The sequence below is a fragment of the Carex rostrata genome, chromosome 23 (assembly GCF_964058835.1).
Source record: "Carex rostrata chromosome 23, lpCarRost1.2, whole genome shotgun sequence".
Lineage (NCBI taxonomy): Eukaryota > Viridiplantae > Streptophyta > Magnoliopsida > Poales > Cyperaceae > Carex > Carex rostrata.
The window spans coordinates 8,108,565-8,251,581 of record NC_135940.1 but is presented as its reverse complement, the minus strand read 5'-3'; the positions used below and the strand labels follow the sequence as shown (position 1 = coordinate 8,251,581).

General features: G+C 34.2%; 11 protein-coding genes and 2 long non-coding RNA genes across 17 annotated transcripts; 7 read left to right on the top strand and 6 right to left on the bottom strand.

Moving 5' to 3' along the window:
* Positions 1-10,400: 10,400 nt before the first annotated feature.
* LOC144574677 (putative nucleolar protein 5-1) lies at positions 10,401-15,685 on the top strand. Its single transcript, XM_078324692.1, has 10 exons — positions 10,401-10,507; positions 10,607-10,746; positions 10,844-10,885; positions 11,367-11,546; positions 12,050-12,214; positions 12,305-12,505; positions 12,632-12,928; positions 13,430-13,630; positions 14,146-14,280; positions 15,056-15,685. Exons 2-10 carry the CDS (start codon positions 10,669-10,671, stop codon positions 15,419-15,421), a joined length of 1,665 nt encoding a protein of 554 aa, XP_078180818.1. The 5' UTR covers positions 10,401-10,507; positions 10,607-10,668; the 3' UTR covers positions 15,422-15,685.
* A 5,758-nt stretch (positions 15,686-21,443) lies between these two features.
* LOC144574682 (thioredoxin H-type 1-like) lies at positions 21,444-27,546 on the bottom strand. Of its 2 annotated transcripts, XM_078324698.1 has the most exons (4): positions 27,538-27,546; positions 23,216-23,331; positions 22,677-22,799; positions 21,444-21,771 (listed from the first exon to the last, which is right to left on the bottom strand). In XM_078324698.1, exons 2-4 carry the CDS (start codon positions 23,300-23,302, stop codon positions 21,637-21,639), a joined length of 345 nt encoding a protein of 114 aa, XP_078180824.1. In that variant the 5' UTR covers positions 23,303-23,331; positions 27,538-27,546; the 3' UTR covers positions 21,444-21,636. The 2 variants fall into 2 exon arrangements, with proteins under 2 accessions (XP_078180824.1, XP_078180823.1); XM_078324697.1 differs by lacking the exon at positions 27,538-27,546 and having other exon boundaries at positions 23,216-23,379.
* Positions 25,603-35,363, bottom strand: LOC144574676 (putative phospholipid-transporting ATPase 4). Of its 3 annotated transcripts, none has more exons than XM_078324691.1 (12): positions 35,196-35,363; positions 33,029-34,517; positions 31,698-32,052; positions 31,043-31,153; positions 30,683-30,959; positions 30,289-30,377; positions 29,912-29,999; positions 28,430-28,639; positions 27,664-27,789; positions 27,160-27,258; positions 26,863-27,054; positions 25,603-26,534 (listed from the first exon to the last, which is right to left on the bottom strand). In XM_078324691.1, exons 2-12 carry the CDS (start codon positions 34,446-34,448, stop codon positions 25,869-25,871), a joined length of 3,633 nt encoding a protein of 1,210 aa, XP_078180817.1. In that variant the 5' UTR covers positions 34,449-34,517; positions 35,196-35,363; the 3' UTR covers positions 25,603-25,868. The 3 variants fall into 3 exon arrangements, with proteins under 3 accessions (XP_078180817.1, XP_078180815.1, XP_078180816.1); XM_078324689.1 differs by having other exon boundaries at positions 28,430-28,660; positions 35,196-35,346; XM_078324690.1 differs by lacking the exon at positions 35,196-35,363 and adding an exon at positions 35,008-35,104 and having other exon boundaries at positions 28,430-28,660.
* Positions 35,364-58,127: 22,764 nt separating this feature from the next.
* Positions 58,128-60,815, top strand: RTH (RTE1-homolog). Of its 2 annotated transcripts, none has more exons than XM_078325239.1 (3): positions 58,128-58,279; positions 58,873-59,142; positions 60,279-60,815. In XM_078325239.1, the coding sequence occupies exons 2-3, from the start codon at positions 58,909-58,911 to the stop codon at positions 60,663-60,665; spliced, it is 621 nt and encodes a 206-aa protein (XP_078181365.1). In that variant the 5' UTR covers positions 58,128-58,279; positions 58,873-58,908; the 3' UTR covers positions 60,666-60,815. The 2 variants fall into 2 exon arrangements, with proteins under 2 accessions (XP_078181365.1, XP_078181366.1); XM_078325240.1 differs by lacking the exon at positions 58,128-58,279 and adding an exon at positions 58,654-58,763.
* Positions 60,816-64,153: 3,338 nt separating this feature from the next.
* LOC144574679 (T-complex protein 1 subunit zeta 1) lies at positions 64,154-73,281 on the top strand. Its single transcript, XM_078324694.1, has 15 exons — positions 64,154-64,467; positions 65,108-65,171; positions 65,745-65,880; positions 66,482-66,633; positions 67,073-67,120; positions 67,770-67,862; positions 68,448-68,554; positions 68,991-69,105; positions 69,460-69,546; positions 69,972-70,176; positions 70,624-70,718; positions 71,164-71,232; positions 71,592-71,699; positions 72,367-72,485; positions 72,877-73,281. Exons 1-15 carry the CDS (start codon positions 64,334-64,336, stop codon positions 72,950-72,952), a joined length of 1,608 nt encoding a protein of 535 aa, XP_078180820.1. The 5' UTR covers positions 64,154-64,333; the 3' UTR covers positions 72,953-73,281.
* A 3,302-nt stretch (positions 73,282-76,583) lies between these two features.
* LOC144575088 (uncharacterized) lies at positions 76,584-78,293 on the top strand. The gene is made up of 3 exons (XR_013518352.1): positions 76,584-76,772; positions 77,577-77,651; positions 77,754-78,293. It is a non-coding gene; the product is annotated as an uncharacterized LOC144575088 (long non-coding RNA).
* Positions 78,294-80,155: 1,862 nt separating this feature from the next.
* LOC144574681 (chromatin remodeling protein EBS-like) lies at positions 80,156-84,819 on the top strand. The gene is made up of 5 exons (XM_078324696.1): positions 80,156-80,315; positions 81,292-81,640; positions 83,086-83,154; positions 83,991-84,126; positions 84,457-84,819. Exons 1-5 carry the CDS (start codon positions 80,243-80,245, stop codon positions 84,481-84,483), a joined length of 654 nt encoding a protein of 217 aa, XP_078180822.1. The 5' UTR covers positions 80,156-80,242; the 3' UTR covers positions 84,484-84,819.
* Positions 84,820-85,670: 851 nt separating this feature from the next.
* Positions 85,671-93,221, bottom strand: D2HGDH (FAD-linked oxidases family protein). The gene is made up of 16 exons (XM_078324693.1): positions 93,065-93,221; positions 92,261-92,544; positions 92,028-92,129; positions 91,625-91,672; positions 91,215-91,285; positions 90,961-91,079; positions 89,813-89,908; positions 89,146-89,255; positions 88,566-88,646; positions 88,386-88,486; positions 87,985-88,093; positions 87,138-87,243; positions 86,925-87,010; positions 86,707-86,832; positions 86,134-86,228; positions 85,671-85,909 (listed from the first exon to the last, which is right to left on the bottom strand). Exons 1-15 carry the CDS (start codon positions 93,156-93,158, stop codon positions 86,139-86,141), a joined length of 1,623 nt encoding a protein of 540 aa, XP_078180819.1. The 5' UTR covers positions 93,159-93,221; the 3' UTR covers positions 85,671-85,909; positions 86,134-86,138.
* A 5,521-nt stretch (positions 93,222-98,742) lies between these two features.
* LOC144574680 (putative GTP-binding protein OBGC2) lies at positions 98,743-105,346 on the top strand. The gene is made up of 10 exons (XM_078324695.1): positions 98,743-98,922; positions 99,143-99,603; positions 100,321-100,412; positions 101,436-101,519; positions 102,189-102,266; positions 102,757-102,957; positions 103,939-104,046; positions 104,163-104,237; positions 104,496-104,671; positions 105,020-105,346. The coding sequence occupies exons 1-10, from the start codon at positions 98,819-98,821 to the stop codon at positions 105,129-105,131; spliced, it is 1,491 nt and encodes a 496-aa protein (XP_078180821.1). The 5' UTR covers positions 98,743-98,818; the 3' UTR covers positions 105,132-105,346.
* A 2,764-nt stretch (positions 105,347-108,110) lies between these two features.
* LOC144574675 (glycine-rich RNA-binding protein RZ1C-like) lies at positions 108,111-113,536 on the bottom strand. Its single transcript, XM_078324687.1, has 3 exons — positions 113,347-113,536; positions 109,312-109,799; positions 108,111-108,994 (listed from the first exon to the last, which is right to left on the bottom strand). The coding sequence occupies exons 1-3, from the start codon at positions 113,455-113,457 to the stop codon at positions 108,577-108,579; spliced, it is 1,017 nt and encodes a 338-aa protein (XP_078180813.1). The 5' UTR covers positions 113,458-113,536; the 3' UTR covers positions 108,111-108,576.
* A 15,179-nt stretch (positions 113,537-128,715) lies between these two features.
* LOC144575020 (uncharacterized) lies at positions 128,716-132,058 on the bottom strand. The gene is made up of 2 exons (XM_078325136.1): positions 131,814-132,058; positions 128,716-130,576 (listed from the first exon to the last, which is right to left on the bottom strand). The coding sequence occupies exons 1-2, from the start codon at positions 131,922-131,924 to the stop codon at positions 128,864-128,866; spliced, it is 1,824 nt and encodes a 607-aa protein (XP_078181262.1). The 5' UTR covers positions 131,925-132,058; the 3' UTR covers positions 128,716-128,863.
* A 4,867-nt stretch (positions 132,059-136,925) lies between these two features.
* SPD1 (P-loop containing nucleoside triphosphate hydrolases superfamily protein) lies at positions 136,926-142,748 on the bottom strand. Its single transcript, XM_078325278.1, has 9 exons — positions 141,956-142,748; positions 141,365-141,579; positions 140,851-141,001; positions 139,536-139,727; positions 139,173-139,335; positions 138,602-138,855; positions 138,182-138,358; positions 137,807-137,989; positions 136,926-137,402 (listed from the first exon to the last, which is right to left on the bottom strand). The coding sequence occupies exons 1-9, from the start codon at positions 142,391-142,393 to the stop codon at positions 137,100-137,102; spliced, it is 2,076 nt and encodes a 691-aa protein (XP_078181404.1). The 5' UTR covers positions 142,394-142,748; the 3' UTR covers positions 136,926-137,099.
* Positions 137,556-137,990, top strand: LOC144575161 (uncharacterized). The gene is made up of 2 exons (XR_013518372.1): positions 137,556-137,645; positions 137,760-137,990. It is a non-coding gene; the product is annotated as an uncharacterized LOC144575161 (long non-coding RNA).
* Positions 142,749-143,017: the final 269 nt, after the last annotated feature.

The window sequence follows — 143,017 nt, the reverse complement described above, 5'->3', positions numbered from 1 at the left end:
TAAAATGAAATTTAAAACTCAAATATCAAAATAAATCAGTTTTGAACATTAATAAACTGAAATTTAAAACTCAAATATCAAAATAAATCTGTTAGATTTGATCTATATTATTTTGACTATGCACATATAAAATATTATGACATTTTAACTTTGTTTTGAGTGGTATCGAGAGCTTGAAAAAATACATTGACATAGATAAATTATGAATGTTGATTTTTCAACTTATTGATTTATATAGAAACAAAACCAAAAATTGATAAATTTATTATGTGCATGTAGAGAAAAATAATATGGATCACATCTAACGGTTTTATTTTGACATATCAAATTATGCTATTAAAAAATTAAAAAATAAAGACATTTGGACCCTCTTCTTTTAAAATCTTGTACGAGCACACTAGAATTTTTCTCTTTAAATTTAAAATATAAGCTCTACAAATAGACACTAAACATAAAGGGATGATAGCAACACGCACCTATTGCAGATCAGAAGAGGTCTTGCATCTGTTTCCTAAACTTTTTAGTTAAACTAACTTGTAGTACTTATATAACTCCAATAAACGATGATTTTTTGTTTCCTCCAACATCTTATCTGCTAAATTTTATAGTTAAAATATTGTATTGTATTTTGTTTCAGTTTTTTATGTGATTATTGTACAGATAAAATCTTATATATACATTATTTTTTAGCTAGTTAGATGATTTCTATTTATCATCGTATGTTTGCTTCTTACCTAAATCATCCCACATCAAATAGATGAACTCAAACCACTAAAAGATGACAATTTCTTTTTTTCCAGTGGTGCTTTTCGTGGGACCCACCATCAAATCTTTGAATCACTATAAGTTCATAATTTTGAGGAAAACAAATAAAAAAAAAAATTGATTAAAACGCTGATTCTGGTACGGCCCCATATTTATTTCAACAAAAAAAAGAAGAAGAAGAAGGCTTTCTGGACTTGTATATCGTTAACCTTTCAAATTTATTTATTGGGCTGCGTAAGAAAATGACATCAGGTTTTACTGGACTTCCATTTTAGGTTTTAAACTACCAGAGGGCAGACTGGCAGAGGCACACAACTTCCCAAGTCGGAGGAGAACTTCATGATAGCTGAGAATAGTGGATCTAGGATTTTTGTGGATTTTTGTGGGGTGGAGCCGCAGATGATTCTAATAACTTATTCGGTTCAAACTTAATAATTAATTGAGTTTAAATACTTTATCGGTTTCTAATTTATTAGATAATTAAGTACTAAATAAAAAATAACAAAAATAATCAATAATCTCTTACATGATAAAAAACAACAAAATAGTATTCTTTTATGTATTAAAAATAGAATAATTATTTTAGTACCCGCGCTACAGTACTCGTGCTGCAGTATCTGTACTTAGAGAAATAATGTATTATAATCCCCACTAATTTTATAGTATCAACTAATTATTATTCTAAAATTCCAGCAACTTCATTTCTCTATGGTCCCCACTAATTATATAGTTTTCCTTTTACAATCTCTGCACTTGTTCTTGCGTCAACCTTTCTCTAACAAAAATAGTTGACTTCATAGGAATAAATATTTCAATGCATAGATATAAATACTTCAATGCATAGATATAAATACTTTCAGTGTCATATGTAAAAAATACTCAGATATGTATATATTCGTAGTTATAAATACTTAGAAGATAAGATATTAACACTTAAAAAAATATTAATACTTTGATGCGTGACTTGTTATGATTATCCCCTTTTGAGTTCCCCAATCATCCCTGCGTCAGCCTTCCTCTAACAAAAATAGTTGACGTCATACGTATAAATACTTCAATGTATAAGCATAAATACTTTCAATACTTACATATTAATACTTTCAGTGTCATATGTAAAAAATACTTGCAAGTATAGGTATAAATATTTGTACGACGAGGTATAAATACTTGTGTGATGACGAGTCTGAAAGTACGTCATCATAGATCTCATTTGAAAGAAAAAAATTACATAGGTATTAACAATATGGAAACAAAATTAAAATTGTGGAGATTTTGCAGTATGTGTAGGAAGTTATATTTCTGCATTTAATTTTCGGTGGTCCTCCCGCAGATACAGTGCTGCGGGTACTATTATCTTCGTGCGACAGTACCCGCATAATAAATAATTGTTCACCTCATAGCTATAAATACTTCAGTATATAGGTATAAATACTTATATGCATAGATATTAATACTTTAGGAAAAAAAAAATTGAATTGTGAAATTTTTGTGATTTCCACGAAATTTTTTTTTTCCACAACTAATTTTGGATAGTCTCCCCTGCAAATACAGTACGGGTACTATAGCGCGGGTATTGTTATCAGCTTCCTTAAAAATAACAAAAAAGACAGTGTGACAAAATTAATTTCTAGGATAACAAATTAATTTGAACTTGATTTCAATTCACAGTCTCTGTACCAAAATTGATGAGCGTAGAGAATATCAATTCATCTTGCCTTTGGTTTCATTAAAAATCAAAGCATGCGATTGTGAAAAGCCATTTGTCTTTTGAGATTGTGTGGGTGTGATTTCTGGATTTTACAAAAAAAAAAATTGTGTGGGTGTGAAGAAGATTACAAGTGCAGTGAAGAAAATATTAGACAGACAATGAAGTGTCTTTTTTCCCCTCCTATTTAACCTTGTCAGAAATTTTTCGAGTTATATTCGTTTAAAATGAAAAAACATATTTGTCAATTAAAATTTTAACATACCTAAATAAAATATTAAATGAATAAAAGATAATAAAAGAAAAATGTGAAGATTTTATGGAGACATTGAATATTATGAAGTTTTCATATATATATAAATCGGTTATTTCAAAACTTTATATGGGTACATTAAAAATTCTACCTTTTGTTTTGAAATTTATAAAATAAGTTTATATAGGTGTTGTTTGACATATTGAATCTATATAATAGCTGGAGCATTATTTGAGGAATGTATTATGTATATGTGGTTGATATTTTCGGAATATTAAAATTCTTAGATGGTGTATTAGTAGCTAAATTTGGAGCAGTGCAATCACAATTTTTCAAATGTAGGCGGTAGAGTCCACATCTACAGATCTACTGCATTTATTATTATTATCATGAGGGCAACAAAGTGTTATTTATTGGACTTGAATTATTTATTTATCTAGTAAAATTCTATACGATTTAAACAACTTGATTTTGATTGGAGGCAAACATATTGGGTCCGTTCGGCAAATTATTAGAATAGAGAAATGATAAGAAAAAGTTGAATTTGAAATAAGGTTCAATTCCTTACTATTTGGTCGCGTTCAGTTCACAATGGAAGAGTGGAATAATTGAATTCATACTTTTACGATTAAGGATCATGTAAGTAAGATCACATAGCTATAGAGTCTTATCCTATATTAGCGGTTTAACAAAAAAACTAGTTCAGAATTAAAAAAAGGGAGGATATTTTTAGCTTTGTAACTAATGGCGTTGTGATGTGAGGAAGCGAAGCCAAAAAAACCCTTGCGCCGATAGAAAGCGAAATATTCTAACAATAGCGAAAAGGCAGAGCACAAAAAACTCTAGCGATGCCACCTCATTCACCCCTGTCCTACCTCTCTCCAGCCTGTCCCCCTCCCTCTCCACCTCTGCTCCACCACCTTCACCAAGAACCCATTTTCTGTCCTCCCCCCTCTGAGTGGAGGACGAAGATTGGCAACAAGCCACCCTCTACTTCCCGCTGCACAGTTTTTGCACAACTTCTGCGCCTCCTCGCTGTTCTTCACACCCTTCGAGAGAAGAGAGAGTCGGTGACAATGGCCCTAGCCGCTAGCTCTCTCGTCCCTTGTTGCTTTTCCGTCCTCGTCCACCCTCGTCGGGAGTTTCAAAAAGAGTTAGGGACAATAGCCCTAACTGTCAACCCTCCCATCTCCTAGCGTCCCAACCCTCCGCTATACAAATTATATTTGACAACTATATATAAATAAAAATGGTGTAGTTAACCCTTGATAGGGAAAGGGAGGCCGAGGCTGAACCGACCTCCCCCACTCTCAAACCTAGCGGAAAAAATAAAAATTATACTTGACAGCTACTGTTAAAGTTTAAAAAAAAAACTAATGACATTGTAGAATTAAAGGTTGACGTTGATAGACATTAATAAGGCGGAATTTCAATTTATTTTTGTTATATAGGACAAGCATTATAACATGAGTAGAACCAGGGTGTTCTTAAGCTCACCAAAGTGTTTGATGAGCTTAACTCCAAAATTCATCAAATCGGTTTCAAATGACAAATTCAAACCATTAGAACCCACCTACCTTGCGAGTGATGCGTCTACATGTGAAAATTTTAAACATTCGAATTAATTTAGTATAAAGTCAATCGGTCAAAATTAGAAGGTTAATAAATTAATTTTAGTGCATTAATTTTTTGAATGCTTTTTGACCGCTTGACTTTATACTAAATTAATTCGAATGTTTAAAATTTTCACATGTAGACGCATCACTAGTAAGATAGGCGGATTTCAATGATTCGAATTTGTCATTTGAAACCGATTTGATGAATTTTAGAGTTAAGCTCAGCAAACACTTTGGTGAGCTTAAGAACACCCTAGTTCTACTCTTATAACATTTCAAATTTGTTTGTAATTTTTTTTATGATTAATGTATGGTGAAGACCCGGGAATTAATAATCTTTTGCATGCACCATCCAAATTTGGGTTGACTAAGCAAGATTTACTTGCAAATCGTTTGAACAGTTTAGCGTGGATGCAAGTTAAATATAAACTTTTGGAGCATACGATTGCATTCGGGTATTGTACGGTAAAATTTTATAACTCGCGGACTCGGAGGCGGTAGAAAACAATGCAACTTTAAGGATGTTCAAGTGTTCAACGTGATTTTTTATTCAAAACATAACTAGTTAGGGGGCTGTTTTCAAATGAATAGTTTGGGAAATAAATAAGCAATTTCAAACAGTTGTTGAAGAGTAAAGAAAATATAATTTCAAACTTAATTTCACAATTAATTAATTATTAATTGTTTTTTAATTTCAGAATAGCAAATTTGTTTGGTTACGAGAGAGTGAAAATGAAGATGAAATCTTTTAAAATTTACAATTACACTGTATCCGTGAAAGTAAAAATAAAAGTGCAAACATATATATTGAAAGTGACAATTAGGATTTTACAATTCAATTTGCAAGTTTACGAATAACTTAGTACGGTTCTACAAAAGAAGAAAAGGATTAAATTTTTTTTTTCTTATCTATCATGCCTCTATGTTTTATTTATAACAAAAATTCTAAAATTTATATTAAAATAAACTATTAGAAGAGATCAATATTATTTTCTCCATATATGCATAAAATATTATCAATTTTTAATTTAAATTTTATATGAATCAATATGCGGCCATTTTTATTATTATCCTAAAAAAAGGAAATTTTAAAAATAACCTTTTTTTTATTATTATTTAAGCCCTGACCGCCTGGGCTAGGGGCGGCCCAGAATTCCCAGTGAGGCGCCAGCCCCTTAGGCGGCCCACATGGCAAGTGAGGCGCCAGCCCCACGGGCGCCCCATATGCCAGCTTATTTAAGCCTTCTGTTTTCTCTTTCCTGCCATTCGCGATTTGAGAATTCTCTCCAGGCGAGAAGCTGAGTATTCAGGTTTTTTTTTTAATTATGATAATTAGTCATTACTGTTGCGAATTTACTGTAACTGTTGCACGTACTGTAGCGCACTGTACATTTACTGTAGCCATAATTATGTCATATAATAATTAGTCATTACTGTTGCAAATTTACTGTAACTGTTGTACGTACTGTACAATTACTGTAGCAGTTTACTGTAATGGTTGCAATTACTGTACATTTAATATAGCAAAATTGTAATTTTTTTTAATTTTTTTTTCTTTTTAATGGTTGCAATTACTGTACACTTACTGTACCCGTAATTATGTCATGTAATACTCATAAAATTATTTTTTAAATGTAGTTTGTTAAAGAAAATATATTAGTTGCACTGTACACGGGTGGCAAGCTACAAAAGGGTGCAGACGGCGTGCAGTACATGAAAGAAGCCGCATTTGGCTTCGAGGTTAATGAAAATACCACATTTCAAGAACTTAAGCAGCTAATATACGAAAAAACTGCTGCAAACCCCAACACGTATGAAATAGAATTGGCTACACGGATTGACAACTCAGGTGGGGGGGGGTAGACCTTACTCTGTTAGGTTTCCAATAATAGATGCAAATTTGTGGAGAGTTGTGTACACTCAATTTGTGGCTAGTGGGGTCCCGGTAATGGGCATATATTCGAAGAGGGTTCCCCGGAATAGGGCTGGACCTTCAAGTTCGGCTGAGGCTGGACCTTCGGGTTATGACAACCAGGGGTACCACCAGCACTTTCCTTATGACAACCAGGGGTACCATCAGCAATCCCCTTATGACAACCAGGGGTACCACCAGCACTCCCCTTATGACAACCAGGGATACCACAACTCCCCATAAAATACTGAAGAGCTACCACCACCACTGAGACAGACACCCATAATCCCTAGATTTCCAACTATGCCAGAGTCAGGACCGGTACCCGTTAATCGAACTGATATTGATATTGATGTAGATGCTATTGATGATGTACCAGAAAGGGAAATGGAAATGGGGGATGAATACCAAGGGGTTTGGGAAGCTGATGACTTATCAGATGGTGATGAAAATGTAACAGGGTTGTCCAGGGTAGAAAAATTCCCGATTAGAGGTCGGAGGAATAAGCATCCGGTTGCCACATTCAACGACACCATAGCTTTTGAAGAGGCAGACATTAGTTTCTTTGGTCCTCGTGTTGAATATAATAAAGAACTTGCCGCAGGGAAAATTTATACCAACATAGACGAACTTATAAAGAAAATAAATGAGACTCATGTTCACGGCAACTTAGAATGTCTAATACACAAAAGGGACCGAACAAGGTTAGTTGTGCTATGTAAAAGTCACCCGCGCTGCGAGTTCCACCTTTTTGCAACCCCTGCGGGTTCAGGGGAAGCATGGATGATTAAGAAGTGTGAACCACCTCATACATGCAAGTTTGCGTCCACAATGACAGACCATGCGCAGCTGACGGCATCAATAATTGCCGATGCAATTGAGGAGGACTTTAAGTTGGATCCATCGATGAGCATCAAGGCGGTGGCTATGACAGTCAGACACAAATACAAATATGTAATCCCAAAATACAACAGGCTGTGGAGAGGTTGTGAACTTGTGATTTGCAGAATATTCGATAGTTGGAAGGATTCATATGGCTATCTGGCACTATTGCTCCAGGCCATGGCAGTACAAATGTCGGCACTGTATATGAGCGATGGCATGGCCCCTTTTTTGATAAAGACGGAGTACTAATAGAGGGAGCTCAACAATTCAATGGCATAGCATGAGCTTTTGGTGCTTGTATCCAAGCTGTGCCATACATCAGACCCGTTATCAGCATTGATGCATGCTTCATGTCTGGCCGTTACGAGGGGAGGCTACTGATAGCATGTGCATATGATGCTGAGAACCAGCTGTTGCCTTTGGCATTTGCAATTGTTCATAAAGAGGATGTTGGTGTTGGGGAATTATGACCACCAATGGGTTCGAGTCGCTGAATGCAGTATTCAAGCAGAGCCGGATGTTGCCGGTGGTTGCAGTTGTAGAGGACACATTCTACAAGTTAAATGCATGGTTTTAGGAACGGCGTGCTAAGGCCGCAGAATTAATAAGGATGAACCAGTCATTTTCAACAAGGGTGGAGGCGAAACTAAGACGACACAGGGACAAAGGTGCAACTATGACCGTGATCCCGATGGGCAATGATGGAACAAAATTTGAAATGCAGAATCCGAATGAGTACGTTCCTACCAGCCGTAAACCAGATGGCACTATGGCGTTTGTCAAGAGGGCTTGCAAGTACGTGGTTAAATTCGGAGATGCCAGGGCGGTAACCTGTACATGCCAATGACCCCAGCTAAGTCACATACCCTGCAGTCACGTGATGGCGGTATGCCGAGTGAGAAACTACTGCGATGATCACTATGTTGCTGACATGTACTGTACTGATTACCTTGCTTTCACGTGGGGTGGATCTTTCCATTCTTATCCTGATCAGAATGAGTGGCCTGCATATGTCGGTGATAGAATACTCCCTTCAGAAGGATGGATAAGAAAGAGAAGGAGGAGACACAAGCGTATTGTAATGACCATGGACGAGATGGGGGGTAGGCAACCGTCGAGAAATCAAGCTCGCCGTTCTGTTTCAGACAGGCGCAGGGCAGGTATGTAGCATTGTACGAAATTTATTTATGCTTTTATTATATTTCTAACTGAATTGCATTGTTATATTCAGATGCCATAAACGAACACAACGAGAGAGAAAATGCTAGAGTTGTTGCTGAAGCAACTGGTAGAACACAACCCCCTCCTCCTGTAAGCCAATCATCTAGTAGCCAAGCCTCTACAAGTAATGTCGCACCTGCCACTGGTACTAGAAGAACTAGTCGTTTGTTAGGTTTATTCAGACGTGGTGGCAGATAAACTTGCTATTTTGCTCATGCGAATTGATTTATTTGGTTTGAACTATGTTATGAACTTTCATTGTGCTTTTGATTGTATTGTTGAACTATGTTAGACTATTTTAGAACTATACTTATTTCTAAAATATTAAAAAATAATGCAGCCCATGTTCAACATAAATACTACAACAAAAAATTCATAAAATCCAAATACATTACTAAATAATACAATACCGTCGAGTCCATAAAATAAAGTAACATAAAATTCATACAACAACAACCAGTTCAAACATAGCAATTATACAAACTGTTACAGTTCAAACATAAAATACTACAACAGCATACAATTGGGGTCTAAGCCTTACGAGTTGAGGAGCTTGCTCCCTTCTTTTTCTCAGCCCGACGGACGCACGCAGGACACTCCCACGTAGTGAGACGAGCGTCATTCAGCGGATCTACATACAGGTCCATGCAATTGGGGTGAACAGCTTTGCCACATTTATAACAGAAGAACATATCCACCATATCTCCATTCAGCTCACATAAGCAGCACTGTCCCCATCCAAGTGGATGGACCCGATCTACCCAGCCTTCCATCAGCATTTTTCTAATTGATGGATCAAGAGTGCTCAGGAATTCTTCATTATTTTTGGGTGAAAACAATCTTTCCAAATTTATCATCGCATAGGCTTCCGTCGTCCAAAATTTATTAATAAGTGTTTTTTTTTCTTCGCGTTCGGTTTCAGTTCTTCCTCTATTTTTTCCAACTTTGGGTGCCATTGTAACTAGGGTTTCAAATGATAGTAATTGATTAGGAAAGCTAATTATCTTAATTAAAGACTAATTGTACAGGAATCAACAGCTAATTAGAAATTAATTAGAAAATTTAAAAAATATTTAATTTTTTAAAAAAATAATTAAAAATATATTTAAATATTACCTGTAGGTGTAGTCGCCCAGAAAATCGCCCGAGATCGCCTTCAGTTCTTTCTCCCTTCCCTCTGCCTTTGAGATGGGAGGTAGACTGATGTTGGAGTGAGAAGAGAGAGAAAAAACGAATAAATAGGCATTCGCAGTGGACCGCCCATGGCCCAGGTAGTCAGGACTTGAAACTAACATTTTTTTTTAACAAACCGTAATTTTATGAGTATTACATAATAAAAAACTAACATATTTTCTTTTTAATACATTTAAAAAATAATTTTATTAGTACATAATAACATGGCTAATTGAAAATAATGAAAATTTTTTTTTTAAAAAAAATTGGGTAGTGGGCCGCCCGTCCCTGGAGCGCCTCACTGGGAATTATGGGCCGCCCCAAGCCCAGGCGGTCAGGTCATAAATAATAATAAAAAAACATAGGTTATTTTTAAAATTTTCTTTTTTTTAAGGATATTAATAAAAAATGGCCGATGAATATGTCCCAAAATTGTTTACATATTAGTGTGCTTTTTTTAAACTGCAGATAACAAATTAACAACATATACGAAAGATTAAATGCTATTTTTTACATACGTACATAAAAAAAATTATACTGATTATATCTAGTTTTATTTTGATATTTAAATTTTTAAATTTTAACTTATCAAAGTTTTAAAATAAAAGCATAATTAAGGTTAAAAAAAGAAGTATTCGAACCCTCAAGGAACAAACAGCCGGATAACGAGGGACACATTTAAATTTACTAAGGATGGAGTCATAAATTTTAAATTAAAGAAGGGTGCACATAAAATTCCTCTTGATGACGTGGGAAAAGAGGCCGATAATCTCAGCCGTTCGTCGTTCGAACGGTTGGGATGAAACAATACCATTCTGTTTAGAAACGAACCTCTCCAATTATAAATGCAACTTTTTTCTTTGCGCCACTTAAACCCAAACCCCTACTTCTCTCTTCGACCTAAACCCTACTTCAGGCGGCGGCTGCTGCTCTGTACTCACTGCGGCGCCTCGGCCGATCGTCGGAGCAAGTACGTCGTAGGAAGCGAATCCCTCTCTCTAATCCCCAACTCTTATTTTGTTGTCTTCCCAAAAGGTTTTTCAAAACCCTAATCTTCAGTAGTTGCTTTGAAGCAGTCAGCATCGCAATATCTTTTTATTTCGAATTGAAGGCGCTTCGATAAGGATTGTAATCGGAGATGTTGGTACTGTTCGAGACCCCTGCGGGGTTCGCACTGTTCAAGGTGCTAAACGAGGGAAAGCTTGAAAAAGTTGAGGTAATTTTCTGGCTATTATTGTTCCTTTAGATGAGGTAACTTCTTGTTCCCATTTAAATATTTCATGACTGTTTTATTTTTCATTGGGCTGTTTCAGGATTTATGGAAGGACTTCTCCACATCAGATGGTGCAAGAAAGGTGATTTGTTTTTTCTGATTCTTATTTGTTATTTGCTACTATTTTCACTTAAAGACGTAGATGACAACTGTTATTTAGTGTACAGCATTTGTATTGACATATTCAGTGCGAAATTAGTTGAATCAATTTATTACTCTACTTAAATTAAGTTTTTTTTACAGTATTATATAGACTGTTACTGTTTACCTAGTAATGAATTTTTGCCACCTTGTGACACTGTGCTACGAGCTGAGAAAGATTATTTTTTAGTTGATAAAAACCTGTATATTGTGTGCTTTTATTTACAAAATTGGTCTTGCATGTGCTCTGAAATGCATCTATCACTCTTGTCAACAGAATTAATTTTGTATTACATTGAGATTTGCCCCACACCTCCCCCCCTCCAAATTGGGTTTAAAATCTAGCATATTGCATTTTCATGTATCAGCATGTAGAAGCTCTTATTTTATTCTAACTGTGCGTAATTTCATTTTTGTATCAGGTGGTGGAGCTGAAAGCATTTAGCAAATTTGAAAACACATCAGAGGCTTTATCAGCTGCGACCTTGCTGATAGATGGGAAGGCGAGCAAAGGCCTCAGAAAATTTCTTCAGAAAAATTGTGATGGTGAGACATTAGGTGTTGCTGATTCAAAGCTTGGAAATGCTATCAAAGACAAGTTGGTGAGTTTTTCATACAAGTGGGAATTTTTTTTAAAGAGGAGGGGGTTCAAATGCCTCCTTTTTTAGAACTTTGATAACTTAAATGTCAAAGTAAACTGTCAGATATGATCAATATCATTTTCTCTATGCACATGTAAAAGATTATGACATTTCAACTTCGTTTTGATTTATCAGCCTATTGATTCATATAAAGAAAAACCCGAAAGTGATAATTTTTCATATGCATGTGGAGAAAACAATATAGAGCACATGTAACGATTTTATTTTAGTATACAAGTCAAAAAATTATTATTAGAATTAAAAAGTGGAGGGGAGGCACTTGAACCCTCCATTTTAAAAGCCTTTACAGTAAAAGTTGGAATAAGGCTGTAAAGTTTCAAGTTCAGCTATGGTTCACACTAGACTGCTCTTTTATCAACTGGCAAAGTGGCTAATGAAACAACAATTTATCATTTTATATTTTGGTTGCCTAGAGGACTTAACTAATGCTGCACTTGATCCAGAAAATTGATTGCGTGCACAACAGTGCTGTGATGGAGCTTATGAGGGGTCTTAGGAGCCAACTAACTGAGCTCATATCGGGGTTGGCCCCACAAGATTTGGCACCGATGAGTTTGGGGCTTTCTCACAGCTTATCTAGGTATAAGCTCAAATTCAGTCCTGATAAGGTATAAATCATTTTCTCTATATTTTGTTTTTCTAAATCATTTCTGTAATATTTGGGAAGTCTTATTATCTCTTTGGTTGATTAATTGTAGGTGGATACAATGATTGTTCAAGCAATAGGCTTGTTGGATGACCTAGATAAGGAACTGAATACATATGCAATGAGGGTACGTGAGTGGTACGGTTGGCACTTTCCGGAGCTGACTAAGATCATACAAGACAACATCCAGTATGCAAAGGCTGTTAAATTCATGGGAAATCGTGTCAATGCCGTTGGCCTTGATTTCTCTGAGGTAAATTTATGTTTAACCCTTTTCTGCTTGCACTATCCATGGGGAGATAATTTAGCATTAAATCTAATGTTATAACCAGTATTTGACCTTTGAAGCTATATAATTGAATGTCTTTGTTTTATTTAGATATTGTCAGAAGAAGTGGAAGCAGAGTTAAAGGAAGCAGCAGTGATTTCAATGGGTACTGAAGTGAGTGACCTTGATTTGTTGAATATAAGGGAGCTTGCTGACCAAGTCATGGCACTTGCTGAATATAGAGCTCAGTTGTACGACTACTTGAAAAACCGGATGAATACAATTGCACCTAATCTGACAGCCCTAGTTGGCGAACTAGTGGGGGCCCGCCTTATTGCACATGGTGGTAGCTTGGTTAACTTGGCCAAGCAACCAGGCAGTACAATTCAGATTCTCGGTGCAGAGAAGGTATTTCTTTGTCCTTTTGAAATGTATACTGTTATTGATTGTCGTTTTTTTTTGTTTGTTTCGTTTGTAAATGTTCGGGGATTCTTTAGTTGATTGTTGTAGTTTACGCCAAGGAGTACAGTACGACAACACTAGTAATAATCATGGGCTGAAGTAGGTGGAGAGGAAAGGGTGATTAACATCCCCTATAATTTGGAATTTTCAGTTGTCCTTCAAAATTTAAATTTTTTTATAAAAAATATATACTAGTAGCCCCTTTTATAAAATGATATTACATAACACTTATTTATCCAGACCCTGTATCTCAATTTTCTGGTTCTGTCCCATAAGGGTCTTTTTCGCTTTCTGTTTGTTATATCTTGGGGCAAGATAGGTTCTCTTTTGGTGGCAATAATGAATTTGTTATGAGTATATTTCCAGAAATAAAGTTTCTGGAAGACCTTTCTTGTAAATTTCTTGTAGGCAAGACTAAAAATTTATATTGTTTCTTCTCTTTCTTAGGCATTGTTCAGAGCCCTGAAGGCAAAGCATGCTACACCAAAGTACGGCCTCATCTACCACGCGTCCTTGATTGGTCAGGCGGCACCTCGGAACAAAGGAAGGATAGCTCGATCTCTTGCGGCGAAGACTGCAATTGCTATCCGGTATGATGCCCTTGGTGATACTGAAGATAACTCCATTGGTCTTGAACAGAGAGTCAAGGTAACATACATCATCTCGTCTTCTCATATGAGAGATGCAATCAATATATTATATTTTTATTGAGTAGGTTTAAAATGCCCCATTGTTTTTGTGCCCCAATCTTGCCTCACATCCTTGTATCCATTTTCAAAGTTCAAACAGTTGATCCCCAAAATGCACAACGTGATCCCCTTATTAAAATGTGCTTGGAGACTGAATTTTATATTTTTCTGGATTTTTTTACTATTTTTTGGATAGATACAAAATCACTGTTTTTGGATGGTTCATAATCTTTTGAAAAACAGTGATTTTGTACCTATCTAAAAAGATACCCAAACAATCCAAAAAATATAAAATTTGGTCCCCAAGAACATTTTAATATGGAGATCATGTGGAGTGGTTCGGATCGACTGTTTGAACTTTGAAACCGAAGATAAGGATGCGAGGCATGATTGGGGCACAAAAATAATTGTGCAACTGAGCTTAGCAACTGCAACTGGAAGATGTTAACAATTAATTATGTATTTGATGAACAGCTTGAGACACGCCTGAGAATATTGGAGGGGAAAGAGCTGGGTAAATCGGCTGGTTCATCAAAAGGGAAGCCCATGATTGAAGCATATGACAAGGACAGGAAGAAGGGTTCTGGTGCTCTTATAACTCCTGCTAGGGTATGCATTTTGTTCAGTTTACTTTGTTTTTTTTCTTTATATCACTATTTTCTGACATGTTGCTTAAGTATAATAAGAGGCTTCACTGAATTCTCTAAATATCTTTAAATTTTTATTTTTTGAATAAAATACATCAAATTAACATGAATGCCAGCATGTTGCATTAATGGGCAAACACTTGCGTAGATGCCAGCATTTTATTTAGTTGACAGAGGAACCATATGCAGTTTTTAATCTAACATGTGATTATTGTTCTGTTGTAATTGGGCGCAGTATGTTTCCTTCCAAAAAATATACTTGGTTTATTTTTCTTATTGAAAACAAGTTATAAGGCAGAAATATAGATTTCCTGAATATTTTTTTCTATTAAATAAAGCTCATATGTCATTCATGAAATTTTGTGAAAACCCTTCTGTATTATTTGAAACTTGAAATCGAAGTCCTTTCCAGTGCTTCCATCCTATAATACTTCAACCCTGCACTATTAAGTTCTAGAAACTCTGTTAGTGTTATGAAATGATGAAAAGGATGATCGATATAGATGATTAATTAAACTGATAATATCTTTAATTTTCTGTTGATGTGATTTAAGTTAAACATACAAGCTACAAGTCTAATTTAGGCATGTCATCTCTATAGATTACCTATTAGAACTTAAAAGTTTACAACTGTTGCTACTACAATTAAGACCAGCACAAGCTGGCCCGATTGAACTGTGTTTTTATTATGGGCTTTTTCTCTCTTCTTTTTAACTGTTTTGTTTTCTAATCTGTAGAGTTACAACCCTGCATCTGATCTTGTTCTTGCCGACTCGACCGAACCTTCTAAAAAAGAGAAGAAAGATAAAAAGAGAAAGCATGAAGACACTGAAGAAGGTGGAGAAAGCCTAGAAAAAGAGAAGAGAGAGAAGAAGAAGAAAAAGAAGACCGAGGTGGAAACTCTTGCTACTGAAGAACAAGTAGAGGAACCAGAAAAGAAGAAAAAGAAGAAAAAGAAAGGAGAAGATCAAATAAGTGAGAACGGAGAGGAGACCGAAGGTAAAAAGGAGAAGAAGAAAAAGAAGAAGGCTGAGGAAGAAGAAGTGGCTGAGCCCGAGCCAAAGAAAGAGAAGAAGAAAAAGAAAAATAAAAAGGGAGAGTAATTAGAGAGAGAGGGGTGGTGTAGGTTGTTTACTAGCAATTTTTGTTTGTCTTATGGCCAACTTCTGTATCTGTTCAGAGATTTTGAATGTTGAGGTGATGAGGTCTTATGTTATTTTGATCAATTTGATCCGTTTATTTCATGTTTTATTAGTTGAAGATAAAATGTTTGTTTGTAGGCACTCCTTAAAAGTATTCCTGATTTTAGTCTATTTTGCTACATGTGAACTTATAATCTTGTTTCATATTTCCGATTGCAAGAAAAAGATTTTCATAATTGAATATCTGCCATGAATTGAAAAGGAAATACTTGTGTTTTATGGTTGTGTTATTAGTTGGTTTAAAGGGTTTTCCTAAGATGTTATGATGTTTCGTGCTCTTCTGTCTGTGGTTAAAATAAACCTAAACATGATTATGTTATTGAAATGAACGTGCTCTGTGGAGTCATCTTGCTCCGTCTTAGAATGAACCGTTCATGTGAGAAAATTCTCTATTTCTCCGTTGAAAAATGTGCTGTATTTGAAGATACGAATTAACTGCTCAACGCTATCTTTATATGAAAATTTAGTTGGAGACTGATTTTACTTTTTTTTATTAGATAGATTGAAAATGCAGTTGGAGACCGGATATGAACTGCTCAACATGATCTTTATCATAGCCCCCACTAACTATTAATACATTATTATTCAAACAAAAAACGTGTATGTGTTAGTTCAATTTAGGCTGGAACTTGGTGTCAGTTGTGTCAAGAAGCAACAAAAGAAATAAATAAATAAACAAAAAGTAAATGAAACAAATTGGATGCCAATTCCTAAATCAACGGACAACTGTTGTAATGTGCGATGTGCCAACTGGGTTGTTTGCAATTGTTGGCTGTGAAATTACAATTTCTATTTTTAATTGTTTCAGACGCGGAGCAGGTACCCAACCTAAGTATATTTTCAATAAGAAAAAAGGATGGATACAGCGCTCTTTTGTTGTGTACTTGTGTACATCTAATAATAGGAATGAAATCTGTTCACAAAGATATCCTAGTACAGCGCTCTTTTCTTAATTTTATTAAAGCAGATTGTCAGATGCTATATTATCATTTACTTTTTTACGATTTCTACCCTGATGTCCCCATGTTTTTTGGGAGCAACAAATGTAAAAAGAAAAAGAAAAAAGAGAGAGACCTTATTGATTAAATATTAAATTTAGTGTATACTAAGAAAACCATAATCGCCTTAATCATTTGTGCATTAAGCTGATCTGCATAGACACCAATTACGCTAATCACCAAATTGAGGAAGGCAATTGTTTCATACAATTCCAGGGAGACATTAAAGTGCCATTGTCAAGTAAAGGTATGCAAATTTCAAAAAATTTAGGGTGCTATATAGCAAAATTCATCGAATATTAACGCGCTGAAATTCGCGCCAAGCTAAACATATGAAATTCCTACTCAGCAAGCGTTTTTTTAATCATATTTTAGGATTATTATATGAATTTTATTGTCATAGAAGAGAAGTGAAAAAACGTTTTGGTAAACAGATGTGAACAATCAGGAGCGGAACCAAGGCCTGGACCAGCCTAGGTCCCGGTCCCTCTATCAATCAACAAATTAATATAAAATTAATACAACAGATTTATATAAAACACGTCTTGTAAAATCAAGCATATATTAATCTTATCTTATTTAAATGAAAGACAAATTTGTTTTTAATATATTAATCTTATATTAGCTGTGCCGTGACTAATATATCAACAAGGGCACGCAACTGAGAAAAACTAGTTAAGCCTCTCTTACCAGTCATTCTTGATTCTGTCACTGTGAACAATAACATAATGCATTTAAAAATGGTACAGAAGAATCACACTCTTTACTCTTTAGGATTTCCAACAAGAGGTCAATATTTTTTTTTCATATTTTGCATAAATCTAACAGAGGCACAAAATTCCTTACGACATCTTGAAATAATTAAAAACGAAACACAATCTAGATAATTTTTAAAATAAAAAATAAAGCTGGAATCAATCCTCCAATTTTCCCCTTACGCACTTCCTTTCTCTCTCTTTAATTTTTTTATTTATTTCATAAAATCAAACAACAGAACAAAGAAGAATCTCCGCGGCGTCTCCACCAATTCGAGGCTTCCCACCAAGGCAGTTCCCCTCTTCTCCGGTGGCGCAGTCACTGGAGACGTCCGGCGTGACGGTACTGGAAGGAGGTTTGTAGTACATACGCGCTGTCTGGGGGCAGTGCGAATGGAACCTCGCCGCTATTCTCATCCCCAGATCCAGCAACTCCACGTACTTCCCCATTCGAATCGGTTGCCTCTCTCTCGAAAATGGCGTGCAAACGGTGTAGAGAGAGGAAACACAGGGGGAAGGCTAACGGATACGGTTTTCTTCAAAAAGCGTCCCAGACGGGGGCCATGAAAGGAAGACGGGAGAGAGGCGAAGCGTCGATCCAGCGCGTTGCTTTTATAGGTGGGGTTTTGGGAAGAGGGGAATTTTGGTTTTTGAATTACCTCCATTAGTAGTAAAATGGAAAGCTCCAGTTACGAAACCTACACCGCTAATTTCTCGCCATAGTCCTTTGACCCTTGTTAATAAAAGAAAGAGAAAACGCGCATGGACAGAAGCCCAAAGGAAATGTTTGGGCCCAATGACCCCAATGTAGTCATATAGACAAGGTTCATGAACTGGGCCTGCACCGCAATGCTTCAAGTTTGAATAAACCTGACAACCTACTACTGCCAAATCTGATATCCATGCACATATTCTGACCTTTTATAAAAACCTTCTTGGAGTGACTGACAATATCAGTGCCCATCTGCAATCTGATTTCTGAAATCCAGAGGATAAATTGACTCTGGAAGAACAATTACGTTTAGAAATACCTTTTACACCTGATGAAGTTAAACAAGCAATTTTTGCAAGTGAACCCACTGGTGCCCCCGGGCCGGATGGATTTACATTCAAATTTTATCAAACATTTTAGAATTTAATTTAATATGATTTTATGCAAGCTGAATAGTCTGAATAGGTCCATTATATGTCTCATCCCCAAAAAAAAGATGCCACCCTCGTTACTAAATTCAGACCTATTAGCTTGATCAATTGTAGTTTTAAAATCATATTTAAAGTTTTGACTTTCCAATTAGAAACAATTATGCATAGACTTATTGATGATAGTCAGGCTGCCTTTATTAAGAATAGGAATATCTTAGATAATGTGATACTAAGTCGAGAGATTTTACATCATTGTCATACTCGTAAAGAACATGGGTAGTTGTCAAAGTAGACTTTGAGAAAGCCTATGACAAAATTAATTGGCAATACCTTTTGGATATATTAACAAGTAGAGGATTTGGTAGCAAATGGATCATGAAATGGCTTAATAGCTCTCAGTCTTGTATCCCTATCCCCTTATGTTTACATCCTCACGCTCGACACTCTTAGTAAACTTTTTAACAAAGGAAGACATGCTTCTCTTTTGCAAGGGTTAGGACCAAAGGCAATTGACCAATTCTCTCATACCAATTGTCATTATGCCGACGATACCATCATTTTTTTGAAAGTTGATCACAATAATGTAGAATATGCTTGGTGGACTTTGTATGCATTTGAAGCCCTATTGAGTATTAAGGTCAATTATAACAAAACATCACTTTATCCCATTAACACTGATGAGGGGCAGAGCTTTGCTCATATTGAGTATTAAGGTCAATTATAACAAAACATCACTTTATCCCATTAACACTGATGAGGGGCAGAGCTTTGCTCATATATTCCAACATCACACAGTCTCCTTTCCTATGCAATATCTAGGTTACCATTGCATACACAAAAATTGAAAAGAGCAGATTGGTTCTTCCTTATTGATAAGATAGAGAAGAAATTACAAAATTGGAAAGGGTCCATGCTTTCAGTTGGGGGAATGATTACACTCCTCAACTCAGTGCTCTCTGCAATCCCACTATATTTTCTTTCCATATACAAAATTCCTATGTTTGTTATTAAACGAATTGATCAAATTACATGTCGGTTTTTATGGCAAGAGACCACGAGTAGGAAAAAATATTCCCTAATCAATTGGCAAACTACATGTTTAGCTAAATAATTTGGTGGTTTATGAATACTAGATCTCAAACAGATGAATATATCCCTCCTTATGAAATGGTTATGGAAATTTAAAGATCATTCTTACTTTAGTGCATGGAAACATATGATTTTGCACAAATATTCAGGTACAACAAGTGAATCTAAGTCAGGCTTTTGGAAGGTCATAACCTCTTTGAAACAGCTAGGACAGACTTGTATTACTTACGACCATGGGAAATATACTTCAGTTCTGTTTTGGCATGATCTTTGGTACCAGAATTGTTATATGGCATCCAAATATCCATACTTATATGAAATATGTACCAATCCTGACATCTCTTTACAACTGGTAGTTAACTCTTAAAGTTATGCGATTACTTTTAATAGATCTTTATTTGGTGTGATATACAATGAATGGTTAGAACTTCTTTATATCATAAGTCAATTATCATTTACCCACTCTGAAGATAAACTTAGTTGGAGATGGGATTCAAAATGAACTTTTACAGTTAGTTTCTTATATAAATTTCTAAATTTTAGGAGTATTAAACCTAGAAATGTCATGCTTTGGTGGAACCTATCCATTCTTATCAAGATCAGAATTTTTATGTGGTTAGCTTATAAAAATAGGATCCTTACAAAAGATAATTTGCTCAAAAGAGGATGGCAAGGATGTAATACTTGTCACTTTTGCACCCAACCTGAATCAATACAGCACTTGTTCTTTACCTGTCCTTTTACAAAACAAATCTGGTTTTATATGGGAGCATGTCAATCAGTTAGTTCTCATTGGTCAAAACTTTCTGATGTCATTCACTTTGCTAGACAATTACCATATTCTCGAAAAATTGCTTTGTTGATTGTTTGCAGTGCAGTTTGCTGGACATTGTGGAAACTTAGGAATGAGGTGTGCTTTACAAATGGTAAGAAAAAAATTCTCATAGACAAATACTCTTTCTAATTATCTCTCTTGTTCAATACTGGTCAGGCAATGTGAAAGTAATTGTGAATGACTCAATTGCACTTTGGATGCCAATAAACATGGATGATGTGCCTCTTGCCAGTTGGCACCCTGACGACATGATGGAAGGAGGCACTGTTGAAGATATTGGGAGCAGATGATGGTTTATGCTCCACCTAGTGATCAGATCATCCATTGATGATAAACACCATTGCAGAACAGTTTGGAGTGGTTGACAAGCCAAATTTTGCTTTTGACTTACTATCCCTCAGCCCCTTTGTGAGGCTTATATCAGTGACTGTGTCTATGTTGACTATGTGGTATCTTTTCTGTTTGGTAAGCCGTGTGTCTGACTTTGCTTTTTGTTGGGACTTAGTACTTAGGTATCTCTAGGTTTAATTGCATAACAAAATAGTATTAATTGTATAATTTAACTTTCTTCAATGAAGATGAACCTTGTCTTTTTATCAAACAAAAAAAAACTGACAACGACAAACTTTCAAAGTTATCAATACTATAAAAGTAAAATTAGTAATAGCATATCTAATTACAACCCTAAATGGGAATACTTAACCTCTGATCGCAGGGGATCCGGTCTGTCTGCTCCGCAATTGTATAGTTTTTGAGTCTTTGACTTTAGATAGTTTCCTTATTACATTAATTAACTAAAATTCAAAGTAAATTTAAAAGTGGTTAGACTCCTACCAAAAGTTGCTACTGGACCAAATTCTCAACTTCAGGCCCAAACTCCTATTGACAATTTGCATCAGTCCATACGCATTTGTCATTTATTCTACACTGATGATAACTATATTATACAGAAAATTGAAACTAATCATTTTCTTAAAAGATTTATTTCTTACGAACTGTTGACAGATCTATTCAGTTTCCCAACCTAGAAATATCTTTATCGTCTCATATTAGAGTCCAATGATGAACTAATTAGAAAATTACCATACTATTAAAGGTAACTAATTAGGAAATGAAAAATATTATAAAACATCAAACATACTTCCAAACAATCTACCACACGATATTTTACTTGAATAACTCTCACTCTCAAATTAAGTCATAATATAATCTGCTAAGAGACCCAACTCTTACATTATTCCACAACTTATTATATATCCCACATGATATGATTTAGCAAGTACAATAGAAATTTATTCAACAAGCAGCGTGCAGCTCAATCCTTTTTTGCACTTCTTCTTTCTTCGCACCGACGAACTTGTCAATCTTGTTGCCATCCTTCACAAAAATAAAGCTTGGCATTGCCTCTATCTCCCACTCTTTTGCGACAGCCTATAAAGAAATGCATAAGCAGTTATTTAATGGCTTAATTACAATTAAAACTGAAAGTAGGGAGGGATTGAGTTTGTGGAAACTGTGTTAATGCTGAGAATGATACAATTAGCATGTTGCTCCTGTACCGGTTTATTATACCAGTTAACTGGTATATTTGAGAATTTTGTTGACTATTCTGTCAAGGAAGCTGTTGTGTGTGTCAGTGTGGGTGCTGAGACCAAAATTCCAGGTTTTTTTTTTTGTAAGCTAGGGGTAAGTAGTATTTGGAGTTCATATAGGATTAATTCAACTGCTATGTAAGTTACAGTTTCATATAGAAATGAAGTGGGATTATGGTTTTTTTTTCCCCAAAAAAAAAATAATATAAAACTGAAATTGTCCACAAAATCTTTGAAGAAAAAGAAGACACAAGGGAAGAACGAACTATTGTTTAACTATAGCGAATCAGTAACAGAAAGCCCTGAGCACTGATTGGTTTGTTATGATGTTGATTAATTTATGCAAGCAAAATTTGCGAAGGGGAATGCCTCATTTTGGGACAAGCATAATCTCTGATTTGTTTTGATATTGTTTCCTTTATTAATCTCTGATTTGAGGACAAGCATGATTTATCACCTCTTCTTTTGGTCTTGATAAATTAAAATGTAATGCCTTATTTTTCCAACTTTTAATGATGTGATGTAATTTCCTAAGTATTCGTAGGGAATTAATATAACTGTTTTCTTTTCTAAAATATGGTTATTTCTGGAAGATAAATGCATTTTGAGAATTAACAGACAGTTTTTCCTGCCCATGCTTCTTACACACACAAGGACCCCAACAAATTAACACAAAATTAATTTTGGCAAACATTAGAGATTTATCTGTAGACTAAATTAGGGTAATTAGTATAAAAAAGTTACCTCAAGCTCATCGACGTCAACTTTGAGGAAAACAACATGAGGGTATTTCTTGGCAAACTCGGCAAAAACCGGAGCGATGATGCGGCATGGCCCGCACCATGAGGCAGTGAAGTCGATCACAACCTGAAATCAGTTCGACAAATTGATTTTAATAAGCAACTACTGAGAAAGATGCAATATGCATATTTATTTTATCTCCCAATAGTTACTCGAAAGTTATATCAGACTCAAATCTTGGAAATAATTAATCCAATTTCAAACAATATATCTGAATGATTTTTTCACAACTTAATCGGCATATGAATGCCTAAATTTAAGAGCAGCTAGCATTAATTAATTATTGCACATATAAATACAAACCCTAATCTATGTAAACCTACTAGATGCATGTAACAATGTATTGTGGTTGTGGAGTGTTAAAAAAAATATATTCTGGTAATTTAACTGCTGTAGCGTATTGTACTGGAAATATTCCAGTAGAACATATATAAGAAAAAAAAAATCAGAAGAAAGGATTCATTAATTTAGCAAATAATTACCAATTTCTTTGCCCCCTTGGCTTGTTGCATGTGTTGCTTGTATGCATCGATGGTGTGGCAACCGATAACAATACCTTCTTCCGCCATTATTTTCTCGTTCTCTCTCTCGCGCTTCGCTATTTGCAAAAAATCAGATTCAAAGGAAAAGGCGCAAATGATTAATATGGTATCCCACCCAGTAAATTGAATTTATAGACGAAATCTAACATGCAATTACAAAACTACCCTTTTAAAGTTCTCATTCTATTTTTGTTTTTTCTGAGGCGTATCCTTGTGCTTCCATATGTGTTTTAGAAACCATAAATAATTTTTTTTTACCAAACTAACTTAATTGCTTTATTTTCCGAATTTTTTATTAATACCCAAAAAATATCAAATTACTCAATCTATTCATTTTTGCAGACTTGTAGCTGAAATTGGCATGAACTTTAGTGTTTATTACACAAACTGCCATGAACTTTAGTGTTACATTTTAATAAAATAATTGTTACATTACCATATAGCTAGACTTGATCCGGTTACTAAATAACTGGACAAAGGGTTTCTTTTCGGTTATTTAGTAACCGGACAATTTTTCTCCGGTGATTAAATTACCATAAATGAGGGGTTTGTCAGGTTATTTAGTAACCGGAAGGGGCAATAATTGAATTCCTACCAAAAAAATGGATAGATTGAATAATTTGATAAAAAATAAAAATAATAATCATGTTGGTTTCATAAAAATATTTTTATTAATTATGGCTTATAAAGAAAATTCTTCACAGTTGAGCCAATAATCAACATCATTTTATGATTTTTATCCCTCTATAAATTGTTGAAGCCCACACTAATGAGTAATGAGTAATGACCCTTTTTTGTAACACATTACCACACAGGGGTAATGGAAACTGCGCCACAGAATAACCCGATGTAGCTTTTGAGATATAGGCTCTCTGAGGTTTGTGCAGACGCATTAACGCATACACAGTCAAAGGGTCCCATTAAAGGAGTTATCGCCTCCTTTATAACTTACGGATCGAATTTGAATTCGGACGATGAAGTGCCTCACACTCACAGCCTCAGGGTGTGACATAAATTTCAGGCACTAGCACTTTCAAACGGTTAAATCAATTGAAAAAACATAACATCCTTATCTTTATGTTAATTCCATCGAGAAACAAAAAAACTAACTATAGTAATTTACTATTCTTATATTATTTACTGATAAAAAAAGAAGAATATGAATCATTACAACTTTTTTTTCCGGAACTTTATAGTTAAATAATACTACATGATTCAGGGAAATGTAGATTTAAAAAATACCGAGATGTAACAAAACTCTTTAATAAAATTAAAAAAAGTAATACTACATGGTATTGACAAAATAACCAAATCATTAATTTAATTTGTAGCAAATTCACGCTCAACTAGTTCCTCATCTTATAAAATAAAACAAAGAAAAGAAGGTAAGTAATGGAAGGCATAAATCTGTGTTTTAAAATGTGACTGCACATGTTTATGAAGAAGTTTGTGTGAAGAGATGACAGACTAAATTTTGTTAATTTTGTATCGTAGTTAATTAGCATATGAAATTAATGATATATTATTTATCATTTAAAGAATTTTAAAGTTTAATAGTATATATTCCTTTCGACTACATTTCTTTAATTATTTAATTTATAAGATTTGAAAATTTTAAAATATATATTCGCATATTCTTCCGCATATACATCTGTAATGTGTTATACAGTAACAACTAACCGCACATATATTAAAAACAGTATTTTAAATCATAAGCACAAATAACACAGAAAGAAAACGTGAAGAGAAGGAGAATCTGGTAAAGGAAATGTGAAACCAATGACGCGGTAATCGCATATGTATTTACAAATTATATTTTAAATCATTAGCATAAATAACAGAGAAAGAAAACGTGAAGAGATGGAAAATCTGGTAAAAGAAATGCGAAACGAATGATCCGACTACTTTAAACCATTAGTACAAATAATACAGAACGAAATCATGGAGAGAGAATCTGGAAAAAGAAAAGTGAAAGGAATAACGCGGAACAAGAACAAGAACACCAGAGACCAGGAATAGATGAGAAGTGACGAACGTTATTCCACCGAAGGTTGATGTAGTGATGTGAAACTGTGATGCCCAGAAATAGCCACTTTATTCCTTGTAGATTCTTCATTTGTGGCTCAATTGACACTCATTTCATTTCATTGACAGCAATAAGTCACCTCTCACCATTTCACCAACAATCATCCCAAGAACATAATCAAAACCGCTTTATAATATATTTATGCCAACCAAATAAAAAAAATAATAAACTAAAAAATTAAAACAACGCGAGACTTCAAAAATCAATAAAGAAGTAAAAAGCGTATCTAAATAACTTGTTGAGAGGCAAAACTGTAAATATACATGCATTATTAACTATTCAAATAGTAGAACCGCATATGAACAAGCACTATAATATACAATGGCCATGCCCTTCAATTTCTATAACCAAAACCCAAATGAAAGTAATAACAATAATAGTAACCAAAAAGGATATGGCATCAAGAACTGCAAAAAAAAATTACAAATTAAAGAAAAAAAATCTAAAACAAAAAACTATACCAATTGAAGGGTCTCAAAACTACGGTGATCCAAGAGTGCAAAAACCTTAAGAAACTGTTTGAATAGTAATAGATGGAAGTTTTTTATGCAATCTACCCTTCAAATGCCTAATTTTTGCCTCAACCCTGGCCGTAAATCCTACTTTTGTTTTTTGCCGCGCCTTTGTCCTCTCTCTCTTCCACATGTCGCAATCCTCTAAATCCTTTTTATAATACTTGATTTCCTGTATCACATGGTGATCCAATGGGTTGCATGCCCGCTGATACGAGATGTGTACCAAATATGGTAAATTACAAACAACTGCAATCAAAAGGGTAGAAACCCAGTATATGGCTGCTGGACCTAATGCTTCTACCAGTATTTTAAATGCGTTGCCAGATATCAATGGAGAGGCAGTGCCGTATGCAAGGAGGAACAGGTACCAGGATGCAATACTGCCCCAGACAAAGAGATGTTGAATCCAAGTAAAATGGGACATGGTGAGTGCGATTTGGATATTTACAGCCCAGATAATGCATGTGAACATGGCAGTACCTACACCTGCCATGTCAGCAGTTTGACCATCGGCACGGAAGGCAGACTTACTGGAGAAGATTGAAATGGAGAGGAAGTATAAAACCAGAGAGGAGTAGAGGCCATTGCCCATCCACCCAAGGATGCGGTACCAGTCAAAGAACAGATTCTTTGGGCCCTGCTGGTACAGGGCAGGAAACTGTGTACCAAAGAAAAAATTCAGGGTTATTTTAGTGCTTAAAGTTTGAAAGGATTTAGAACACGAAAATTCAATTTTAAGTTCTATTAAATAATATTTGTAGCTCAAATGAGTATACCCTGATTCTAGGGCACTTTTTTACCGCTCTTTATAAAATTATTAAAGCTTGAGGTCAATTTTAGAACAATTGTGCTAATTCATGGACGCAAAACAATCATATGGAAATTCTGCACTGATTTTTTATAGATATAGTTTGATTTGCATTAACTATTTAGGTTTGTTTTTTATCCTTTCCTCATTTACTGGCAAGGATGCATCAAGGCATTACCTGTAAACAAACTTCTGAGGAGACATCTTGCTCAAAAGCACCAAGAGATATAACTGGTAAAGATGTGAGCACCACATTGAAGAGAAGCATGTACCAGTCATCATATACTGATTGGCCAGAGAATCCAGTATAAGCCTCAAAGTAGAATATTGTCAAGCCAAAGGCTATGTTTTTGTAGAAGAAGTAGCATATCTGTTCATCATTAGAAAAAAAAAACATTTTAAAACGAGCATTAGAGGAGTTCAACTCTGGGTGGTACACACCCACAAATAAACGGTATATTTACCAAGTTTATACCATTTGAGCAATCCTTTTGTAGCACCAGTGGCCATGTACAACAAGAAGCTGCTCAAGATACCGAAACTGGGAAATAGCAAAGTCACTAGCCATAACAGCCTGAGCAAATAATAAATAGATATGTAAACAGACAGGTAAATAAATGAACATAAGAATTATTATTATTTTATTACTATCTACCTTGACTCTGTGATTATGATTGGGTTTCATTTCAAGCCTACCCCAACTTGTTTGGGACTAAAGGCTTGGTTGTTGTTGTTGTTGTATAGTTTCACATTACAAGAATAGTTGGCTTTGAACATGCACGTTTTAGGTATGTTGGAATCTCAATTGGAGCAACAATCACATGACTTCAAAATCAAGGAAGAATTTCAATACTAATTTGCAAAAAATTGCATCTTTGAACTCACAATTGAAGTTGAGATACATTTGAACCAAATAGTGATGCTCACATAAGAAGTTGGCAATTGCAACTTTCCTTAAAATTGTAGTTATAATATTTACCTGCATTCCTTCCACGCCACTTATACCCACACCGATATCAGCTTCTTGAATCATGCCAACATCATTTGCACCATCTCCTATTGCTAGTGTTGTTTTCCCCGTGCCTTCCTTCACAAGCCTCGTCACCTGAGAAAATCAAAACACAACAAAAAAATAAATTATTTGAAGTAAAAAATAATATACAGCTACCAAAGAGGAAATAAAAGTAGTGAAGCATTTTTTCTTAATCCCAGTTTGTAATAAATATCAAAACTAATAAACCTCTGCTGTATTATAAACCAACCAGCAAAGAGCACATACTGTTTTGTAATTAATATTAAAACCAATAATGTTATGAGGAGAGTTCAAATGCTTCATGTCTGTCATGCCTCACATCCTTATCTCCATTTTTAAAGTCCAAACAATCGATCCGAACCTCTCAACATGATCTCCATATTAAAATGTGCTTGGAGATCAAATTTTATATTATTTTGGAACTTCTTTTACTATTATTTTTAGATAGGTACAAAACCACTGTTTTTGGATGGTCCAGATACAGTGATTTTGTACCTATCTAAAAATAATAATAATAAAAAAATCCAAAAAGTACAAATTTTGGTCTCCAAACACATTTTAATATGGAGATCATGTTGATTGGTTCGGTCGAAGGTTTGGACTTTGAAAACGGAGATAAAAGATATGAGGCGCAAGTGAGGCATGAAAGACACGAGGCATTTGGATCCTACTCTAAGGTTATATATGAGCAAGGTGTTTTATTGAATGATACCAGAGCCTTCTGTTTGGGGGATACACGGCAGCAGATGACAGAGGCACAGTCGATGGCAAGTTCAAGAAACCGAGACTTCATGTCATCATGGAGGGCATGGGTCAGAGCCTTCCCGTCTATAATTAAAGCAAAGGCAGCATGCGGGTCCCGCTCAAGCTTGACCATCTGGAGGGCATTGGAGATCTGGAGGGAGAGGTTCTCCTCCGCTGCCTGCTCAGACAAAAGAAAAATCTACCGCTTCTAAAGTTTCCTTGTTTGTGTCTTTGCAATTCTACTCTAGCCTACCTACCTACTCTCTCTAGGCCGAAACCCAGTTTTCTCACTTTTTGGGGTAGCAATTGCATGGATAGTTGTGGTTGATTTTTAAGCAATGGAAGGTATGAAAAATAGTATAATTATAACAGGAAACGTCTCTTATTCTATCAATTACAGGTAACAGAGAACCGGGTCTGAACCTTGTCTACCTTTCTGCTCATTTACCCTCGCATTTTCTTGTGTTTTAGCATTTTGGTTTGTTATTGGAAATTTGGTGGTTTGATATCTAATTTGATGCCTGGTCTCTAGTACTATATAATATAAATTTAATAATTTCTCTTTGAGGAGGTTTCAAATGCCTCTGATTTTTTGTGCCTCCATCGTGCCTCGACTTTCAATTTTTAATAAAAAAAATTCTAAAATTTATATGTCAAAATAAAACCGTTAGATGTGACCTATATTATTTCTCTACATGCACGTAATAAATTATCACTTTTCGATGTTGATTTTATATGAATCAATAAGTTGAAAAATCAACGTCCAAAATTTATTCATATTAAGTGTATTTTTGCAAGCTCTTGATAATAATCAAAACAAAATCGAAATGTCATGATTTTTTACATGTCCATAGGGACAATTATATAGATCATATCTACTGGTTTTATTTTGGCATTTTAAATTTTAAATAATTATTAGTATTATTACTGTTATTAATGGTACCGTCATTACTATTAGTACTACTACTGCTGCTACTACTATTATTATTATTTTTTATTTTACTATTCTATTACTATCTACCTTGAATTTGTGACTACTATTGGGTTTCATTTCTAGCCTACCCCAACTTGTTTGGGACTAAAGGCTTGGTTGTTGTTGTATTGTAGTTATGAAAATGGAGGCACAAACAATGGAGGAATTTGAACCCTCCACTTTATCTTTTGTGTTCTTTTCATTCTTTTCTGGACTAGAAAGGCAGCATGGTTTGTTTGATTCATTTAGATAATTTTCAATAGAAACTGTTTTACTGAGCTGGTGAACTATACTGGAACAAACTCTGGTACTGGTGTGATAATCCATGATGCACCCATAAATACTCAAGACGGGTATTTTTCCTTGGCTCACAACGACATTGATGCAATTAGGTATTCCTCCAAAGATGGAACATATGGACCCCACCCTTTTCTTACAACAACTTAAACAAAAGTAGAGATATACACAAATTTGCACCTTTTTAGCATCCTGTTGTGTTGGATCGCTGGGTGCTGTCGATAGGCATATTTGTTTCATGCCTTGCCTAAGTAAGCTGCAAGCATATCTGAAAAAGACAAATGTGAATAATGAGTTCAAAGAAAGACCTTGTAATGGATTAAATACCACAAGACCAAATATTAGTACAAAATGTTTTATGATACTCACATAATTAAGTTCACTTGCAAAATAAGATTCATAAGAGTCATCTCTTTCACTGATGAAAGATACTACAGTCAATTTCACTTGAGCAAATTTGCAAAGCGGTGGTATGATTGAGAGTGTATACTCAAAATTATGACCCCAGACTAATAGGTTGTATGAATTTGCCAACTAATTTTTTATATTGAAAGTACCCAATGTTAATCGCAGTTTCCATCTTATCACCCGTCAGAACCCAGATCTTGAGACCAGCTTGAGCCAACTTATCTACACACTGCGGCACCTGAAAAGACAAAAAAAAGGTTATCTTATAAATAAATATCTGATGCAACCAATTATGTACTCCATACTGAGTAAAGACAATTAGCACTACAGAACTCGATCCCTTTGGTTGTATCCTGGCATCTAACAAATCTAACTTGAGTGTATACAACTTTTGACTTACAATTCAATATCTTTTTCTCAAAATGAATTAAATAAAGAGGAGAAAAATGCTCAATTCAGAAATAAGAAAAAGATAAGGAAATTATCAACCCTTATAGTATGTTTGTACAGTATGTTTGTGAAAACCAGTAAAGCACTACTTACTCCTCTTTGCAATTTATCCTCTACAGCTGTAGCCCCCACAAGAATTAATTCCTTCTCCATCAACTCAGCGACACGCTCGAGCTGAGCATCTCTATCGGCCCCTATTGAAGTTTTTGCTTTAACAAACTCTCCGTTCCATGCTAAATATTCAGATTCCTCCAATACTCTATAGGAAAGCGCCAAAGTACGTAGACCCGCCTCCCCATACTCGCTCAGATGCCTTGTAGTCTCCACCTCATATTTTCTCCCATTTTTAGAGAGCCTCTCAAATATGATACTGTTTCATTTTACACACAGCAAAAGATGTTTTATGCAATGTATCTTGTAAATTTTAGGTATCAGTAATCAAGATACTCGTACCTGTCAGCTCCTTTGCATAGAAGAAGAGTTTGGCCAGATTCGTCTCGGACAATCACTGACATTCTCTTTCTTTTGCTATTGAATTCCAACAGATTGAGAACTTTGAATTCCCTGAGTTATAATACAGAAAAAAAAAAATCATGTGAAGTTATACTGTGTTTACATCCTACACTATATTTCTGATTTCTGACCTTCATTGCTAAAGGATGTGTGTACCATTGTTGGCATCAGTCCATGCCAAAAGGAATTAGACACCAGCCTTAATTAACAGAAATGGCTAAATTTACGAAAGTTCAAAAAAGAAAGAAAAACAAAAGAATTTACAAGTGGAAACTTTTTACTATTTTTTTAGATAGGTAGAAAATCACTGTTTTCTTGATGGCTAGCATTTCTGAAAAACAATGATTAAAAAATTCAAAGAAAATAGTAAAATATTCAAAAAAAATGTAAAATTTGGTCTCCAAAAACATTTTAATATGGAGAACAGGTTATATGGTTCGGATTGACTGTTTGAACTTTGAAATTGCAAAAATGACTTATAAGCAAAAGTTGCATCGATACTTATATAAGCATAGTAGCCGGAATCAACTTTACAGACCCAAATGCATATAAAGAGTTAACACAACTATCTACCTACAGAGGTAGTTGACATTACCTTTCAACAGGGTCATCAGCAGGAGAGTACCTCTCTCTGACAAACACACTAGACTGCGTCCTCTTGCAAAACTCAAACCCAAACTCTCTAGCAGCCACTAAGAATGCACCCTCATCAGGTGACTCCGCTTCATAGGTGAATCCACCCGTCCCCTCATTTAACTCGGGTATAGCCGTGTGGCACAGAGCAAGAATCCTAAAGAACATTAAAATCGTACCGGAATTTGGTTCCTGTGTCCAATTCCCATTCATTAATCTATCATCCTCAAAGTTAAACCCCTTTATTGTAGACTTTCTAACCCTCTCAAAGGTGGGGGTCATAGGAGTTGTCGGTTCAATTTCAATTTCAGACATACCTGCAAGAGTAAATTCTTTTAGAAGATGCATTTATTGGGTGACTTCGTACTTGTGTTTGTGCTAGTGTACATAAAGCAAGATTATCTGTTTTTTTTTATTTTTTTATTCTAGTATATATAACTACCTTTCTGCAATATAAGCAGGGTTCAAATGCCTCATTTCTTTCATGCCTCAATCGTGCCTCACATCTTTATCTCTGTTTTCAAAGTCCAAAAGATCGATCCGAGCCGCTCAACCTGATCGTCATATTAAAATGTGCTTGGAGACCAAATTTTATCTTTTTTGGAAAAAAAATAATATTTTTTCACATAGGTACATATTCACTGTTTTGAAGAAGATTCTGGACCATCCAAAAACAGTGATTTTGTACCTATCTAAAAAAATAGTAAAACAAATTCCAAAAATTATAAAATTTGGTCTCCAAGCACGTTATAATATGAAGATCACGTTGAGGGGTTCAGATCGACTGTTTGGATTTTGATAACGGATAAAAGGACGTGAGGCACATGAGGCATTTGAACCCTACTACTGCAATATATATCCATTGTTATTGCACTTGAAAGCTAAACCCACATCATCGTGCTTGCAACTTAACATGCAATTTTGAGGTTGTGTGAAACTAAGAAATCAATTGATTGAAAGAATGTTAAGCCAAGTTTAAGATAACCATATTGCTACAACAGTAACTGTAGGAGCATTCATCAGAAGAAGGGTAAAATAGTCCAATTTTGGATTAAATGTACTTTCTCTACACGACAGTCATTTCTGTTGAAATTCTATCAGCAAGTACTGAAAAGACATATTTTCATCTTAAATGTAATTATCATTAAGTGTGATTTGCAAAGAACAGAAAAATGTCTAAGGCTTTGTGCACAAGTTGATGAAATTATACATGAATGAGAACCTTATTGGGAATTTTACCTGGCAGGTGCACAAAAGAATAAAAGTATAAAACATGCTTCTCTAAAAGCTTACCCAAGCCACTATCTGACGCCATATGCTTAGCAGCTGCAATTTCAACCTCAGTTGAACCTACCCCATAAGAGACACCTGCAATTGAGCACTTCAAGAAGTCCATCTGGTTACATGTTAGTGTACCGGTTTTGTCTGACAAGATGGTGTGTACCTGCCCAAGCTCCTCATTCAAATTTGAGGTACGGGCTTGTGCTGGGATACCAGTTTCCTCATCATACATGTGCAAATCTTGGTTAATGAACATGGCTTGTAGAACTTTCACCACCTCAATTGAGACATATAATGAGATCGGTATAAGGTATCCATAAAGAATCAAGGCCGTAATTAAATGGAACAGTCCTGAGAGAGCCGGCTTATCCGGGTTGTACAAATTGTTAGTGTTTTTGGGCTCCAAAAACCACCAATGCGGCATATAATATTTTGTGTTTACAGCAAAACCGATTGAGCTAATCAGAGATATCAACACAAGGACACTGAACAAGACATAAATGATCTTATCCATCTTTTTTTCTATACGACTCCTTTTTGATGGTGAATCAGTTGAATTTTGCATAACCTTGGTTTCATGCCCTGTAAAAAAAACCACGCCATATATGTACTGTGTATTTCTCAATTTTGAGTCCCGCAAAAGAATTTGGTTCGGGTCAAGCGCATAGACTTGTCGTTCATATTCAAAATTACCCACAAAAGTGTACAAGTTTGGGTTTGGGTCCTCACATCGAATTATCCCTCTAAAATCCTTAAATGCTTCATCTTCATCTAATGGTAAGGTCACCTCTAGTGACCTCTTCACTTTTAAATTTGTTTCACCGTCTAAATTCATGGTCTCTACATAGCATATACCATCTTCATAACTAGAAGATAAGAGAAGCAAATCAGCTGGAAAGAACTGGTCCTTTTCAACCTTTACCACATCCCCAACCCGTAACCTTTGCCAATGTTTGTACCCAAAACGCCCCTCCGATTTGTGAACAGCAACCTTACGGCTGTTCATCTTCATGTCTTGTATGAACCGCCTCCAGTCCTCTAATGCTTCTTTTGCCATGGAGAGGCCAACCACAAAGGCAAGAGGTGCGATCATACTCACAGCTGAGAAAGGCGTAACAGGTGTAAGCGATAAAATCGCAGCCAACAAAAAGTAAATATTTGCAACCCGTCTAAATTGTTCAAAAATGGCCTTGGGAAGGAAGGTAAGAATGTTGTATTTGGTGGTAGAGACATAATTAGTGGGGTATTTAAGGGGCTTTTGCCGGTGGAGACGGGGTTGGTTGCAATGCACCACACGGGAGAAACCGGGCCCACCTAAGGAGGCATTGACTGTGTCTGACTGGTCAAACTGGGCGCTTGGCCGGAGGCAAGAGAAGGTGTAGAGCTTACTCCACCTCAGCCGGTCCCTCTTCCTTCTGCCGGTTCTCACCATTTCAAGATCCCGGTCTCAGTTTTGGATTATTGTGTGAGCATTGTTGCTGATTCCAGTTTAAGAGAGTGCCTGAAATTGTTGAGACAGCAAGTTAGAATGAGTAGATTTGATCGATTGAAAGTTGGTGGGAAAAAAATTAAAAGAATGGAAGAAATGTAGTTTTGACTTTTGTAATTTAGCTAAAAGAATGAAAGAAGTGTTAATATTAGAGAAGAAATTTTATAAATTTGAGATTATCCCAGTTTGTACTTTCTACCAATGATTCAATAAGCTGGTATAAAGAAAGCAAATTAAGGGAATTATGCAGCTCCAGTGATTCAGAGTTAGCTGTATTTCCCAAATTTTAGCTAAATTACAAAAATACCATGCATCATTACAAGTTTAGGAAATTGAAAACTCGTATGGTTTCCCAATTTGAAGCTCAATAACGAAATCTAGCAACTTCTGTTAGGGTTTGTTTATGGATATGATGAGCAGCTTGGATCCGATTATTACGCGATTTCCCAAAGCTCCGTTTTGGTTTTGGCCGAAAGAACCGCTTGAATCGTGAGAGAATCACCTTGTGTTCGATATACACCGATTCTTCCTTGTATTATGTATGCGACTGATGAGTTTTCACATTTGAATTTTTTTTCACCGTTTCTTCAAAGTTGAATGTGATTGGTGATCAGAAGAGAAATTGGGGATAGCGCGAAGAATGTTTCGTTAATGCAAAACAAAGACAGTGTTGAGAAGTACAAAACGCACCTGGCTCTTAATCATAGAACCGGCGATCGTGCGGTTCGTTAGATCCACCTCAATAGTCGTGCTCGTTTATATAGAGCTAAAAATGGGGGGGTGCAGAGGGGGAAGAGAGGGGTTGGATTTTATGAAAAGAGAGAGAGACGGAGGAGGAAGCGAGAGAGCTTAACCGCTTAATGGTTATATTTTTTGTTGATTACTTGGTTGATAATTTTTTGAATTTGAGAGTTTGATAACTGGGGAAATTTGTGATTTCGGAACAAGTGTGCATAGGAGATAGGACATCAGAACTGGTAATAATTAATTATGTGTATATAAAATTTGTTATTTGAGTTTTATTATTCGGTTAAATAGGTAAATTTTGTTTTGTTCGTTTCAAAGTGAATCGGGAGAAGAGGTGCTATCGACAGCAATGCTGCGTTTGTTTTATGGGGCATCGAAAAGAACGTTTATCAATGAATTTTTGAATTACTAAAAATAAGAAAAAACTCAAATTACAAGTCGCTATTGGGATTTTGAAACACACGGAAAAGTGAAAATTAAATGAATTTGAGTGTCGGCCGAGCTTGTTCGATGCGTACGGAGATTTCGGTGGATAATCTTCCATTTTAAAATTCTTCTAATTAACTTCGCACGAATCTTTATGCGGATGATTTTGGTCGGATATCCAACTAAATTTTGTTCCGTGTCTTCGAACCAGCTCATTTTAATTTTTTTTTTTTTTTTTAACAAGTGAAAAAGAAAACATAAATGTATTGAAATTATTATATTTTATTATGCATGACATTGCACATCGAACTGTATATAGAAAAAAAAAAAAACTATAAAATTGGAGTCAATTAGATCGATTATGAATTTATGACCACTGTTGTGGTATTAAATTAAGCAAGTGTGACATTAATTAAGCGATAGTGTTTTTTTTTTCAAATAATTGGAGCTCCTTCTTTGACTTTTTCTTGATAAATTTAATTTATTATAGTGTTTGACATACTAAATAATGGAAACCATTAATTATATGAAGAGAAATAAAGTAAAATCGTAATGTTAAGAAAAACTATCCTAAGAAAATTTCCAAGTGAAATTTCACCAATTGCCGTGGAGCATTTAATATTATAATAAGAAGAATATTATCTATTAATTTAGTATTAAATAAATAACTCCGTAGAGCTTTAATGAATTTATTTTATTTTGTTTTTCTTGATCAATTATAAGATAATTGATTAAATGTAGAAAGAAGTATGTGGACAATAATGTGGTGCAAATATTAAGAAGAATAAAGTAAAATAATTGAGCGTAGTCTTTAGTCTTATTTTCTATTGTTAGCTAACTACCTAACTTTAGACTTAGTGGTGTGATTATGGTTGAGATTTATAAAATTTTCTTCATGGAGCATAATTTTTGGATAAGGTTTTGGAGAATACCATTAATGCATGACGGTAGCTTAAATCAGGCACGGATTATGTTTCTCTGGGTGAGGCTATGGTAATATGCATATTCCAGATCCACATGTGTTATTAATTCATATTTATTTTTAATGCTTAAATAGTCGATTTGAACTATTCAGTATGATTTTAATATGAAAATGTGTATAGAGATTAAATTTTAAATTTTTTAAAATTTCTCTTTGAATAGATAGAAAATTATTACTTTCGGATGATCCGTAATTCAAAAAATAATAAAAAATTGTAAAATCTAATCTTCAATTATATATTTCATATGCAAATCGAGTTTAACGGTTCAGATTATCTATTTGAATTTTAAAAACTAATACATGAGTTTATAGCACAGACTATTTTGTAATATACACATCACGTAGCCTAGCTCGTGTTGTGAGTAGTTTTGTTTGCATCTTTTGAGTCTGATGGGCTCCTCTGCCATCCGATCTTCTTTAAGATCCGTACAAACTGCTTCAATATTCATGTACACTAATCTTAAAGCATTTCGGATAGCAGGGAAGCCCATTAAACCCAAAAATAAATCTGATATCCATCGGAATGTCCTCTTTTTTTTACCTCAGTTCGTCTATGTCTCTCTCTATCTGCACTTATTGTTTTTTTTTTTTTTTTGAGAGAAAAATTGAGAGTCAAGCTCCCAAGTTTCATTAATGGTACACCAGAGGTGTCCGGTTTTTGCATGAAAATGCATACATGAAAGTTCCTATTGTCACTGTCTTATAGTGACAGTATGGACATAGGTGAAAAGTAAATTTATTACATATTAAAATTAGGAAAAACAAAACAGATATCAACTATCTGCACTTATTGTTATTTTTATTAATGTTTTCTCTGCGTCTCGGATATTTAGGAAGCATCTTTATTTCTACGTGAGCCATTGATGCACACATTAAAAGATTGCCTTTTATTCTGGAATACTCTATTTAATCTGATTGGCTTACATCTTTTTTTTCTTTTTTTTTCTTTTTTTTTTCTATGAGATGCAAGCTTAAAGTTTGTTGGAAGCTGAGCTTTTTACATTTGATCTTAATTTTGTGTTGTGGTGTAGTTCTTAAGGTCATGTTTGGTTGTGGAGTAAATTGTTTACTCTAAGTTAAGGTGGAATAAGTTAATCATGTTTGGTGGAGTAAGCTAAACCGGATTAATTCAAATCTTATTTTCACTTACTCTATCAATTTTACTCCTTGTTTGATGGATTAAGTGTGGAGTAAGAAATTTAATCCAGCCCTTGCTCCGCGACCAAAAATGACCTAAATAAATTGGAGGATGGATCTTTGCTTGTGTTTTTAATTACACAGCCACTGGTGTGTGATTGCTGAGAGGTAAATTAGTTCTTCATTTATATTTACAATTACAATATTTTCATACTATTTAATTACAATAACAAGATCGATCACTGGTGTGTATTTTGCAGATGTGGCTCTGTTTGAGATGAGCGTTGAGGTTCTTTGTTGCTTTATTTTTTGCTTCTACTCAATCTATCAGTTGTTTATTGAATTTTATATTTTGTTTTAGTTTTGTGTATCGTTCCATTTCTTAAATCTGTCTATATTTTATGCACTTTTTTCAATTTTTGAATAGCTTTTAGTAATTTGATATCCACATTTTTTTTTAATATTTTTATATATTTTTCCTACTTTATCCTTCCTTTTTAGTCATGCCTCTGCATCTTTCTTTCTGTAATATCCATTGCCTGATAGATTAAATAGATGACTGGATATAAGAGATTTGAGAGAATAAAAGAGGAAGTCTTAATAATTGTAAAATTAATTTTATTCACTTTTTTCTTTATCTGGATTTCTGCCACGGTGTACAATAAGTGCCATTGCTTCCATTTTGCCTTTAATTTGTTATCCTTACCATTCTGTTCCTTGTTACTTCTGTTTTGCGCTTATTTTGACAAGAATTTTCATGAAAGACCGCTAAATTTACATATTACAATGTTCCCTAATTGTTTTAACTTTTAATAGTCCTCCTTTTATTTCTGTGGTTATATATTTTATAAAAGTATTTCTCTACATTATATTTTCTTTTTTCTGTTATTATTTTATTTTAAAGAAAAAGGCAAAATAATGACAACAAAACAAAACAAGGGAAAAAAAAACAGCATCGGTATCCTTACATGATTTATTTAGTGTTCACAAAGAGATATATAATAGAGAAGGGTTCAAATGCCTTTCTTTTTTGTGTCTCCATCATGCCTCCATTTTTAAAAACTTAAATAACTCAAAATTTAAAACTTAAACGTCAAAATAAAACCGTTAGATGTGATCTATGTTATTTTATGTATGTGTCCATAAAAAATTATAACATTTTGATTTTCCTTTTGAGTAGGGTTAAAATACATCATTGATTTTGTGCTCCAACCATACCCCACATCTCTATCTCCGTTTACAAAGTTCAAACAGTTGATCCGAACCGTTCATCTTGTTCTGCATATTAAAATGTGCTTAGAGACCAAATTTTATATTTTTTTGGAATTTTTTTACTATTTTTTTAGATAGGTACAAAATCACTGTTTTTGGATGGTCCAGATGCAGTGATTTTGTACCTATCTAAAAAAATAGTAAAAAAATTTCAAAAAATATACATTTTAATATGTAGAACAAGATGAACGGTTCGGATCGACTGTTTGAACTTTGTAAACAGAAATAGAGATGTGGGGTATGATTGGGGCACAAAATCAATGGTGGTGCATTTTAATCCTTCTCTTTACTTTTATATGAATCAATAAGTTGAAAAATCAACGTCTATAAATTATCCATATTAGTATACATTTTTACAAGCTCAAGATACAACCAAAACAAAGTTGAAATGCCATAATTTTTTACACGTGCATAGATAAAATGATGTAGTTCATATCCAACGGTTTTATTTTGAAATGTAAGATTTAAATTTTGAGTTATTAAAATTTTTAAAAATAAAGGCACGATGAAGACACAGAAAAGAAAGGCATTTGAACTCTCCTCTATATAATATACCACTATAAGAATTTGTTTTATTTGTGTGATAAAATTGCTTAACAACATCGGTATCTTCAGTACCCACAGATAATCGGTAATAATCATATTTTCAGAACAATTTTCGTAGTGTACCTTTCTTTGCGAATAAAACAGATTACTGCGGTAGTCATTTTTCCATCAATAATTGAAGGTGTTCTTTCTAAGTTCTTTGAGGGTGCTCTCATCTGAATGATAATACCAAAATGTCAAAATAATCGGATGGATGATCCTTTTTAATATAATAGTGCCACTCTTGAGTCTTGCGTTCATGCCTATTTCTAGGGACAGCTGTCCAGCAGTGTCGCCTAACGCGTCTTTCCTTGACTGGTATTTGTATTGGTGTTTCAAGAAACTGAATTCTTTGCCTACGGGCGTTTCAATGATAAAAAAAAAGAGAGACTGAATTCGCATCTCTGAGATATCTCATATTTTGCGTGACTTTTTGGAAAATCTCAACCGTTTAAAGACGTTCTGCACGAATCTCAAAGCTCAAACAATATTGGGCCCCTGCGCTATCCCCGAATAGTACCGGACACGTAGGTCACGCAAAATATGAGATATCTCAGAGGATACACACTCCAAGAGACTCGTGTCGGATGGCAATCCGACGTGTCTATAGCTAACTGGTCTGACCTGACCTGGGGTAAATTCTGTGACATTGACACCTTGTTTGGATGGAGAGTAGAGGAAGGGAGGGAATGGAAAGGAACAAAAAAAAATTCATTGAATCGTGTTTGGTTGATAAAATTATGTTGGAGGTGAAAGATACAGGAGGTGAAAGGTTTAATCTTGTATCATTATAATTAATAGAATCAGTTTTCCTCCCAAATTGGAGTGTAACGGATTGAAAGAAATGTTGTTACAAATATTTTTAGAAAAAATCACACAAATACCCAACTCTATATCTTACGTATATAATTCTCATACAAGATTTTTTCCTCAAATCTACAACAGTCACCGAATTTCTCATTAACCTCCTAAATTTTAATCAACCAAATAAGAAATAAAATGGAAATGAAAGTTAAATTTATTTTCTATCATTAATCATCAAAACACAAAACACGAAGAGGTTAAATATATTAATCTTCTTTTCTATTCCATTCCATTCCCTTCTATTCTTTATCTCTCATTCCTTCCTCTACTCTCCATCCAAACAGGATGTGATTGGAGATTTGGAGCTAAACTGCCAAAGGCTGTCTTTCTCCACCATTTGTGCACACAATGGCAATAATTTCAAATAATATTCACGTTGTATTCCTATTTTATTACTTGTTTTTTTTTATTTAATTTCACTCAATTTTGTTGAGTTCTACGGAATAAATCCAATATTAATAATACAAATTTATTTATATTAATAATTTCGAATAATATTCACGTTGTATTCCTATTTTATTACTTTTTTTATTTAATTTCACTCAATTTTGTTGAGTTCTACGGAATAAATCCAATATTAATAATATGAATTTATTTATATTAATAATTTCGAATAATATTCACGTTGTATTCCTATTTTATTACTTTTTTTTATTTAATTTCACTCAATTTTGTTGAGTTCTACGGAATAAATCCAATATTAATAATACGAATTTATTTATATTAATAATTTCGAATAATATTCACGTTGTATTCCTATTTGATTACTTGTTTTTTTTTATTTAATTTCACTCAATTTTGTTGAGTTCTACGGAATAAATCCAATATTAATAATACGAATTTATTTATTTATTTTATACAAATATCGTTACTTTAATCTACTGTTTATAATATAAAACAGCAATTTATTTATAAATTATATTTATATTATATTTGCATTTGGTACATTGTCAAATTATTTTTGAATTACAAACTTGTCACTGTCCATATCAATGAATGCACTTGAGTCGGTATTATCTGTAGCAAAGCAAAAATAAAACAAATGATTAATTTGTAAAGATGGTATATAAATATATGACCAGCAAACTTCTGGGTTAAACACGTGTATGTGTGGACATGTACGACAAAAAGAGAGAGCATTCGATCACCATCTGTCACAATGCACGATAACGACATTAATTAGTGACAATAAAGTACAACGAGGTTGCTCGGCAAGACTTTCTTAAACCTCGTTTGGTATGTTCGGCAACAAGGTTTTAGCCTCTTTAGAGTGACTTTAGCTTCCTTAGTTGCTTAAGTTAGCCGAACATCGGTTTCTTAAGCTTCCTTAAGACTTAATTCTAACTAGGATTAAGAGGTGTTGCCGAACAGCGATCAGAACTTAATGTTTTCTCTCAGCGGGAAATAAATCTGCTGTTATTTCTTATAAATAACAGATCGATCCCAACCGTTTAAACGTTTCCTTGCACGAATTTCAACAAAGTAACTTTATCATTTATGGAACAAAGATTAACGGTTGAGATCGGAATAGCAGGTTCTTGTTATTCCTTAGATAGCTTAATTTCAAAAGTTATTAATTAATTTAAACCGTTAAAACTGATTGACTTCATAAATGATATTTTTTTTTTACAAAATTTATGATTTTTCAAATTAAAATTAACATAAAGTCAAACGGTGAAAAAATAAAATTTATGAGCTAATTTTTATGTATTAATTTTTATTATTTTTTAAACTTTTGATTTTATAATAAATTAATTTAAAATTTAAATATTTTACATGCAAAACATGTAAATATAAGATCAATTTCAACAGTTTAAGAATTTGTTATTTAAAATCAATTTAATAAGTTTTATAGTTTAACTCAGATTACGTGAGCTTCAGACCACCTAGTTCTACAACTCGGACTCTGCATACCAGTGAGCCGGCACATCATATGTGATCAGTACTCGCCACAGAAATTTAATCTGGAGAGAAAACATCTAGAAGCGCGCGTTTTGACAAATAAAATCAGGTGTCGGCACTCGGCAGTACAGTTCCATTTCCAATACACATCTCGACTGTTCAACGTGCATCAAGATTCGTGCATGACAATTTTCCAAACACCTCCTAATAGTCCTAAGAGATCTAATTCCAACAACGTGCTTATGGTCGACTAGAATTGGCCAGGAACATTTAAAAAGGAAAGAATAATTTAGATTGGAATATTCTTTTAGTATAAGAAGACGTGTTATTAAAAATTTTGTACTCATATAAATTTTCACTAATACAAAATTTTGTTAGTGTGGTCAGAAAATTGTGACCAAATCAAACCACTACAAAAAAAATATATATATTGAACGCGAATGAAGAAAAAATAAAATAAAAAACAATGATCTAAAAATCCAATGGCAGTTGTTGAAATGTAGTATTTTGTAGAAATTCCACTATATCTTAGGCACATCAAACAAATTTCTTTTAAATGAGGATCTAAATTCGCCTACGCACAAACTGGGTAGTTCACCGTTGATTTTATTTTAAATAATATACATTTCAACAATCATTATTTATTTGTTCTAAACGTAATTCTTCCATAATAATTCAGTGGCGAGATTATAAAATAATATATATGTGATTAACATAATTCCCATTTGAACAAAAAAATAGCATAATTTGTGATCCATTTTGCACGGAGGCAGTTGTGGCCTCGTGGAATGATTTTCCAGGAAGCTTCCAAAGCAAATAACCCGAGACTTGATTTTATATGATATAAATTATTAAAAGCAGGCTTAGACTTGACTTTAATTTTGCATTTCTTTTCAGCATTTTATATGCTCATTTGGAACTATAAAATCGTTGCCACCACATCTTCTCCAAGTTGATTGACCTTGCTTTTTCGTTAGGTTGACATGTTGTAATTGTGATAGACGCTAACTTTTTTAAGAAAAATGGAATGCAATTGCTCAAGGAATTTATGAGTGAGAATATGGTAATATTCATATTATGGATCAATCCTTTATTTTTTAAAGTTTAAATTGTCGATTTGAACTGTTAAATATAGTCGTCTTATACAAATGTTACAACTGTACATGACGATTAAATTTTATATTTTTAAAAGAAATTATTGTTTTTTAGATGGATAAAAAATCACTACTTTTGGATGGTCCTAAATATTTAGATTAAGTGATTTTCTATCTGTTTAAGAGAAATAGTACATAAATTCTAAAAAAATGAAACATTTGATCTCCAAGTAGATTTTCATACGAAATATCATGTTGAATAATTTGAATTAAATGTTTAAATTTTAGAAATAGAATTATGAATCTATAATACAAACCAATTTGTAATATGTATATTACCATATTCTCACTCGGAACTCATTATATACTGAAATTTTTATAAATACCCAAAAAAAATATAAAATTACGGAATCTACCCACTATTTGAATGAAATTCGAAAAATACCCAATCCGGTTGTCCAATAACCGGATTTGTGACAAATTTTCGGTTAATGGATTCCCGGACTCAAAACAATATATCCGGTTAACCATTCACCGGAAAGTTGTTGTTTGTTTTTTTTTTCTTTTTTTTAACAACATATCCGAAAGTTGTATTTTTTTAATTATTTTTTTAAAAACAGAAATTTTTTTATTTTTTTTATTTTTTGTATTGAAATATTAAAAATATTGAATATATTTCTTTAAAAATAGATGGAATACAATATAATTTGATTTATTAGAAAGACTACAACAAATAACCCGGATCAATATTTTTCAGGTCGGATTTTTCGCGGCTGTAAGAAAAATTAATATATTTCTTTATGTGTTATTGGAAAAAAATAAAAATGCTTAGATTATGAGTTATTGATCCCGGTTCAAAAGTCACTTCTATGTAATCTATAAAATATTGTGATCCTTCTAGGACATTTAATTTATACAAAGTTGTATCTATTTTGAAAATTCTTTTTGAATAACAATTATTAAATAACTTAAAGTTTTTGTTTTTTTCAAAAATAGATACAACTTTTCATAAATTAAATGTCCTAGAAGGATCACAATATTTTCTAGATTACATAGAAGTGACCTTTGAACCGGGATCAATAACTCGGAATCTAAGTATTTTTATTTTTTTTCCAATAACACATAAAGAAATATATTACTTTTTCTTACAGCCGCGAAAAATTCAGCCTGAAAAATATTGATCCGGGTTATTTGTTGCAGTCTTTCTAATAAATCAAATTATATTGTATTCCATCTATTTTTAAAGAAATATATTCAATATTTCTAATATTTCAATACAAAAAATAAAAAAAATAAAAAAATTTCTGTTTTTAAAAAAATAATAAAAAAATACAACTTTCAGATATGTTGTTAAAAAAAAAAAAACAACAACTTTCTGGTGAATGGTTAACCGGATATATTGTTTTGAGTTCGGGAATCCATTAACCGGAAATTTGTCACAAATCCGGTTATTGGATAACCGGATTGGGTATTTTTCGAATTTCATTCAAACAGTGGGTAGATTCCGTAATTTTATATTTTTTTTTGGTATTTATAAAAACTTCGGCATTTTATATATATAGCTAGATAGAGTTTTATTTTTTCTCAACTAAAATTCAGTTGTACTTTTATAATTATCTTTGTCTACTATAATGCGAGTCAAACTGAAATATAGTTTTGTGAACAACGCAATAGTTTCTCTAAAATCAAATGTCGCAATCTTGAATATATTTCATAGCAATATACAAACTGGCCATTCGCATATAAATAAAATTAATTATATCCAATCCCAACTACCTAAGATTGTAAATGGTTAACTAAAAGAAGGTGACGTAAGCGCTGACTATGCAAATGTTCAAATTTTTTTTTTTTTTTTTTTTTTTTTCTTTTTTCTGGTCATTGAGCAGCACTCAGATTAGTTGTGCACCATCAAGCGAGATAGAGTAGAACTAGGCGTTGTTAAAACTCATCAAATTCATAATGAGCTTCATTTCAAAACTCATTGAATTAGTTTTTAAGGAAGAATTCAAACCATCAAGATCGATATAGTTCACGAGCAATATATTTACACGTTAATTAAGTTTATAAATTTTCCAATGAATTTAATATAGATCGATCAAGCGGTATATAAAAAAAGTTTATAAGTTAATTCTTATATATTCATTTTTCATTATTTTTTGACCACTTGATTTTATACCGATTTATTTTAAAAATTCATCAGATTTTCAGTTAAATTCAAAACATTATTTTATTGAAGGAATTGGAAGAAATACAATCCTCGTAATTTGCAGCGCATATTACACCGGATGCTTTAAAATTCATACCGTTTCTCAATAAAACATCTCTGAATAAAAATAGTTTCTTTTTCAAAATGCAAGTTTGCAAACTTACATTTCAAAAATAAAATTTGAAACGCATGCCGGATCTTCTATAAGGTGGTGTTTGGTTGTAGACTAAAATTAGTGACGTCTAACTTGGTTATTTTAATTTAGGTCGATTTAAATTATTTATATTTGATTGATGTCTAAAGGCATGATTTGATATTACAAATTATTTTGTCTTACAAAAATTTGTAATATTAATAATAAAAATTATTTGTATTTTTTATTCATTTTGATCGAAAGAAATTGTACAAGAAAATGAGTTTTGTACAAATTAATTATATATCTTAGAGATGCACATTGCATTTAGTAAATGTTGTTTAATTAAACTTATATGTATGCCAATTTATTTTGTCAGAAATATATTAGGTTGTTGTAGAAAAAAATTATGTATTTGCAGTACAAATTCAAAATGTATTTTATTTAATAATTTTGTAGATTGCAAATTTTATTATTTTAGAAAGTTATGCTATTAAAAAAAATTGTTGATTCTATATTCATAAATTTATAAATTTCACCGTACATTAGTTAAACCACTGCTATTACGTTGAATCAAGAATAAGGACAAAATAATTAGCTTGGATCAAAGAGGTGTATCTTTTATTCAATCAAAGAGGTATATTAAAACAAAGAACTTGTATTGTTTGCAAAAGAAAATTATTTGTGCAATTTAATGATACATCGCAGTAGCTTGCTTAAGAGGAGAAGCATTTTTTTTCAAAATAATAATACTAATTATTATTATTGCTATTACTATTACTCTTATTATTGCTGTTATTTTTATTATAAATAATAATTTGAGTTCATATTCAATAATAAATTAAAATATTTTCTTGTGATATATACTCGATGTATATTTTATTGTTCAATGAAATAACGTTAATTGGTACTATCCAATGTTAAAACGGAAACAAAATTAATTGTTTATTTTACATTCATTAAAAATTGATTAAAAATAATGAGAAATCACGGCGCCGTATACTCGAATAAAATAAAATCATCTGGAGAAGTGGGTTAGTTTAGGTCAATTTATATTGGCCTAAAAGTTAACTTATTCCATCTTAGTTCAGCTCAATTAAATCATATTTAATAAAATAAGTGAAGTCTAAAATCCTTATTCTACCTTTTAATCCATAATAAAAAATAACCTGATAGAAAACCCGGCATGTGTTTCCCATTTCATTTAAAAATATATGATAAACTTTTGTGTTTTATTAATAAAGGCTCGATGAAAGTTACAACCAACCAAACGAATAGTTTATCCACGTTATATTGCTAGTACATGTTGTATGACAAATTATGTAATATATTTTATACGGACATTAAATATTTTAATTGGTCATAGAGCAAATTTCTGTAAGGAAGACTAATTAAATAGATTAACGTACTGTCACACAGACACATACAATGTATATACCGAGTTAGTTTGATTATAATAGGTTGCTGAAAAAAGAAAATACAATTCAACCCAGACAAAGTTTTTTTTGAAGATTTATAAAGATATTGATCAAGAATAGATATAAAATATTGATAAGAGTATAATTTTTTTTTCTCATAACGAATTAGAGCGGAGTAGTAGATAGAAGATCTAAAACGGTCACGGCACGATATGGTTCCGTCACGGCATATGTACCGGTTACGCACTGTAACTCACGTGTCCTATGTTGTGACCATCTTTCAAAAATTTGACACGACAAAACATATCACACAAAAGATTTGGTCATGGCAAGAATATTGTGTATTTGTTGGAAGAATGACGACCCACAAAAATAAAAGTCATTTTTATAAATGTATTTAATAATTGCATCCTAAATAAACTTTCGAATACGCCTCCCAAGTATTTATTATTTAGTTTTCATTTTCAGCGCTGATATCTAAGCATTTAAAACTCTATTTATAACAGTTTACAATACTACTCACAAGCACTTAAACCTCTATCTACATGCATTTAAATTCTAAATCTTAGTAGTTTAAACTCCTAACTATTTTTGTTTTCAAGTAAAAAAAAAAAAATCATTTCACCCTCTTTTTTCCTCTAATTATTTCCGCCCATTTTTCCGAGAATCCGTGATGAATTTTGTGAATCTAAAAATACAAACGTTTTTTACTCGATTTTTTCTTTCAAATGAGATCCATGAAAAAATATTTATGACTTTTTTTTTCAAGTTGTTGTTTTTATTTTTTTTTAAATAAAGCCCACGGGCACTTTAAATTCTCAAGTTTTTAAATCTCAGTCTACGACTTTTTAAACCTAACATTGAAACTATTTAAAAGTTTGATACAACTACTTTTAACAATTGTGTATAGAGGTTTAAATGCGTGATACCATATGATCGACATCAGATGTTTAAACACTTGAACATAGTAGTTTAAATGATGGCATTACAGGTTTAAATGGTTGTAGATTGATATTTAAAAGTTTGAAAATTTAAAGTGCTCGTGGGTTTTACTTAAAAAATAATAATTTCAAAATAACTCAGAAGTATTTCTCCATGTATCTCATTTGAAAAATAAAATCGAGTAGAAAATGTTGGTATTTTTATATTCGTAAAATTCATTACGGATCGTCGAAAAATGGACGAGAATGATCGGAGAAAAATAAAAAAAAAGTGAGTAAAATGAATCTTTTTTTTTTGCTTGAAGACAAAAATAGTTAAGAGTTGGAACTACACAGATTTATAATTTAAATGTTTGCAGGTAAATGTTTAAATGATTGTGAGTAATATTATAAAATGTTATGAACAAAACTTTAAGAGTTTGAATATGAATGCTTGAAATGATAGTTAGGTAAAATTAGAATATTTTTTTATATTAAACTAGTTGGAGGCGCACTCAAGTATGATGGCTTGGCGTCAAAACATTTCTCTTTATAAAGATCAAATCAAATTAAACTTGTGAAACTTGTAAAGCGGATAAAAAAAAAAAAAAAAAAACTGAATATTACCATAGAGTGCTTTATAATAGGTTTAGGAAAGTTCAACTCCGCTTACCTTTTCATAATGTCCAAACTTTAATTTAGGCGTTAATTGTATTTTTATTGTCAGCCATTGAATTAATTGAATATATTATGTTTGAAGATGCAACAAAATATAAGTTTTAATTTCGCAGGAAGCTCTGATTTACAATAACAAAATTTAAATTAAGGTCACATGTTAATTTTTTGTAATTAATTGTCTTTTGATGGATAGAGAGAGATGAAAGAGGGGGCGCCATATCATATGTCGTTCGCCTTTCTCTTTTATTGTTGAATGAATAGGAACGAAAGAGGAGGCACATGGAATACACAGTTTGACATGACAATTTTTTTATTTATGTAGGGCAATAACTATGTGCAAGACTGTTTATGACTTTATTGCCGTGCACTGAATGATTGATTCTCGATTTTCAGTTAAAAGTTTCAAAATATTGTGATATATATATATATATATATATATATATATAGAGAGAGAGATGGGCTATGGTGCATTGCAATGCATGAATCCTCTTATGCATTGCACTATTAATTATGGATTTAAAGTCCAAACGATCAATCTGAACCGTTCATCTTGTTCTTCATATTAATATGTGCTTGGGGACCAAATTTTACATTTTTTGGAATTTTTTTACTATTTATTAAGCAATTTTGAAAGTCGCTGATCTGATGGTCCAGAAAATTTTACTGTTCACAGCAAAACAGCAATTTTCAAAAATGCTTAATAAATAGTAAAAAAATTCCAAAAAATGTAAAATTTGGTCTCCAAGCACATTTCAATATGGATTAAACATTTAACGGTTCGGATCGGTCATTTGGACTTTAAATCCATAATTATAGTGCAATGCATAAGGGGGTTCATGCATTGCAATGCACCATAGCCCATCTCTCTCTCTCTCTCTCTCTCTATATATATATATATATATATATATATATATATCTTTTAAAAAAATTATTGTATTGTATGAACATGAAAATTAGCACATTAAATAAGGAGCTATGTGTAAACTTGCTTAATTAATTTCTTTCCGTTTGGGTTAGAGGATTAATTTTTCCCGCCTAGGGCATGCACTGCCCTGCCCGCCCGTACCTCTGTGCCTGAGGTACCCGTGCCCGAGCCCTGGTATAGGTCGGGTACGGGCAAAAAACGGGCCGGGCACGATTTTTTGGACAAATATCCGACTATACCCGGACCGACCATACTTGTACCTGACCATACCCGTGCCCGTGTACCCGTGTACCCATGCCCGTGCCCGTACCCGTACCCCTATACCCGTGTACTTTTTTTTAAAAAAAAATTAAAAATTAAAAAAAATTTCCCCCAGCCCCTACATTATATATATTGTATATGTATATCAAATTTTAAAACACTTAATATATTGTACAAAAACCTAAGTTATATATAATTATATGTAAATATATTATATATACATATATTAATTAAATTTATGCAATTTAAAGTAATTGATTTAGGCAATTGATTTAAGCAACATTGTTTTAAAATAATTAGTAATTGATTTAACCTATTAAAAATAAAATGAACGTTTAGAAAATATATTATCAATTTAAAATGTAAACTAAAAATTTCAAGATATAAATAAATTATGAAACTATATAATTAGAAGGAGAATTTGAAAATAAAATAAAATGACTTGTGTAAAGAAATAAATAAATACATTTGTACTTAGCCGATTAAACATACAAATTTTCGCAAGAATAATTTTTATATATAAGTTACAAATTTTATTTATATAGGAATTATAAAAACGTGACTTGATAATTTTATGTGCACACACACACACACACACACATACACACACACACACTATTTGATATTAAACTATTCAGATTTTAAAAGTCGAATTATAAACACGTAGTAATATTTATACGACATTGTTAAAAAAACAAAACAGAAAACAGAAAAAAAAATTGGATGGAGTACATTTTAGAAATTCAGTGTATATTTCAAAGATAATTTACGGTTTTAAAACTTTACCTTTATGCACAACTATTTTTTAACAAGTTTGGATGGAGTACATTTTAGAATTATTGATCAAGTACTATATATTTGGGACAAAATTGAATTATTTAATATGGAGTCCATGACTATATATCAACATGATATTATTTTTGTCAAAAATAAATTTTAACATATTTTTGGATAATTTTAGTAATATATATCTAAAAAATACCGTCAAACGATTACAAAATATTTTCACTCAATTTTATACTCCTAGAGACAAGTAAATTCAAATTATGATTATGGTGTAAAATTTTGATACTTGTATTATTAATCCAATTAAAAAAAATGAAAGGATCGGATGCTGTCTTTGATGGCACTAGATAGTTTATATACCCTAATTAATCTTATTTCTTAAACTATGGTTATGATGTTTTTGAGAAAATTGACAAACTGCCTAGTTACATGTCCCAATTATATTGGTCATACATGGTTTAAACTAACACATGCGTTTTGTTTCCTGCAAGTCTAATTTTTTGTTTTATTTTTTATTAAAGATAATTAGGATACATCTTAATTGTAAGTACATCAACTAGTAGATATATTAGCACACATACACTAAAAATAATAGTCATTAATACATTTATAGGCATTCCTATCTACATTCTAATAAGTAAACTGATGAAAACATCATTATATATCCTAAATAAAAAAAACTAACATATACAGATATACTTATCTTAAGTTGAAATTTTATTATTGAATATAATTTTACCACTAAAATCCATCAATTTATTTATCTTAAGTTGAAATTTTATTATTGAATAAGTAACTTTTATTTTTTAATCTATTGCTTTAAAATAATTCATAATTATTTTTAAAGTAATTGATCTAAGAAATTTTTTATTTATATTTTATTGTTTTAAAGTAATTGATTTAAGATATTTTTTATTTATATTTTATTTAACCTATTGAAAATAAATGAACGTTTACAAAATATATTATCAATTTAAAATGAACGTTTAGAAAATATATTATCAATTTAAAATGTAAACTAAAAGTTTCGAGATATAAATAAATTATGAAACTATATAATTAGAATGAGAATTTAAAAATAAAATAAAATGACTCATGTAAAGAAATAAATAAATACATGTACTTAGCCGAATAAACATACAAATTTTCGCAAGAATAATTTTTACATATAAGTTACAAATTTTATTTATTTAGAAATTATAAAGATATGACTTGATAATTTTTTATATATATATATATATAATATTTGATATTGAACTATTCGGATTTTAAAAATCGAATTATAAACACGTAATAATATTTATACGACACTGTTAAAAAAAAAGAAAAAAAAAACTGGACCGCCCTGCCCCTCAAGGGTACAACGGGCACGGGTATAGAACGGGTAGGGCAGAGTTTTAAAAAAAAATACCCGTAATACCCGGTCCGAGATACCCGTATACCCGTCGTACTCGTGCCCCTGCCCGGGTATACCCGGCCCGCCCGTGCCCTGCCCGAGATTAATACACTAGTTTGGGTTCCGCAAAGAAAGAGAAATAAAAAGATAACACGAGATGAACAGTTGTCTATCATACGTGCTTCCTTCCTTGTGCGCATTACGGGTGGTTCCTTCAGAAAATAACTAATAAAATTATACAGATGCATGCGGTCGACCGCATATGTTCACATATATAATTAGTTGCTTTCTAAACACATGCGTCTGTTATGCTCTAGAACTTTCGAATGCGTGTGTTCAAAAAATAAATATAAAACTGTTAAATATTTAAATAAAAATTATTATTGATACATATTTTAGAAAGGATGAGGCTGTGACAATATGTATTATGAATTTATTTGTAAAGTTCAAATAATTAATTCGAACATCATCTTCGTATCAAAATATATTTGTAGATCAAACTTTATATTTTTATATTTTCTTACTATTTTTTCAGATAGGCAGAAAACCAATTTTTTATGATCTAAAATTTTTAAATTAAGTGATTTTCTATCTATTTTAAAAAATAGTAAAAAAAAAAATAAAACTTATAAAATTTGACTAGCAAGTATATTTTCATATAAAAATCGTATTGAACGGTTTAGATCAATATTTGAACTTTAATAATAGACATATAAGTCCATGTGGTATGGTATGTAATATGCATATTATCATAGCCTCATTATTTTAGAAATTAGAACAGGAAGAAAAATACCTACTAATTGTCAGATGAATGTCAAATGACATGATGAGGATAAAAGGTTTGACAGCCACGCATGGTGTGGTATATAAACGGCTTTTTAACTGCCAAAATTATATAGTTAAAGGTTTTAATTTTGTCGTCAAAATATTATAATATCTAATTTCTTCATTAGAGATAAATATAATTCTTTTATCTCCGTTTTTCACTCGATTTATTATTAACTTGTTATACAAAATTAAGTTAACTAATTTACTCTCCCTCTAACATAAAAAAAAATAGTATGTAAAAAATTGTAAGTTTTCTATTGTTATTTTGATAATTTCAGTTGCCACTACATTAACCGAGTTACGTGATTAGCATGAAAGTTGTTTAGAGAGTAATTTCGTCAAACATGTTGCATGCATACATTAATATCTTAATATCTGATGAAATGGAGAAATATATATAGAAGCAACAAAAAATAAAAGAGAATTTTTTATGAAAATCTTTATGATAAAGAAACCACATGAACACGATTCAAATATCAAAGAGTCCTGCAATGTAAAAACATAATCAAGTCAATTATACCACCATAGGATTTCATACACTTAATTTATAAAATTATTAAGGGCATTTGAGTAGATTGGAACAAGAAAGCAAACTACAGAGAAAATAGCTTATACAGGACTACAACACACAAACGGGCTTCGGCCCATTCAATTTTGTCTTCACCTATCAACAAAGGTAAAAATAATAATTACTCTAGTATTCTTCAAAAAGTTTAATTTAAGTTTTTAATTATGTTTAACTGTAGGTAGAGATGGAGTCAGATTTTCAATATATGAGATGTCAAAATACATTAAGAATTAATCGTATTAAATTTTCATACTGAGTATAAAAGTTAAATTTACTGTTTTTATAACATTTTATTCTAAACTATAAAAAAAGTCACGTATAAGCACATAAATTTTCAAAATTAATGGAAGCAGTTGATCCTTATTCATTTTACTTGAATTCACCGTTGATCGCAGGTAATTAACCGTTCGAAGAATGATAACTATGTGTAGTTGAAAGACAAAATTGCAGATAATTGACAACACAATTGCTATAATTTTGAGTAAACAATAATGTGATAATTAATTAATTATGGCAAAAGATAAAACAAAAAAACCGTTGTATTCGATCTACTTGAGACTTGTTTCTGAGAAGCACTTTTGTATTCAATGTGTATCTTACTGACTTATATAATTTATAACATCATTAGTGTACTTCTTTTAATTTAATTCCCTGTTGTAGTGTGCTCTTATATGCAATTAAATGTTTTGATTATGCAATCAGTGCACTTGGATTTTTTTTTTTTAGCATTTTAACTGTTTGAAAGTATGTATTTAGTTACAATAATTGAATGTATGTGTATGAAAGAATATATATAAAACTGTCGTATTTAAAAGAGATTTCTACAATTTAAATAGATATCGGATTGAGTTTGATGTGGTAAATTTAGACTTTAAGGGTTTGTTCGGCATCAACATTTTCCTTGAAAATTCTTAGGAAAATTGACTATATAGATAACATTACCGATATACTGTTCGGGAGCATGGTTAAAATATCTATTCTCAAAATCCCAAAGGCTTTTTTTCCTATTTGTTATGTTGTCACTTCCAACTTCTGTCTTTTCCTCAAAAGCTGGAGCACACAAAGTCTTTACTTTTACTTCTCCAATATTTAGTTTAATATTTTACTTGCAATAATTGTTATATGATATGTGATATGTGATACATAGGAAAATGCTAATATGCTACGCGTAGCATAGATAGCCTCCATGCAACGGCTCAATATTTGAGTTTTCAAAATTCTAACGGTTGATCCGAACCGTTTAATATGATCTTCATATGAATATGTTCTTGCAAATCAAATTTTAGAATTTTTAGAATTTTTTTTACTATTTTTTTAGGTAGGTAGAAAATTACTTGATCTAAAAATTTTGTACCATTTAGATCAAGTGATTTTCTACCATCTAAAAAAAAGTAAAAGAATTCTAAAAAATGTAAAATTTGGTTTGCAAATACATATTCATATGGAGATCATGTTGAACAGTTTGGATCGACCATTAGGATTTTGAAAACTCAAATATTGAGCCCTTACACGGAGACCCTCTATGCTACGCGTAGCACCGTAGCCAACTCCGTGATATATATATAATATATACATGAAATCTGTATGTGATGTTGATATTTTACTGAGTAGAACTAGGGTGTTCTTAAGTTTGGTGAACTCAAGTTTAAAACCCGTTAAATCGGCTTCAAATAATGAATTTGAACCGTTGAAATCCGCCTACTTTACGAGTGATGCGTCTATATGTGAAAATTTTAAACATTCGAATTAATTTCGTATAAAATCAATCGGTCAAAATTAGAAGGTTAATAAATTAATTTTAATGCATTCATTTTTTGAACTTTTTTTTACCACTTGACTTTATACTAAATTAATTCGAATGTTTAAAATTTTCACACGTAGACGCATCACTCGTAAGGTAGGCAAGTTTCAACGGTTCGGATTCGTCATTTAAAGCCGATTTAACAGATTTTAGACTTGAATTAACCAAGAGGCTTGGTGAACTTAAGAGCACCCTAGTTCTACTCCTAAACAAGCACCATTGAACAAATACAATTTAAACAAGCACAAGACTAAAATTAATGAAAAACAACAACATAATAATATAAGAAATTAATTAAACTAGCAACACTTAATTTTAATAGATGAAACTAATTTTTAAGTTAATGTTAATAGATTTAACTAGCAACATAATGTACAATTATAATGATCATAATTGGTGACTAGTTTTAAACTTTCAATACATTTTTAATACAGTTTAATTTTAGTATTACATATTCTATATAAAAAAAAAGAAAAAAGAAACACAACATCCTACCAAATTTCCTATGCATTTGCTGAACACCTATATTCTAGATTTTCTCATAAGCTAAATAACTTTGGTATTCACAAATTAAAATTACCATTCCTATTTTTAAAAATACCCATTCTCATAAAAAAAATTTTGTTGCCCAATAGGTAGGGGTGCAAACGGGTTGGATATTATCCGACCGTATCTGAAAATTTAATACGGATACAAATATGATTTGGAATTGTAATTAACCGTATCCGAGTAGTAGATATATATTATATAGTTTAATATATATTAAGAAAAAAATTATGTTATTCACTATTATAAAAAACTGGTATCCGTATCCGATTAATACCCGATCGGTATCTGTCTAATATCCGATCTGTATCCATATCTGGAAAATAAAAACATATACAGATATGATTTGACCACTATCCGATCCGTTTGCAGTTTGCACCCCTACCAACAGGTCCCAAAGCTGTGTGTTGCGTGGTACCACACAGGATATGGATCCCCCTAAGCAATTAAGCGGCAACTTCAATTCTATGAGAAAACAAAGCAACATCAGAACTGGGAGTAATTCGCGAACCTGATAAGCATTGTCAGACAAGAAAAGAACTTTACTGGTAAAAAAAATGGAGTTCGATCAGTATTTACACATGAAAGGGTGGACTGGTAACGTACTGGTACAAACAAAAGACGAGACTTTTGTAGTTGGTTGTACATTCAGATTTTGTTTTAAGAATCTTGAGGAAGCTTTGGGCAAGTGCATTTGAGTGCTTTTTATGTGCCACCAAAACCTTTGAGGCAGATTCAGAGCGTACCTAGAGACTTGCTTTGAACAGGCATTATAAATATGTTGTGGGAGAATATGCAAAATAACAACAGAAATCGTCGAAGGCATGGAATCTAAGCTCATCGCCAAACAAGCATCAGAAATGACAGTGCTCTTGTCAGTATTGGGTTAATTCCTTTGATACATGGCTTTACCAAGGTTTTTCAGAGTATATAGTTGTATAGATATTAATATAGTTGTAATTTGATGATGGGTTTTATAAGATTTGTATCAGGTCAAGTAAGAGGAGTAATAGTGAACTGAAATGAAATAATTTTCAACTTGTCAGTATTTACAAGTTTCACATTTTTTTATCCTTCTCAATTTATTTTGCTGTACATTTGCTGAGATTCGATTGTAGTTATGTTTTGCTAATATTGTGTGTACCTGGTACCTGAGAAATAACTCATCAAGTCTATGTTCAGGTGGTACCTGTACCTATTTTAAATTCTCCTCACGGGTACATGGAAAGGTTCTTTTGATGTATATATTTCATATTTTCTTTGAAGTAGAAAAATATTATTATCAAAGGAGCTACTGTTAGTTACTATTTTGAAAATGGAAATCATAAGAAAACTAGTTTATTTTGCATTAGTTGTGAGCCCGCTCAACACATTAAAGAAGAAGAAAATATAAGGGTATTTAAGTCTTTACACATTATAACATATATTTTATTCATGTTCAGCCTTAGTTCTTAAGCCTACTACTCAAACGAACACCTGCTCCTTAAGAGGGATTAAATTTTTAATCCTTCCCCTCTAAGGAGGTGATGCCGAACAGCCTCATTGAGTCGATACTCGATGGAGACCCGCTTTAATCTCTTTCCGTCAGTTTTGAGATCTCCGAGTACGGACTTCAATTACCTGAGGTAACAAAAATTTTGTGTTTAGATCTGAACCGTCCGACCTGCTTTGGTTACCAATATTAAAGGGCTCTTGCATTTCATATAGACTGGACTACGTTTGGATTCTGATCGGACGGTCCATATATGAACTCAAATGTTCTGTTACGGATACGGATTTGTATCCCCTGAAGTATTTCACCGTGTTTAATACCGGGTCAAAATCAATTTGGGAAGAGGGGACTGTCCGATGGCCATCGGATCACTTTTGTGTTCGATCTGCTTTTGTGTAAAGCCATGTATCTGTACATTAGTTAACAAACCACTTTTGTGTTCAGATCTGCTTTAGGATTCGTGTATACAGATTTTAAAGCAGACGCGAAATTGCGGGCAAGAATCATAAAGCAGATCCGACGGTGAAGAGAATCCATCAAACACAAAAGTGGTCCGATGACCATCGGACAGCCCCCTTTCCCATCAATTTGGGGTTTGTTGAAATATAGAGGGTTCCTTAAGATTCGTACCAGATTAAAATGGACGACTCAGAACTCATCCTACGGTCTGGTATTACACTGGATCTCAAATTCTCAATTCCCCGACGCCGTAATCCCTGTTCAGCCATCGGTTCAGAGCCCCGCGTTTCCGCTGTGCAGCTCTGTCAGCTCTCTCTTCTCATTTAAGTTCGGAGCCCTCCTTCTTAAGTAACTTCCCTTCTTTCTTTTTTTCTCTTAATTGAACAAAACTATTGAAGCTGTATAATTGATTTTTGAAGGCATGGTTGAGATTAATGAATAGTTTGATAGTGATGTCGACGAAGACTTTGAAATGGATGGTTCAATTGTTGATTTCTCAATTTTGAGAGAAATTATCGATATATTTTTTGGAATTTAAGAATAATATTAGGAAAGTTTATTACGAGGCTGTTGGTGGCTGGTACCAGCTGGGCACCCAGCTCCGACCTTTGTACTGGTACGGTGTACCAGCACAGCTTGGGTCTGTAAACAGGTCATATTATCACCTGATAAACATGAAAACATAATAAGGAAGTATTGTAGGAAATATTCAGTTAGTCTTGTTATTGTAAAGGATGGGTGTACCAGCAGTTTTTACTGATTGTTGTCAAGAAGCTGCTTATCTAGGCTTTCCTTTGCATAGGCTTGGTTTCAGATGAAAGTGACCCGAATGGTGGGGGTTTTACGAACTAAGTGATATACTTTAATAACCATATTTTTAGTTTACCCTATTTTTATTACTCTGTTAAGATATCAATATTAATTTAGTTTTCTTGCAAAAGGTATCCTCAGCTTGAAGTTTAATATTACGATTAGCAATGGAAAGTGAAATTTCTCGGCCAGGGCCAATAGACCCTAAAAGGGCTCGGTTTCCATGTTGCGTTGTGTGGACCCCACTGCCATTCATCACATGGCTGGTACCCTTCATCGGCCATTTAGGTATATGCAGAGAGGATGGTGTAATTTTGGATTTTGCAGGCCCGTACTTTGTTTCTGTTGATAATTTTGCATTTGGTGCTGTCACCCGATACATTCAAATTAGTGGAGATGAGGTTTGTTAACTTTTACTTCCTTTGTAATTTATGATTGAGATATTACTTAAACGGACTGGACCTGATGTGGTGTTTGGTTGAGGCCTAAACCATGGAATAAGAGGTTTAGGTCTCAGTTGTTCCACCAAACGTGGAATAATTAGGCCGGCATAACTAAGTGTAACTCTAAAGTTGACAGTTGTGTTGAGGTATAGTATAACAGTTGACAGTTGTGTTGCACATCTGTATAGTGTAACTATTTACTTTACCATTTTAGGAGTGTCGTGTTGACGGTTGTCGAGGTTAGAAATGCCTTTAGAGGGTTTTATTTTTGGCGGAACTTGATTCGTACAGCTTAATCAGAACTCGACCCAAATAAACCCTGATTAAGAAAAACAAGTTATGGAGATAAAAGGGGAAAATGTAATGAAGAACCTTGTAATATTAAGAGTCATCAGTTATTTGTGTACCTTACCTGTGAATTCATTCAACCAGATGAAAATGAAAATTTTCTTTTCATGTCCTTCTCGGGTAACCTTTACTAAAAACATCTTTGTTGGTGGAAACTTCATTTTTACCCTTGTTATTTCAGACATCTAGTTATCCTTTACTCCTGTCATCTGTTTAATTTTTTGTACTATTTTATCATTTTTTTCTTTTTTTTGGGGTTGGAGGGGAGGAATCTCGAAGTGAAGTGAGATAAAGAACAAGTCCAGTTAGGAACATTATCTGTATTCACTCCTCAGTAGAAAAAGGACAAAATTGCACAACCATGATTAGTATAAATGACAGAAATAGAATGACTATATTATTGAATTAAACAATATAGAAGACAGAGTGAAAAAAAATAATAATAAAAAAGTTGCGTTCTTCTCATATAATTGACCAACCAGTGCATAATTGCTGCAGTAATCACAAGATATACTCTAAAAATGCGACTAATGCACAATTCTAAGAACACAAGCTTCGGTCCTTGATTTTGTAAAGGTAGTATGCTGCTAACTCAATCAGGCCTTAATCTAACCTAAATACTAGGAACCAGAATGAGAAGCTAAATGGTGCCAAGTTACAAACTATCCATTTTATTGTGTTTATTATATAATCGAGATGTGAATTATCCGAGACATAAAAAAGAAACTCATGCTTCTCTGATACAGTGCCATAAGCTGATTGATCCTCAGGGAGATGTGAGTGTGACATGGGACGAAGCTTTGAGAAAAGGAATACAAGAGTACCAGAACAGATCATACAACCTCTTCACATGCAACTGCCACTCTTTTGTGGCGAACAGCCTGAACCGGCTATTCTACAACGGCCATGACAAGTGGAATGTAGTCAGCTTGGCAACAATTATGTTCTTGCGTGGCAGGTTTGTTAACAAACGGGCCATGGTCAAGTCGTTCTTGCCATTTTTTGTGGTTGTAGGGTTGGGGATTGTTTGGGGCGGATCGATGTTTTTTATCGGGTTAGTTGCATTTGCACTTGCGCTTACTGGTTGGTTTCTTATTGGTTCTTACTGTTTCAAGAATCTTGTCGAGTTGTAATTGGCTTGCGTGTGTTTTACTAATAATGTTTGTATGCTATATAATGTTTTTCGAGTTTTTGAATATATCTGAATTATTTAATAACCTAGGCCTGCTCATAAATTAGAACTGTTTTAAAAACAATATCAGTTTCCGACTATAGTTTTTATATGTGGTTGCATGTTGTATACCGTGGATCGTTTTGGTTGATGCAGCTTTGAATAATGAATAGGGGACAAGGTTGAGATGCACATTTTTGGGCTTTCTTCCGCTTTCAAATGGGCTAAAGTTTATCTTCAGACTGTACTCGAGAAGGGCTATGGCCTATGTGAGTGAATGAAATAGAGCAGAGGGAACGCGTATCCTCTGCATGAACTCAAAACGGGAATTAATGACTCTCAACCGTCATTTCCAGTTCCCGTCTATAAAATCAGATTTGGTGCTCGGTTTGTAGAATTTAAATTCGGAAACCCTTCTTGGTTTGAGGGAGTAGAAATGAGAAAATAAAATCAGATCCCAATTTCAATTTTGGTTTTCAGACCCTTCTCACTTTAATCATATTCGTTTTGTAAATTTTTAATATTTAGTTTTTTTTTTAAAGTTCGGAAAAAAGATTTCTCACCTCCAAATCGAAATATAGAGAGAAAATAATTTATTTTACGCTGTCCTCTCTATCTTTTTTTTCTTTTTTTTTTTTATACGCTCTCCTCTCTAAAACACAGTCCTAAAATTTTGAAGATAGATTTGGTATGACGCACACAGTTTAATTTTTAACATAACCCTAGTTAAGGCATTATTTTCTCAATCCATTCGATACTGAACCAAAAAAACTCACTAGCACAAAAGTCGGCCATTTTTTAATACCCAAAAATATATATATATATATATATATATATATAAATAACCTCCGTTTTTTTTATATATATTCCCTGACCGCCTGGATACGGGGCGGGCCAAAATTTTAGCAAACCGCCCCCATACTGGGCGCCTCATGCCATTACCAAACTGCCCCAGGGGTGGGCGGTCCACCCCCTTTTTTTTTTAAAACGCCCCAGAGGTGGGCGGTTCTCCCCTTTTTTTTTAGAAATCTTAATATTTTGATTTAAATAATTTTGTGAAGAAAAAATTGTTTAGAGTGTATGTCAAAAAATAAAACATTTGACATATTTATGAAGTGATTTTGTAATTCTTTATAACTTTGATTTTTTTTTTTGTGAACTTTGATTTTATTTGTATGTTACAAGTCTATAAATAACACTAAAAATATCAAATTTGACATTTGCTGGTAAATCAGCAAGTCTGGACTGATACAAGGACCAAATTGCAAAAGTGATTGCACTAGCATGTAGAGCATTCAAAAATACACATAATTGATATAAATTTCAACTTATTTGGATTTTTCTACAGTCAGTTATGAATTTTCAAAGTTTAATTTTCGAAAAACCTTTAAACAGCCATAACTTTGGTTAGGAAACTCGAATTTACGCGTATGAGCACTTTTCAGAAAGGGGAGGATGAGACGTATCCATTTTGCCTTGGTACATCGGGCATCGTCGTATCGGAAGCATCAGAATTTCAAAAAAATATCATTTGGAGCCTCAAAAATTCAATTTAAGTTTTCGTTCGACGGTAGGCATTAAAAAACAACGATTTTCAAACCATCTTAATAAATAGTAAAAAAAATTCAAAAAAAATATAAAATTTGGTTTCCAAGCACATTTTAATATAGATTAAACATCTAATGGTTTGGATCGACTATTTAGACTTCAAAACTAGAGATATGAGCGCGAATTAAAACGCCCCGTTTGATTCACGAAGTAGCGTAGCCTTACTCTACATGTATATATATGTATATGTATATTATATTTATAATATATACATATATACATATATTATAAATAAATGAGTTTATAAAAAAAATTTGTATATATGTATATGTGTATATGTGTATGTGTATATGTGTACATGTGTATGTGTATATGTATATATGTATATGTATAAATGTTTATGTGTATATGTATATATGTATATATGTATATATGTATATGTATATAAAGAATTACGACATCACTTTATAAATATGTCAAATGTTTTATTTTTTGGCATACATTCTAAACAATTTTTTCTTCACAAAATTATTTAAATCAAAATACTAAGATTTATATATATAAAAAAAAGGGGAGAACTGCCCACCCTGGGGCGTTTTTTTTTTTTAAAAAAAGGGTGGACCGCCCACGCCTGGGGCGATTTGGTAATAGCATGAAGCGCCCAGTATGGAGACGGTTTGCTAAAATTTCGTCCCGCCCTGTATCCAGGCAGTTAGGACATATGTATATATAAAAAAAACGGAGGTTATTTTTATATTTTTCTTTTTTTTTTAGGTATTAAAAAAAATGGCCGCACAAAAGTTAAGATACACAATAAAGTCACTATAGTGGTAAGATATACAGTCACCACGAATAGCGTCCCTTAATATTTATTAATGAAGAATATTAGGAGTGGCAACAAGCTGACTCGGTCTGAGCTAGGCCTTAATTCGACTTGTTAATTTTGGATCAAGCTATAATCGAGCGAGCTGGATCTATGGTATCTGAGATAAAACCTAAGTTTGAACTCGTGATAAGCTAGTTCAAGCTAGCTCGCGAGCTGACAAGCTGGCTGGATCTTGTTTTAAGAAGAAAATAAATTATACAAACTTTTTGGATCAAGCTAGATCGAATTAGACAGTATAAAATGCACACAAATCATACAAATTCACAAATTGATGTCTAGTCGAGCTTGTAAGCAAACTAGGCCCCAGCTTGAACTCGTTAATTCTAGACTGAGCTAGTGGCGAGCTGTCTCGTTAACAGCTCGATCCAATAACGAACAAGTTGTTAGCGAGCGAGTCAGGTATGAATCACGATTAAGCCACGAGGTGCGACCTTTTTTGCCACCTCTAATGAAGACATTTTACCTAGGAGCCAACAATGACATTGACATAATAAAAAGTATTTAAATGTCTTTATTTTTGGTATCTTCAATATATTTTCATTCATTTTTAAAACTTTAATAACTTGAAATTTTTTAATTAAAATTTCAAAATAAAACTATTATATATAATCTATATTAATTTTTCTATATGTAAATAATTTTGATTGCTATAACAAGCTTAATAAAATACAATAATATGGTGATTTTCTAGACTTTGAATTATGAACTTATTGATTTATAAAAAAAAATAAAAAACCAATAAAGCTTTATATACATATAGTGGAAATAATATAGATCATATTTAACAGTTTTATTTCGATATATAACTTTTAATTTTTTGTTATTACAAAATTAGAAAATGAAGAAGTACAAAATAAATAAATAAGAGCATTTGAACCCTGATAAAATTAACGAAAACACACAAATTGATAAATGTTAACGCTTGCTCGGATCGGGTATAGTTGGGAGTTCCGACCCTATCCGATAAAGGCCCTGAGTAATCGGATCGGGTAATACTTGAATACCCGATACGCCAGCCCGTATTAAACCCTTACCTTTTTCTAGTTTTTTCTAGCTCCGTCGCGCCCGCTTTCTCTCCTTCTCTATCGGCTAGGGTTTTACTCGACAAATCGATCAGAAATAACTCTTTACTTGTACTCCATAGCAGATCTCTGCCTCTCTCATTGTCTCTGTGAAGAAGTAAAGAGAGAGCGAAAATGTCTATTCGAATGTTGAATCCGAATGCCGAGGTGCTTAACAAGTCCGCGGCTCTGCACATGACCATCAATGCCGCTAAAGGTCTCCAAGATGTGCTCAAATCGAACCTCGGTCCCAAAGGCACCATCAAAATGTACTTCAAATCTCTATCTCTGCGTGCTTGTAATCACCTTTTTAAAATTTAAACAATTGTTAGGCGTAAAGAAGGGAAGGGGAAGGGAAAAGTATAAGTTTGAATAACTGAATACTGTGATCATAAACGTGGTGCTCACTCTCTTAGTGTTGGATCTCTCTATTTCTTTTGATCTGAATACTTCTACTTTTAGTGGGGCTCAAGTAATATTTTCAATTGTATTTAGTATTTTCTTTTACACACCAGACTGTTCAGTATAGCCGTGTATATAACATTTGCTTTTAGTGCAGTTGGTAAGTGAAACCTTTCCAATTGTTAACAGTAAGATCTATTAAAACATTTCTAGATAATTTTTAGTTCCGGAATTTGTTTTTTTCCACTGTGGTGGTATCTGTCCTTTTGTTCCAGCTTAATGATGTTTTTGCCTCTCCCATCGGCACCATTTCATTTAAAGGTTGGTTTTTTTGTGAAGTTAAAAACACATGATCCGTAACTCAAAAGAGGTACAAAAGCAATATATAATGAAATCTCAAAAGTCAGCAGCATATTGTACTAGTTCTGTTTTGCTGAGCACTCATATTGCACTTGTGTCACATAAAGATAATATATTTTTATCTATTTTTCCCTCTCTTACTTTCAGGCTTGTTGGAGGAGCTGGTGACATCAAGTTGACAAAAGATGGAAATACACTTCTCAAGGAAATGGTACAGATCAAGCATCAAAACAACAGCCTATTCTGATCTTGATCTTCTTATCAATTTAATTGAAAATATTTGGTTATGAGTTGAAATAAAATTTGTGATCTTTTAAAGTCTGAAATGGAAAATAGATGAAAACTCACATACTCAGTACCATTTCACCCACTTCAGCTACTGATGACCACTTGCTGATTTGAGTTGGTTTCAGTTCATACCATTTCAACTTGATTTGTTGCTTAAATGGATGATTGAAACTGTTTCAGTTCATACCATTTAAACTTCATACCAGGTCATACCCGTGCTTCCGCATAAGAAACTTGAATTAGCTCAAAAAGAAAAACATGCTGTAAAGCTGACATGAACCTGTATTAATTAACATAACAAGTGTTATGTTGGTTTTGCAACTTCATCACTGATCCAGCATCTGCAGTGAAACTTTTTAACTAAATCAATTTTTTTTTTCTTGGGTCAAGGGAATATTATTCCACAGGACATCAAATTTAGTTTCTATCACACAATCTTTGAACAAAACTGATTGTTTGTGATTCATAAAGTTAAAACTGTGTTTTTCTTTTTTAGCAAATCCAAAATCCAACGGCTATCATGATTGCGAGAACAGCAGTGGCACAAGATGATTCAAGTGGTGATGGCACAACTTCTACTGTTTTATTTATTGGAGAACTAATGAAGCAGTCTGAACGCTACATAGATGAAGGTTTTTCTTCCCCCTATTCTTTTTATGAGGAAGATTTCATGTATTGCCATATAAAACCTCGAAATATCATTCACTCGCTACAAAATGCGAACTATCACAAGTTACTTCTAAAGTTTTTTAAAATGCATCATCCATATGAATTATGAACACAGTTTCCTAGTGCCTTAAAAAATTATTCAAACTAAAATTCTAAAGAGTCTGTACAAATGAACGGTTATTTTGGGTATATGTGAGAAAAGAAAGCAGGGTTGGGGGAGGGGGTGAGGTAACTGAGGATTTACTAGCTTTGTGTCTGTGAATGTGATTTTCATCTGCTTTCATGAATGACAGTGTGTTAGGCATGGTATTTCATTAATATCCCCAAAAAGCTTGATAAAGATCATTATATGTTCCTTCCCTATTTTCCTCATAAGATGCCCAAATCCTACTTATTGCTTCTATCTGCCTAACAAGGGGATAAAATTCTGTTATCTTGTACATGTTTTGAAGAGAAGTTTTATGGATGATATACTGCATGCTATTTAGTGGTACATGAATCTCAGATTTTCTGTAGTAGATGCCAAATTGCTCTCTCAAATTTTATTTATTATTTCGAATGCAGGAACACATCCAAGGTTTTTAGTTGACGGATTTGAGATTGGCAAAAAAGCGACACTTGAATTTCTAGAGAAATTTAAGACGCCTGTGGTCATGGGAGACACCCCTGACAAGGAGATTTTGAAAATGGTAGCAAGAACCACCATCAGGACTAAGGTAAATTTATGTTCTTGCCCCTACCTCTCAATTGGTGTTGTAGTTTCTGTTGTTGCATTTCTTCTAGTGCATAAAGTACCATCTGGGATCAGTTTGGGTTTACTTTCTCTTGAAAGTGACCAAATCTCAATAGTGAGCAACAACTTGGGTCTCAGATTGTAATTGATTTTAGTAGAGTTTTTATCGCTGTATTCTTATGTATTTGCTGCAATTTGTTTTTTTTTTTTTGGTTACTTTGCTGAGGCTATTTCTGATTTGATTGCTTAGAGAGATAAATTATCTATGAAGATCATCTTAATGAGTATACATTAGTTAACACTAGTGCACACTGGTATACATGGGCATTGCTGATAAAGGATGTGATATATTTAAGATTCCTTACTTTTGTCTTTCTTTTCTCTCTAAGCTTTGTTGTAATAATTTTGTTTGTGATCTACAGCTGTATGAAGTACTGGCAGATCAGTTGACAGATATCGTCGTTAATGCGGTAATTAATAGCTTCAACTCTTTAGGCTGTTTTGGTCCATAATTTTAGAGGGAGAAAATAAAATTAGTGATGGTTCAATTACCTCCATTTTCCGTGCCTCCATCATGCCCCTCTTTTCAAATCCTAGAGAAAATTTTCTAAAATTCAAATAATAGAACAAACCCGTGAAATGTGATCTGTATCACTTTTGCTACGTGTATATGTTTGTAGTGTGCCGATTTTATTTTCACGGGCATCAATTTGTAAATTTCAACAGATGTGGATGATTTCAAACTGTTGATTTTTCATGATGTGCATCTAATTGTTTTATTTTGTTATTTGAGACTTAAATTATTGAGGATTTAGAAGTTAGAGGCATTTGAACCTCTAAAAATTTATTTATATACTTGAGGCATGCCACCTCATAGAACAGACTATCCTTGAGTAAAAGAACAATTGGGGGGCTTCTGTGGAGGTGATTTCAGCTATCATATGACTAATTTTGATGTCAACGATTGCATGGGTTTCATGAGAGAAATTTCAAGCATGATCCTTGACTGTTTATTTCCTTCACCCCCTAGTAAAGTTAAAAAGTAAAATAAAGGACCAATGCAAGTTATTCTACTGTAATTATGATTAAATGTCGTGTCTTTGCTTTTGCAAATTGTAGGTCCTGTGCATACGCAAACCTGAGGAGGCAATTGATCTGTTCATGGTGGAGATAATGCATATGCGGCACAAATTCGATGTTGATACCCGCCTTGTATGAACCTTTGTTACTCTGAATATCTAGATTTTTTTTTTTGTTGGCATATGTGCTATTATTTTTTATCTCCGTTTGCTGAAATTTGGTTGCTTCAAATGTTCTGTTTTTTTTTTATTGAATCAAATGTTCTGTTTGGGAGGTATGGAAGGGGTGTAATGAAATTAAAAAAGGTAAGGAGGCACTTGAACACATTGAAACCGTGCCTCAAAGTATGCTTTCAAAGCATATATATCCTAAGAACCCTTTTAGAGCTATGCGAATAATTATATAATGCAAGCAGATCAATTTTGAGTCTTTGGTGTGGACACAAAGGTTTTCGTCAATGGTGGATTCATTAAATCTGCATGTGAGATAGTCTTAAATAATATAATGTTTGTTATATTTTAATCTACAATAATTTACGTGGGGAGATTTTAATTATTATATAGTAGTGGATTTGTACGATGTATATTAGTCTGGTAAACCCATCAGTTATTTTTAGCAATGCCAAGAATCTGCCCTCAGTGCATCTTTTGTTGTACTCCAAGCAAGCTAAGCAATATGTTGACGCTATTGGAACATCTGCTATTTTTGTTTGCTCAGGTGGAGGGTATTGTACTTGACCATGGTTCCCGCCACCCTGATATGAAAAGAAGGGCTGAGAATTGTTATATTTTGACATGCAACGTCTCTTTGGAGTATGATAAAAGGTATATGTTGATCCTTGTGATGTTTATCTACCTTTATAATTAAATTTTTTTGTAGTCTCAGTACTGAAGAATGACTTGGGTATATAGAAAGTTTAGGATTCTTGTGTTGTACTTTCTTAGCTCTTAAGATTGCAGTTTGGATCACAGTAACAAAACAATAAAGATTCTTTGTAGTGAACAGTACTAATGCCATACATAATTTACCGTAAGGATCAATGTGCTTTATAGATATTGTCACTTTTTTTATATGTGAGCTGCAAATACATCGACCTTAGCATTTTACTCAACCAAGTATCAATAGCAAAAATTAAAATAAGAAAGGAGGTAAAGTGGTGGTCAACTGTTACTGCTGTGTGTGTACCAGGGCTAGGACCCATTAGAAACATATCAACATGTCAAACTTGCACCAATCATAGACTAATAATTGTTTGTACAGTGAAGTAAATGCAGGCTTCTTCTACTCGAATGCGGAGCAGAGAGAGAAAATGGTTTCTGCTGAGAGACGCCAAGTTGATCAGCGTGTTATGAAAATCATTGAAATGAAGAACAAGGTGCGCTTTGCTGTTCTTTCTTTGTTTAATGTTTTCTTAGATATTCCCTGTTTCTTGAAGCAATTTATATGCAGTATCCATTGAATTACATACCAATGCTGGACCCTGATTAGCATAATATGATAGTATTTGAACTGTTGTTTGGTCGTGCATTTGTTCTTCATCCTTTATTTAACTCTAGTAAGCTAAAATTTCCTTTCTGTTAGGTATTTGATTGTAAAATCTTAGTTGCGGTCTTAATAGAGTCAAAATAAGAAGTCAAGCAACAATAGAGCAATAATGTTAAAAGTAGAAAAGAATAAAAGGAACTTTGTTCTGTTTAATATACTTATCCTGTTTTGTTTCTGTGAACAGCTTTGCTCTGGCACTGATAAGAACTTTGTGGTGATAAATCAGAAGGGCATTGATCCTCCATCCCTTGATCTCCTTGCTCGGGCTGGGGTAATTTATTCTTATCCGAACTTAAGGTTATTTGTTCATATGCTATGTGGGGTGTAGTTTAGTCTTTATGTGCAACTTTGTATTTATGCTTTGAGCACCTCTATAGATCTGGGAAACCCCTGCAAGAATGATAATCATCCTACTGACCTATTTCTTGTGTACATAAAATCTTTCATATTTTTTGCCACTGATTTTACTATAAATGCCTGCTCTCATTGGGATTAGTAATCTATTATTCTAATGTTTATGACATGAGTCTTTTATTTTTATTTTTTAAAACTTCTAATTTGTCAAGTCTTTTCATTTACTGGGAATGTTCAAGTCTGCACCTCTAAATTGTTGCTTAAGAAGTGCACTAAATATAATCTTCAATTTATGCTTATACCTGCCCGTGTTATTTTCTTTTCTTCTTCTTTTGGATATAGATAATTGCTTTGAGGAGAGCAAAGAGGAGAAACATGGAGAGGTTGGTTCTGGCTTGTGGGGGCGAAGCTGTAAATTCAGTTGATGACCTGACTGAAGAGTGCCTTGGCTGGGCTGGTCTTGTGTATGAGCATGTCCTTGGTGAAGAGAAGTACACTTTTGTTGAACAGGTCAAGAACCCACATTCTTGTACCATCCTTATTAAAGGTATCATTCTGTTAATTTTTACTGCAAAGTATTTCTTTGTTGCTGTTTTTATTAGAGTTGGTTGCTATATCTTGGAGTCTAATCATTGGTTATGCACTGAAATGTCTCAAAAAAATGTTTCAAGTCTGGCTTATTTGGCGCATTCTTGTTTATATACCAAACGAGTTTGATATACCTTCTGTCAGATGTTCAATAAGAGTCTGCTTTTCCCAATTGAACTTACCAAGGTCATGCTCTTTAATTTTATGCAAACATAGCATCGGTTTCCCCTGTTGTTGTGCAATAGAATGCCAAAGAATATAAAAGTATGACAGACACTATTAAACAGATGGAACAATTAGAAGTCGTGGTCAAATCAGTAGTTGAATCAGCAGCATTATTGCATAGGCTGGTACAAAATCACACAGATGAGGCAGTCTGAGGTCTAATACCAGGTATCTCTTACAGGGCCCAATGATCATACAATAGCACAAATCAAGGATGCTGTACGAGATGGTCTTAGGTCTGTCAAGAATACTGTTGAGGATGAAGCTATTGTTCTGGTGCGTTATTATTATTTTCTTATTTTACTTTGTTAATTGTACTGTGTTGTTTGAGGTAATTTGTTACTGTAAATTTGAAAGAGGTGATATTCTTAATGTTCACGATAAATAATGGTCAGTTTTTTAAACTAGTCATTAGTGGAGAGTCTAACTGATTTGGTAATTCTTTAAATTGCCTTTTGAGCGTTGCATAAAATTTCATTGATAGTAGAAATGGTTGGTCAGACTGCAGGGGCTTTAATCGTGAAGATGGTCCAGGAATGCACATATGTATACTTTGATGATGTCTCAATCATAACATGACCAAAATGATGCTCAGGCTGGGTTACTGATATGTAGACAAATGGGGTGTCAATTAATTCTGAAATATTGGGTGTTATTAAAGAGCGAAAAAGATCTTTTCTACCTTACTACCTTAGGGAGTGACTCACTTGTGTTTTTTCAGGGAGCCGGTGCTTTTGAAGTTGCTGCCAGGAAGCATCTTCTGGACAATGTTAAAAGAACCGTTAAAGGAGTAATCTCTCTCTCTCTTTCTCTCTGCCCCCCTCTCTCCACGTGTGCGTGTTTACATGATTTGTTTAATGTTTAAACTAATTCTAATTTTTGCTTAGCTAAGCTTATCTAAGCTACAGATTCAGTTGCCTAAATGCTACTATTATGGGCATAATTTAACCACAAATTCTGAAGAAAAATTTGTACTGAGCAATGAAGCATCACTAAAGCATAAATTGTACAACTAGGTCTGTAATCAGTAGTTTTGAACACAAAAGAAGGGAACTCCATACAATACTGGTTGGGGGCTTACTTGATAATCCTACAAATTTTATAACTGGCATAGGGATCTCTAATAGTTAAATATCATATGTGGAACAGCGTGCACAACTTGGTGTTGAGGCATTTGCTGATGCACTTCTTGTCATACCAAAGACTCTTGCTGAGAATTCAGGTCTTGATACCCAAGATGTCCTTGTCTCTCTCCAGGTATGTTATCCTACTCTCTCTCGCTCTTAAGAAAATGCTTTTCAAATTTTGACATCCTCTGCAAATGATCAAATGGCCAGTATGTAGCTTATTGATGACCCATTTAACCCTAAACCTTGGTGCCAATAATACTTAGTTCTGCCTTGCTCTCATTAGCCTTTTTAATGAAATTACCGAAATTATAATCAAATTAAATTGAGGCTTTCATTAACTGCCTACTGAGGATGTAAAGTTGGGCACTTGTGATTCTTTTAGGAAGAACAAAAAAAAATATCGGTGAAGCTTATAAATGGTTAAAGTGGAGAGGTTCTATGCCCAGCAAGACATGCTGATACTTATGTTGCAAAGCTTCAATTTTGACCTGTCTGGCCAATTGAGCTTAAAATTAACTTCAGATTTTAGATGGAACTTGTTTCTTCATTCTCCTCAAGTTAGCCTTAACCCTTACTGTAGAATACAGAACTATGAGCTCTAAGTGAACAAATTTTTTGATTGATTGGCACTAATTTTGGTCAAAGTGCATTTACTAATTGGTAAGTACTGTGCCTGGCATATGATCTCACCCTGTCTAGTATTGTAATCCTTAGACATTTAGCAGATGAGTCCTATTCTTCTTTCGACAGTCTCTCTTACTGGTGCCGATACTATTATTTTTCTTTTGATATAGAATGAGCATGATCAAGGTAATGTGGTGGGACTGAACCATCACACTGGTGACCCAATTGATCCCCAGATGGAGGGCATCTTTGACAATTACTCCGTCAAGCGTCAGATCATAAACTCAGGGTATGTTTGCACTTCAGAAAGAAGTAATATATTTTTTTTTTAGCACTAGAAGGAAATTTGTTCTTTGGTAAGAAAAAGAGTTTATTGAAAATACAATTGTGTTCTGCATCAAATGAGCAAACACTTTGTGCAGATATAAAAGTTAATAAAGATAATGCTATGTAAAGATATTGAAATCTTCATTGTATTAAGGTTAAGAATTCTATGATTTCTCTAGCATCTTTGCATAAACCAATGCATGCAATTGTAGATTAGCCCTGATTTAAAATGAGAAATGATAAGAAGTTGATATGAATACAAATTATTCAACTAGGATTAATTTGACATGAATTCATAGTGGTTAATTAAACTATAGTTCTGCAATAACATAGCTATTCTTGTTTTGCTTCAGACCGGTCATTGCCTCACAGTTGCTTCTAGTGGATGAGGTGATACGTGCTGGCCGAAACATGCGCAAACCGGCGTAGTTTACTTTTGGTGTCTTATTTGCTATCTACGAACAGAGTATACATTGTGTTTAGGGTGTAGTTTTGTGTTTTTTACCCTTTGTTGTGTGTGCTACATCTGAGGTTTTGGGTAATGGTTAATATGGGTAATTAGTCTGGCTAATGTATTGATTAATCTAGCTGAGTGCTTTTGCTTTCTATCCTATTTAAAGAAGCTGAAGAGATTTTCTTTTCTGATTATCAGAAAAATGAGATTTTGTTTTTAGGCTCAAGCTGTGAACGTGTTGCAATCTGAGTTTTGTTTCATTTCTTCTAGTTGTATTGAAAAAATGGTCACAATATTAGCTCTATATATTGAAGTTAAGAGGTTGTACTTGTGCTTGACCTGTTGTTTATATCCAGGCAATAGTATTCTCTCCCACTTGACATGTTGGCTAATGTACTTGCGTTAGTAAAATTATAATTGAAACCACGTAACAAGGCATACTGTTCAAAGTCACATTGATCTTTGTGAATTACCTGCTGCAGTTTCCTTGGAACAAACCTGACTTGATTCTAAATATACTGGCGCTCAAGTATTTGATTGTAGTTCGGACTTAGTAGTGGTATGGTAGTTTTTGTATTTGTGCAAACTGACCATAGGCTTTAATTAAGATGGAAAAATTACTGCCTACACTGAATAAGTCTAGTTTTTCTACCTAAATGTGCGAGGTTATGGGCAATTGATACCCTTTCCACGAAGTGTTAAGTACACTTGAAACCCCTGTAATGCTGTATATCCATATTTGCACATGTGCCTGAGATTCAACGCAAATAGGTGCTGAGTTGTTGTTCGAAGGGTTGATGGTGGAAGAGTCTGTGAAGTAACAGCAGTCAGTAATGCCCTGAAAGATCCATCTGTCCAACATACGTGTGGTAACAGGTGACACGGTCTTCCACGAGGATTCACAAGGATACTAGCAAGTTCAACTAAACATCACTCAAGATGAGCAGAATTTAATGGATAAGAGGAGACAAAACTCAACTCAATATATAAAATTTGTATTAATTGCCTTACAATTTCAGTTTTGACTTCTTTGCCTTGCAATATCATTCAAAAATCACATAGACAAACTTTTCTCCAACTACTTTTCCTACTTTCAAAATATTTTTAATGACTTTCTAGAGACACTCAAAAGACCTCATAAAAACCCACAATTAAATAGAATTCAGACACATTTTTGACCCGATTAAAAACACACTCAAAAACTCCCAACTAATTAATAACAAACTGATTTGATCGAGTTCATGTTAGCTTGGGCCATAGTAATATAGACTTGAAAAGCTTAACCATCCTCCAAATGAGACATTTAACTTAGTGACATAATCTATGTTGCTGACATGCATGACTTTATAGATGATTCGGGCAGTGTTACTCAGAGCACTTCTGGTGGCTGCAAGATCTATCAGGATTGCTGAAAGTATACGATCTTCTAGTATAAAGACCTGTTTTGCAGGATCTGTCAGAATTACATTTGTAAAGTATATATAGGATCTTCTTATAAACACTAATAAGTAGCGAAAGGTATAAACATCTATTTAGACACTGGACGCGAGTATGGATTGAACGCGTGAACTGCATGAACGCTAACGTGTTTTTATTCTACTTAAAATATGTAGGAGGGGAGCATGGTGCATCTGATAGACATCATACTCAAATCAGTCCGACGCTCTCTCGAATATGTCTGATTCACTTTATGATATGTGTGTGTCACTTCTGTATTCGTGCACGTCCTTTCAATATTTGTACGGATCAAGCGTGCACGAATCAAGAAACAAATTAGACAGTTTTGAGTGGACATTAGACTAATTTGAGTCTGATACCCATCAGAATCGTTCCGCTTCCAACATTATGAATTTAAAATATGAGAGTTGAGGAGCTAGTATCAAAAAATTTCCTTTATTTCATATTTGTTTTGACTATCATTGAACCGGTGGGATCCAAATATGCTTCTAAGAAAAGAAGCACTCTCCTTTTCTTTCACCTAAATCGTTTCAATAGATATAAAATAAATAAATAATTAAAACTATGTGATGGATTTTGAATGATTCAGATGAAAGAAAAGGAGGGAGTTCCTTCTCTTAACAAAATGAGTAGATTTGAATCCCGAAAAATAAAATGGAGTACTATTTTTTATTTATAATTTCTTTAATCTTGCAGTCAATCAACTTGAAGAAAGTACCATGAGGTATAGTCTAGTTCATGCAGAATAAATCACTAATCGTCAAGTATTGAAGTACATCTAAGTATGAAACGAGGTCGGTGTGAATTGATGTCGTGATAGGGCTGACAACGAGCTAGCTTAGTCAATAAAATAAATTCAATTATTTAAAGGTATATGTTGATAATAATTAAATAATTTAATTATTCTCTAAAAAAAAAAGTTGACATCATTGAAGTAATCTAACCATATGTCTTTGTGTATATTTGAATAAAATAAATTATTAAGAATTAATGCCAAGTTCTTAATTAGTATTATCTTTAGGCTTGTGATATCCAACTGACAAATCAAATCAAAGTTATAAAGAGTTACGACATCACTTCATAAGTATATCAAATGTCTTATTTTTTGGCGTACACTCTAAAAGTTTTCACAAAATTATTTAAATCAAATATTAAGATCTCTAAAAAAAACAAAAAAAAACAAAAAGAGGACCGCCTGGACCAGGGGCGGTCTGCTAGAGGTGTGGCCCTCCCCTGCAGGGGGCAGTCTGGTAGGGATTTGGCCCGCCTCTACAGGGGGCGGTCTGCTGGTTTTTTGGACCGCCCGTGGGCTTGACGATCAGGACATTTTAAAAAAAAAAATCAAATAAGGGACATTTTTAAAATTAACTTTTGTTTTTGGGGGTATTAATAAAAATGGCCGATGAAGCGGGCTTTCAGCTCAAATATATACCCCGTTTCTATGTCCAAATTCGGCTGTAGTGCCTTTATTTTGAGATATATGAAGTTTAGCAAAATAGTAAATCCGAGCGAATCTGTTTGAAAGTGATCTATATTGAAACTGAGATTGGCTTTAAATTCCGACGAAATGACTTTAAATTGGTGACGATTGAAAACGCACTACTCGAATAAAATAATGATTAGAAGTCAAGTTAGGGATAAGAAAAAAGTTTACGGTCCAATCAATATTTCTTATTGGGCATTGGCTCGGCCCAACAGTTGACCCGCTTGATCCGATGCAGTCAGCAGACAGCGGGTAGTACCTGGAGAATTTTTTTGATAAACCATAATTAATAAAAATGTTTTTACTAATCCAGCATGATTACTTTTTTTTTTTGAAAAATCAGAAGGACCGGAGGGCTCCTCCGGTCTCAAAATTTTCCTTTACTCAAGACCGGAGGAGCCCTCCGGTCTCTCATAATTTTAACCGGTTTGGTCCATTACAACTGCATTATAATTCGGGTGGCACAGAGAATCCAAAAACTTTAAAATAATTCAAGACCGGATGGCCGGTCCGGTCTCAACCCAAAAAAAATTCAAAACCGGATGACCGGTCCGGTCTTAGCCTAAATAATCAATTTATTAGCAATGGACCCCACCACAGATCAATATCAATAATTATTTACACCGCACCACAGATGAATAATGCACCATAGATCAATCATTGATTTACACCACAGAAGCCTGTCTCTGTCTCTGTCTCCTCCCATTTTCTTCTCCCTTTCTTCTTCTCGAACCGTTCTTTCACCATTTTATTTTTGAACTCTTCAGAGTAATGTAATTTTAATTCTAATTATATAGATTTGTGTATTTTTGAAAGAAGAACAAGAAAAGCTTCAGATCTACAAGTTTCGTTCGGTATGTATTTAATTCTTTTATTTTTAATAAATAATCTGAAATTATGAATAAATGGTTAGAATAAATAGTTTATGTAATAATTGTAGTATAAGTAAATAGTTTATGTGTAATTTTATCTTTTTGTGATATAAATGATTTATGTAGTAATTATAGTATAAATAAATTGTTTATGTAGTAATTTATTTGCATGTAATATAAATAAATGATTTATGCATATTTTTTGTAGTAGTATAAATGGTTTATGTGTATTTTTTTTAGTAGTATAAATGGTTTATGTAGTAATTGTAGTATAAATAAATGATTTATGTTGTAATTGTAGTATAAAAATTGATTTGTGTAGTAATTTATTTGCAATTAGTATAACAAAATAGTTTATGTGTATAGTTGTATGAATGATTTATGTAGTAATTGTAGTATAAATAAATGATTTATGTAGTAATTTATTTGCATGTACTAATTTATTTGTATGTAATTTGCATGTAGTATAAATAAATTGTTTATGTAGTAATTGTAGTATAAATGATTTTTGTAGTAATTGTAGTAATTCATATTTATTTTTCTAGTGTAATTTAAGTTTATATAGTGTAACCATTAATTGTAGAATTATTTAGTGTACATGCATGTAGTAATTGTTGAATGATTTATTTTTTTAGTATAATTTAGATTTTTGTAGTGTAATTGTAGAATAATGTAAAGTAATAAAATGAATGTTACTAGTTAATTAGGTTTGCATGTCGTGAATGTTAATATTGAATTTGATTTGCATGTTAATATTTTTTTTGTATGTATTTATTTATATTGTAGTGAAAAATGCAAGATGAAGATTCTTTATTGCAGTTGCTTCCAACAGAAGTTAAAATGCATGTGGCGAATACGAGGGTATTTGTTTAATATTAGTTTGAATTTAAATTGACTTATTAAATTTTAGAATTGGAATTTAATTTTTGGTTAAACTTTTTTGCATGTCAATTATCATTTCAGCCCGATTATGCACTACGTCCTGATAGTGGCAAAATGGGCGTTGAATACCAAGAAAATATGAAAGAAGGTTTAAAGAATTTAGGCTTGTATCAGATGGTTAATGTACATCATTGTCTGATTGAAAGAGGATTGATTACTGCTCTCGTTGAGAGGTGGAGGCCTGAGACGAATACTTTTCATCTTCCGGTGGGAGAGTGCACAGTGACATTGGAAGATGTTAGCTGTTTGTGGGGGCTTTTCTGTTACCGGTAACATATTTTCAGTGGAGCTTGATTATCAGCTTAAAATGACGGAGAAGAAAAAATTTACAAGATTAAGTTTCTGAGTTTATGTTAGATTGAGGGGAGATAAGATGATTTATAGAAAGAAGAAAAGAGAAAAAAAACGTGGCTGCACAGTCACCGCACCGACGCACCCAAAAACGATAAAAATTGCTCTCGGTCTTGAAAAGAAAAAAAAAGTGAAAAAAAAGTGAAAAAAAAGAAAAAAAAATGAGTCGCTGCACAGTCCGCCGCACCATCAATAAAAAAAAATGGAAAATTGTGACAAATTGTTAAGACCGGAGGGCTCGTCCGGTCTTGAGAAAAGAAAAATTTGAGACCGGAGGGCTCGTCCGGTTCTTCCGGTTTTTGAAAAAAAAAAAAGCAATCATACTGGATTAGTAAAAATCATTTTCTTAATTATGGTTTATAAAAAAAATTCGTACCTGGAAGGATACGAATCGGCTAAATATAAATTAAAGATTTCATCTATGAGTTTGTTTACTAATTATATACAAATTTATTTTAAATAATCACAAGCAATTTATGCACATGGCGCATATGTGTTAATACTCAAAATAAATTACAAATTACATTTAAAAATATAAAAACTTCAAGAAAAATATTAAATTAATAACTCAATATATTGGGATAATTCTTCATTTATTTGGAAAAAAAAATGAACAACTTAGAACTGGGTAGGACTGGATCGGACTCGCTTCTCTGCAAAAAAGAAAAAAAAGAAGAGGATGTTCATCGAGTTATGTTTAATCGGTTTTAAATGTTGGAAGAATTTCATATATACTACTAAAAAAATCTGATCATACTGAAATCCAAATAAGCTCAAATCTGATCCACAGTGAAATCTGGGGGGTGAGTGTAGCTATTGCCGATCAATCCGACTTGTTAGATTGCCGTTCCTAGCTAGCACAATGTCTATGTGCACTTATCCAGTTGAATATTAGTTTCGGTGTATATGGAATTATGGATGTGTGAAAATATGTCTCCAAGTAAATTACAAATCAGATTAAAGCAATTGTATTTGTATGTGATGGTACGGTATAAAGTTTCGTGAGGGGGAATCGAACTCTCAGGAGTACACGGAGGAAAGGTAAGGGAGTAGAGGTGAGCTGACAGCTGAGGGAAGGAGTATGCTTTTGATTCTGAATTGTAAAATTTGAAGATTTCGTAGAAGAAACGAAAGTGAATTGCGCTAATAACTGAATGAAACTTTAGCGATTTTGTAATTTTCAAATCGAAATAATATAGAAACTAGAAAGTAAGTTGTCACCTTTTACATCTCTTTTTTTTGTTTCTTTTCTTTTCTTTTCTTTACAGACTATAATAAACTGGTTTTGAAATATGCTCTTAATAATTATATTTCTTTTAGAGATTTGATATTTAAGCATAAGAACCGAAAAAAATATCATTTAAAATTGAAAATGAAACACTTCGGAAGAATCAAACACCTTGAGGTGCTAAAGTTCGGGATCGCATAATTCTTTTAGGTCATGTTTGGTTGTGGAGTAAGAGGTGGAGTAAATCTCTTACTCCATACTAAATAGTCAAACAAGGATTAAAATAGAATGAGTAAGGTGGAGTAAGATATAAGTTAATCCGTAGTAATTTATTTCACCTCTTTAGGTGGATTAATTTGCTCTACTATTATTTCAGTTGTAGAGTTCACTGTCATAAACAAAGATACCATTTTTAACATTTACTATTTCAAATCAATTAATTCAAATTATAATTTACACAACCATATAAAGAGGAAAATGAATTAAAAAAAGATAATTCTTATTAATTTTACTCCACAACCAAACATAACCCTAAATAACTAGTACTTAAATAAAGAATAAGTAAAACTGAGCAGTTACAAAAAGAAAAAAAATCCAGCTGCCAGAAAATGCATATTTCGTTGACCATGCATGATGCATGCAATTTGGATTGATACTAATAAATAGTTTTTGTTAGAAGAAAAAAGACAGTTTCCTGGTTACCAAATATCAATATCAATACATTCTCGAGGACATTACATGACTTGGCGATCAAGCGACGGAGCGGATCTTTTCTCCATCTCTCAATGGACGGTCGAGATACCTCCGTTTTATAAACGCCATATTTCTTTTCTTTCCCAAATATCAAGGATCGATCTTAACAATTCTGGACCAATCCAAATTGGCAAATACCACTTTCTCAATTTCCCAAATTAATCTTTCTCTCTCTGTCATGGCGAAGCCCCGAGCTGCGAAGAAAACCCTCGATTCGTATACGATTAAAGGGACGAACAAAGTTATCAAGCGTAAGGGTTTTTGTTAGGTTATCTTTTTCTAATTTGTGCTGCAGTTTTACCTAAATCTATTTGTGGCAAAGAAAACCTATTCGATTTGACTAGTTCTGTTGCTGTTGGAGTTTCAATTTGGAGATCCCTTGGAAATCACTTATTTCGTTTAGTTGGTGCTGGTTATTCGTTTCTTCTTCATCCATTTTAGTTTATAGGGTTCTGTGGTAGCATTTCATAATGCGATTTATGTGTTTCCTAATTTTTCCTTTGGAAAACCAAAGCCTGCACATTTCTGCTTTTATTTCACTTGAAATTTATAGTTTTTGATGTTTCTGTGCTCCTCTTCTGTCTCTTCATCTAGATTTTCTTCTCTGGGATTTAAACTCTGGAGTCTGTTGTTTAGTATGTAAAAAATTAACCTTGTAGACAATTAGCAGCTAGTATCTGTACTGTTATGTACTGGCTGTAATCATTACTGATGCTTATCACTTTATCAGACATGATCAGTATGTTGCTTATCACTTGGGGTTGTTGATTATGTCTACCGACCAGCACTTGACCCACGTAAAAGTTCCTTTTAGGTTTCTCTCATTTTACTCGGCTAGTGAGAGGAATGCCATATTTTGATACATGTATGGTGTGAAAGTCAGTTGACACAGGTTGAGGACTTATCGAGAACTTACTGATTAATTTTTATAGTTTTGTTGTTTATTTTGCTTTGTATATTATCTAACTGCGTAGTTGATGAGACATGTTGCAAGAATTATCAAGGTCATTTGACAGCTCTGCTGTGGCATGAACATTGAAGTATTTCCAAAAATGACTAGATAACAGGGTTTATAATTAGCATGCCATATACCGTATTCACAAGACTAACAAACAAACCTTGTGTACAAATGATCAAATAGGAATCAAAATAAAGGCCCAAGAACAGCATATAACCAATAGAATATAATAAGTAAGAATCACAAAATAAACTCTTTTCTATCTGCAGCAAACGACTGTGTGCTCATGCGTTCACCAGACACTTCACGCCCCCCCTATGTGGCAAAAATTGAGTCCATTGAGGCCGGTGGGGCCCGTGGCTCAAATGTCAAGGTGAGAGTACGCTGGTATTACCGGCCTGAGGAGTCGATCGGCGGTCGCCGCCAATTTCACGGTGCGAAAGAAGTGTTCTTGTCTGATCATTATGATATTCAGAGCGCTGACACCATCGAGGATAAATGCCATGTGCACTCATTTCGTAATTACACCAAGCTTGATGCTGTCGGAGCAGAGGATTTCTTTTGTCGGTTCGAGTATAAGTCTGCTAGTGGAAGTTTTGTACCGGACCGTATTGCAGTGTAAGTTCCGTATTTTTTTTTTCAGAAATTCCATTTACAAATTTAGAAATCCCCTAAAATACAAGTGTAAATGACATGAAGAAATGGTTGAAAGACAAACACTCCTCTGTTGATATGACCACAGTCCAGGTGTGGGTGTGCATTATTTTTTTGTGTGATTACAACCTAGGTATAGAGGATTAGCTTGTTCTGTTATATTTATGTTCAAGGTCTGGTGCCTCTCAATGGGTTCCAGTTTTTTTTTTTTTTTTTTTTAGTAATTCCTGCACACGTGTGACAGGTAACTATGTCATCTAGGTAGGACTTATTTTAAAAACCCAAAAGACAAAATTGGCGGGAAGATAGAATAAATAGAAGACCCAGTCTCTCTCTCTCTCTATAATAAAAATGACAAAGTTTATGCTAGTATTTTGGGGTTAATGGGCTTAGCACAAGGTCTCCTTGTTCAGTTTTTTTAGCTCCTATAAGGAAATAAAGCTTCAGCTTTGAACAGAAGTTCAATTTAAGAAAGCAAAAGGTTTTAGATAAATCACAAACAAAGTAAAATGAATAAAGAAAATAGCCCGCCATGTATAGTTCTGTTTTCAAACTCTGTGGTATAGCAGGAGTAGCATTTTCATTTGTTCATTTGTCAATAAAGGTTTCCATACCGACAATGTTGTTGTAGAATACACAAAAATCGAAAAGAAATTCTTGTGATTGCTTACCGAAAGAGCACCCATGACCTGCTGTACTTGCCTTATATTAAGTAATGCTATTTTCTACATGTATTATAACTTCCGTATATTTTTGTAGACAACTTGTTTATTATTATTTTTTACATACATTGTACTATGGTTGTATATATATACCTTTACAGAATACCCTAGGTAAAAGTCAGTCGGTTTTTGGTAAGTATTTGTTATTTGGTCCTTAAACATCGTATTTAGGAACAGGTTTGAATCTAAGATCCTAAGCGAGATAACGTTAGGGGTAATTTTCATCAAAGGTTGCTAAACTTAGTCCTTTGTCACAAATTGGTTACTCAAGTTTGATTTGTCCCTATGTAGTCATTGAACTTTTCATTTGTTCCAATCAAGTTATTCTGTTACTTTTTCCGTCCAAAATACTAACAAAATATAAAGTGACATGGAGATGGATGGGCACATTCTGTTAGTATTTTCGACAAAAAAAGTAACGGAGTGATTTGATTGGGACAAATGAAAAATTCAATGTTTGCACAGAGACAAATCAAACTTGAGTGACCAACTCGTGACAAAGGGCAAAGTTGAGTGACCTCCGGCGAAATTTACTCAAAAGTTAGACATAAAAGATTACATGCTCTTTTGTATTTGCTCAGGAGATTTAATTACCTGACAAGGAAATTCTTAATGTACCCTGAGGCTACGTTACGAGCATTATTCGGTTTATTTTATTTGGTGTTGACCTCATATCTTTGGTGACAGGTTTTGCAAATGTGAGATGCCTTACAATCCTGATGACCTGATGATCCAGTGCGAGGAGTGTTCTGACTGGTGTGTATTACCTTCCGCTTATTTTTAATATGCAATTGTTAGCAGATAAATGCAGGCTGGCACTGGAACAGTTTTGGTTGGATCTGATTTCCCTCTTATGTTGTGTTTTTTGTTGGTTTGACTAGTGCTTAATCAGCTAACACTACTCTCCATATTAAATCTGCCAGCATGGTCTGGTAGTGGTGGTGTGAGTTTTGCTTGGTAAAATGGATTTGACTGAAGAAGTATTTATTCAGTTATTAATAGTAGTCCTCGGTATTTAGGAAAAATCCATTTTTTTTGTTCTTATTCATTCAGTGAATTTAGCCAATCCAGATGCAAGTGTAAGGGAAGTTCTGTTTGATGGTAACAAAATTACGAGTGAGGCTATGGTACAATGCATAGAGCACATTGGTCTGTACTTTGGATTAATATTTTTGTTTACAAAGTTCAAATAGTCGATCTGAACTATTCAATTTGATCACTATATATGAAAATGTACATGTAAATCAACTTTTATATTTTTTAGAATTATTTTATTATTTCTTTAGATATGTAGAAAATCACTTGATCCAAAGATTCTAGACCATTCTAAAGTAGTAATTTTCTACCTATCTAAAAAATGGTAAAAAAAAACAAATATAAAATTTAGTATGAAAGTACATTTTCATATGGAGTTCATGTTGAACGGTTCTGATCGATGCACTATGCATGGTACCATACCCTCACTCCAAAATTACAACCTAAAACTGCAACTTGATTCACAATTTAAGTTAAAGAAAAGAAAGAAAATAGGAGTTTCAACATGGTAACTCATATCATACCAGTGGAGACCAACGATAGAAGTGCTTTTTCAGGTATCACCCTGCTTGCATAGGAATGACCATAAAGGAGGCAAAAAAGCTGGAACACTTCTTTTGTGAAGGCTGTGCCCCGCAAAACGGCAAAAGGAACGGAAACCCCGACAACACTTCCGGGGAAATAGAGGAAAAGGTAAATTCTCAATCTTGCAAAATGCAATGTTATTTACATACTAAAAATATAAGAACCGCGACACATAATACTCAACATTAAATCATTAAATGTACTTATGTCCCTAGCTTCTATTGTTTTCATTATTTCCTCCATAATCAGCCACAAAGTTGGGTTAGTTTGCAGAAGTTTTGTAGAAGAGGAGCAAGTGATATTTACCACATTTATAGACCAATAAGCGTCAAATTTGGCTAAATATATATTAAAGTACCCAATGCCAACTGTTAAATGTAAAGCAGTGGTTCAAATCTAGACTTCTTTCTTACATTGACCTGTACAAATTTTGAACAGGTGGAATCGAAAAGAAGGAAGAGGTGACAAGCTGATACACTTGTGATGATGCATGTGTCATTGTAGTTGCCTGTGACTTTGTACAGAGTCAGTGTGCTGCTTAGCTTATGTTGATGTAGCGTGCCAGTGGAAGTATTTATGTTGTGTTAAGAATCTTAAGATCCACCATGGTGTATATACTGAGCAAGAGAAAACAAGCTAGTTTTGTTGGGGTCACTGTGTGCTAAAAAAGAGCTTTCATGAAGAGTTTTCATGCTGATGTAGTTTAGAGAGATTTTTTTTCCATTGTGTTGTATGGATTTAGTTGAATCTTTGTAGGTGTAACAACATTTGGAGTTTTTCTTAGGTTTTTGACTTTTAAAATGCCTTTCTGTTGCATGCTTCATAGAAACTCATCATCTTCTCTCTTGCTCGTCCTCTCCATCTCTTTTGCAGTAATCCTTGTTGATATGCTGTGAGGGACCAAGGTAGTAAGGCATTGATGAGCTTGTACAACGTGCCTAACTGAAAGCGTTAGGCATGGCAGGGTAAGGGTTGAACAAAAGGTGCAATGAGAGTTGTCAAGCGCATGAATAATGTCAGTAAAGAATGGTGCTGCCAACTACATCCCAATAAGTTGAAAGGGAACAGCAATTCAAATGATTGCAAAGCATTCCAAAAGGAAAAGCCATCATATCTTTCCGTATCCATCTCTCTTGTGAATGTTTTTTTGTTCATTTTAAAAACATAAACAAAAATTATTAGGAAACAAATTGATTAAGCGCCGTACCACCCTGTTAACATATGAACTGAAACGGGAGACCGGATCAAAGTTTCGATCACTCCCTCTTTTTCCCCAATTGTGTTGATAGTGTTTGCTAGTGGTGTGCATGTGTGACTGAATGACCGAATCAAAGTTTTCAATCAATCCATGTTTGGACTGAAACTTCATTCCGGTTGTTGCCATTTTTGTAAAAAAAACCATCAATATGTTTTCCTGACAAAATATTTTTCTATATTTTCCAAAAATAAAAAAATCTGCTCTCCATTTTCTTGTGGTGTTGCGGGGCAGAATATATATATATATATATATAGCCCGGATCATGAGTACTGAAAATAGCACCTCTGTCCTATGCTTAACTACTTGAAAAGAAATGAAACTGAAGAGGTCGAACAATCTCCAATCCTTCAAAGACATGCAGAATTTGCAACGAGGTATACCATAACATAAGATATTCTAAGATGAATAACATTTTATTATGATACATGAATCCAGTATTCCAATGTCCATCTATACATTATTTGCAATATATTACATGTCCTTTGGAGTTGAATAAATAAGGGAAAAAAGCCTCTTAAGGTCCCTCTCTCTGACCTAGCTTCTGTACAGTGCCAAGAGATTTATTAACAAGTATTGTACTAGTAGGTCTATGTGATCAGTTCATGTAATAAATCAGCACTGTACCACCAGCCCCTGAGAATAACATAGGTTCATCGATTAGCATAATTAAAAATACAAAGAAGGCAAAAGTTCAAAATATCACAATTTTGAATCTTTGGAATGAGAATTTGACTGGAAGAATACCTATTTGACTTGCAAGTTGACCTAAAATATTCACACCAGGTGAAACCAAACTAAGTGGCATGCTTTGTTTATCACCATAAGCATGCTAGACAAATGCATTACTTTATCATTACCTGGCTTAGTTAAGAATGGATTGCGGCAGAACCTTGTATGGGTTTAATATCAACTTTGGATCTAGCATCTTCTTGAAGGAACCCATTAGTTTCACCTGAAAAGTCATTTTTTGTGAGAAAATGTATGTCTAACTGTCTAAGTAATTATAGAGCTACTGTCACGAAAATTTAAAGACCAGAAAAGATGTCGGGCTACTAACTGCATCAGACCAGTTGGAAGGATGCATGACAAAAGTAAAATATGGCATTGGAACACAATTTTTTCTTTATAAGCACACCCGATCTATCAAAACTTTTGGCAAAGTGATTTGCCAGTATAGAGTCAGGCGTTCAAATTATTTTGGAGTTAGTGAATCTCAGGATACATAATCAATGAAAAACTTTGCCCAAGCTTCTAGTTCATGATAACAACACTATAAAATCTTTCCTTGATAGTTGATCATGTAATCCCTTCTCATACCTTGTAAACCTTTTTAATTTTTAATAAAAGAAATTAACAGGCAAAGCCTACTTTCCTAGAAAAAAGTAATATAAAATCCAAGTGCAAAAGAAGAAAAGAAAGAATACAAATACCGCTTCAGATGACTTGCTATAGTGAATTTTATCAGCTTTCATAAACCCCAACCCATGCTCAGCACTGATACTTCCTCTTTGAGCAGAGGTCCACTCGTATACAAATGGTTCAATTTTGGTAAGAATCTGAAACATTTCACAATTTAAAAGAGAACCATCAAATAACATAAAGCATAAAGATTAAGAAAAATTATACATTACTTGTATTAAAAAAATACATTATCAGTATACTCTGGAGTCATGATGTTTAGGTGCAAGTTTCCATCTCCTAGGTGACCATAGCCTATTACTTTTGCCATTTTATCTATAAGGAACAGAAAACAAACGTGCAAAACACACCAATTGAGACCAAAAGATAAGGAAGAACAGAAGGATTTCAGCGGTAACTTATATTAGTGGTATGAACTAAATACAAAATCTGAATTAATTACCAAGCCTAAGACGCATTTCCTCTACGATACCGTAAAGCTTCTCAACTGGTAATGACAAATCGTACTTGTAGCATGCACCTTCTTTGATTGAAGCTTCCGCGATACCCTGTAATTAGACATATATTATTGTAAATTTTTGTCACCATGTAATATTTTGTATTTGCCAGTTGAGCTTCCACTAATGTACTTTTGTTTTCCAGTTCACATAAGGTGTGCATGGTTTTAATTATAGGATTCTTTTGCAGACCAACCAGATAGTTTATCCTATGTGGTAACAACGTACCAATATCTATCCTAAGTATCTTCCGGTTATTTTCAGATAACATCAAACAATTAGACTAATGTGATAAAAGTGACCGGCTTTACCACACTGCCCTCTTCAACCTAAAATCGATTTGATTGCAGATAAGTCCAATATCTGCAGGGTATTCTTTGCACATGCATATGTAGTTTGCACCACAAGGAACACTCTTTTTACTATTATTCTAAAGAGTTCACTCTTTGCAGTGGAACTTCTAAACCAAAACCTAAATAAAGAATAGGGATTGGACAATCGAGAAATATCTTGGCCGATGTAAGTCCACTATTGATACGTAAGTTGAGATCTTGCTGTGTTCAATCTCAAAAGTTGGGCTGTACGTATTGTACCAACTGGTTGAGCTTACAAAATATAAATATATAACCCAACCCCGAGTATTTTGAGCCAAATATCCTTGAACCCAACTAGGCAGAAACCAAAATGTATCAAATATTACTGAACCAGCTAATTTGCAAGCTCTACCAGCCAGTACATAGCATGTCAAGGCCTGACAGTAGCAATGAAACAATAAGTAACAAGGGGAATAACTTCACGAATTCTCCAAAAGATAGATGCTTGGCTGATGTCTTGAGCTATTGCCCCATCTAATATCACACCTTCTTCTAGTGTACGCAGCAAAAATGCTTCAAGTTTAGCTCTAAAGAGCACAAAATAGATATTTTATAATTAGATAAAACCAGTTAGGTAAAAGAATTATCTTTTTTTTTTCTTGTTCTTTTGGTCAGTGTAGTTGTTAGTTAGTTAGAAAACAAACTACAATTTAGTTACGAGGGTGGTAAATGTTAGTACCGGCACCAAAAGGTAAACTCATTATTTTATCTTTGTTTTAGTTATTGATTGAAGTTAAGACTTTCCTAACGGAACTTGTCAGAGAAATATGAATGGAAACTACAAATTAAAATTGAAAAGGGCTGATTCAAGTTGCTTACTTGTCATTTGCCTCATCACTTCCAGTTGTCTCAATCAAAACATAAAACTTGCTCGCTGATTGTGGTAAAGGATTGGTAACTCCCTCCAAATGAGTCAAAGCCTTCATATCAAAGGAAAAAGAAATGCTAATAGAAAAAGAAGAATAAAATAGACACTCATCAGTATCAGAAGAAACTTACCAAATTAATAGCATGGCTATCCATGAACTCAAATGCAGAAAGAATCTCTCCCAATCCTCTTTTGGCTGCAACTAGAAGTTTCTGAAGCATGAAAAGGAGATCAACAATGTAACAAAGTGATTTAATATGATGCTTTTATAGCATGCCATGAATGGACTAAAACTATCAGCAGTTGAAATAGAACAAAGAATGATTTGTTTTATTCACAAAAGAGCTTCCTAAGTGGAGCACTTAGATATAAGAAAGGCAAACAATAACAACTTTCCCTTTATTTAATTCAACAATATTATTACATTTTCAACCCATTTTGGACTTTCTTTTAATCTTGTACCTCTCTTTAATCTTGAACTCGAACCAAGTATTTAGAAAAACTAAGATATAAATAAACAGTGGATTCATAAAATTAATTGAAGGATCAAATGATCGAGAAAATAACTTCACAAAGAAGCTTTCTATAGTCTTTTGATCCCTAAAAAACACCTTTTGCAAACTTTAAAAAATGAGGGTGTTTTCTGAAATTAAGCATAAATGACCGCCGCCTTTTGCAAATTAAAAAAAAATAAAAAGAGAAAGATCTTACCTGACAACTTAGGTAGTCATTGCATGCAAGGAGTGCAACATTTACTGACGGTAATTTAGCTGGGGTAAGAATTGAGACCTTCGTAACTATTCCCAGAGAACCTTCACTTCCTGATAGAAGTGTTACAATTCATTTATTTCATCAACTGCTTCATATGGTCTCATGCAAATTACACCCAAGATTTGCCATATTGACAAAAAATGCTTAACATTTTTCCTACTTGAAAGTACCACAGGTAATTTGAAAGTACCTAATCATTAAATGAAGTATGAAGTTGTGCAAATATTAAGTTAATAGAAATTATAAAGGTGACCCTGGGTCTTCTTCATATCAAGAAAATGAAAAGCAAACATTTTCTCTTAGTTTGAGGGTAACTTCATTTGGACTTTGAACTACACGATTTCTCAAAATCAGGGGCAAAATTGTCAAGTTGCAGGTGTTTTGCCTGCTACATCAAAAAAAGTCGTCAAGTTGCCACATTTAAAGGAATACAGCATATTCTATCACATTTATCTAAAGCTGGGAGCCATTAGCAGATGTACAGAAAATTTGGCAACATAGGTTTATAGTTTATACTCAAACTAAACAAAATATAGGCACAACTTGCAAAAACACCATGCAATGTATATTGGCTTGGAAAGAAAAATATAAGAATAACGAATCTTACCAATGAACAAGTGCTTCAGATCATATCCTGTATTATCTTTACGAAGGGTGCCAAGCATGTCGAGAACAGTTCCATTTGCTAGAACAACCTCCAAGCCTGAAGTAAAATTTTGAAGAAGTAAATATTAATCAAGAATACCTAGTGAAGGAGCATTTACAAGGAAACTAGAATCAAAAGAGGAGGTTTCAAATGCCTCTACTCTACCACCATTATGAAATGTAAAATAATTCAAAAACCACTCAGACATCAAAATAAAATGTTATATATCATCTACATCACATTATCCACATGTATGAAAAATAAATTACAACATGTTTGACCAAAATAAAACTGTTAGATGTAATCTACATCACATGTACATAAACAGTTACAATATTATTAAACAGGCACCAGGAGTTTGTAAGAATCCACTTATGTCGACGATTTCTGAATGTGTTTTTTTTTTTTTTTTTTTATGCTTTTTAGTTCCCATAAAAAAATAAAACCAAAATGCTGCAAATTTTATTCTGCATGTAGAAATTAAATCTAAGAGTCACTGTTTTATCTCATGTTTTGGATTTTCATCTTATTGATATTCTAAAAATTGAAAGCATGATGAGTGCACAAAAAATTGGAGGCATTTGAGGTTGGAAAACTACCATGTTCCTCTATAACCAATTGAGGTTGGAAAACACGTATTGTGAGAAATTATGTTCTTACCGCTTCAGCATCTTTGAGCAATATGAGCTTTCAAAAAGGTCAACAAAGGTATTATATATACAGTATCGATCAAATGAGCTCTATACCTTAGTTAAAACTCAGTTCTCACCCCTTGATAAATTTATACTAAATGTCATCTCAGTTAATGCTCTTAACCTGTAATTGTTCAATCAAGCCTCAAAGCAGACCAAAGTTTTTATTATTAGCCTTTAACTTGTCAGTAATGCCAAAAACAAGGCTCAAAAGAACTCGTCTCATAATTCATTTGTGATAGCATCAATTAACCCATGAGTTCTGCAATTAAGCTGGTTATTATTATGATCCACCAAGCTTTTCAACTCAAATTAGTTGGACTTTAACCTTGAATTCTGTAGAGATTTGAAAGAACAGATACATTTTGCTTATATTTATGAAATGTAACTGAAATATGGTTTGGAATAAAAACTCACCCAGAACATTTCCATGAAGTGAACCATACCGTACAAAGCGCAATCCACCAGCATTGGTAGAAACATTGCCTCCTATCTGACAACTCCCCTTTGCACCCAAGTCTAGTGGCATGATGAAACTGAAAAGAAAATATTGCAACTGAATTTGGTAAAAGCTAAACAGAAATGGAAATTGACCCCATCTTTATTTCCAATAGGAAAAAGATGAGAAAAGGAAAGGAAATTATTTTGCGATGACTATACATAGATTTTACCCTTCATTTTCCAGAAACGAGTTTAAGTTCTCCAGTACACATCCAGCTTCACATGTTAGGATACCATTGACCTTACAACACAAAATGAAAGATAATTCAAACATGTTTTTTTCATTTATGACTTACCAGTAAAACCCTTTCTATTAAGTTGAAGAAGTTAGTATGTGACAGTATGTGACAGTATATTCGTTAATTCTAACATATATACAGCCAATACTGAAGATTATATTAATTCAGACACAAGTTTTCCAAGGCTGTAATGGCACTTGATCAGTCTAATATTACCGTGGAATTGTATTAGCTAGATAATCTTTTAGAGTGCAATTGTTCAGCAGCAGATAAAATTTCCCAAAATTGATTAGAAAATTACCAGAAATATTGTTAGCCATAAACTGTTGTCTTAAATTTACCTTGTCAAGAGAAATTATCTTGTCCATGTTTGCAAGGCTGATGACAACCTGAAGTGAAGTAAACAATTTTACAACGATATTAAACAAGAGCTTCTTATTATAGAAAAGAAAGCTCCCATGTTTTAAAGCTAACACCTTTTAAGTATTTGTTCTTCTAGAAGTAATATGAAGTTGTGTTACTAAAACAACAGAACATCAGGTATTGAAATCAACAGTAAAAAAAAATCAAATAAAATAATACATATATGACAGTGACAACAATGGCAAGTGGCAGCTACTACAACTATTCCTTCTTTAGTCTATAATCTTTAGTAATACATAAATGAAAGACTAAAAGGTATAATTTTCTTCCGTATTTTAATGTTTCAGTCTGTTGCATGTACAAAAGGGTCACTGACTTTACCTCATCATAAACAGGCACACTACCACCAACAAGACCTGTGTTTCCGCCTTGCGGGACCACAGCCAATTGTCTTGAATTGCAATAAGAAAGAATTTTGGAAACCTGAAAAATAAGTACCCATATAATTATTAATTCCAGCAGTGCATGATCATTTTAAGCGAAGAAATGTAGTGTATGTAATATATTAGTAGATACAGTAAATGATTGTCTAATATTTGCAAGATTAGAAAAACCTCATCAGTGTTCTTAGGTAGAAGCAAAAGCTGACTAGTGCCTATATATTTCCTCAACCAATCAGTATTTGCAACTGACAGCCTCTCTTCATCTTGAACCACACATTTCTCCTCTAGTACGCTTTTAAAATAAGAAATATCATCAGAGTTTAAGAAAGAATAGCTTGGATTCCTTTTGGTCTTTGAAGAAAACGAATGCTGCTGAAATGAGAAGGCTTTATTTATGGAGCTTTTGCATTGTGGATTGGATTGCCATGATTTTGGAGTAAACTCTCGAGGTAAATCTGCAAAATTTGTGTAACTTTAGTTGACTGAAACTCTGGAAAAATGTCAAACTTACATTTAATATCTAAATAATATACTATATTGTAGCATTATATAAGACTGACCACTTAAGTCAGTTTTGGATTGGGGAACTGTTAAAAATTGTTCTCCCAATTAGATTTGATCTTCTATAGTTTAAGTTCTTAACTGAAACTAAATTATAAGTCAAGTGATGCTTAGACATTAATAGCGCCAAGTATCCCAATAACAGTGCAAATTACCCGGATTGAAGTAGGTAGTGTGATTTATGAAAGCAAGTTTCAGACATCTATTTGCATGCATCTTAAACTTCTAATTTGTTTAAAATTAATCCCCTTACGCCTAAATATATTGCAATCGACAAGTAATACCAGCTCTTACAACCAAATGCATAAATTACCAATCAAATTGCATGCAAGTTTTAAATCGTGAACATTTGCCCGCATATTTTTTATCTGTACACAGTATACACCATGATCAATTACAATCTAAATAACAGACCAGGGGAAGAGAAGGCTGATAAACATCGCGCAATCGGAAATCGGCTAGGCGATGAGAGAGAGGTGATTAGTTGTGATACTCTTCGCCTCGCCATTTGTCTGATCTCAGTCCCGAAGCAAAGATGGTAAGGGTGGGAACTCTGAAGGGCAGGTGCCGGGTGTGAATCTGTTTTCGATTGCAGACAACCAGTGCCATGTCTATGTGGTGGTTCGTATGGCGGGTGATGATGATCGTACTATGGTGGGTCATGCGGGTTTATACAGCTATACCATGAACAGATGCACTGCGTTGCCGTCAAGATCTGTGACAGTGATCTCTCATCAAAGTTTTAAGTCTATAGACCGAACGGCCACGATGCACTCATCCGATGTAACTATACGTGTCCTTGGAGTGCCGCGTGGCAGGTAACCATCCGATGTTTTATTGGGAGTTCTTTGAATCACTCAAGTTGCACGAATTAATAAACAACTTCCACCATTCCATCCTCGGAATCGTATGATCTGCGGAACTGTGCAGAGCTTTTAATTTGATTCGTTCATTTTGAATCGAGCGGACCAGATCAGATCTTGCCCCGAATTGAAATTTTTTTCAAAATTTGCCCTGCCCGCTCGATTCAAAACGAACGGACCAGATTAAAAGCTCCGTAGATGATACGCTTCCTCGATCCTCATTTAAACAACAGGACAGGTGATCGGTGATCACATGTAGAATCAGGAGATCATCTACATCTATGAAATTATTAGAGTTTCTAATATGATGTGACAGTTTCTAATTTGATTTTAGAAATGTGAAAGAGTTTCTTATTTAGGAACTATACATTAAAGTTTTTTTTATTAAAAAACTGTTTATAAATTCCATGCCAATCAAATAATTGGCTCAAATTATTTTTCTTTTTTTAATTTGTTATTGGTGTGGTCTAATAGAAAATCTAAATTAATTTCAAGAATGTGAGAGTTAGAAATTTTAAAGACCTTAATTTCTAAAGAGTGATTAACAGTTATTTCGAAATTCAATTAAGTTTCAAGATTTAGATACTCTAAGATACAAGCACAAATCATTTATCTGTGACCACAGAGGCATTTCAAGTTTTCAACAAACATGTCACTCTACAGTTGTTAATAAACGGATATTAATAGGTGTCACACCCCAAATACAGGTATAAGAGCATCTCCAATCCAGCAATTGAAATTAATTGCTAAATTAACAATTATGAAAAATTTAAAAATTAAGCAATCCACTCTTACATTGGTGCAATTAACCAAACAATTGAGAATTAAATATTTGACCAATAAGAATTAAACATTTGGCCAACTCATCTTTAGAAAATGATTTCTTATTAAGCAATTCTTTTCAACAATTGCTAAATAAACAATAACCATACAACCCAGCAATTACAAAAATAATTGACACATCAACATAAGCAATCCATAAGCAATCACTATTGGAGATGCTCTAACAACTGACCGCGTATATTTATTAAGACATATACGCAAAGCAGTGGATCTGTTATATGCATTACCAATAACACCATTATATATTGGAAAAATTTCCTCTATGCCACTCCAAAACTTAAAAAATACCAAATTGTCACCCCAAAACTCAAAATTTCTTATTTGCCACCCTAAAATCATCAAATTTACCAAATTACCACAATATACATCTAATATACATATATTAGATGTATAACTTTAGATATTAACCAAACATGAATAATTTAGATCGACCTAGGTTGAAATAATCAAGTTAGGCCTCATTAACTTTAGTCCACAACCAAACAATAGCCTTTATTTTTTGTGCCTCCATTTTAAAAACATTAATAACTCAAAATTTAAATTATAAACGTCAAAATAAAAACATTATATTTGATCTATGTTATTTTCTATATGTACTCATAAAAAATAAATCACATTTTTGTTTTGTTTTTATGTCAATGAATAAGTTAAAAAATCAACGTCTATAAATTATTCACATTAATACACTCTTACAAGCTCATGATGACAACCAAAACAAAGATAAAATATCATAATTTTTTACACATGCATAAATACAATAATGTAGATCATATTCAACGGTTTTATTTCGACTTTTATGTTTTAAATTTGAGTTATTGAAGTTTTTCAAAATAGAGGCACGACGGAGGCACAAAAAATGAAGGCATCTGGACCCTCCTCTTGTTATTGGTTGACATACTTTTTTATTTGATTACGACTTTTGGTTAACATATTGTTATATATTGGTTAGCTCTCTTAATATGTATTAAACTAGTGTTTTCTTTTTAGGCTGGGATATAGATAGTTATGTTGGGTTTTGACGGTTCAAACCCATTGATTAAGTATGTTGGGGTTTTGACGGTTCAAACCCATTTATTTGCTTAAGGTGCGGAAAGAGTAAAACAAAATTTTTACATCTAACTTAAGCTACGGATTTAATGAATCAAGAAGATCCATTTAATCCTATTTACAGATCTACTCCATAATTGATTTACTAAAGCTTTAAATCTATTTATCAATTAAATAGATTAATATAACAATTTATACCTTGTTTCCAAATCACAGTTGGAATGCAGATGAGTGAGAAGAGCTACACCAGGGAAGGAATCGACTCGGAGTATCACACGTGTGATACCTCTATTGGTTATCCACCAGGACTAACCAGAGAGCGGTTTATTTCTTTTGCCAGAAATACTATAAACCGCGGTATACAGCAAAAACACTATTCACCGAAAAAGGCATAATAACACTATTCACAAACTTTCGTTTTATCATATTCACTAATAAACAAAATCTGAAATACTGCGAAATTCGGTAAAACACTATTCACCGATTCGAAAAACCGTAAACCGAGAAAGAGAGAAATTCCAATTAACGAAGTAATCGGATTAACACGTGAATTAGTGAATTTTCTCTTTCACCTATGCCCCTCTATTTATAGGCATTCGAGGAGGTTCGCAAAAGACCGAAATACCCCCGAAGTTGCCAAAATTACCATTTTGCCCTTTTGTGGCGGTTTTGGATGTGGCATTCAAATTTGATTTTGCAACTTCATATTGGTTAGATTAGTTTAATGGATTCTAAACCCATTAACCCAAACCCATTATGAATAGTAAATATCCAAATCAAATATGTATAATTGTCATGTACAATTATATTCGTCTGCAGTTTTCGTTTGGTAATTTTTATACAACATGTCAAACACGTTTATAAACTAACCAGTGTTTCTGTTTGTCATTCTAAATGACGTATAATTAATTATAATTAATTATATCAAGTATAACTAATTATAACCATTAGTTTTTGCTTTGTCATTTTTACATGACAAATATAATTTAATTATAACACGTATAATTAATTATAACCATCTTAATATTAATTACAATTAATTTATAATTAATCAGTAAGATTCTCCGAATAGCTCCTATATGGTGTGACCCAATAGGATCTGTGTTATGTTGGTAAATAGAGTTAAAACTGTTTTAACTTCTATAATCATGAGAGGCATCTGGCAGAATACATCATGACCATCCAATTACACAGATGATGCTGTACTGTACAATATCACGATCCAGTAAACAATTTACTTGTGTCTGTTCTTCTGTCTCATAGCTATCAAATCAGTTTCAAGGTAGATGTGTGTCATCCTTGTTAACTGAATCTTTTCTTGATCTTGAGTAGACTATCAAATATAATTACTCTTGTAATCAGACCGCATGCAGATAATCTAACTCTATCAAGGGGCCCAGTGATGCTATAGCTCGTACAAAATACGAGGGACAATAGTACTTTTGGTAAACCATCACTTCCTCAGCTAAGCTATATATACGGAAGTGCTACCGTTATGACTGCTTTTTACGGACAGCGTTGGATAACACTCACACATACACATCTCTTAGCTGGAATGATGAGTACCTCATACTGTATAACTTTACACTGAATGAAAACATTAATGACACAAACACAATTCTATTCAATGTTTCATTCGAGGTCTGTCAAATATCATGTTCCTAGAACATGTATCTATGTGATTAAAATGACATCTCGTGTCTATGGTTTGTAAAACTTAACCATCTTTTAATCCACATACTAACCTAGTAACGGTTAATTAGTGTTCCTGCTAATTACCTCGGTTAGTGACTTCTTAAGAATATATATATCATCTTAATTATGGAGTTTCACAATTCCAGTCATGAACTCGAAATGATCCATAATACAATAATATTCAAGACAACAAAATGATATATAATTAAACATTCAATTCATGAACAAAGCTTTATGATAAATTATCGTATTATTGACTTCTAGATTATTACAAACTAACAAGTTATACATATAGAACAGTGCTTAGGAAATTGTAATTACTGATACTAGTTTAATACATGGGATTAAAAGCCATTTTAAAAAAAAAAGAAAAAAAAATTATAACTGAAAAATAGGTAAACTGAATTTATTAGAACTAACAATGGTGTCAATTAATGCGAATAAAAAAGTTACTTCTCAGTCTTTCTATTTACCAACAAACATTGGTGAATATGAACGGTTAATATTTTTTTGTTAAGGTTCGACTCATTACACAATAGGTGCAGAGATAAAGGTACAAACTCTTAATCATGTTAGAATAGGCTTTCACTGTCTATAGTGAAAGCCTATTCTAACATGATTAAAAGTTTGGGTTGCATAGAGGACTACGGTTCAAACTCTTAACTATTTTTTTAGATCAAGTGATTTTTTACCTATCTAAAAAAATAGTAAAATTTTTTCAAAAAATGTAAAATTTGGTCTCCAAACACATATTAATATGGAAAACAAGATGAACGATTTGGATCGACCGTTAGGATTTTGAAAACTTAAATATTGAGCCGTAGCACCATAGCCCTCTATGCAACCCATAACACCGTAGTCTTACTCCAATCAAACATAGAATAGCCTATTATAGTTAGAGTAAGGCTACGGTGCTATGGGTTGAATAGAGGACTACAGTGCTACGGCTCAATATTCGAGTTTTGAAAATCCTAATGGTCGATCCGAACCGTTCATCTTGTTCTCCATATTAATATGTGTTTGAAGACTAAATTTTACATTTTTTGAAATTTTTTTTACTATTTTTTTAGATAGGTAGAAAATCACTTGATCTAAAAAATTCTGCACCATTCAAATATTTGATTTTCTACCTATCTAAAAAAATAGTAAATTTTTTTCAAAAAATATAAAATTTTGTCTCCAAACACATATTAATATGGAGAACAAAATGAACGATTCGAATCGACCGTTAAAATTTTAAAAACTCAAATATTGAGCCGTAGCATCGTAGCCCTCTATGCAACCCATAGCACCGTAGCCTTGCTCGTTTGATTGGCACTAAAAAAGTTTGATTTAAAGCTAAAAGTTAGGAGTTAAAAACATATCAATTGATTTAAAGCTCTCTCCGGTCCTATTTTAAAACCTACGTGCTACGTGTCAGCTTTCAATTGGAGGTGAGGCCGGTGATTTTCCAAAAAAAAATAACAAAGCCATTTTGACTTCATACAGCGTACAGAGTCTACAGACTATAGAATCAATACAGATCTCGGTACTGACTTTACGCATGTGTAAGGCCCAAAACATATTTTGGGCCCACATACAGTCTAATCGGGCCCACTCCACCACTTATACTAGATATTATCTTAGTTCTGTTGTGCCCTCGCCTTTCCAAAGAAAAAATCACTGGCATCTCCGCAGTGCACTTGCTCTCTGGAGAGTTCTCAATCTCTTCACATAACTCATGGCTTTTACACTCCACCAGGTATCGCTCCCACCCGTACAGCTTCGCAAGGAGATTCCATTAGGTTCTCTCTTTTATAGCACCGCTCTCTCCTCCTCTAATAGGTCAGTTTAATTCTGCCTTCTCTGTGAAAAGTTTCTACATCATTAGTTCATTATACTTGGAAGTGTTTATTTGTTATTTAATTTTGAGAAGCGAACACATTCTTCTATTGATGTTTTTGAAAAGTTGTTTAACAGAAAGTTATGCTTTATTCGTTCTCCTGGAACTGGGAATTTCTGCTTCTTTTATGGAAAAATTATTTAACAGAAACAATTTTTGCAGTGTCAGAAAGAGACAATCCAAGACTTTGGTGATTACATGTAGATCTACAAAACCAAGAGACTCTGCTTACGTTAAACCAGCCTCTCTTATAAAGGAGGCACACAAATATTTTGATCATGCAATGATAACCGTGCGGGGTGGGGATGGAGGCCATGGTGCTGTATTAACCATGCCGAGTCAAACTAGCAGCAGTTCAAAATCCCAACCAAAAGAAAAAAAGAAAAAGAATTTTACTTCTTCTTTCAGGAGGGACTCAGATGGGTCACTAATTTTGCCAATGGGGGGTCATGGTGGCGATGTCATAATTTACGCAGATGAGAGCCTTGATTCTCTCTTGGAGTTTCATAACAAAAGTCGGTACTGTGCCAAAAGAGGGGGAAATGTGGATGCAATGGGCACATTAAATTCTCAGATGCGTGATGGTTTTGCTACGCCGGCTTTAAGGATTCCTGTCCCTGTAGGTTTGTGAGTTGTTTGTTATGTGAATCTTTTTCTCACTCAATAGATAATTTTTTTTTATTGTAATTCTGTTGTGAACCCCCCTTTATTCTGACAATTATGCTGCTAATTGGTAAGATATTTAAGCATTAGGGCTGATCCGGACTATTTCCACCATATTTAGCAGCAAAACCCCTACTTGATAGTTTCTCTCGAGTACTTTTGCTATTGGTTGAAATTACCCTTATACTTTCTAGTGTCGATTATAATTTTGAAAAATAAAATTGGAATGCGTATCCCTAGTGATTTTTTTTTTCTACATAGTGGCCCTTTCCATTCCCAAAGGCCCAAGTTTCAGTTGAAATTGGCTGTATTCTATGTAGAAGTGCCAATGGATCCGGTCGGATTGGCATTGTGCATCCAAAAGTGCAATTTTGACTTGTCGGTGTGCTTAACCACTTAGGTTGGTATCTGCTTAGTAACCCATGGAACTATAGCTTTTCATGTATTTCTTGGTGAAAACAAAATATATTGGATGCTTTGTAAGCTCAGCTTTTATGAAGAAGAATTAAAACAATTGCTAATTGTTCAGCTTAATACAAACCAATCTGCTGGAGGTCTTAGATAGCGAATGAGAAAATGTTCTGATTTCAATTAATCATTGCGTATTTGATATGAAGTTCATGCAAATGTTATATAGCTTGTTGATTGAGGGTAACACGCCTGAGTTCATTTGACAGGTACAGTCGTGAAACGCAAGAAAGGAAAAGTGCTTGCTGATTTGGCTAACCCGGGTGATGAATTTGTTGTTGTCAGAGGTGGTCAAGGCGGGGTAATTGCCGCTTCTCTTTCTATACCTGTTAGGTTTCATAGTTGGTATGGTACCTAAGCTTAATATGAGAAATTAGGTGTTGTATAAAGGTACTAATAGATGCTTCATACTAGGCCTGCATTGAATTTGAAATCCCATGGAAATTGTACTTCCAAAATTTGTACTAGAGCCCGATAAAAGCTTAGCTAATTTCAGTTAACCATGTTTCCCCAACTACTTCTAAATTTTGTAGTTTTGTTCCAATTTACAAAGTCTCAAATTACCCTTGTGGAATTAAGCAGAAAAAATAGACCAAGCAAGGCAAGAAAGAAGGTACATAAATGTACCATAAATCAGTCATGTATTTTTCGGTACTTATTGACTGAATTGTACTGGAAACTAACCTGACCAAAGTGTAAATGAAATCTGAGATTCACATGCTTGCTTCTATGCAACAAGCACTTAACTAGTTTTACTGTTACAAGCGGGTTTTGCTCTATTAGTGCAGCTTATTAGTACTTTGCCTGATCCAGTACTGTATTGGCTGCACCATCTACTCATTTACATGAAGAGGATCGGAACTCTCCTTTTAGAGTGAGGCTATGGTATTATGCATACCGCACATTGGTATGTACTTTGGATCAATATCTCTGTTTACAAAGTCCAAATAATCGATCTGAACTGTTCGACATAATCACCATAAGAAAATGTATTTGTAGATCAAATTTTACATTTTTTAGAATCTTTTTACTATTTTTTTAGATAGGTGGAATATCCCCTGATCTAAAAGATTCTAGATCATTCAAAAGTAGTGATTTTCTACCAATCTAAAAAAATATAATAAATGTAAAGTTTAGTTTGCAAGTGCATTTTCATATGGAGATCATGTTGAATGGTTCACATCACTGTTCACTTTGAAAACGAAGATATTGATCCAAAGTACGGATCAATGTGCACTATGCACAGTACCATAGCGTCACTCCTTTTATATTTGCACTCTTTCCCCTTTTTCATTCTTAATATTCCCTTCTTTACAAATGGCAGATAAGCTTGTTGGAGGTCCCTGAAAAGCAAAGGAAACGGATGATGACCCTCTCAACTAATGTCATTCGAGATCCTAATGACAAGGTCAGCAAAAGAGGATTTCAGTTAGAGTCTTTTGCTAACTGGCACTGATGTACCTTTTTATTCACACATGTCTTATACTTGTAACTGACACCCAACGTGTAAATAAGAGCTTTCCATTAGATTGATATATAGAGGTATGTTATGTTAGACATGGTTACTAAGCTTAAATATCATTAAAATTAACTTATCTGAAGGAACAAAATTTGTTCAGTTAATAAAGGAATTGCAACATAGTCATTATTCCTTGCATAACATTTCTTTTGTGTAAATTTGGCAGTGGATTGAAATTGCAAATGTGATCAAAGTATGGGTTAGTTTGCAAAATACCCTGCATTATGATTTCATCACTTTTGATCCATGACTACTCTCAGTAAATTTAAATAGTTACTATTAGAGAGTGGATACTAGGTAAAGCAGCATTTTGCATGTCGATTCTAATTCTTTGTACATATGTGTTTTAGTTAATACTCGGAGGTTAGTTATTTTTTGTGGAGATGTAACATTGGGTTTAAATTGCAAATATGATAAAATTGCGGGTTTCATTTGCAATAATGCTTATATTTGATGGTACATTACATTTGATGCATGACTACTTGTACTTACATTAGGGAGTTAAACTAAGTATAACAGCTATTTGCATGTTAAATTTCTTAGTGCATTTTTCTTTAGGTACTACTACTTGGTCAACCTGGTCAGGAACTCAGCTTGGAGCTGATTTTAAGAGTAGTTGCTGATGTTGGTCTTGTGGTATGAGGTTTTTCTTTAATTTTACATTATCACTTCAAACTAGAAATGTTGGTTAAGTGCTTCTGCTGGCTTATATTTATCTTAAATAAATCCTTTTCAAGTTACTAGCACTTCAAACAATACTTTTTTTTAATTAGTGATATCCCCAATTAATATGTTTACTAAATCTGGAGACTATATGCTTGATATTTTCTTTCACTGATATTATATTTTGGGAAATATGAACCTTCTTTTTCTGTATATTGCTTTATAACTCTGTTAATCATCTAAATTCTGCTGCTTGATATCACAAACCCTCAACAAAATATGAATTGGATCCTCTGATCTTTAAGTCTATATGCACACAAGTTCGCCATAATTTGGCAAATTTTTTTTATAAACTAGAAATCAATGTCAATGCACCTTTTGTTGTCTGTTAAAGTTCATTTCATTTCATTTCAATTCTCATTTTTGTTTTTTGTGTTGTGGTTGATTATTTCTTTTACCTTAGGGTCTTCCAAATGCTGGAAAATCAACACTTCTCGCATCTCTGACCTTTGCAAAACCAGATATTGCCGATTATCCATTTACAACATTAATGCCAAACCTTGGCCGACTTGATGGGGACCCAACCTTAGGGGCATTACAATTCTCATCTCAAGCAACCTTGGCTGATTTACCAGGCCTAATTGAAGGTGCTCATTTGGGGAAGGTATTGTTAGTGATCTTGACTTGTGACCAGTATGTTAGGTGCTAGAACCATACTGGTCACAATATTTTTTGAAGTTAGCAGTGTTTTTTCAAACTAGTTTGATATCACATGGATTTTTTTGGACAGAAATAATAGTTTGTACAGACATAGTATGAATTGTGTTAAGACTTAAAATTTATATAATTTATACAATCTTGCATGGGTGAGGTTATGATAATATACGTATTACAGATCGACCCATGCTATTGATCCATATCTCTATTTCAAAGTTTAAACAGTCAAATCAAAACCGTTAAACACGATCTTCTTCTTCTTCAAAGCCTTTATTCCCAAACAAGTTGGGGTAGGCTAGAAATGAAACTCAACCAAAATCAGCAACACAGGGACTTCGCAAAAGGTCACCCATCCTAGTACTCGAGATGGATTTTCAATAGAGTAAAAATCTTTCATTTCCAAAAAAATCAATTAGGACTCCATTAAACATGATCTCCATATGAAAATGTACTTGGAGACCAAATTTTATTTTTGAGAATTTTTTTTTACTATTTTTTTTAAACAGGTAAAAATCATTGCTTTCGGATGGTTGTGAAGTTTTAGATCAAGTGATTTTCTACCTATCTAAAAGAGTAGTATTTTTTTTAAATGTAAAATTTGGTCTCCAATTACATTTTCATATGGAGATTGTGTTTCACGGTTCGGAACGACTGTTTGAACTTTGAAAATAGAGATATGAATCCATAGCACATGTCGATATGTAATATGCAAATTACCATAGCCTCACTCATCTGCATATTTTGTTATGATCATTATGTACCATACAAATCATATAATTTATACAAAAGATGAGGCAGATCAAGAAAATTATGAATCATATAGTAAATGGTATACACGATTCTTATGTGAATTTTATACCCGTCTTTCATTGCAAATTTTTGTATAATTACATTTTTCTTGCATCTAATAAATATGGGAAAAATTCAGGGTCTTGGTCGTAATTTTCTGAGGCATCTTAGAAGAACTAGATTGCTTGTTCATGTTGTTGATGCAGCTGCTACGGACCCCATAAAAGATTATAGGACTGTTAGAGAGGTAATATCTCTTGTTTCTTTTTTTTCGTTTACTTAATTAACTCTTTGATTTCCTTGTTTCCCTTTAAGGTTGTAATCTTATGCTTCATTTTATTTTGTGTTTTCTTGTTCGTTCAGGAATTAAGAATGTACAACCCCAATTATCTCATGCGACCATATATTGTTGTGTTAAACAAGATTGATGTCCCTGAGGTATATTTAAGAGGATCTTGTTTATTGATTTATCTTTTAAACCTTTAAAACCTCAAAATGTCTTCTGACCTTTTGCAGATTTTATATTATCCTTTTAATTTATAGATATATGGATAAACTCTTTTGGTATTCTTGAAATAATGAAGACAATAGGAGTACATGAATGTTTTCTTGAGATATTTGAGGTTCTACATAGTACATGTTAAATATTCTACGTTTTGTCATGTATTGAGAACCATTTTTATTCTCGTCTCTCAGGCTTATGAGAGGTTACAATCACTAATTCAACAAATATCGACAATGGGTTGTAGCGAATCCGCCAACTTTGATTCAAGTGAAGATACACAGGTTGAAAATTATGAGCATGGAGAAGAGAAAGAGAAGGAATTGGAGGAGTATCCACGGCCTTTGGCAGTGGTCGGCACTAGTTTACTGTAATATATTACCCATTTATTTAATTATAATATGTACTCTTTTTTGGCATTTTCTTGACCTTTTTCATAGCTATTAGTGCAATTGCCTGCATCTTAATTTCACCTTAAGCACCAATAAATTCTGATAAAAATGACGGAGAAGTTGTTTGGTGTTATACTGTATCAGCTTGACACAAATTAAGAAAATCGTACATTTGTAAAATACCCATACATTTATGGTAATTTTTTGTTTCTTTCTAGTTGTTGTTTATATATGATTAAATGTGTTTTCTTTTTTATTTTCACTTTCATTAATACACTTTTTATTGCTTATCTGACTGGTACTGAGATATCGATAATTTGTTGCAGGAAACGGATTGGCATTGATGAGATGCTTAGAGAGATTAGAGCTGGTCTTAGAAAATGTACCGATCTGTCAAAATTACTGGGCCGACAGGAAATGACAGCAACCTTGCAATAATTGATCAGTTGTTATTTATTGGGATACGAGTTCTCAAGTAAAGAGCATTTTCTTCTTAAATGCTCTGATTGTAATGTTACGGTTTGGCGGGGAGAATGAACTTGTAAATTACTTTTATTTTGAATAGAGGTCAGGTTATATGTTTCACTGCTTCTGCGAGGCTGCCTCGTCATCCTCCCACCTCTTTATAAAATCTCACATTGCAATTTTGTTTTCATTTAGTGTCCTTCCATCTTCATACCAAATAGCTAGAGGTATGTTTGATACATGTTGAGCAATTTTTCTTATTTTCACATGTATATATTATTATATATTTATTTCTTTTGTTCATTGAAATATTCATTCGACAACATATTAGATCACCTGTTATTCAATTTCCTATTAAACAGTTGAACAATCATTTAGAATTTTGAGTAGGGTCAAAATGCCCCATTATATTCGTGTCCATTTATGCCTCAGATATTTCTCTATGATTTCAAGTCTAAACAGTCGATCAAAACCATTCAACATGATTTTCATATTAAAATGTGTTTGGAGACCAAATTTTATATTTTTTTGGGAATTTATTATTATTATTATTATTGTTTTAGATAGGTGCAAATTCAGATGGTCCTGAAAAACAGTGATCTTGTATCTGTCTAAAACAATGATAAAAAAGTTCCAAAAAATAATAAATTTGGTCTTTGAGCACATTTGAGCACATTTTAATATGGAGATGATGTTAAGCGGTTCAGATCGTTTGGACTTCAAAATCAGAATTGGTACATGGAAACAATAGGGCATTTTAACCCTATTCTAAATTTTTGCTTTATTTTGATTTAGTGCATCATTTGCAATATTTCTTATAAAATAAAAGATAAAAAATTGTGTATCACTGTGGAGCGAATGAGCTATTAGTCAATTAATGTGAAAACTTCTTTCTTATTTATGGGATTGTGTAGGGTGTATGCAATGCTGTAGTTTCATTCCTCGACAATAATGGATTTTTTTTAGAAACTCAATTTTTGCATTAACTCCTTGAGTCAATTTTGGTAAGAACTTCTTGGTTCCATCTCGGTACGCTAACTTGCCAAGCCATCTACTTGATCAGTACCAAAATTTTCAAGTTTTAATCGTGAAATGATTGGTACTATCAAGCCATATTAGTTATGTGAAAAAGATGAACATCATCAAGGTTGGTGCATTTTTTAAAATATTTTTTTGTACGCTTGACTTTATACTAAATTAGTTTAACATGTATACATATTGTATAAATATTATATGTAATTGCATCACTCACGAAGTAGCTTTGAACAGTTTGGACTTGTCAATTGAATTTGAAATCATTATGGTAGATTATAGAGTTAAACTCACCAAGTTGATTTTCATTTTATTTTAAGCTTCACAGTTCAGTTCTAACTTGCATTTGTCAGCACAAGAATCATTCCTTGTGAACCACGGTCTTAGTCCCCATGGGTCATGGCACTCTCTATGTTTCAAGTCCTATATGAATCTATTTCATCCGGCGTTGATTCAAATCAAGCCTATGCATGAAACACATCATCAATTGGCTCCGTACTTGAAATTCCAACAATCATTATTTTGAAAAAAAAAATGTTGGAGAGACTCTGTCACGAACGGAAGCTGAAATGGGGATAAATCAGCTCAATTTTGATTCAGTCAACGCATATTTGGGAGAGGAGATGAGTTCGGGTAATAAGGGCAGCGCGGAAGAGAATGCGGTCAGAACATGTAAAACGAAGGAAACACTGACAAGGGGTCCCGCAAGTCGGAACGGGAAGGAGACCATTGAAGAGATCATTACTATATGCAGAGACTGCGCGATGGGTCCCAGAACATCAGAACAAGAGATGCCTCAACTGCCACCTCAGCAAGCTAGTCACACGATGGAGCTTAGTTGTCAGCACGACATTCGATTGAGATATATAAGCAACGGATCAGATTAATTCCAAAAGAGAATCTGATCACCTATATATATAGAATTAGGCAGTGGAATTGGATTATGTGATTTGTAGCTTATCATTTACATTTTCTTGTTTCTTCTTCCTTAATGTTCCATTGTAATTCTCTTTACTAGTTCAATAAAATTAGTTGTTTTCTTGTCAAATTGAGCTTTGAAATCTTGATTAAAATTGAGGGTCGTCACAGACTCCGTGCGCACAAAAACCTCAGTAGTTACCCTTCATCCAATTCTTTTGTAGAAGTATGCAGTATACCATGGATAACGATCAGCAAACCAAAATAACATCATTCACGGTATGAAACAGACTACTGATAATTTGGTACATCAAAAATGCAAACCATAGAGCGAAACATTTTCTTCCACTGACAGATTGCTCTATCATCTCACTTCACTCGGGTAGAACTTTCAAAATAAGAAATTTTTGGAGCTTATCCTCATTTGCAAAAATTATATACACATGCCCTTGAATCTAACAAGGGTTATTTGAAGTGCCCTTATTATTTAAGTTTTTTCTTATCTACTGGTACTGATATATTTGTAAAATCATTTTTTGTCTAATTTTACAAAGCCAAATTATTAATAGCACATCCTAGACATGATAATATAACAACACATCCGTTACAGTTTGTGAGGGATTTCGCCTCTCATCTAAAAGACAGGTTCAAAGCCAGCTCAGAAGTTTCAGCATTGCTGTTGAAAGGAGAACTGGAGCCCCTTGTTTCATCAAAAGGAAAATAAAAGCCTATCAGTAACTACTATTTCAGTATATTATAAAAATTTACAGGCAACAAACAAGCCCTTCAGACGGTCATGGTTTGTCTCCGATAAAACAAATAGGTTAGACTTCATCCTTTCACTAGAATTTATACTGGATTCCTCAGTATACCAACTAATGAAGCTACAACAATGCTAACAAATATCATCTAACAATTTTCATCAGAATAGTGTTACAGACATGCATGATGCAGCCCAAAACGATTATTCAACTAGAAAACTGTAGATTGTGACAGACGACAAACATTAGGAACTAACATACATAGAATCCATAAATTATACAAAAAAAAGAATATCATACAAATGATAAAGAATCTATCATATCCAGACAGCTTGGCAGATAACCTAATGATTATTGTCGCAAAAGCAAAAAAATAGATACATCTCCATCAAGTAGTAAGAAACAAACCCCGTAAAAATATCATGCGCAATGAGATATCTGCCGTACTTGACTGTCCCCTCATCTCTTTAAAATGCCCACAGTATTTCTATTTTACATAGCTTCTCAACACTAAATCAAGGAGCAGTAATTTGTGGGCACTCTTCAAAGATATTGCCAGAGAGACAGGTGACATTTCTCATTCAACAAGTTTCGGCTCCTCAGGGGTACATTGATATTTTGAGGTTTTTTTGCTGACTACACATGAAATCTTTCTAAAGACAAAGCACATAAAATCTATCTAGTATCTACTCGATAAGACATCTCAACTAGTAACGACCATAATTTGATCGACCACCCCTTGGGCGATCATACGGCCTGGGACGATCGCGATAATTGCCCCCTCCTTCATACCTCATGGGCCCACCACCAGCCATGCGTGGGGGTGCCATATTCCTTTCATACCCACCACCACCACCCCTTGGGGGAGCATCTCTGTAGTATGCACCCCCGCCACCTCCACTGTGGTCAAAATCTCTATCATAACCCCTCTCTTTACCATACCCATCCTGAGGATACCGATCTGGTAAACCACCGTATCTTTCTCCAGAAAAATGGTCCCCAACCAATCGAGGAGGCCCATAGCGGTCAGCCGCATAACGATCTCGAGGGTCCCGACCACCACCATCACTACCACCACCATACCGATCCATGCGATCCCGATCATCATAAGGACCTACATCGTACCTATTTAACAGGGGACAAGATGGTAAGAAATATTTGCAATTATACAATGCTAGTAATGCTCAAGGCTCAAATGGTGTACTAAACAATACTGAATATGATTTTTCATTCTTTTCCATCTTTTTACTTAATTAGTTCAATTTAAAATTTTAATCAAGATTCCTGGACAAATTTTTCATATTCAAGTGAAGGAAACCAAAGAGTAATTAAGCTGTTACACTATTACTATGATACCAGAGTAAGGTTCTGGACAAGTCCCTACCAATCACTTGAACAAATTTAAATATAGGAACTGCATTTCACCGGGAAGCTCAAAATACCTATCATCAAAGAAGCGTTGTTCACCACCATACCGATCTGGTGGTCCCCCAAACCTGTCTTCCCGTGGTGCACCACGGCCGCCACCTCTGCCGCCATACCTAGCTGGAGGGGTGTACCTCGCACCTCTACTGACTCCTCCCCCACCATTCGAACTAGGGCAGTCACGGGCCCAATGGCCAGAGCGGCCACACTTGAAGCATTCATCCCTGTCCCTGTCCTGGTCCCGATCCCGATCCCGGTCTCGTCCACCAGGAGGCGGCCCACGAGGCCCATCATCACGGTATCCTCCTCCTCTGGGAGCAGTTCGGCCGTGGCCGCCATAGCTCTCATCAATACTGGGCCTGGGTTCAGCTCGATTGACAGAGATAATGCGGCCATCCAGCTCAACGTTGTTCATCTCGGCAATTGCAGCTTCCACTGCTAACCGGTCATTGTATGTGACGAATCCAAATCCACGTGGACGACCTGTTTCTCTCTCTTTGATTATCTGTGTCACATAGGGCAAGCCAAAGGATGCATGGAATTTAGGATTCACCAAAGAAAAAAAAAATTACAATTACAATGGAGTGTTATACAAAGAGAAAAGGCGTTAGCTTCTGGTGAAATTTCTATGCTCAAATTTTGCAACAAAAGAGAAGTAGCTATAACAGATTAACTTAAAACATGTATGCATCTCAGAACATATAAATAAACATAATCAATAAGTTAAAACAAACATTGATTTAAGAGGAAGAATACTTTCCTGTTTGTAAAACAAGAGGTAAAATATAGGATGTTTGAGATAATTTTTCAATTGATTTAATAGAATAAAATATGGTGAGTTGGGTGCAGAATCAATGTATCATTTCTGCTTATGATTAGTTCTACAGGACAGATACAAGTATACTGTTCTTTATGGTTGATTAAGATTTTAACCTTAAAGAAGAACCGCGGGCTTAGTGCCGTGGCACGAGCCCTCGTCTCTCTTTCAAGAGGACGCAGGTTCAATTCTCGAGAACTGCTGAGGGTGTACCAGGGCCCTTTAATCAAAAGAAAAAAGAAGAAAAAAAAAAGAAGAAGAAAAGATTTTAACCTTAAAGAAAAGGTGAGGAAAAGGTATTGCACTTACTCATAGAGTGATGCAGAAAAGAGAATCTCAAGAGAATCCAAACTAAGAGGAACTAGTTTCACAAGCACAGAACTTCGATATGAATTCGGTTATATAAATTGATGATTTGAACCCGATTAGTCCACCAACAAACATCTAGGTACACAAACAGACCATTTCTCTCTGGTTGGAATGTTCATGTGAGAAGAAAAGGTATAATCTTTCTAGCCTTTTTCTACATAAGTAAACATATTTGACAATTTAGGAACTCTCAGTGTGAGTGCTTCTACAGTACCTTCATCTCCTTCATGTCAATCCTCTATATACCAACTGTACATAACTCACTATATAGGTATGTAGAAACTGCATATCTCCAATTCTTAAGTCCCTGTTTACACCAGTAATGACAGCTACTAATCTTAATAACTAAGGAAACAAATCCACTTCTGACCGAAAATCATGCAGCAGTGAAGGTAAGATTCAGTCTAATCTAATTTTCACTTGACTAATATGTCCTGAGTTGCTCAAAGTTCCAAAAGACCGCAAACTCCTTAAGCCATTGCCATATCTAGTTTTCACTTCACTAATTGCCAGGTAATAGTTCATGCACCACAGAGATACGAAAAGTGCATATTTACTGCAAGAAATATGGTAATCAATAGCTGTTGAATAAATTGCAACACTCAAGCATAACAAAGGGAATTGAACAGCTACAGGAAAGAAGACATCAAAGGCTAACAAAAGCACGAGTCTAGTAAAATGGAATGATAAGGGAAACAATTTGGGAATGAGAAATTATGTTCAAGTTATTGATTCTCGATCAATGAAATCACAGAACTGACCCTTACAAACAACTTCCATACTACTATTTCAGAATAAGATCCAGAATTAATTCAAAGTTCTTAATTTTTCATAATAATATAAACAGCAGAAGAAGGTGCATATGCCCATTTTACAGAAGAGAGAAGCAGCATTCGATCCTTTCAGTAATTTGCAGTATCTTTGTTCTCTGAAATAATAAGTGCTTTCCAACTGTAATGAGGAGAAACTAAACAGCATGCAAAGCTGGATCCATTTGCATATTCAAAATCATGGGAAAAAGAGGTACTAAAGACGGCATGATGAGCACCATGTACAAGAGGTAAAGGTTATGATACAAGGTTACAGAAAAAGACAAATAAAGCACAGAGCATCCATGGTAGACTGACAGCGTGTGTACCACTTTTGGAAATCTCTTTCCTATTATGAATCTACTACTTGCATCTGCCAGTAACATGGTCACCAGTCACCTCATCACCCTTCTGCAGATGAGAACAATCATTTGAAATGCATCTCTCAGTTTCTTACACTTTAAATATGGCAATTAATGAACTTCAAAACAGTAACTGCGAAGTAGAAGTCCCGCTGCACCATCTCCATTAGAATCATATGTCAATGCTATTATGTAGCTTTTGTTTGGTTTCTTTTTGTAATACATTTCCTTTTATATGGCATGAATAATGGGAATAAACCTCAACAGGAAAGCACATTCAATAAATATCACTTTAGAAGGTCAACAGTGCCTGTGAAATGAAATCAAGACTGGTATTCTGAAACAAAGTCTTATAGAGGGGCTTTTCTTCAAATACGGAGATCAAGCAAACACAAATGGTACTGATTTTTAAAGCAATTAACTTAATAATTTACTGCAACCAATTTGCATTCAGAGTTTCAGACACACTATGAACCAAACCCACATACTTGCAGTCTCATGCCTTGGAAAAGAATAGGCTCATCTCTAATCTGATTCATGCATAAATATATTGTCTCCTTAAGACCCAAAAAGCTCATCATCGACTACTATAATAAACATAACATCCCCGGGCATCCAGGTTAGAAGAGGACCGGCACTTTTTGCACAACACAGTGAAGCTTTCAAGTTCAACTTGCCAGAAAAAAGACAAATCCAAAACTCAGAGGCTACTAGATAACAATCTACATGTCCTATTATTGCCTTGTTTCATGTCAAGGAATTCAACTGATAGCTCAAAAGAAACAGCAACTTACTGATCAGGAAGTGCATCCAAAAAGGAGACAACCCTAACTAGAACCAACGAAAATTAATGAGTACAATAGTCTACAAATGAGGCACCCCTATTAAATATCAAACAACCATGATAATACGGTGAGTGCAATATTAACTGCTCCCAAAAGATCAAGGGTACACTAAAATACTCCCTTTAAGCCAAGTGATCTCACTGTCTGTATCAAGTAACTACATCTGATCAGGATACAAATATTAGTTTGTGCAATAACCACGGCACTGGTGAAGAAAGCAAGATAATTTTATGTAGCTGTAACGAAGCATCTGACAATTGGTCCCAGTCTCTTTTATTTTTAAAGTTTTCACTTATATCTGTTTGAGAACCTTGAATATCAAGTCATCTTATCAAGAATTATAGTTCAAGTTCAGATAACTGCAAATTCTTTCCTAAAACAGGTGATCACTATCATGTAACCTCGAAAAAAGGACATTAAGCATAATACAGTATCAGTAACCCTGCAATGTTACAAAATTCAGTTATTAAACATAAAGTTAGAGCGAATTCATGAGATCACATTAAATTTTTCAATTTTTTTTAACATCCTTTCAATTATCATAAATAATATGAATGAACAACATAAGAAAAATTTTATATCCCATTCTCAGATTCTCTAGAAGAAAAAATAAAAATAAAAAATAATCCCAAAAAGGACAGCATCGACCCAAACACCCACAAATCTTTTGATTTTACAAACAACATAAACTTGAAGAAATTAATGATTCTTCGTATAACTAACTAAAAAATTCCTTAGTTATACAATTATATGCTACACACAAAACGGAAACAAAAATCTAAAAACCAGATATTCAGATCAGTGAGCCTCTACAAAGCAAATAAAGGAAAATTGGAGGAACAACCAGTACCTGAGCCTCTACAACCTTCCCGAAGCGACCGAACACACTTTCGAGAACCCGATCGTTGGTTTCGAACGCCAATCCACCTACGAAAATTCTGCAATCGTCCTTACTCGCCATCTTATCTCAACGCAAAACGCAAGAGAGAGAGAGAGAGAGAGAGAGAGAGAGAGATGCAGAAGGAAAGACCTAGGTTTAGACTTCGGAGTCTACGAAGGAAATAGCAAACTAAACATGGATGAGAGACCAAAGCGGGAGTCTGCATTCTTTGCATTAACGCACCGTTTGTGTTTATATATGGACCGTTCGATCAGAATTCGGGACAGTCCGGCCAACGCTGTGATGCACGGGGATCCTTCAAGATTCGTGCTTTTTTCGTAACGAACCGATCTGATGTAAACTCAAAAGTGCGTTAATGCAGAGAACATAAATTCCCAAAAGCGGCGTGCTTTGACGGATTTTCTCGTCACCAACTGCACGGATTCCATTTGTCCATCTAGGCTGATCTAGTCAGTCCATTTCAGAACGGACAGTTAGGATCAACCCAAACTATTAACTTGTCCATTTTGGACGGGACACGTTGTGATAGATTTACACCGTCCAATATACAAAGGACAGCACAGATATAACTCAATTAGATCCCCACTGCTACTGTGTGTGTTTCTCTGTCTGTAAAGAACCGAATCCGATTTGACGGCCAAATATCTGGTCTATCAGTCATGTGTGGAAAGGTCAGTCCCCTTGGATCTTTTTAATACTATTTTGAGCAGATTATTAAAAGAGAAATTTTCTCCTTTATATTCAATTTATCTTTTTTTTTTACATATCTTAATTATTAAATGTGTTTTTCTTTATAATAAAAACTTAATTAAGTTTGTATTAATATGTCAATAAAATTTATTAAATGTTATTAAAAGTAAACCAAAGAATGATTTAGATTGTTGTCTTTTATTTTTTCTATGAAAATACTTTTATTTTAAGAGTTGAATATTCGACACATAGACATCTAGATTCATTACACGAGGCTAGAATTCGACATCTAGATAAAGTTGTATTTTTTTGTAATGCTCTAAATAGCATGCTATAGTAGCGTTATAGCTTTTTCAGATTTTAAACGCTACGCTATGGAATAAAAATGTGCTAATTCAACTACAACCGCTATAGTAGTAATAGAGTCTGCTATAGCACGTAGCTTATAACACAAATAGCGCACACTATACTACACATACTTTTATTCAAAGATTCAAAATAATTTTTTTAAGAATCAATTTTTTTTCAAGACCCATATTGTCTTCGTTTTTAATTAGAAAAATATAATTTATATCATGATGTTTAAGTTATTTTGAATAGAAAAAAAGATAGATTTTTTTATGACATTCTTAAATTATTTTGAATAGAAAAGGACAAATAATTTATGATACTACTAGGGATATTTTGAATAGTAATTTGAATTTTTATATTGATTCAGTATGAATATTATAATTTCTTAATCAATTTTGTGTTACTTATTGCTCTATGAGACTTTTGATAATGTTCATAATTATTAGAAATATAGAATATAATTTTTGAAAAAAAAAAATGCTATGTAGAATAACTTTCACAATAACTTTCTTTTAGTCTTTACGCAATGATGTGATTAACACTATTTAGAACTTTGATTTTTTGCATAAACAATTTTTTACACCATTTACAACAAAATTATTAAATTCATTTAATTTATTATTTCTTTAAAGTTACTTATTATTTTATTTTCAATTATAATTTTGCAAACAAAAAATCAGATATAAATAAAACAAAAATAGTAAGGCTTGGGTGCTATGGATAGCATAAGGTCATCTGTGCTACGGTCTCAAAAATCTATCGTATAAATTTAAAATTTCGATCTAAATAGCTCAGTAAATTGGTTATATAGTTAACTTGTAGAATACCAATTTTTATTATTTTTGAATTTTTTTTTACTATTTTTTTTTTATCATTTTTGAAAGATAGCAAAAAATAACTTAAAAATAAAAGAAAATTACTAATATTTTAGACCTATTTTTGTCATCTTTCATAAATAAATAAAAAGTAAAAATTAGTATTCTACAAGTTCATGATATAATCAATTTATGAGCTATTTATATCAAAATTTAAGTTTATACAATAGATTTTTGAGACCATAGTACAGATAATCTTATGCTATCTATAGCACCCAAGTCTTACTCAAACAAAAATTAACATGCAACTTAAAAAGAAAAAAAAAAAAAAAAACTATATCTTACGGTGTTTAGGGGTGTCAATGGCACCCTTTTACCCGTTTACCCGACCCGTATCGTATCCGATTTTTCGGGTAAGGGTAAGATTTTTATTTCGTTAGCTAATCGGGTACGGGTAAGGGTAATGATTTTTTTTCGTTATCTTACCCGTTTTAGTATAAGATAATTTAAAAAAAATAAAATTACATATATAAATATATATTTGTATAAAGATGATACATGATACAATAAAGTTTTTGTATTTTATTAAATTTTTATAATACAAATTAGTTGTATTCATTATTATTTTTTTCTTATTTTAAAAATATTTTATCGAAAACACAAATTGATATGTTAATGGCACTTTTTTATCCGTTTACCCGACCCGTACCGTATTCGAAAATATGGGTAAGGGTAAAGATTTTTTTTCGTTATCATAACGGGTACGGGTATGAAAATGTCTCCACCCGACCCGTATCGTACCCGTTGACACCCCTAACGGTGTTTCCATTAGTTTCAAACTTTCAATCTACAACTATGAAGAGAGCGTAAAAAGTGTGAGCGGTAAAGACGAAAAAGTGGAGACACTGTTTTAAAGGTAGCTCAAAAGATTAAAAAAAGAAAAAGAAATTCATGAAAAATATAAGAGCTTTAGAGTGTGGCCCCTAAATGCACGAAGAAAGTTATCTTCGAACTGGAAGTACAAATTGAAAAAAAGGAAATATTTATTTTTGTATCTTAGGGATAACAACCCGAGTGGAAATGCCTTTTTTTTAGGGCTATAAACGGAATTAATAAAAAATGTGGTAGTCTCTAACACTTCTCTTTAATGCCGAAACGGTGTAGACTACAATATTCGTGCTTAAAAATATTCGGAATGTGATATGACGAGTTTATTTTCTCAAATCCAAATTAGAGTTGACCCTTGATATTAATTAAAAAATAATATTTCAAAAATATAACAATACTATACAAAAATATTGTTAATCCTTCCATTGTATCGCCGACAAAGCTCAAACATTCTATAGTGCATATCGTACATAAGATTTATCATAGTTTTCCTCGAATCAATTTATTATTGTCCCATAAAAATATTTTCAGCTTTTACAAAATATCTATTGGAACTTGTTCGGCCCAACATACTTGAACAACGGATAAAAGATATTGACAAATGACAACACCTTTTTAACCGAGATTTTTAAAAATACCCCCCCAAAAAAATTATTTTATTAAAAATAACCACGAGTCAGTCAGATTTTTAAAAATACCCAGATCATGGAAAAAATCCGCGCCCCGGAATTTTTATTCCTGGTCGTGGAAAAAATTCGCGCTCCGAATTTTTTTTTTTTAGAGTTTGGAGAAAGAAAATATCCATAGCCCTTCCTCTAGTATATTAACAATATGCTTCCGGTCTCTAAAATCTATCAAATCGGCTTCAAATGACAAATCTAAACCGTTCAAACCAATGTCATTAACGAGAGCTTCGTTTCCATATACAAAAATTTAAGTTTCGAATTTATTTACTATCAAGTCAAGCGGTCAAAAAAATGACCAAAATAGTGCATTAAAATGCGCATAAAATCATTCATCTTTTGACCGCTTGACTTGATAGTAAATAAATTCGAAACTTAAATTTTTTTTATATGGAAACGAAGCTCTCGTTAAGGACATTGGTTTGAACGGTTTAGATTTGTCATTTGAAGCCGATTCGATAGATTTTAGAGACCGGAAGCATATTGTTAATATACTAGAGGAAGCGCGTTAGCCGTACTCTATATATATATGTATATATATGGGTCCGACTGATTTGCTACCGGCAGCATTTTAGCCGGAGGTGCTGCTGCCCCTTTTTTTATTTTCTGATGTCCAAACAACAAATCCAAACCGTTAGATGTTTAATCTATATTATAATCTACTTGGAGACCAAATTTTATATTTTTTGGAATTTTTTTACTATTTATTAAGCTAGTTTGAAAACCATTGTTTTCAGTAAATTTCTGCAGCATTGAAATCAGCGGTTTTCAAACCAGCTTAATAAATAGTAAAAAAATTCCAAAAAATATAAAATTTGGTCTCCAAGTAGATTATAATATAGATTAAACATCTAATGGTTTGAATTTGTTGTTTGGACATCACAAAATAAAAAAAAGGCAGCAGCACCGCCGGCAGCAAATTAGCCACAACCGTGTATATATATATATATATATGGAATATGCTAGCATGCTATGTGTTCGCTTCTCAGAGTGTGCTTACAAAGTTTCAGGTACAACAAGTTGTACCAGTTTAAACCTTGAATTTACTCTCGTCTAAGGTTGCAAGTGCACAACCCTATCCGTGTAGTATATTAAGGTATCGATCCTCAGGGACGGTTTAATTCGATTCTAAATTTCTACAAATCCGAGTTAAGTACTAGAAGTGTGAAGGGTTTGCTTTGAATTCGTTTCAATTTCCTAATTTCGGGTGTCAATTCAATTAACAGTAAATGAAAGCAATTAAAAGTTTTGGTTTTGAACAATGATAAAAGGCGTTCCTAGGGTTTCAGGTTTCATCCCAAACTTTGCCTTCTCTGGACCTATCATGCGACTCGCATCATCTCTGATGCGACCCGTATGATGCGACTCGCATCATCTCTGATGCGGGTCGCATGGCCCTCGAGCAGAGCTGACATGTGTTCGTATCTAAGTTGATTTCTTGTGCGAGGCTTCAACCTGTGGCTCTCGCCTACTGGTATCTAACCTAAATTGATTGTCTGGTTAACTAGAAGTATCTACAACCTTTCGATAATAGAAATTTCACCTCTCGGCTACTATTGATCTTAGATCTACCTCAAATGCTCAATCACAATTACAAGATACATCAAGGCCAAATTACTAGAAGAGATGCTATAGACATCTAACAGTAGACAATCAAGAATCAATCAAGAAATCACAATCAAGCAAACAATGAATACTCAAACAACAATCACACAAGTTCAAACTTAGATCAAATCATCATGCAACTCAAAGACAAGGTTTAGAGACTACATCCTAACCCTAAGAACTAGAGATCTACTCAAGCATAGCAAAAGAAAGCATAAAAGAGAGATAGAATAGGCAGATCATAATGAAGCTCGAAGATCCAAGGTGGATGGGAGATGATCTTGAAATCTTCCCTTCTTCTCCTCTTCTTCAATCAAGCTCCAATCTCCTTCTTCTCTCTTGATCTCTGCTCTCTAAGTGTACTCGAATCTAAAGGGGGAAAAAGCTCTCCGAATTTTGGCATAGGACCTCCTTATATAGGCAACAGAGTTGACTTTGGGCTTGTCAGATTTAATTTGAACTGGGCGGCAACAGTTGATGCGACTCGCATCAGATGGTCTTCAAGAGAGAGCAGTGAGGGTCGCATCGCAGGTCGCTTTGGGCTTGGATGCGACTCGCACCAGATGAATGCGACTCGCATCAGAGCTTCCTGAAGTCTGCCAATTGCCTGATTTTGCCCAATTTCGCCTGATTCCTGCAAAGTAAGAACCAAAACTTAGCAGTACCACATTCTATGGATGTTCAATGTAAAAGGCACCCTTTGTTGGTTCAAAACATAGATTTTCGTATGGAAACAAGTCGAAATGATAGGTCTAATAATGTGATATCAAATTCCCCCAAGCTTAACCTTTGCTTGTCCTCAAGCAGAGATCTGTTCTTTGTTACCGGGCTGGACTCTAAATGCAAGTTAAGTTCCTAAATGTGAAAATTTACATGAGTTGCTTAAATCAAGAACCTCGAGAATCTTTATGGTATGATTTGGACTTTCCTTGATCAATTTTGATTCACCCCACAAATTGACTAATCAAACTTCAAGTTCTAGAATGTTTTAATACTTGCAAAGCTGAATACTCGAATTGATCAATCTATCATTCTTTTACTAAAATCAAGCTCTCATTTGTGGAGATTTTCCCTTTTTCTCCCCCAAGCTTGGAACAAGCTTAGGTTAGCAAGTCGCGGACTTCGTGTGTTGATATATGCAAAAGTTATTCTTCTTTTCTAAATTTGGGAGATGAGCTCAAAGGCGCCCAACAGGACTTATTGCCAGTACTCTTATTTTCTCCATCTTTTCTTTCTTTTCTTTTTTTCTTTTTTAAATTTGGGAGACGAGCTCAAAGGCGCCCAATAGGACTTATTGCCAGTACTCTTATTTTCTCCATCTTTTTATTATTTTTTATTCTTTTGCTTTTGCACATACCATGAATACACACATCCATTGGTATTCATTCATACCAATGAATATCCAAATTTTTCTTTATTTAAAATCCCCATTGTCCTATTTAAAAGGCACAGTTCAGTTTCAAAAAAATTGATTTTTGATACAATTCAAGTTTTCATCCTTTCAAGTTCTCAAAACATCCCTTCCTAATCAGTTCTTTGATCAATTATGAGGTTAGTTCTAATTTTTCAAAGTCATCCAAATCACAACCAAAATTGTTCAAACAAGTCCTTAACCCAAGCAATCACACAAATTTATCACCTAAAAATGCAAATTTTGGAAAAATAAACATGACCTAAATGCAGATACAGTTTTCTTCTATTCACCCCCCCAAGCTTGAATGAAGCATTGTCCTCAATGCTTGAATTCACACAAGAAAAAGTAAATAGAAGAAAATATGGAAACTAACCAGACATGGAGTGAGGGGTGAGGCGGGGGCGTCTCACTGATTGGTGGGAGGTGGATCGGGTGGTTTTTGGTGGAGCGCCTTATCGAATGTGTCGGAGGGATACACAATTCTTTCCTCATAAGGGTCGGGTGGTTTTTTCTTTCTAACACACCAAGGAACATAATGCATCGACCAGGTTGGTTGTGCATGGCCCGTATGATGGTCTGCATGGTCCGTGTGTCTGTGATCATCCGCTGGTAAGGTCTTGTGCATGCATGTGGCTAGGTTCGTGCCCATCAGCTTCTCGATAAAGTTCGCGATCACATTTTGCTGAGTTTGGAAATCCTCAAAGTGTCCAGCAGTGCAATACGGTGGCAAATCTGAGTGGAGCGTCGTGTTCTCAAACATTTGCAAAAGAAAAATCCACCCCATATCTTTCAAATCTTTGATCGACCACCCGATCGCGCTTATGTGAGCTTTCAATTTCCCCAAGAGTGTGGCAGTCCGATCAGGGTTGAGATCTGCATTTAAGATCACAGGACAACTTTTATCTGGATCTAGGAACTCATACCTGAAATTTACTGGAAGAGGCTTGAGTTCAGGAGTGAGTTTCTCTGTCTGGTCCTTGACGCGGGTCGCATCATGGTCTAAGCGGGTCGCATCGGGTGGACTCGACTCGCATTCTGACCTTGCATCTGCTCCATCCGACTCGCTTCGACCAGCTTCAAGGCCTTCAGACCATGGCATGCGACTCGCATGAGGTTGATGCGGGTCGCATCCAAGTTCTCCCAGGTCAGCTGCTTTCACATCTGCTCCATACACTGATTCCAACTCGCTTGTTTTAACCTGCAACTCAGATAGATAATCAGGGTAATTTTTAATTGAGCTCCCGTATCCCTCGCGAAGTTGTCCCTTAGCCAATTGATCCTCCATGTTGATTGTGCAGCATGCTTCTGGTTCAGCTAATCGTCGGGGAAAGGGTACCGGTGGTCTGTAAGGTGCAGGTTTCTCAACCCCTTTCCCTTTCTCTTTGTCAGACTCTTTTGATGCGGGTTGCGTGGTACCATTGCGGGTCGCGTCCACAGGTTCTTCAGGTGGTGTTGCTGGTCGCATTGGCTCGATGCGACCAGGATTCACAGGTTCCTCCGAGGTTGATGCGGGTCGCATGGTGGTGGTGCGGGTCGCATCAGTTGGGATCTGATCAGTTGGGAAAGCTGGTTCATCGTACTGGGTCCCACTCCTCAGTGTGATCGCCTTAGCTTCTCCTCTGGGGTTTGGTTCTGGCTGCGCGGGCAGCTTTCCAAGTTGTGGTTGGCTCGAGGTGACGATGTGACTCAGTTGCTCCAACAATTTGCTTTGGGCGGCCATTTGAGTTGCCATCGATTGCATTTGCTCCCACATCATTTGGTTCATCTTCCCTTGCTCATGTGTGAAGTTGCTCACAACGGGATCAATGTACGGCTCGGGTGGATCGGATTGGAATGAGCAGTTGTTTGAGTTGTTGAATGGTGCATTGTTGTAGAAGTTGACCTGTTCGGGTTCCTCATCCCATTCCGCCAGTGGGCAATACTCGTAAGAGTGCCTCCTATCCCCACATATGACACATGGCTGTGGTTGATGGTTACCGACTGCCTTCATGCTCATTTTGATTAAAGCCTCCTCCAGCTCGGCAGCTCTAGCAGATAGAGCTGCGATCTGATCAACCCTGTATCGACCTCCTCCTCCTCCTCGAGAATTGTCGTGGCCGGACCACTGTTGGTATGTTGCCATAACGTCTTGAACTTCTCTGTCTCTTCCACGCGAGTCGCGTCGGTCGTGATGCGGGGCGAGTCGAGAGGTGGTTGTGCAGGAAGAGCTGTTTTCCTGTGGTAAGAGAAAAATAAAAGAAAAAGATACAAATTAAAATCTAGATTAACTTGGATAAGCAAAAATCTAGAAAAGAATTGATAGCCGTCCCCGGCAACGGCGCCAAAAACTTGTTCGCTTCTCAGAGTGTGCTTACAAAGTTTCAGGTACAACAAGTTGTACCAGTTTAAACCTTGAATTTACTCTCGTCTAAGGTTGCAAGTGCACAACCCTATCCGTGTAGTATATTAAGGTATCGATCCTCAGGGACGGTTTAATTCGATTCTAAATTTCTACAAATCCGAGTTAAGTACTAGAAGTGTGAAGGGTTTGGTTTGAATTCGTTTCAATTTCCTAATTTCGGGTGTCAATTCAATTAACAGTAAATGAAAGCAATTAAAAGTTTTGGTTTTGAACAATGATAAAAGGCGTTCCTAGGGTTTCAGGTTTCATCCCAAACTTTGCCTTCTCTGGACCTATCATGCGACTCGCATCATCTCTGATGCGACCCGTATGATGCGACTCGCATCATCTCTGATGCGGGTCGCATGGCCCTCGAGCAGAGCTGACATGTGTTCGTATCTAAGTTGATTTCTTGTGCGAGGCTTCAACCTGTGGCTCTCGCCTACTGGTATCTAACCTAAATTGATTGTCTGGTTAACTAGAAGTATCTACAACCTTTCGATAATAGAAATTTCACCTCTCGGCTACTATTGATCTTAGATCTACCTCAAATGCTCAATCACAATTACAAGATACATCAAGGCCAAATTACTAGAAGAGATGCTATAGACATCTAACAGTAGACAATCAAGAATCAATCAAGAAATCACAATCAAGCAAACAATGAATACTCAAACAACAATCACACAAGTTCAAACTTAGATCGAATCATCATGCAACTCAAAGACAAGGTTTAGAGACTACATCCTAACCCTAAGAACTAGAGATCTACTCAAGCATAGCAAAAGAAAGCATAAAAGAGAGATAGAATAGGCAGATCATAATGAAGCTCGAAGATCCAAGGTGGATGGGAGATGATCTTGAAATCTTCCCTTCTTCTCCTCTTCTTCAATCAAGCTCCAATCTCCTTCTTCTCTCTTGATCTCTGCTCTCTAAGTGTACTCGAATCTAAAGGGGGAAAAAGCTCTCCGAATTCTGGCATAGGACCTCCTTATATAGGCAACAGAGTTGACTTTGGGCTTGTCAGATTTAATTTGAACTGGGCGGCAACAGTTGATGCGACTCGCATCAGATGGTCTTCAAGAGAGAGCAGTGAGGGTCGCATCACAGGTCGCTTTGGGCTTGGATGCGACTCGCACCAGATGAATGTGACTCGCATCAGAGCTTCCTGAAGTCTGCCAATTGCCTGATTTTGCCCAATTTCGCCTGATTCCTGCAAAGTAAGAACCAAAACTTAGCAGTACCACATTCTATGGATGTTCAATGTAAAAGGCACCCTTTGTTGGTTCAAAACATAGATTTTCGTATGGAAACAAGTCGAAATGATAGGTCTAATAATGTGATATCACTATGCATAGCATAGAAGCCCTCCATGCAACGGTTTGGATTTCGAGTTTTCAAAATTCTAATGGTCGATCCGAACCGTTCATCTTGTTCTCCATATTAATATGTGTTTGGAGACCAAATTTTACATTTTTTGGAATTTGTTTACTATTTCTTTAGATTTATTGAAAATCACTGTTTTCAGCAAATCTGGACCATAAAAAAACAGCGATTTTCAATAAATATAAAGAAATAGTAAAAAATTTCCAAAAAATGTAAAATTTGGTCTCCAAACACATATTAATGTGGAGAACAAGATGAACGGTTCGGATCGACCATTAGAATTTTGAAAACTCAAAATCCAAGCCGTTGCATGGAGGGGTTCTATGCTATGCATAGCATGCTAGCATATTCCTATATATAGAGTGTGGCTAATTTGCTATCGGAAGCACTTCGGTCGAGGTGCTTCCGGGGTTATATTTTAGTGTGTGATAATCAAACAACAAATCTAAACCGTTAGATGTTCAATCTATTATAAAATCTGCTTGGAGACCAAATTTTACATTTTTTGGAATTTTTTTTACTATTTATTAAGATGGTTTGAAAATCGTTGTTTTTATTAAAATTCTGCACCATTAAAAAACAGCGATTTCAAACCATCTTAATAAATAGTAAAAGAATTCCAAAAATTGTAAAATTTGGTCTCCAATCAGATTTTATAATAGATTGAACATCTAACGGTTTAGATTTTTTGTTTGATTATCACACACTAAAATATAACCCCGGAAGCACCTCGACCGAAGTGCTTCCGGTAGCAAATTAGCCACACTCTATATATATATAGGAATATGCTAGCATGCTATGAATAGCATAGAACCGCTCCATGCAACGGCTTGGATTTTGAGTTTTCAAAATTCTAATGGTCGATCCGAACCGTTCACCTTGTTCTCCATATTAATATGTGTTTGGAGACCAAATTTTACATTTTTTGGAATTTGTTTACTATTTCTTTAGATTTATTGAAAATCGCTGTTTTCAGCAAATCTGGACCATAAAAAAACAGCGATTTTCAATAAATATAAAGAAATAGTAAAAAATTTCCAAAAAATGTAAAATTTGGTCTCCAAACACATATTAATATGGAGAACAAGATGAACGGTTCGGATCGACCATTAGAATTTTGAAAACTCAAAATCCAAGCCGTTGCATGGAGGGGTTCTATGCTATGCATAACATGCTAGCATATTCCTATATATATATATATATAGAGTGTGACTAATTTGCTACCGGAAGCACTTCGGTCGAGGTGCTTCCGGGGTTATATTTTAGTGTGTGATAATCAAACAACAAATCTAAACCGTTAGATGTTCAATCTATTATAAAATCTGCTTGGAGACCAAATTTTACATTTTTGGAATTTTTTTACTATTTATTAAGATGGTTTGAAAATCGTTGTTTTTATTAAAATTCTGCACCATTAAAAAACAGCGATTTCAAACCATCTTAATAAATAGTAAAAGAATTCCAAAAAATGTAAAATTTGGTCTCCAATCAGATTTTATAATAGATTGAACATCTAACGGTTTAGATTTGTTGTTTGATCATCACACACTAAAATATAACCCCAGAAGCACCTCGGCCGAAGTGCTTCCGATAGCAAATTAGCCACACTCTATATATATATATATAGAGAGAGAGAGAGAGAGAGAGAGTTAGGCAGGGGTGCTATGGATAGCATAGTGGCCTCTATGCTACGGCTCAATATTCGAGTTTTCAAAATCCAAACGGTCGATCCGAACCGTTCATCTTATTCTCCATATTAATATCTGCTTGGAGACCAAATTTTACATTTTTCTGAATTTTTTTACTATTTATTAAGTATTTTACAAAATTGTTGATCCAATGGTGGCTGCACAAAACAGTAAAACCGTTGGATTAGCGTTTTTCAAAGTGGCTTAATAAATAGTAAAAAAATTCAGAAAATTATAAAATTTGGTCTCCAAGCAGATATTAATATGGAGAATAAGATGAACGGTTCGGATCGACCGTTTGGATTTTGAAAACTCGAATATTGAGCCGTAGCATAGAGGCCACTATGCTATCCATAGCACCCCAACCTAACTCATATATATATATATATATATATAATATGTATAATATATGTATAATATATGTATATGTATATGTATATATAATATAATATATGTATAATATGTGTATATGTATATATGTATATATATGTGTATATATGTATATCAAATTTGACCACTGCTGGTAAATCAGCAAGTCTGGACTGATACAGGGTCTGCAAAAGTGCAAAAATGATTACACCAGCACGTAGAGCATTGAAAAATACATAGCATTGACATAAATTTAAACTTTTTTGGATTTTTCTACAGTTAGTTATGAATTTCCAAAGTTTAGCTTTTCGGAAAAACTTCAAACAGCCATAACTTTGGCCAGAAAAGTCAGATTTGCGCGTATGATGACTTTTCGGAAAGGGGAGGACGAGACGGATTCGTTTTGCCTGGTGGTGCACCGGACATCGTCGCATCAGAAGCATCAGAATTTTAAAAAAATGTCGTTTAGTACCTCAAAAATGCAATTTAAGTTTTCGTACGACGGTAGGCGTACAACGATAGGTATTTTGTTTAGTATAATTTAGGTTTTTTTAGTGTAATTATTAATTGTGGAATTTTTTAGTTTGCATGTAGAGTAATTTAAGTTTTTGTATAATTATATCATGAGGAGGGATCGAATGACACCCTTTTTTGGTGACATCGAATAACATCGTGCATTTTCAAAGTTTTCAAAGTCCAAACGGTCGATCCAAACCGTTCAACATAATAGATATGTTAAAATGTGCTTGCAGATCAAATTTTACATTTTTTGGAATTTTTTTCTATTTATTAAGTATTTAACAAAATCGCTATATTCAGACCGTTGAATTTTTGTACCCATCTTAATAAATAGTAAAAAAAATTCAGAAAAATATAAAATTTGATCTGCAAGCACATTTTAACATATCAATCAAGTTGAATGGTTTGGATCGACTGTTTGAACTTTGAAAATGCACGGTGTCATCCGATGTCACCAAAAAAGGGTGTCATTTGATCCCTCCTCTTATATTATATTATATAATTATACAAAAACCTTAATTACATATAATTATATATAATTATATGTATATATAAATATAATATAATATATACATATACATATACATATATTATATTATATATAAATATAAGATATACATATACATATACATATACATATACATATACATATACATATACATATACATATACATATCTCTCCTCCTTATTAAGGAGGTTAATGTTTAAATCCTGCAAGGCTTTTTCTTTTTTTCTGCTGAAGGCGGGATTCGAACCCAATTTCTTTTTTTCTTTTTTTTTCTTAATGTTGGTGTCAAAATTCTTACCACTACACTAGAGTTCACATGTGTTATCTTGGAGATAAATATAGTATTTAACTATTTTTCACTACAAATTTGATTTAAATTATCTCTCCTCATTAAGAAGCTTAATGATTTCTACTACATAATTTGCTCCCGTTGCTGTGCACGGGCACAATTACTAGTATTATATTATACATATATTATACATATATTATATTATAGATACATATACATATATTATACATATATTATATTATAGGGGGGATTTCATGTATATCCCTCAAAAGTTTCAATATTACGTATTTATCCCTCTAAAATATATAATTACATATTTATCCTTAAAAATTATAAAAACTCACATATTTGTCCAATCTATTATATTTAACATTAATTTTTTATTATTTCCATTTTACCCTTCTTTTATTTTCCCTTCTAAGACCAGTGCATTAGAAAACTGTATTAAATTGTACCAGTGCCAATCCATAGCCGTACCGTACCAGTACCAGCACTGAACCGTACCAGCACCAGCACTGAACCGTACCAGCACCAGCACTGAATCGTATTGTACCAGTACCATGAATTTTTTGCTGTATTAAACATCTGATTTCATAAATAAAAAATAACAGTATATTCCAAAAACAGCGAAATTCACAATAAATCAAAGGTCCATGAATTTTTTGCCTCCAATTATTTTCTAGATAACCATTGGTTCCTCAGCTCAGTTAGTAAAATAATACCAAAACGTCAATACACCTTTATTATAGTAATAAAGTTTGCTTAACATTTTGCAGCATACATAATTAGACCCTTAAACAAGTCAAGTTCCAACCATAACAGTGACAACTTGGCCAGTAAAACGGACTCTCTTATATTTTTCATCCAATTCTATGTGCAATATAATTCATCAAATTGAGCATGGCGGCTGATATATAGTCTAGGGTAAGAGGCGGGAGGTTTTGGCACTGCCAAGACTCAACAGATTAAAGAGAGAGAGGAAGAAAGGGTAGAATGGTCATTACAAAATTAATTAATATTGTAAAATAAATTTTAATGTTTAAAAAATATTATTTAATTATATTTGGAGATATTTGATATATAATAGAGTTAGATTGGATAAATATGTGAGTTTTTATAATTTTTAAGGATAAATATGTAATTATAGATTTTAGAGGGATAAATACGTAATATTGAAACTTTTGAGGGATATACATGAAATTCCCCCTATATTATATATACATATATATATATATACACATATACATATATTATAAAAAAAACGAGTTTATAAAAAAAAAAATCATAAATATTTTCTTTCTCCAAACTCTAAAAAAAAAAAAAAAAAAAAAATCCGGAGCGCGGATTTTTTCCACAGTCTGGGTATTTTTAAAAATCTAGTTAGGTTCAACCTGATTATTTTTGATAAAATAATTTTTTTTTTGGATATTTTTAAAAATCTCGGCCTTTTTAAGACATGCAACACAAATAAAAATATATATAAATTATGTGTGCTGCACAAAGTTGAAACAGCACTGTCAAATATCTTTTCTTTTGAGACATGCAACTGTTTGCTTAAATTTTGAGTTTGTCCACCAAACATCTACACCAGAAAAGCGTAGGATTCAAACAGACGTTACCTGAAATAATTTGTTCCAACTGTATTCCATTTGCTATACCATAAGAACAGTACCAAGCATGGTTATCATGGTAATCATTGGCACCAAAACTAAAAGAAAAGAGTTTCTTCTTAGTTTGCATAAGTTCTGCACTTCATCTCTAATTAAAAAAAAATAGTTCCAAAAGAACATTGCATTATCCCCACATTTTAGGTCTACAAAATGGCACTGATTCGACTGGTTTCAAATCTACAAAACTAACACCATAATTAACTTATCGCAATCAGGACCTCCCACCCTTTTCAACAATAATAAATACATTAACTGGATCTTTCCCACTCCGTCGTCTTTCATTCACATCATCACGGCTGTCACGCCTCACACTATTTCCACCCTGTGCACCATTCTGAGGTCTTCTACTGGACCCTCCAGTAGGCCGCCTACTTGATGCATGGGGCCCACTAGGCTGACTCTGAGCTCCAGCATTGTGGCCTCGCACACTTCGTCCTTCATTATGTTCCCCATCAATCCGATCATACTGATCATTCTTAGGGCCGTGATTTTGTCTGCTGCCAGATCTTTCACCTCCCATGATGGCACTTCGATGCATAGTTCTATCATTACAATTACCTTGTTGACAGTGATTTTTGAAAACACCTTCCTCAAACAAAGCACCTTCTTCAAAAGCATCATAATGCCTTCTATTCCTTTGGCTAGAACTATGGAAACGGGTGCCACGAGGTATGTTTCTACCATTATTTTTACCCAGCTGACGATATGCATCAAAAGGCTCCTCTTCAAATAGTGCTGCTCCAAACAGATCATAATTCCTTCTATTATTTTCCACAGGAAATGAGAAATCAGCAGCGCCAGATGAGTACTTGTATTGACCATTATAATATCCTTTTGGCCTGCCATTGTATCTCTTGCCAGAAATATGGGGCCCACAGCTGGACTCACCTTGCTCCCATGTGGAAAAATTTGGATTGCCCTGCACACTCCACAGGCTGTGACCGCCACATTGCAAGCAGGAGCCATCAAATCTTCCCTCACGTAAATAGGGACCACCATCACAGTCACAGAACTTTGGATGTGAGTTCGAACAGCAACGACCCAAATTTGGGCACTCAAGGATAAAATGACCGAAATCTTCACAGTAATCGCAATACATTGTAAAATCGTCATAATCAAACTCACCATAATCTCCATAATAATCAAATGCATCAGGTGACACAGGCCGTTTTCCACGCAGATCACCAGGCCTGCCATCTCTCTGTTTAAGGCAGTCATGGGCCCAATGACCAGGGCAGTCACAATTGAAGCCCTTGTTGCCTCTACTATTACCCCCCTTCTGTCTCTGTTGATTAGCACAGTCGTTGTCAAATAACTGATAAGAAGAGTAGTCGTTGTCAAATAACTGATAAGAAGAGTAGTCATTGTCAAATAACTGATAAGAAGAGTAGTCGTCGTCAAATTCATCATCTCTTGGATAGATGCAGTCCCGGGCCCAGTGCCCAGTGCGGCCGCAGTTAAAACAACTGTTACTTCTGTTTTTACCATAGCAACCATTACGAGGAGCGTAGCTGCTAGTTTTATTATTGTTTCTACTTTTTCCATTCACATCATCACTTCCATCATAGCAACCTTTATAAGGTGTGTAATAACGGAAACTTTCATGGTAATTGCCACTCTTACCTTCATTCCCGCTATAGCAATCTTCATACGGGGTAAAGTGACTAGTATGATCTTTATTGTTCCCATATTTTCCACTACTATGGTTAAAATAACTATACTTGCCGCTGGTACCAGCATTACCATGATTGCAATTGTATTCATCATAAGAGCTTATTCTGGGGTAAGCACGGCTAACTCTGATAGTCTGACCATGCAGCTCTGTGTTGTGCTTATGACGAATGGCAGCATTCACTGCATGCGGGTTTGTGAAAGTGATGAACCCAAATCCACGAAGGCGGCCTGTTTTCCTGTCCATTGCTATCTGGATATAAGGAAAGCTATGAGTTTAGTAAAAGATAGAATTGGGATGAAACTAATTTCGGTAGCATGCAGAAATAATTTTTCTTTTTTGTGGGAAAAAAGTAGCATATGCTACCTGTTTCTATTTTAAAAAAAAAAAATCAGCATAGGCACCTGTTTCTATTCCTAATGCAACCTGTTTCTATTGAAAGAAACAACTCCTACAAAGTTTCTGTAACAAGCAAAAATAAAAAACCCAGAACTAAAATCAAAACCCATGATGAAAATTAAGTTTAAAATATGTTATCAAATAAAAAGTCTGCATGTACAGACATATGTTACTCTCTTTCCAACTTGAAATAGGTTTCTCTTTTCCTTTTTAGGTTTCAGTGTTATATGAAAAGGGCTGTACTTGGCATTTTCACTTTTTTCTTGCCTGTATCAACTAAATGTCTCAACTATGATCATGGTAATTCTCAATTAATTTAGGAGCAACCAATGGAGCTATGATAAAGCATCACATGACACCATATTATTCCATGGTACTAGCCTTTACAGACATACAAATGACATAATTGCAACAAAATATCTGTAAAAGCCCCTTGAATTTGGCACTAATCTTCAGATCATTGCAGCAATAAATTGGAATCAGCTTTTTTATTGGTCTGCTCTGATTTTCCAACAAGTGCAAACATTTTTTGTCTAAAATAGCTAACTTGTTAATACGAGAAAAAAATCCATTAATAGGTGAAAATGCTATTAATAGAATCAATTAAAAACAATTCTAAAAAGATTCCATCTTGATTACAGAGAAAACATATTTTTATTGAAACTTCAAAGAAAAAGAGAAACATTTTATTCCAGCTATTAAATAACTTCTTAGAAACATAAATACAGCCAGCCTTTGTGGCTGTATTTTCAGTGAAAATATACTTGATATTCAAATAAAATATTTCTTCTATTTATCCAGATTAGAAAGAGCTTTATCTCTCTCTTACATTTTTTTGGACAAAACATATCATTCTTGTATAGACAAAAATAAAAAAAGGAAGAAATACTCCACAATCATCCACAGTTCATACCAATGCAATTAAAACTGCAATAATTCCTTCCCCTCATCACCAACTCACAACCAAACCATATCTCCTCTCTTTACCACTTCCCTTTAATCATCCACAATTCATACCAAGATAACCAGTGGAAACCCTGGATGAAAGGGTTGAAAGGGTTTTCACGAGAGAGAGAGAGAGAGAGAGTACCTCGGTCTCAAGCACGGTGCCAAAGCGGCTGAATGCTTCGGCGAGATGGTGCGCCTTTGTGTGGCTCGACAGGCCTCCGATGAACACCCGATTATCCTCCCTTCCCGCCATTTCTCCTTCGTATCACCTCCTTTAACCAGCGAACGAAGAAGATAAATTACTCGATAAAAAATTATGAATTCTTCTTTTTTATTGATTCTTCTCCTCCCTAATAAAATTGCTGTCGAAAAATCGGATTGAATAGGGTTCCGACTTTCGGACTTCGGACAACGGAAAAAGAAATAATACATACGAAGATTTGGTGTGTCCGTAATCTCTACAATACCTCACAATGTTTGAGTTTGAATCCGGTCCGTTTGATCAGAATAAGCCTATAATGTTTGGGGTTCGTTAAGATTCGTGCTAATGGATAACAAAGTACAAACAACCGGGTTCAAACTCAAACGGTGAGGTATCTTAGGTGACATGAATTCGAGTTTGTTCGGACTTGGGAATTCAACATGTTGTCCGGTTATGGGTTGTTGCGGGATAAGTACTGAAATCTGGGTCCCAAATACTCAGTGCGGGGCCACAGTGAGTTACACTTGTGACATGAAAATGCGCCACAAGAAATCCGATATTTCCTAGGTCGTGGATCCGCTGCGTCCGTTGACACTGGGCCTCATTTGGTGCTTCGTGTATTCGTCCTTTCGCAACACCTGTATTTGAAATTTGAATCGTCATCTCAGGCGGATCCAGACTTTTAAGTGGGTCACAGGTCACTTGTATAAAAAATTTCATGCTAGGAATGAAGGTCGATATTACTGTATCAGATACATTTTACTTTATATCATATAAGAAATTGTATATAAGTACAAAAATTTTATTTATAAATGAGAGTCGATCCTCAATCTTTAAATGTAGCTCTACCAGACTGCTTCTGCATCATCCAAATGAACTGGCTAATTTGATATATGTCACAAAATGAACTTGCTTAAATGTCCCTTTACATACTGTGATCTGGTGTTTATTATATTTAGGATTTTGAGAGTACGATTTTGATTATTGAGAACTGAAAAGCTTTTTTTATCTTTATATTCGATTTTTCTTCCATTTTTTCTACTTATATCTTGAACAATAAATACACGATACAAAAGAAAATAACAAAATATATTACAATGAAATAAAAAATGCACCTAAAGAAAAAATAATTAGTACACACAAACGAAGACAACTTTATAAAGATAGTTTACAGTGCAAAAGGCAAAGATACACAAGAAGAGTTTAACAATATGTTTAATTTTTATTTTTTTATTGTAGTTTATATTAAGTTTTTCTTAAAATATGTTGAAATTTTGTCCGATCCTTACAAAGTAAGGTTGTTATTGTTCAATCTCAAAGACAAATAAATTAAAATAGAAAATTGTATTATATTTTTTTTCCAACTTATTTGAGACTAAAAACTTTGTTGTTGTTGTTGCTATTGTATTATATATTTTATTTTTGTATAAATAAAAAATGCACTGCTAATCATAATAAATCATAATAAGTAATTGGTTAGATCTTGAAGTTATTAATTTTGTAAAATTTAACAACAGGTGTGCGAATTCACCGCTTGAATTCGTCACTCGCAAGTTATATACAGATCAAAATTTTCTTTTGAAATTCCAACTTCCAACTGTAATAAAACTCAAGAGATTACCTGAGTAGCCAGTAGGACATGTTAGATCCTGCCATGTAAAGAAACAAAGTCAGCAACAATAATATTTAAATCAATAATATGTAATTATAAATTTTAGAATCCAGATAACAGTTTTCGCACTCGTCTCTGCACTGTAACTATCATAATTGTTTGGAGGACTGAAAATTTCAGCCGCTGAATTTTCTTTTTAAAATATTAATACCTATTGTAACGTTACGAAATTTTAAATAATTAAAGTCAAAGGATTTAAAAGCAAGAATCGAAAATTTTGCTAATAAAATGGAAGTTTAAACCTTAATTAAGGTTCCTCTAAATAAGTAAATTAAGTATGAATCAAAACCGCGTTGAAATTTTGAGATTTTGAGATTTTATAGGCTGAGTGCGGATGGGTTGACCCGCACTGCGGGTGGGTGCGTCCGCACTCATGCAAACATGTGTTGATTTGAAAGTCTGAAAAATTGACTAAGTGCTGAGTGCGGGTGAGTGACCCGCACTGGGGATGGGTTCAGCCGCACTCATGAATTCCTGTATTGAACTGAATTTCCTGAAATCGGCTAAGTACTGAGTGCGGATGAGGTTGACCCGCACTGCGGGTGGAATTCATCCGCACTACGCTCGGACTTTTCCTGAACTCTTGCCTAAGTCCCGAGTGCGGGTGAGTGACCCGCACTGCGGATGAGTGCGTCCGCACTGTGTTAAATTTCATGTTCTGAAAACCGACTAAGTCCCGAGTGCGGATGGGTTGACCCGCACTGCGGGTGAAGCCACCTGCACTGCGTATGATTTCTGTGTTAAATTTGACTTCCGAAAACGACCAAGTTCTGAGTCCGGGTCAAGCCACCCGCAGTGCGGATGGGTGCATCCGCATTTAGGATAATTTTAACCCTAAAACTCAAATCGAACCATCTCTCTGTCTCCCACTTCATATTTTCCCCATTTTTCAAGTGATTTCGTCCAAAGAGAAGGAAAAGAGTGTGAGAACTTTCCGTTTCTTTCAGACTCCCGATTGTTGCGAGAAATCAAGTTTGGAACCGAGAAAGCAGCCGAGGATCTCTCCTAACCCTCTTATTTGGTATTTCTTTCTCTCTCTATTTCTCTCGAAAAGCTCAGATTTCTCGATTTCTCAGATTTTCGTTTTAAACTCGAGATTTGTGTTCGAATTGCTCGAGGACTAGTTCCTCTACACTCCTTGCTTGTTTATCTTCAATCGTTTTCCCGATTTCCTCCCGATTTGTGGATTTTTGATTTCTAGGGTTTCGAGCCAAAACCCAAATTGAGTATAATCGTGAATTGATTTGTTTAATCCAACTGATTAGACTCATAATCAGTAAGGTTACCTCCTGATCCTGAATTTCTAGAACATTTAACGGCTGATTTGAAGTTTTGACCAAATTAGGGTTTAACCAATTGGTGAATCGAATTGATCCGAGAACCAAAGTAGTGAAACGGTGAATGAATGGTAACCTAAGTGGAATTGTGTAGGGTTTAAAGGACCCAGAAGTAAATTGTGTGAGTTTAAAGGTTTTTAAGTAAGAAAGAAGGAGCCAAAAAGAACTGATACCAAAGCATCAGAATTGAATTAGGACGGTATGAACCATTGGTAAACTAAAGGGAACGTATAGACCACTGAACCCGAATTAAACCAAGTATACGTATAATATAGGTGTAGGCTCGGTCGAGCAAGACTTAACGAGGCAAATTCGAGACGCCTGATCCGTAACTAAGAGGTACGCTTGTCATAATAAGGTGCAGGATTCTTGGACTTGTTTGATACTTTATTTTCAGGAATTAAACTGTGTTTTCGTTTGTCATGTTGAATATCATTGATTGCATCATTGAATTGTGTATAACATTTGCATAGCCCAATCAAATTAAACTCGAATTGATGTGACTTGAGTGATTTGCATGCTGGTATGGTTGTAGGTTGTGTCGATCTATTATGATCTGATTTGATTGAAAGTCACCACGATTTGATTTGATATGTATGTGAATGGATTTACGAAGTTAAGCACTTGGATCCAATGAATTTGCCAAGTCGGGCTGTATGCTGACTTGGATTCCCAGGATCCTAAATGGTCTTAGGTGAACGGCCCTCGATGTTCCCAGTACCAGTTGGGACGAGGGATGGTGATTATGTTATGAGGTGTGAATTGGAATCGTGGGTGACTAGTGTGTAACGTCTATGGCTCGGTGGCATTCTCCTACGTGTTAATGCATTTGGAAGGTCAATTGAATATTACGACTATTGGAATGATTCCAAAGAGGATTTTCTTTATATGATTCGAACCAGACCTTAATAAACTGTTAAGCCAAGCAATTGCAGATGGGTGTCAGATAAAGGGTCCAGCGGTTGGCCATCTGTAGGTGTCAGTAACCCTACAGATGTGGGTTTGATAAAGGGTTCAGCTCGAAAGAACATCTGCAATTGCTACAAGCCCTAATTGATCGAGTTAAGCCAAATATATGTTGTGTTTGAAATTCATCTTGGAAATTCCGTGAACTGTGTTTCAGGTTGATAAATTGTTGTCGAGCATTGGCATTCTGTTATTTATGTTTATATATATATATCTGTTTGCATTGTTATTGTTTGGGTTTCATCTTTGAATATAGAGTTTGATTGCAAGTCCAATAATCTAAACTGTGGCAAATTTCGCACTGGGAATTTATTCTCACCCCCACCCTTTGGGTTACTTTACAGGTACTGGTGCGACTGATTCCGGAGAGGCACGAGAGTAGTAGGCCTTAGTAGCTTACCACTTGATAACCCTAGATATGTTTTGTTATATGGATTTAGGGTAGGCCTCATGGTTGGTATCCGAATGTGATACTTTTATTGTATTATTTACTGTCCAGACTGTGTACTCTGATTTTATATTAGAAACTTGTTTTGAATTGCTTGTTGTTTGGTTTGAATTGTTAATCGCCTTGTAAGTATACACGGCGTTGTATGCTTACGGCGGGGGACTGTTACGACCCGTGGCCGCGGGGTGTGACACCTATTCACAAAAATATTTATACCGAAGTATTTATATTTATAAATTAAACAATTTTTGCTTAAATAATGGTCCTCTAAATCAAATCAGTCAAACATCCTTGCACTAACAACCATAACTGTCTCAAGAACCGCAAATACTTCAGTGCTGAATTTTTATTTTTTACTAAATTAAAAGGGTTGAATCCTTTCGTTAAATAGATAGAAAATAGCCATAGTTTTCAACTCGACATTCCTTGTGTCATGATACTAATTACTCGCAGAATTCATCTTGAAAGTATACAATTAACCTTCTATAGATTCACTGGCCGCATGTTGATCACATTTGTTATTTGTACTTGGCATGGAATTAGATGTGTTAATTCAGCTGCTTGTTAAATGTACAACATTTATACAAGGCCGTATAACAACAAATTCTATCCAACAAAGCAAAGGAATATTTTGGTTAACGACAAGGATATAATTTTTTAATTTTATTAAAAGAATGGGAATTGATTACAATATACAATTAGTTTCAAACTTTCAATTCTCTTCGATCAGAGAATAGTTATGTATTTGCACTATGTGCATGTTTTCTGTGCCACCACACTGTACAATCTCTCTCCTTAGCAATTCACTCAGGAAGAAGGGGTAGCCGAGAAACACTGGCACCCCCTTTCAAGTCTGACATGAAGTCGAAACCGTTTTTCCTCTTGTTTGAGGAATCATATGCTGGTTTGTTGACGGAGCTTTTTTTATTTATTCTCACCGGAAGAATCTGTAACCGGGATTCTGACTCAGTTCCAGATGTCTCAGCTGTCAGCTGGTAGCTCTCCACAAGCTCTAGCTGACGAGCAATGATTGCAGAGCACCTTGGGAGAAGTTCCACGGGTTCTCCTCCTGGAATTACTATATATTCTATTGCCAATCTTGCCTCCTGTTAAAAGCAAACAACTCAGTTATTAGTCTCATTAGATGGGAAAAAGTTAGGTAGAATCAGGAGAGGATCTAAAGGTTAGCCGAGAGTGCTCATCCACCCTTATGATTTCAAAATTTTAATTACATATATTGAAATTTAATTGATTTTTTGTTTAAAAAAATCCTTTTATATAGTCTAGCTCCCTCATAAAGTATCAAATGTTTACTTGTAATCTAGTGGTTAGAGCTCTATTGTGTGGATGTGGAGACTTGGTTCAAATCCCACCTACCACATATTGTGCATTTTAAATTTCAGCCCCCCCTCCCCCACACACAACCCTCACTCCCAATCAAGATTTTCTAGTTCCACCCCTAGATAGGATTTCAGAATCTAAACTAGCTTTCAATAAGTTCAGTAAGAACCTCTAAAGCATCGATCTCCTCCAAGGAAGGTTCTCGTTTTGGTGCGTCATCCTCGACCTCTATATCTTCCAATTCGACAGTTTTTCTTTTGCCAGACATTGCCTCTGTCTCCGCCATGGGACCCGATTTCTTCTTTCCAAAAATCATTTTAACAGCCTTCACCAGTTGTGCCATGGTATCCGACTACAATAGGTGCCACCAAAAAAAAGTTAGAATACTTGTATTACAAAGAACAATAATTTTATTTTTTAACAACAATTGCATTCATGTCCTTAGAGGTAAGTTGGGTTTAGTACGTAATGATTTCAATACATGCCAAATGAAACTGCAATTCTTGGATGATAACAACCCTATAGATCAATTAATGAAACCTACCTTAACAACATAAATAGGGATCCGGTGGGATCTGGCAACCCCGCGTATGGATGAATCATGCTCCAACTCGGCATGTGTAACCAGCATGGCATTGGCTGTTCTGATATCATCAGTCACTCCAAACTCTCGCTCATACCCCATCACTTTTGCTACTCGCAACAGATCATATTCCGATATCTGGTACAGTGACATGAAATCAACTGAATGAGAATCAAACATGTGTATAATTTTCTCATATAGTAGGTGCAATTCTTGTATGATCAGTAATCATTATTTTATTTCTTCTTGTCATATTCATGGTACTTAATTAAAGTTTTTAAGTAGAAATCAAGGGCTGATCGAGGCCTAAACTACAGAAGATCACTCGTTCCACAATAAAAAGAAAAAGGAAAACAAAGAAAAGGATAAAATGTCAATTACCTCATTAGCATAAACCCTGACAACTGAAGGTCTTGATAATGCCCTCTTCTCTTTTCTCACAAATCTAGAACTGGGCTCGGTATTGTTCTCTGAAGGTAGAGTATTTCCTTTTAAATTGTCTCGAGTAAATGTGTGATATAATACATTTGATGGAGATGGTAGCTCTTCTCTGTCATTGCCAAATATTGGCAAATGCTCATCAAACTCACTAACTTTTTCATCTGCTCTTCTAACTACGAATTTTGGAGGTTTTCCTGTATTTAAGAAAACAACACAACAATATGATCAAATACAAGAGGCATACACAGAAAATAACAAATTGTTCAAATGTCATACGCAAAACACTAGTTCAATTAAAAGAAACTTAAAATTAATGCAAATCAATAGCCTTAACTAAGTGCCTAAAGAGCTGAGAACAAACAGAAGGATGTATAAACATGAAATATGTAAAGAGCCGAGAACAAACAGAAAGATGTATAAACATGAAATATGAAAACATAAGAACTCTAAGACACAGCTGTTGTGGGTATGCTGATATAACTAAATCTTGTAATTTGTACATCATAGGTACCTGTTAAGATATTATCCACAGTGGAATCTAACTTGCGGTGAACTCTACATTCGGTCTTTGATATCATCTCGACTGCACAGGTAAATGTTGGAGGTCCCTTTCTCTCGAGAATTGTCTTTTGGACTTTTCTCTTCTTCGCCACCTCATCACTTAGCGTGACACTCTGAATATGAAGTTTATTTTCAGTAAGTACCAGAAGAATATATTACCTACATTATACACGAACCTTTGGTAACTGCCTAAATCTGGGTTAGATAAAGGCCCTTACTTTTTGTTTGTTTGTTGTCACTGACATGGCACTGTTTCCTATTTTTTACCAAATGATAGGTAGGAATTTTAAAAAGAAAAGAAAGGTTTTGTTACCTCTATCCCTCCAACAAGGATCTGTAGGCAAGGGTTTTTGGTTAAGCTCTCAATCGTGACACCATGTGCTGTTCCAACAAGCTGAACACCTCTCTGAGCAATCGTGCTGGCTGCTAATGCCTCGAGTTCTGTGCCAATCTCATCTATTACTATCACTTCTGGCATGTGATTTTCGACCGCTTCAATCATAATCTACCAAAGCATTAAACAACATACTTATCCAGTGTAACATATTATTTAGTAAAGATAAAGACAAGAAGTACTGTGTAACAACTTATTTAGCAAAATATCCCATGTAACATGGTTCTAAAACCTGGAATGAGAATCGGAATCACCATGTATATTGGTGGATAGATATTCTATAGATTAATTTATATGTGCAAATATAATAGGTAAATATTTTTAAATTATTGTAGAAAATAATGTTCAAACAAAAGAAATCAAACATTCTCATATAGTGTTACATTTACAGAAATGTTAAAATTTTTAATAGTCCAAAACAACGTTGAAACAAATAGGACTTGCTACTGTCAAGAAAAGGACTTGACTATTTCATATGAGTCGGGAATGAAATTTTTTTATATTCTCGCATGACTTCTCATTTATATCCATTATGGAAATAAGTGTAGAAAGTTGAAATTAATCCAAGAATCTCCACCGCCATACCAAAGAGAGAACAATCATTTAAATAATTCATTGCCAGACCAATAAAAGCTGACTTTAAAACTTGGTTCTTCTTAGCTGATCCGAGTTAACCGTAAACCAGCTGTTTATGTTTACCGTACAAGACCTTTCACACTTTTATTCAACAGAGTATCCTTTTCCCCTCTGGTCTTTATTTCTTCTTCGTCCTCCCAATTACTCAGACCTATCAATCTTCTGTCTAACTTTCAAGTCATCTAATTTCTCTCATATTAGACACATCATCAAATAAATTGGTCTCTCATGTATGTGCCCACATCATATCAGAGTCGGATCAGACTCGGTCAACATTCAACTAATTACCATAAAAATTTATAAGAGTGAGTAAACCAGAAGAAATTCGGTTCGTCACCGGCCAATTCAACTCAGATTCAGCTGAGCTTCGAAGTCATGCCATTTAAGCTCATTACTACTAGATACTTGAATGTCGCAACACAGAAATATTCACACTAAAGACACACAAATGGAACTTGATTGGTCATGAACTAGGTGAAATTTAGCAATTGATAATGATTTCATTGTTAAACTTTGAATCAATGCAAAATCTGAAGCCCGTATAAAGACAAAACAAAAAAAAGAAAATCAGAGTGAAAATACACAAGTGTTTGCTTACATCATGCTGCATGCTAACTTTGGGAACTTGCATTCTCCTGGCACGGCCTATACCAAAGTGAGGTACATCACCGTCTCCTCCTATCTCATTTGATGTGTCTACTATGACAACACGTTTCTTCTGCTCATCTGCTAATATCCTTGCTATTTCTCTGCATTCAGGGATGAATTTACCTTTGCTATTAGTGTAAAGTAACAAATCCACGATGTATGTTTACATGGTCTTATGGGTGGGCATAATTGAATCCTTGGAATTTGATAAAGGACATATCACTGTATATGTATTGTATCCAATACTATGATGCAACATAACTTTCTACATAAATGAAAGAGAAGGTTCAATGCAGGCATTGTTTTCAACAAGGAGAGAGAATAGGGCCGGGTATAGGTGTCATTCTTTTTCTACAGAGTCTGTGAGTTTTGTTCTTTAGAGGACTTAGACAAAGAGATGTAATTTTTTTTTTGAAAAATATTCATGCCACCCTGGTTAACGAAAAGCTGTTCTTCTATTGTACCTTATCAAGGTTGTTTTGCCCACACCAGGAGGTCCAATGACCAAAATGGAATCCCCACTTTCAACCAAATCACGAATCATCCCTGCACTTCCTGAGATAGCACGGCCTACACGACAAGTGAGCCCAATTATTTGCATTTTGCGGTTTCTAATTGCACTTATGCGGTGAAGTGACCTATTTATCCCAGATCGGTTATCCTCAGCAAAGTCACCAACCTATGAACAGCATAACAGCACAAATTAGTCAAAGAGATGTGAAATCATAACAATGCAAATGCTAACATAATAGTAAGTTGGATTATAAATGCTTGTAGTGATCCTAGACCTGCTGGTACAGTGCCGTTTGAGTGCTTGTAATCGAATAGGACTCTTATTTAATCAGATCATGACACTAAATTTTCAATAAAACCTGATACATACAAAATACTTCAAATTCCATAAGAGAGAAAACCGGACTAAATGTTATAGCACTCACATTATCACCTTAATAATGCTTTAAATGATATCAAGTGACACTTTGAGCCGGTATTTAAATCTAAAAAGTTATTCAACTAGCAAGAGATTAAAGTTATTACATACCCACACAATTTACCTTAGAAATGGCATGCCCCAGATCCTTGGGCCCCACGGGCTCAGTCGACATAACCCAATCGCCTGAGGGAAACCGTGCCACGGGTTCTCTTCCCAAATCCAGCACTACCTCCACCAATGCCTTGATCTCTTCATGCCTCTCTAAATCTTTTCTCATCCTAGGTGGCACCAGCTCGAGGAAAGTCTCCAATTCATTCCCAGCTCCTTGACCCGCGCCTCGTCCGACCACCTCATCTAGCTTCCTATCTGAGCTCCCCAGCCCCAATTGGTTCTGACCCAACCCGACATCGTTCCATGGGGCGGTCAGTTCGTTGCTTGGTCGCCGGATCGATGGCGTAACAACAGCCTTTCGCGCACCGGGAAGCCGGCGGAGAGAGGCAGTCACTACGAGGCCAGATACAGGATTTTGGAGAGAGATCGGAGTTAATGCCTTTAGCATGTTGATTTTGTGCTTTGTGTTGTGTGATCCCTGGTGTAGAGTGTAGACTATGCGCTGGTGCGTGCGTTGTTTATATTGTATTGGTACAGTCAGATATTTAGTCTAACGGGGTGTGGATTGGGAGTGGAGAAGAGGAGAAGGAAACTGGAATCAGGAAAGAGTAGATTCTACGGTATCTTGTTTTCATTGGGAAAAAATGGGGACCCGATGGAAGTGCATCATACGCAATTTAGCGATACTGACGTGGCGCGTCTTCATTGGTTTGTCATCCTCGTGAAGACCACAAGGATGCGCCACGTGGTCGAATTACAAAAGTAGGTAAAGTTTTGTGCGTGGAGAAGAAGTCCTTCGGACAAAAGAGAACGAATAAATGGAGGCACTCTCTCCGCCACGGGAGGAGATGAGGTCGAGAAATTATTTAGCTGCTTCCGGTGCACCACCTAGAGAAACTCTAATATCATGAAAATGTGGGGCTCACAAAACAGTATTTTTGCTTGAGATGATGCACCAGGAGCAATTTAAAATTATCACTACTAGTCTACTAGGAGGGGTCGGAAGCATCAGCCTTGAGGGGCTGCGGTCCACATGTTGGAAGGGAAGATTAGACTTTAGAGAAGGATTTGT

What these genes read in the sequence shown, in the direction of transcription:
- RTH (XM_078325239.1), top strand. Translation starts at nt 58,909, where the DNA reads ATGGAAAGTGAAATTTCTCGGCCAGGGCCAATAGACCCTAAAAGGGCT. An exon ending in TTCAAATTAGTGGAGATGAG is followed by an intron (nt 59,143 to 60,278) that starts GTTTGTTAACTT and finishes TCTCTGATACAG; the next exon opens with TGCCATAAGCTGATTGATCC.
- LOC144574677 (XM_078324692.1), top strand. Translation starts at nt 10,669, where the DNA reads ATGTTGGTACTGTTCGAGACCCCTGCGGGGTTCGCACTGTTCAAGGTG. An exon ending in CATCAGATGGTGCAAGAAAG is followed by an intron (nt 10,886 to 11,366) that starts GTGATTTGTTTT and finishes TTTTTGTATCAG; the next exon opens with GTGGTGGAGCTGAAAGCATT. An exon ending in AGATTCTCGGTGCAGAGAAG is followed by an intron (nt 12,929 to 13,429) that starts GTATTTCTTTGT and finishes TCTCTTTCTTAG; the next exon opens with GCATTGTTCAGAGCCCTGAA.
- LOC144575020 (XM_078325136.1), bottom strand. Translation starts at nt 131,924, where the DNA reads ATGGCGGGAAGGGAGGATAATCGGGTGTTCATCGGAGGCCTGTCGAGC. An exon ending in GCACCGTGCTTGAGACCGAG is followed by an intron (nt 130,577 to 131,813) that starts GTACTCTCTCTC and finishes CCTTATATCCAG; the next exon opens with ATAGCAATGGACAGGAAAAC.
- LOC144574676 (XM_078324689.1), bottom strand. Translation starts at nt 34,448, where the DNA reads ATGGTGAGAACCGGCAGAAGGAAGAGGGACCGGCTGAGGTGGAGTAAG. An exon ending in AGGATAAATTGCAAAGAGGA is followed by an intron (nt 30,378 to 30,682) that starts GTAAGTAGTGCT and finishes TTGTCTTTTCAG; the next exon opens with GTGCCGCAGTGTGTAGATAA. An exon ending in CCTCAGAAGTTTGTTTACAG is followed by an intron (nt 26,535 to 26,862) that starts GTAATGCCTTGA and finishes TTTGGTACACAG; the next exon opens with TTTCCTGCCCTGTACCAGCA.
- D2HGDH (XM_078324693.1), bottom strand. Translation starts at nt 93,158, where the DNA reads ATGGCGAGGCGAAGAGTATCACAACTAATCACCTCTCTCTCATCGCCT. An exon ending in CTCCAGAGTATACTGATAAT is followed by an intron (nt 86,833 to 86,924) that starts GTATTTTTTTAA and finishes GAAATGTTTCAG; the next exon opens with ATTCTTACCAAAATTGAACC. An exon ending in ATAGCAAGTCATCTGAAGCG is followed by an intron (nt 86,229 to 86,706) that starts GTATTTGTATTC and finishes ATGACTTTTCAG; the next exon opens with GTGAAACTAATGGGTTCCTT.
- LOC144574680 (XM_078324695.1), top strand. Translation starts at nt 98,819, where the DNA reads ATGGCTTTTACACTCCACCAGGTATCGCTCCCACCCGTACAGCTTCGC. An exon ending in GCTCTCTCCTCCTCTAATAG is followed by an intron (nt 98,923 to 99,142) that starts GTCAGTTTAATT and finishes CAATTTTTGCAG; the next exon opens with TGTCAGAAAGAGACAATCCA. An exon ending in GTGGTCGGCACTAGTTTACT is followed by an intron (nt 104,672 to 105,019) that starts GTAATATATTAC and finishes AATTTGTTGCAG; the next exon opens with GAAACGGATTGGCATTGATG.
- LOC144574682 (XM_078324698.1), bottom strand. Translation starts at nt 23,302, where the DNA reads ATGGCGGAAGAAGGTATTGTTATCGGTTGCCACACCATCGATGCATAC. An exon ending in CCAAGGGGGCAAAGAAATTG is followed by an intron (nt 22,800 to 23,215) that starts GTAATTATTTGC and finishes AACTGATTTCAG; the next exon opens with GTTGTGATCGACTTCACTGC. An exon ending in TTGACGTCGATGAGCTTGAG is followed by an intron (nt 21,772 to 22,676) that starts GTAACTTTTTTA and finishes ATTTCTTTATAG; the next exon opens with GCTGTCGCAAAAGAGTGGGA.
- SPD1 (XM_078325278.1), bottom strand. Translation starts at nt 142,393, where the DNA reads ATGCTAAAGGCATTAACTCCGATCTCTCTCCAAAATCCTGTATCTGGC. An exon ending in TGGGGCATGCCATTTCTAAG is followed by an intron (nt 141,580 to 141,955) that starts GTAAATTGTGTG and finishes TGCTGTTCATAG; the next exon opens with GTTGGTGACTTTGCTGAGGA. An exon ending in AGGAGATCGATGCTTTAGAG is followed by an intron (nt 137,403 to 137,806) that starts GTTCTTACTGAA and finishes TGCTTTTAACAG; the next exon opens with GAGGCAAGATTGGCAATAGA.
- LOC144574681 (XM_078324696.1), top strand. Translation starts at nt 80,243, where the DNA reads ATGGCGAAGCCCCGAGCTGCGAAGAAAACCCTCGATTCGTATACGATT. An exon ending in TGCGAGGAGTGTTCTGACTG is followed by an intron (nt 83,155 to 83,990) that starts GTGTGTATTACC and finishes GTGCTTTTTCAG; the next exon opens with GTATCACCCTGCTTGCATAG. An exon ending in CCGGGGAAATAGAGGAAAAG is followed by an intron (nt 84,127 to 84,456) that starts GTAAATTCTCAA and finishes AATTTTGAACAG; the next exon opens with GTGGAATCGAAAAGAAGGAA.
- LOC144574675 (XM_078324687.1), bottom strand. Translation starts at nt 113,457, where the DNA reads ATGGCGAGTAAGGACGATTGCAGAATTTTCGTAGGTGGATTGGCGTTC. An exon ending in GGAAGGTTGTAGAGGCTCAG is followed by an intron (nt 109,800 to 113,346) that starts GTACTGGTTGTT and finishes TATGTGACACAG; the next exon opens with ATAATCAAAGAGAGAGAAAC. An exon ending in CAACGCTTCTTTGATGATAG is followed by an intron (nt 108,995 to 109,311) that starts GTATTTTGAGCT and finishes CCTGTTAAATAG; the next exon opens with GTACGATGTAGGTCCTTATG.
- LOC144574679 (XM_078324694.1), top strand. Translation starts at nt 64,334, where the DNA reads ATGTCTATTCGAATGTTGAATCCGAATGCCGAGGTGCTTAACAAGTCC. An exon ending in AGGATGAAGCTATTGTTCTG is followed by an intron (nt 70,719 to 71,163) that starts GTGCGTTATTAT and finishes GTGTTTTTTCAG; the next exon opens with GGAGCCGGTGCTTTTGAAGT. An exon ending in TTAAAAGAACCGTTAAAGGA is followed by an intron (nt 71,233 to 71,591) that starts GTAATCTCTCTC and finishes TATGTGGAACAG; the next exon opens with CGTGCACAACTTGGTGTTGA.